Raw genomic sequence first — 144179 nt, 5'->3', positions numbered from 1 at the left:
CATACTCTGCTCTCTCCTACTGATGTTACACATAAAAGAAAGAAGCTCTTTCATTAAAATCCCACCCAGCATCCATGGAATTGTGTACCTTGTTTTCTTTTTAAAAGATTTGTTGGTATTTTTTCCAGTGATTAAATCTCACATTTTCTCAACAATCCTACTAAAGGATGTCGTGGTTTAGGAACTAGGAAATACTGATTTTTATTCTCTGGCAAGGAGAGGATCATTGCTCTGATTACTGCAACAATTCTTCTAGGTAAAAAAATAATAGAGTTGTCAATAAAAAGATCAGATGAAAATGTGCTAACAACCTAATTCAGAAACAGCATCCGAGTCAGAAAGAGCCTTGGCATTAATTGTAACAGAAACAAGTCCAAGGCTGGTAAATTCCTATTGTGCCTTTCTTAAAAGCTGCATCTGCAACTTCCCTCAGGACTGACCTAACATGACACCCTGATCAAATTATATGAACTTTAAAGCAAAGACCAAAGCTTAGAGTACTGGCATGATTTTCTGTCCTAGTTGTCAGATCTTGAATGCTGAGAGAGCTTGTAGAAAAGTTACATGTATGCATAAATATTTACATGTTGCTTTTGTCTGTTAGAATGTGAAATAATATATTGAAGGATGCATTTTCTTGGGTTGTAGGGTTTCTAATTAGATTACATAGAAATATATGTAACAAATCATAACAATTAAAAAATCAGCAAGTAGACAGATGAACAAGACATGCATCCTGGACATGGTAAGGATTATAAATAACCAACCTCAAGCTAAGATTTTCGAAGTTGCCTAAGCTGCAGTAACAAGGCACCTTGTGATGCTCAATCACCCAAAGACGGGCTGGACATCTACCCCAGGAAAGTGCTGATCAGGACATTTCCATTTTATGTTAAATTTTGCCTTGGCAGATGGTCTCTAGTCTGGTCTTTCTTCAGGTTAACAGTATTATACCTAAACTCTTAACAGATAATAAAGAGACCAGTTGCCAGAGGAACAGAAACAAAACTCTGAAGACCAATCTTGATAACCGTAGCTATACATTGGTGTAAGCTGAGAGACTTCAGGGCAGTTCCTTCTAATTTCTATGAGAGTAAATATGGATTAAAACTAATTAAATTCCTTCAGCAACATAATTCAGTGTATCTGAAGTCAGTGAAGGTATATGAATTTATGCCAGAGGAATATCTGTCTTACTTTTTGTCTACAGAAAACAAACGGTGTTTGTAACTTTCTACTTCAAAATGTTTACTGAAATTTTTCTGATAAAAACAAATGTTTTTGAGATTTAAACTTATTCAGTTATCAGAAAAAATAGAGAGAGAGAAACGGAATCTTCTAGTGACAGATTAAATTAAACAGACAAGCAAAGTTAAGCTCTGTTTATAGTAAAGCTTCCTAGAAACAACTTCGTTCTGGGGCACAGCTGAAGTTTTGCTTTCTGCCTACAAAGACGCAAACTCTCTGTGAATACAAAGGAATCAAAATCAAGACATTCAAGACATGGCTATATTAAAATGTAGAGAAATGTAACTTGCTGAAATAGTTTGGCATTTTCTGTTTCATGCAGTGTTAACATACCCTTCTCCAGGCAAATTGCAAACTGGCAGCCTTGGCATAGGTTTCTCCATGAGACTTAGGTGATGAGACACATAATCTGTGAACTGCATGGTATGGGAAGCTATGACCTTCCATATACTTCTGCGTACCCATAGAGCCTTCCTTCCCTGTACCACTTCTCTTTCCCAGCATGGCTGGTAAGAAGACAAGGAAGGTAGTAAGAAAGGAAAAACCTGACATAAAAGTTTTTCAGGAAGAGCTTATGGAAGTCAGAACTACTTGTGGAAGGAAGTACTAAATTTTGGATAGATAGACTAAAGCTCGCCCTTGTGATGCTTTGGTGTTTCGGCGAGTGGCACCTTCTGTCCCAGGGTGCACATCTGGCCTCTACATCTCCTAGAAATGAAAAGGAGTAAAAAGAAAAGGCAGCTAATTTGGGAAGGGATTCTTAAAAAGAAAGAAATTACTTTTAAATCTTTGTTCCTTTTTCTTTGGGAAAGAGAATATACCCAAAACTAGCCTCTAGATTTGAAGGTACTTGGTTTCTTATTACGTTATGCTACCCATTATATTAATTAATTTGCCATCTCTGATGGGCATAGAGGTTATGAACTTAGAAAAGATGCTGAAAAGTAATTGCTTGCAAATATGTTGTCTGTATTGAAAAGCACAGATATCACAGCTGCTTCCCTCACTCTCCTTTTGTGCAGTTTCACAATGAGCAGACTAAAGGACATGAGGTAAATGTAGAATATAAACTGCAACTCATTTTGGTGAACACAGGGACTACAATTTAATATAAAACATCAGCTGGTAAGGGATACTGGCTGCTGGTGAAGAATGATCAGCCAAGCTCTAACTCTACCTCCTACCTCACTAGGTGACTCAACAGCTACGAATACTAAGTACAAGTTGACCTCTTATAGCAAATCCCTTTAACAACAGTAGGATTTCTATCTAAAAATAAAACATCAGTTTCTTAGCTTTTCTAAAGTATGTTTTACTATCCATCCAATTTTATACAGGGGGAATTAAGTTTTTTGAATTAAGACCAGTATCTTCAGATATGTGTGCTGAAACTCTGTTAACATCCAGTTGGTAACAACTACTGATATGCATTGTCCCCATTTTCTGCTGTCTACAGTTAGATGAAGAGGGTCTGTATGAGATAAAAAAGCTGAAAGACTGAGGCCCAAGGCTAACAGAGATTCATAGAAGCTGCAATTTTTTTTCTCCTGAAGCTCTAGATCTCTACTCCCCAAACACACTTGGCTCGGGTGGCTGACTTAGAGAGAATGGGGACAATAGCAGTCCCTCTGAGCTCTGTGCTTAGCTGCCTGCATGTGCAGGAGGACATGTGTCTCCCGGCTGCTCTCGTCACAGATTTTATTCTTCATAGTTCCCTGAGCTAACGTTTGTTGTTCCAGGCTCAGAGTTGCTGCACAACAAAGCAGCTTGCGGGACCAAGGTGATTCTTTCTTCTCAATATCTTGATTCCTCTGGAACCCTTTAGACATGTTACTGTCTCCACTTACCAGTATTTGCAGTTCAATATGTTTTAATTTCCCAGGACATTTGAAAGTCACTTTTTGCTTTTTTAAACATTTAATGATGCTTTATCACCAGAATAAACTGATGTAGTATAAGTGACTGTAACTGAATGGGCTGGATGTCTTTACACTCTGTCTTTGAAACTGGAACTCAGCTCAAGTTTGTGAGGCATGCAGATCAAAATGCACCCGATGAGACAATGTTTGTTTATATAGAGAGAGATATATATGTCTGTTTGCTGATTTATAGATGACTTTGCAGATAACAGAATGAATCAGATTTGCTAGTCTCCAGATCCTTGTTGTTATCTCAAATACTACAAAAGTGATCAACTTCATGATTTTATTTTCCTTCCTGTACTACATGTTTTTTTCAGCCAAATTGAAACTACTCCTTAACACAGCTTCTCCAGCTCAGGGGAGCTAAATGTACCAGGGGGAGAGGGGAATTGGGAGTCCTTTGTGCTCACCTGGTTATGTACTCAGACCTGTGACTCCCAGAGCAGCAGCAATCAGCTCTTCCGGCCCAAGACTCAGTGGGTCTGTGGGTGGGACTGACTCTGCCCACCCTGGATCTGGGCGTATTTCCTCTCTTTGCTCCTCAACCAGGATAACCCTTCTCCCCTACAAAGGAGGCAAGAGATGAAATAGAAGATTTTAAATCCTCCATTTTAAAGATGAAGGAGCAATTGCTGGGACAGCAGTCAGAGACATGGCTTGGGCAACAGATGAGCAGGACAGGAGGGTGTGCTTGGCTGCGTTGGGCTGTGAGACTTCTTTTTTGTCATAGAAATGTTCTCACAATTGTTACAGACTTTTAGGTAAATCCCTTCAGACAATTAGTTTTTATTTAGCTTCTCAGTTTTTATTTATACAGCTTCTTCCCTGACCTGGGTGAGGGCAACTGCCAGCATCAGTACAGGCTGGGGGATGAAGGGATGGAGAGCAGCCCTGCCAAGAAGGACTTAGGGGTACTGGTGGATGAAAAGCTGGACATGAGCTGGCAATGTGCGCTCGCAGCCCAAAAGGCCAACTGTATCCTGGGCTGCATCCAAAGCAGCATGGCCAGCAGGTCGAGGGAGGTGATTCTGCACCTCCACTGCACTCTGGTGAGACCCCACCTGGAGTCCTGTGTCCAGCTCTAGAGCCCTCAGCACAGGAAAGACATGGACCTGTTGGAGAGGGTCCAGAGGAGAGCCATAAAAATGATCAGAGGGGTGCAACACCTCTCCTGTGAGGACAGACTGAGAGAGTTGGGCTTGTGCAGCCTGGAGAAGAGAAGGCTCCAGGGAGACCTTACTGCAGCCTTCCAGTACTTAAAGGGGGCTTATAAGAAAGATGGGGACAGACTTTTTAGCAGGGCCTGTAGTGAAAGGACAAAAGGTAATGTTTTCAAACTAAAAGAGGGCAGATTCAGACTAGATCTAAGGAAGAAATGTTTCACAGTGAGGGTGGTGAAACACTGGCACAGGTTGCCCAGAGAGGTGGTAGATGCCCCATCCCTGGAAACATTCCAGGTCAGGTTGGACGGGGCTCTGAGCAACCTGGTCTGGTTGAAGATGTCCCTGCTCATTGCAGGGGGTTGGACTAGATGGCCTTTGAAGGTCCCTTCCAACCCAGAGATTCTATGATTCTATGATTCAATAATTGTTGTACAAAGCCCAGGGATAAAAATTTCTAGGTCATCATTTCAGGACCTAAGCATGTATTTTCCTGAAACAGTGGATCTTAAGTATCTATGTAGGGAATTTCCCCAGGTGAAGATGGATGTATACATGACTTTGAACACTTTTAGGAATCAGAGATAACATGCCTATCAATAAGTTTATTTTTAAAATTAAATTAACAAATATATATAACTAATTCAATGTCTGGGAACTGTGACTACAATAGTGCTTAATATTTTGCTGACATTTTGAGGTTATCTAAATAGACAATTAACAGATTGTCCCCAAAATCTTAGAGAACTTCTCAGCAGTCAGCTTTCGTGTGATAATTATTTATGGTTTTTAAAGAAGATTTTTTTCCTGAAAGATATAAAAATGTATCTCAGCTGTAAAAGCATGCTTGCTAGTTCAACTTATCTCTAGAGAAAATTTAAGATCTTCATGGTGAATTCTTAATGAATATGACAGAGCATTTTTGCATTAATTTCCTCTTACCCATTCTCGCTACTGTCTTACTGGCTCAACAAGTAAGTATTTAGTCTTAGTAAAAAAATAAGTTTCCACAGCTGAAAGTGACAAAGATATCAAGCTCTATCATACAACTTAAATTGATTTCCTTATTGTTCATTGTATGCTAACATTTACAGTATGCAGTGAATATACAGTTTTATTACTGGGGTAGTTTTCAAATTCATTCTCTTATAATTGATGCCAGGTAAGTGTGTTGCACCAGCTTGGCACATGGAAAGAGTTATAAGAACCAACCTGGATTAAAGATCAAGTTTGGAAAGGGATGATCTTTTCAAGGGTTTCATTTTCTTTTGATGCTGGTAGGTTGAGCATGTGTTGGTCAAAAAAATCCTTGCCAGCCAATCTTTACGCTGATCTTAATATGTACACATAATCTTTCTGCCACGTGTCGTCAGCAGCAGAAGCTGTAGTTAATTAGAGAGAGTTCAATCCTAAAGAATGAGAAACATTGCCAGCTTCCCTGCACACTTTCAATAAAAACACCTTCTCACCTGCCAATACTGGTATGCTGTACTACACTCTTTTAGGGGCCGGGTGGACAAAACCTGTATAGATACATACATCACAACAGTATATTGGAATATGACAAATTTAGACCTCAGGAGAACATCTGCTGCAGCCCCTGCACTAAAGCAGCACCACAGCTCCACAGGGATTATAACTAACATAGTGCTTTTCGGCAACTTTAGCAGAAGTCACTAATTCAGAGCGTGTGACCAGTAAGTGCCCAAACATGCCTTGTTGTTTGTGGCAGAGCTTCCATCAAATCCTTAGAAGACATAGGCTGGAATTCTGTGTGGAAGGACCTTTTGTGTCTTGCCAGAGACTCACCTCATTTAACCCACAGGGATTTGAGGTTTCCAGTTGAATTAATTTAGCTTTTCCACCCTGTTTTCAGTAAGTTGCTGTTTGAGGAACCGCCTGACAGCACCGGGTCTTGTGGGAAGCGGGATCAGCCACCTGCAAGATCCCTGGGCAGAAGGTCCCATACCAGGAGCTCTCTTGAATTGTTGTTTCATTGTGGTGATTTCCCAAGCATAAGCAGAATAACTCTGGGTAAATAGCTCTTGTACCCAAGTTTGTTCTGTGGTTCCCTCCTTAGTCACCCTGAAGCGGGAGCAGAGAAAGCTTCTCCCCAGACTGCCGGGTAAAAGACACACAAATACAGGGAGGGTGAAGCCACTTTGCCACATCTCTGTATACAACCTGAATAGATATTCAGGGCTTTATGCTGGTGACATACAGGATATTCAGAAAAGGATATTCTTTTTGCTCAAAAATAAGAAATCTCTAGGCATACTCAAAAGCTTTCAGAGCATGAAGAGATTTCTGTGCACAGAAGTGTATTGGAGAAATCAAAGCTAAATGCAGACAAACAGTTTGAAACATTTCAATTAAGTTTATTTCTTGTGTGCAAAATAAAAGTTAGCTTACCCACTTTCTTATTCTGTCATCACCCCACTCCTTTCCAGCCCAGTCCTCAAGTTTCACTTGACCATTCACTTCTTCACAGTCTGATTCCAAGAATGTAGCAATTGTTTTGCAAGATGGATGTAATGGTAGAACACTGAACTATGTGAAACGGACTGTCAGCAAGGTACTGCTCTGAAACACTAGAGACAAAAATATCAAGGAAACATACATACTCACACAGTAGATATGATTTAGAAATTAAATTAAAAGAATTAGCAACTGAAAGGGATAATCAAAATCAAGATTACAGCCAATTTAATTTTTTTTGGTCAAGTGTTTAAGCTTTCTTTATCAAATTGCCATACAGTTTATCAATTCTATCATAAAAAATGGGAGTTTTCTTGAAAAGTCACAGCTTTCTCACTCCAAATATTTGTAAGCTTTAAATCATCAGGGTTTCACCAAACCTGCCTCCCCAAATATTTCAAAGAAAACAGCAAGGAAGAAGGAAAAAGATTGAATAATTTCAATTTTCAAAACTGAGGAAAAAATGCCTGGGATTCCAGGAGGTTCAAGAACAAGTCCTTAGCAAGAGCATGGATGCAACACGGTATACAACAGTGTGCCCGTGCAGCGCGTGTCCGCGGTGCCTCCCTGCAGAGCACGGGGAAACTGTAGACACTGATGCTAACAGGTAGGGACTTGTGTTTGCGTGAGGCTGCGCCCGCCACCGCTGTTGCACGGGCTCCTCGGCTGCCCACCACCTCCCGGCCGGAGCAGCACGCTGCCAGGAGCCGGCAGCTTACTTAGCTTCTTACTCTTAAGAATAATCCAACTCTGCTCAGCTTTGACAAGCACCCATTTATGTTCTTATTGCAACACCTCTTTTAACTTGCTGCTCCAAATAAATACCTTAACGCTAAATACAGAAAATTGGTGTACAACCCATCCACAAAAAGTTCTTCTCTTTTCCAACTTCACTGCAGTATTTTTCCTCACACATCTCTTTCACCAAAGATATCCCCTTTTCTAAATATCTGAGTTCACTGACTGTAATTTAAATATCTCCAATCCTCATTAATTTGCAGTTAGGAAATTAGGCCAGATCTGTATTCCTACTAATGTAAAAAAAATGCCTTCAGGAAAATCAAAAGAATTTTAATGACATTTCTTTACGTAAATAAAACAGTCATGCAGTTCTTTTTTCCTGTTCTATTTTCATTGTGCTGGTTAAGGAGTGGGAATATACCCTTGTAATCGAGCATGATTTATATAATATGCTAATTCATAAGTGGTGGCTCATCATCAGCAACGTGAACTTTGAGAACTCTGCAAAGAGTGCAACGAGGGCAGGTTTTTCTTGCGGGCTTTCAGTGCACTCCACAAAGAACTGTGTCTCACAGGCTGCCTCAGCCATGCAAGGCTGGCTTTCTTGCCTCTGCAGACAGAAATAGGTCTAATAATCTTACAGAGCTCTTTTAAGTTCACATTTATAGTTCCAAGACCTATGTGTATTTGGTCATAATGTTTTCATAATACTCCTTTTTCTAGTACACATGGAGAAGAAAAAAATATTTCCTTTTTTGAGGAAACATAATACTTTAAACCCAAACTGAATTATAGGAGGGAAGGCGAGTTTTGTGCTAAGGACTCAGCAATTTAAACTCAGTACTCAGTAAGCTACAGAGTTACCGAGTAGCCTGAAGCCTGAATTCTTCGTTTGTCAAAAGCGTATAGGTGTCATTGCAAGAGAGTATAAAATGGCAAACAGCATTTAGGCAACTGAATTCTGCCCCTGGTGATGCAGTTCAAAGGATATATGTATCCATATGGCGTAATGCAGCTCACACCAAGCTGGACAGCTGGATCATTCTCTACGCTTCACCAACTGTAGACTGGATCTGCACTGCCTGCAACGGGAATTTGGGCACATATAGACATCATCTTGTAGAAACTCTGACTAATGTGCCTTAATTCTAAGGTTTTCAAGCCCTTTTTGGTGTGCTAAAGTCAGGCAGCCTGGCTCCCTCTCTCCATTTTCCTTATCTATGAATGAAGACACAAAGCAGTGTTGTAGTCTAGTTCAATTAATAGTTGAACTTCTCTCTGTAGTAAGTAATTTGGGTAAAACTCACGTTCTCCTCTGAAAAAACATTCTTCACTGGAGGAATTCCCCTCAGTCTCCTACCTTGTAAAGTAGTGTCTCAGCTGATGAGGAAAGGATGAGTTCTTCCTTCTGAGAATTAGGCATACTGCCTTCCCCACGCTCTGCACAGCTCTTTACATAAAGATTTTAAACTTAGCCAAACATTTTTTTTCTATGCAGCTTTTAAGTATCTTTACTACTGTAATGGGAATTATTTTTTTTTGTACTGAAATTCAGTAATACTTCATGCTTCAACTTCCCCTTCTCAGTTTTGTTTTAAAATGCTTTTCACATCTTTTCTGCTTAACTACAGTCATAATAATGAGAATGTTTTCAGCTTCACAAAAATTAGCCTTCCCTAGTTCCTTATCAATAGAAAGAATAGGAGGGACAATTTATGGTCATATGAGTTATCCTAGAAAGAAATATGCCCAAGGAGTTATGATCAGGACAGAAAAACATCATAACGTTATGTTGCCTGTGTTGGTATCTTGTTAGAGAATTAATATACCACAGTTGAGGTAATTATAGCATCTGTGTGTGACCTACCAAGACACAGTGATTATAAAAAGCTGCTGTCTGGAAAATTCCCATCTTCTTATTCCTCCTCCAATTTGATTCATTCTAGAAAGCTAAATAATTTACGCAATTGAAAATTACTTTTTTTTAAGCTTTTTTTTCAGTAAAGTACCATGTCAAGCGAGATGATTGGTACTCATCCCTCCAGATTAATCAAACTGCAGTGATCTCCAGGATGCTAAGATTTCATTTTCTTTGACTGGTGGATTCCAGCTATCAAGAGATTCATCACTCCAAATTATGCACTTGCAGACAAAACAAAACAGGATGAAAACTAATAATGATTTAAGATATCTGTTCCCAAACATGTGTTTGAAAAACTAACAGCTTCATTCCCCACCTCTTCATAATGCTGTCCACCGTTTTTAGTGGCATAACAAGACCCTGACATGCTACCCTGCTGTGACATGCTTGTTTAGCATGTACTTGTTCTGGCCGAAGCACAGGAGTTTGACTCTGCTGGGGAAAAATACACGGGTAACCAAGCACGAGACTTCTGCAGACTCTAAAAGCTTACACTGGCCACCACAGACCACTCGCCTCTTGTTAAAGCCAGGCCGTTGTGCCAGAGAGAATTCAACACCATGGCATTAAAAAGATGGGACAACCTCTACTTTGTACAAGTATTATTAAGGGTGTCTAAAGGTTGTTGGAGGCCTACAATTCACACTTTGGGAGCATATTTATTACCCTTTCTTGCTCCTTTTTACTGTCTGCTCTGAAGCTCTTAGAAGTTAAAATGTTTCCCAGAGCAGCCAATACTTGCAGTCACTTTAAAATGAGCAGAAAAACCTAAAATTCTCCTGTGTGAGTGAGCACCAACATTCTCATTCCCAAGAGTAATGAGAAAATTCCTGCTATACATGCATGCAAAGAATTTTGATATTCACTCTGCCAGCTTAATTTTTGTCCCTCGTGCTCAGCTTTAGATTCCAAGCTGACACTATGAAGCTACCAGTTTATCAAAATTTAGTTCAGAATTTAGTTGTTGAATTACAGTTTCTGACTGCTGATAGATGGACAAATTCTATTCATCCACGTGGCTCATGCACATGGACATATACAGACAAAAGTGTGAGGTTGAACTTTTAAAATCAGTTCCCACCTAAACTAACGTAAAATGTGGGAAATTTCTGCCCCTAAGGAATTTGATACAGTTATAAGCAAACGGGAGGAAAAGAGTTGCATTACAACAGCAAAAAAAGGGATTTTAACTTTAACCTATAAGATTCACTATGCTTGTCACTGCAGAGGTCTCAAATGGAGTAAAGCAACAGGCAGGTATATCTTAATACAGGAAATGCAAATGTGTAAGGTTTATAAAGTTCTGCTTACCATATTATGAGAAGCATCCTCCCCCCTCTAGATTTGTACTGCATTCAATGCTCTTGGGGAGTGTCAGGCAATTTGTAAATCCCAAATTATGTTAGGCATGAGGTAGGTGCTGCAGTGCTCAACTTCAGCAAGACGGCAATGCTTCTAGGCAGAAAGAACAGCAGACTTTTCAGCATTTACATATATTTATAAGTAAAAACTTAGGCACTACACCATACCCAAGTGTGCTAGGCAGAAACCTGAAGTTCTATGAATTCTGTTAACTTGGACTATTGTTCTTAACGGCCCTATGTATCTTAATATTTGCTTAAACCACTATCATTTATATCTTTAAAACTGACATGTAAGGTAATACAAGCAACATGTTTTGGGAAAGTTTTTCAGTATAAAATTGCATTTGGTGCTTAAACCAAAAATCTGACAACTACAGAAGGGTAGACAATTCCCCCCACACTCTCCATCACTTTCCACAGAACTGAAGTCCTTTATCCTCAAAGTCGTCAGCCACATACTCACCCTACATACAGTTTTTCAGACTACATGACTGACCTAATGAGGCTGCAGTGGTCAGAGTGCAACAGACACACACAAAGCAATGTCTTTAAAAGGCTTTATGGACAAAGCAGACTCAGTGAGATGGTGACTGCGCATTCTAAAGAGTACAAGGCTGTGCTGCACACGCGTATCTGTATGTTGAGACGCATTATCAGGCAGACTTCATCAACAGCTGAAATGCTTGTCCTCTTTGAGTGCTGAAGCTCCTATACTTCCAGTTTAGCCTGGTCAAGTGAGGAGACTATTTGCCAGAAAGGGGATTCTAAACTAACCCAAAAAATGCTAATGTAGTTTTGTCAAACATGGGAAGACTGACGGTATTACAAGTTACATGATTTACCCTAGAGGCCAGGAGGATTATTCTACCTTGAACACACCTTCTTCACTTTCATATACGACCTTCAAGTCTAAAACCAGAGGAAAAAAGCTCAGAGAAAAAGTGATATGTGCACTCACTGTTACTATTCACTGTGCAGAATTATGTGTATTTTGGCCCAATAACTTTTGCCATCCAAAAGAAATGTTCTGAAATATTTGTTATGCAAGTGTGGGCCAGATGCCTCATTTATCAATAAATAAGCAAATATTAAAAACTAAGGAGTATATTTCTTAGAGCAAAGTTTTTATAGATGTTTAAGGGCAGAGTGTGGTACCTACAATTTACACGAGGTGCAAAACCTACATTTTATTATAAATCTTGATGAGAATGAAAAGAAATAGCCACATGATGGCAGCAGAATACACGACATGAGGAAGGGCCTGGTCCCTCTTTTCATGACCAAATAGCAGAATTTGAGGGAACGGCAGGGTGTTACCTGCAATCGTTGTGTACAGGGAGTGTTCTCTACTTGCCTAGTTTGCAACAGGAGAAGCACCAAGAGGAACGCTGTAACCGTGACATTAAGAAACTGCATTTTTGATGTAGTAGTTCATCAGGGATGTAGTTGTAGTTCATCAAGGACCAACAGATGTGAAAAATGCAGTGTTTGCAAGCAAAAAATAGCATCTCCTAAACACCTTGGTACACATCTGGCACACCTGGTTGTAAGGAAGTAAGCTAATGAATCAAAAGCTGTCCAGTTGTGAAAGACATCAGAGCTAGACCTAAGTATTCCCAAATCCTTATTGGTACATCAAATAACAAATTCACATTATACACTGTAGCATAACTAGTGTTACATGGGTTAGTGCATATACAAAGAGTGCTAAAAAAATGACAGTGAAAAATATGGATTTTTTAATTAAGTGACAGAAAAGACCCTCAAATTTATGTTTTTTTATGGATGCATATGTGGAAAGAAATATCTCAAATGCTATCATAAATGGATACATCTTATTCTATCATTGATTTTTGTTATCTCTTTTCTTTTTCTTGTTCTTTCTGTCTACGCTCAGTAGCCTTAACTTTCTTCCTCATCCAGCTCCCATGGTCTTGTTTCTTCTGGACCCTTAGTCAACATGTTTCATTGCTCCAGTCTTTCACTTCTGCAGGCTTATCCTTCTAATGAGTAGGAACCTCAGTTGTATCATTCATACATGTTAAACTCATAGCAAGAAGTATCAGTCTACAAACAGACATTTGGACGTTACCAAACTGTTTTGCTGGACTGGGATATGTTCAGTGACATATGGGGTATCTATCTGAAGTGCTTTCTCCCTCTCTTCTTGACAGTGTTCTCACCCCGTGCCCTCTGCACCCCCCTTACATCTAGCTCATCTGACCTTCCTGGGAGGCCAGGAGCTTTGACCCAGTAACTTCAGCCATTGGTGGATGCTGCCAGACAAGGTGGCACCGGGGCTCTCTCTTCCCCCCCCCCCCCCTTCATATCTCCAGGATCTGAGCAACTCTACCATCTTATCTGGTATCACTTGCCACTGTAAATCACAGCACTATTTCATGTTATTCACCAGTCTTACTTGCAGTTGCCCTCAGGTGCTGCACAAGTGCTACGCTGACAGCTACCATGAATTCACAAGACAGCCTTGGGACTCAGCAATTCCAAACAATCAGAAAGAGTTTGTTACACAACCTGCAAGCAAGGTGTCACACTCTTTCCCATGGGATGCTTTGGAGGTTAAAAGCTTACATGGGTTAAGTACACAACTGGCCAAATTCATCGAATAAAAAACTATCAAGACTATGAAATGCAAAGGCATTGCCTGAGCTGCAGGTCACTGTAGAGAAGGAGACAGTCTGGAGAATAATCACTATATGGTTACCCTGGTCTTATAATTCATGAAGTTCTTATTAGCCAGTGTCAGAGAAAGGACTAAGTGGACTTTTGGTCTAACTCTGTATGGACATTCTTATTTTCTTATAGTTATATAAAATACTTGGGATTTCTTTTTCCTTGGAAACCCAATTTTTGAAATTTCTACATTTGCTTTTTTTTACTGTGAGTTGTGGTGATTGAAAAAAAAAGCTTGAAAAGAACCAAGAAACCAGAGGCCACAAAAAATGTGAATTTAGTGGGGTTTGTCTCCAGATTTTTTGGTAAAGCTCATAATTGGCACAGATGTTTTGTAATGAGAATCACTGGTATAGGACAATGGCTTAAATGAGCAAGCAGGAAGAAAGAATTAAAACCAGTCTATAATTTTTAAACTGAAAATACTTTTTATGTTTAAAAACTCCTGAACAAACACACCAATTTAAATCTCTTTTATTTGAAAACATAATGGTAAAGGGCATAAATAGGCAGCCCCAGTTTTCTCTCATACACAGCTGCTTTCTTGTGCAGGCTCACGTGATTTAAAGGCCCCACCTAGCTCACCAGCTTTGAACTTCTTCCTCCTTATCAAAATTTATTTTAAGGATTATCTTTGGAGATGGGATTTCAGACAAGGAAAGTAGTGCGTGTTTGGGGAGCAGGGGCCAGGGGTTAAAGAATTAGATAGGGCAATCTAAAAAGTAATTGTTGGCAGAATTCTTTCTGTACAGAATATATCTGATGTTTCCTAAGGTGCTAATGTGAGGATGTTGTGGGTTGAGGCAGCTCAGTCCCACGCAGCCACTTGCTCACTTCCCCTCGGTGGGATGGGGGAGATAATTGGAAGGGTGAAAGTGAGGAAACTCATGGGTTGAGATAAAGACAGTTTAACGGGTAAAGCAAAAGCCGCGCACACAAGCAGAGCAAACCAAGGAATTCATTCACCACTTCCCATGGGCAGGCAGGTGTTCAGCCATCTCCAGGAAAGCAGGGCTCTGTCACACGTAATGGTTATGTCGGAAGACAGACGGCCTAACTCCAAAATTCCACCTTTCCTTCCTCCGTCCTGGGGGAGCACAACATCATATGGTATGGAATATCCCCTTAGTCAAATGGGATCAGGTGTCCCAGCTGTGTCCCCTCCCAACTTCTTGCATACCCTGATCCTACTCACCGACAGAACAGAGTGAGAAGCAGAAAAGACTTTGGCACTGTGCAAGCACTGTTCATCAATAGCTAAAACATCCCTATGTCACCAACAGTTTTGATCACAAATCCAAAACATAACACCATATCAGCTACAGTGAGGAAATTTAATGCTATCCCAGCCAAACCGAGTACAGCGGGACACGACAGTCATTCTTAAGAGCGGTGGGGTTCTTACCTTTTTTATTTTATAGAGACCGGTTTCCAGCAGTATGTGTTTCTTTTTCATGGGCTTGGGCTGAAGTAGAGATTGTTTTCTCTCTTCTTCTGCCACAATAAGTACATGGAAGTTTCAGAAGTTTATTAACTGTCTTCAGCAGTTCCAATGGAGTGAAAGCACCATATATTCAAATGCTTATTGGGCCTGTTGTTACATTGCACTGTAAATCTCCCAAAATGCTGCATCAAATCTGGATGAGGTAGACATGACTTATTGATGTAGCATATCTAACCCAATGTCTAAGAACGTACCTAAGGTGAAAACACCGGTCTAAGATTTATTTTGCTGTATATATAAAATGTTATATATATGATATAAATTTTCCTGCTAGTTAGAGCAGTCAATTAATTTCTCCATGAAAGACAAATAAATTTGGAACATCAATATATGAAAACAACACACACATAGATTTCCATTAGAAAAATAAGTTAGTTATTAAGTTCAACTCTAGGCTGTTTATGAATACAGCGGATATTGTCTCAATACCTGAATATTTTCTTTTAATGAGGGACATTTTTGTTATGAGGAAGATTATGAGTATATCCAATACAGAAGAGTTCAGCTTGTTAATGCTTATAGTTTTCAAATGGTCTGTTCATATGTCTAAGTAGATAATTAATAAAAGATGAATAGCACAATATCAAAAGACATCTGTGTTAGCTGCAGAAATATAATGAAGGCAATTTAGTAAGTTTCAGAACAAAACCCACAAATATTTTCTCAGTTCAAAAGACCCAACTGAATCTTCAATAAGAATCTTCTTAAACTCACTGCAGTGGTTTGCACATATGGTACTTTCTACCCACAAACTTCTTAAAATGCTCCTTAGGGACCTGGTGATTGTACTACAGGTGTATTATTAAATGTTGTCATAAAAAATAGGATAAACAGCTCATCAGCCAGCCAGAACAGTGAACAAAAGGGTCTTTAGTTCATGGAATGATCTAATCTTTAAGTGTCCTGTTTGACAAGTGCATGTAGGACTCTATCTTTGGTTGTGAAAACACGTGAGTCCTTTACAAAGTCAAGGAGAAGTGATCAGTAACATGGGTTGCCTGTGGTCATAGTGCTGCAAACTAGTAATGGGCAACTTTGACAAGGGGCCCATTCTGGTTTCTGTAAAACTCAGTGAAAGAAAAATCTTTTTCTTATAATGGTCTGGATCAAGCCTAGTGTTTGACTAGAAATCCATTAATTTGGGATTTTTATTAAGAGTCTCTGATTTTTAACTGGCTTTTCACCAGTTGAAAATCTTGCATTAACAACATGTCTGTACAGTATAACCTACCAGTTATTTTGTAAATTTTGTCTCCAGATTAGTTCAGAAAATTGAAAAGGAGAGGGAAAGGTTCAAAGAAATTCAGTTTAGGTAGTAATTAGCACTATAGGACTATATTAATTAGCTTAAAATATTTGTGTAAGAGTATAAGATATTGTATGTTATAAAGAATGACTTTTGGGAATTACTGTTCATCCTGAATCGTAACATAAAAACAGAAAATTACACTATGAAATTAAGAGATAACATATTCAGAACCAATAAAAGTGAATACTTTCTCATGATACCAATAATTGGACTGCATGACTTATTGCCAAAGGAAGCACCGATAGAAAGAAAATAACAGTGAGAGGCAAAAAGAAATTGCACATTTACACAGAGAGCAAAAATTCAGGGGTTATAATTGGTATTGCTAAAAATATATTGTGTAAGAGATATTAAAACATGCTTCGGGGCTCAAACTAATATCTCACAAATAAATAACATGATGAAACTTAATGTATGGGGGCTGATTATTCTTCCGAAATATCTAAAATATCCCTCTGTTAAAAGCTGTAGATTAAAAGCATGACACTAGGCATGACAATTGTCAAATAACTGAATGTAAGAACTGTTTGGAAACTGACTTATTGTTTTGTAGTTACAGTTTTCCATAGGTGACAATTTGATAAAGATTTTTCCAAACTACAAGGAGAGGAGAGGAAAATATAACAACCTGTGGGAGACAGTCCAAGGTTAATGCAGCTCTAGTTTTACTTATTTATACGTTTGGGGGTGTGGGTCTTGGAACTGGGTGGATGCCCTTTATAGAAATAGCTTGAGAGACTCTGACTCACATTGTTGTTATGAGTCACAGTAACACTGACGAGGACTACTAATTAGTTAACTATATTAATTTTATACAAAAGCAATAGATACATGATAAAATACATTCATGAAAATAGAGTAAGCATACAAATAATACTTTAATGCAGATATGTTACCCTATACAATCAAATAGCATAAGCTGATTTTTAAAAATTGGTCTCAGGCTGTTGTTCACACTGAATGCCATCTGCTTGATGGGTCCTGATCTGGAGCTATTTAAGTTGGTAAATTTCCTTCTGGGTGTGAGGGGGCCAGTGGTTTTGTGCAAATACTTCTGAAATAAGATGGCTTGCTCTGGACTTTTTAAAATGCTTTTTGATTGTTGTTTTGTTTTTTCATTTAAAAATTAACCTAAAAATTTAACCATTTTCTCTTATTTTGTGAATAACTCAGAGAACTAGATAGAGGAGGGAGTCCAGTGTAAGTTTCAATATGGTGTAACGTGATGAATGCATTTTCATTAGCTGGAGGTGAATTTAGAAACTCTGTAAAGAACATAGAGTTACTCAAGAGAAAGAAAAAGTATCAGCAAATCATTCCTGCAAAATCAGAGAAAGCTGGAATTGTACTCAACCCGGCTGCTCTCAGTCTTGAGGACTGCTAAAATGGCACTAAAATCCCCAGCTCCCTAAGCTTATAATTTACTTTCTTGTAAGTTTGTAGCTCAGTAGTCTTTAAAACTGTGGCTAGAACCTGATATTTAAACAAGGTTTATTATATGAGTACAAATATACATTATAGAAAGAAAGCTGGAACAATCTTAGATTCAGATTCACATTTTACTGACTATTAAAAAGCAAATAATATTAATTTAATCTTATTTCATGTTAACGATTTTTCAGCCTCATGGAAGTGCTATTAAAATCAGACTTGGATTGTAGTCTTCAGTGGAATACCTAACAGATCATCAAAAAATCAACATTAATTGAGCAGCAAGTGCTTGAAAAGCAATTGGAAAGAACCTTAGAATAGTGATTGAGGCACTTCTGAAGTAAATGAGAAAATAACAAAAGTAATAAATACAATTTATTTTCCAATCTAACTATAAAAGGAAGAATTGCCAAACAGAATTTCTTAATTAGACTCATATTGGCCCTTCAGGCCAAAATACTTGAAACTGGAGGTAGGCTGAGAAGCCATCTGACTAGATGGCCTCTGTGGCCTCAGATCAACATGTTTGGCTTTAATTTACCTGTTTATTTAAAATGAAAAGCTAATATTTCCCAACCTGAGAAGAAAAAAAATGTAGCACAATAAAAATATTTAAAGCATTTTTTTCTTTCAAAATGCAAATTCTTTCAAAATGCAAATTAAATTCTCAGAATTACTTTCTTGACTCCATTTGTGCAGTTTTGAGCCTTTTGAGATTTGCTGCATTTCATATGACTGCAGGGACATTGTCCTGGTTTCAGCCAGGACAGAGCTGGTTTTCTTCACAGAAGCCAGTGTGAGACTGTGTTTTGGATTTGGGATGAGAAACTGTTGATAACATGCTGATGTTTTGGGTTGTTGCTAAGTAGTCAAGGACAGTCCAGCTTCTCGTGCTGGCAAGAAGGCTGGGGGTGCACGGGGAGCTGGGAGGGGACACAAGCAGGACAGCTGACCCAGACTGGCCAAAGAGATATTCCCCACCATACGACGTCCTGCCCAGTACATAAACTGGAGTTGGCCGGGGGGCGGGAATCGCTGCTCGGGGACGGGCTGTCGATCACTGGGTGGTGAGCAATCGCTGTATTGGGCATCACTTGTTCTTGTACATTCCTTTGTTGGTATTATTATTGTTGTTTCTTCCTCTCTTTCTGTCCTATTAAACTGTGTTTATCTCAACCCACAAGTTTTTTTTTCTAATTGTCTCCCCTGTCCCACTGCGGGAGGAGGAGTGAGTGAGCGGCTGCGTGGTGCTTAGTTGCCGGCTGGGGCTAAACCATGACAGACATCAAAATATAATCACCAAAAGAAGTCCTTTCTGATTCCAAACTTGGAGACAGCTCTTTGGGGGTTTCCAACAGCTACCTACAACGGCTGATCGGATGACTGGCTCATCCTCTACAGCCTACATTAGAACATGCCATGAAACTGCACATATCATGAGGAGCTACTAGCAAATCAACCGCCTGAAGAAAGGAATGGGTGGAAAGGCGAGGGAAGGCAAAAGAAATCAGTCAGCTGAAAATTATTTGAGGCACAAGCATAAACATTTTAAAAAGTTTGCAGAATAAGGATAAAATGTCAAATTGTTTGAACCAAATCAATAAACTTGCAGTTTTCTAATGTGATAATTGGAATTAGAAATGTGCAAACCCTGAACTCTGTCACGAGTACATCATTTGTATTGTGAATAGATCATGAATATCAGTGTTATCACTTGATTTGCAGAAGCTCAGACAGAAGGCTTCCTGCACAGGACTGTGCTCTGACAACTTCTTGTGAGAACACATGCAGGTAAAGTGCTCCATCTTCACCTTTTTTTCCTTAGTATTATTTTCAGTCACCAAAAGAGTAAGCAGAAATTTTATCACATCCCTAGGTTAATCAACCAGGGAAGAAGAGGGAACAAATAAATTAAAATTAGTATATGTAGAGATCATGAACATGTATGAAAATATGGTCATAAAAGCTTTTTTCTGAATTTGAGATAACAAAAAGAAGTCAGTGAATGTCATAACTTGTTGGTGAAAAAGAATTTTCAAGATAATACCCTCAGCAAATTACTGACAATAACTGAAAACTGATGACCTGAAAAACCTGGGGAAGGGGACATTGATATTCTTTGTGCAGCACATTAAGTATATAATACAACAATATTCTGTAAGGGAGGCAACTGGCGTGAAGGAAAAACACCAATATGTGACAAGATAAACCAGTTTTTAGTTGAGATTGCACAAGACAAATGTTTAGCCAAAGCCCTGATCCGAAAAACAGTGAAATGCTGGTCAGAACAAACAAGTAATTACGCTGTTTCGTATTCGTGTGGCAGTTTCTATCATGAAGTGATTGCCTTCTCTGCTGAGAGGACCGAGTCGATGGAGGTGGTGTTGGATGTTCTTCACCATGACTTTAGCAAGGCCTTTGGCACTTGCTCATAGTGTTCCTATATCCAGATTAGTGAGATATGGGCTGAAGACATGGACAATAAAATGGGTGGAGATTTGGCTGCACTCAAGGGCAGTGATCAGCAGTACAAAGTCAGTTGACAGCTGGTTACCAAGGGCAAAGGAAGCAAATACCCGTCAATATTTTTATCAGTGACCTAGATGATGGGACGGACAGCACTCTCAGCAAATTTCAAGTTTTCAGCCCAGCTGAGGGCTATCAGATCTCCAACCCTGTCTCTGGCCTTGGCCTCACACCGCAGGTAACTGGTCTCCTGGATGAACCCCTTGGACACGTGCTGTGGCCTTATCTCCAGTCCTTTCTCTGGCACCATTTGCAGGGCTGAAGCCCCTGGCTGGGCCCGGGCCCTTGTTCACCCCCTTGCATGTCTGGGACGCTCGAAGGGCCCCATTTCCCAGCTTTTCCCCTTGAGATTGGGATCTGTGGGATAGTGCTCAAGGGTAAGGGGACAGGTTGCACTGATCACCCCAGCTCTTGGGTCACCTGCCCTCTGAGAGCAGCTGGCCCTCATTGTGCCCTGGCACAGAAAAAAGAAACCAGTAGAAAGCAAATTCAAGAAGAAGGTAGCAACAACTTATACAAACCAAAAATACTGGCATTTAGCAGAGAAATCAAAGGGCAACAAGCCCCACCTTCCTTTAAACTACTCCTCAGAATAAACGATGTGCTTTTTCCTTTGTGAACTCCAGGAATGATGGCTCCTCACTGATGCACTGGCTGCTTGCACAGTCCTGGAAGTTGGATCTCCCACTGCTGTGTCTCCTGCTGCTGGATTCCAACAAATTGCATGTAGCACAGACAGTTTTCTCAGACAGGTAACCTGCTCAGCAGCATGGCACAAAACTGCAGCCATCAGTAGCAAGCGGGAGAACAGGAGACAACTTAGCAATAACTTGGAAAAAAACCTTGGCTTTTTACCTCTTTTCACAAATCATGAACTTTGTAGCATGTGTGACAATATCCTAAACTGTTACACTTATATTGTTCCAGTTATAGGAGATAGGATAGAGTAACATTACCTCTGAAGCTAATGACGTTTGCATGAGAAAATGAAAACAGAAATGAGTTTAAAACTATGGTAATTTTTCTTAATGTAGCCTATCATAAGGTGTACCTCTGAGAGAACAGAAATTATTTGAAAATCCTGGGTTGAAATTAGGGAAGAGTTTGGAGAAAAATTTCACATGTTGGCATAAATAGATATTGATAAATATAGCAAATAAATACACAACATATTCATTTAGGTTTGGTGTTTTTTTTCAAATATGAAGAAGTTTAATAAATAAAGCAGGATCAAAAAACTCGCAAAAGCAGGTAAATTTCATTTTAGGAAAAATGAACTCTTTACTGTGTGCTGTTTTTTGGGGAGGAGGTTGATGGAAAAATACAAACTAATAGTTGTTGATTTTTTGTTTCAGTAGTAAATCAAAAGCAAAATTTAGTGACTACCTACACAATTCAGAGAGGCATTTCAATGATTAAATACAGCCATCTGTGAAGGCTCTTAAGTTACCCTTTTGAGTGCTTGATTAACTCTCCACAGTCCCCAGTCAAGTTTATGACACCAGTGCAAAATTAAGACGACGCCTTTCTGTCCCAAAGAAAACTGCAGAAACCAGGGAAATTAAAAGGAACGTAACCAGTAATAAGAGGAAAAAAATAGTTTGGTACTTTGATTTATGATGCCACTTGTGGTTCCAAATAACCAGAGAATTTTTTAAATTGGTAAATTTGAATGAGTTGTTCTCTGGCCAGAACTCAATAAGTGATTTAATGTTAGTAGAAAAGGGAAATGTGCCAACAGAAGTGAAGAGGAAAGCAACACAAGTACAGATTAATTTAGGAGTGATATACTCAGATAGCTGCAGCAGTTAAATTTGTTACTTTTTCTGACAGAAGACAGAAAACAATCCAACATTCACTTCCAGGCTGATGTAAGAGCAAAAGAAAATGCATGTGATTTTCCAACTTCGGAAGTATTCTGATCTATAGAAAGTGACACAAATTTCCATAACTGAAGATACAAATCACTTTTACTGGATTTTACAAAGTACTTTCTTGGAGCTGTTTCAGAACTTTTACATTGCAGTAAACAAAAATGAGTGGGTGTTTTTGTAAGCTGCAGGACTGTAAAGCCATTAACCTAGGGATGTAAGGTCCTCCCCTATTCCTTGTTTTCTTCCTCCACTCCAATATCCTGATGTGTCCCATGTCTTCCTCTAGAGTAAGGGTCTTACCCTTAAGTTGTACTGTGCTCTTGGATTTTCTCCACCTGTTTAAGCTCCGGCCTTGGCTTTTAAGAAGCACACTCAATTTTCTCTGTGTCCTAATATTTTTCAACTGCAGCCCTCCCTGAAACCTTTTCCTTTTCAGCCATGACCTTCCCAAACGACCCGCTCCCTCCTGAGTTTTCTGTCCATACTTGGTCTGCCAGAAGCACAAAGCTTGCTGTGGTGGGGGGTTGACTGGCTGTCTCATGTGAGTTACTGTCTGGGTTTAGATCCCCTTTTTCTCTGTTGTTAGACAGTCAGACAGAAGAGATAAGGTTGAGTTACAGCCATCTACTTTCACAAAAGTCAAAGGAATTGAATGGCTTTGAGATATCTAGACATTGTCAAGTATAGCTGAAAATGACCAAAAACATATTTAAAAGTTACTAGGGAGAGAGGGGGGCTGAATGCCAGTGAAACAGTATGTTCACATAAACCTCATTTTATTAAGAAGTCAGGCAAAAATGGTGAGTAAATGAGAACAGTATCTGGCCATTTAAATTTAGTATGTTCAACCACTGAGTAATTCAAACCTGTGGAAAGAGAGTTGAAGGGTTACTGATCCCAGAGCTATAGATTTGCTGCATTCAGCAAGGCAATTAGAACAGCTACCAGGAAGAATAAAACTTTCATGCTCAGACATGAAGCAGAGATTTGCTAAAAATTGATTAATGTCATATCCTTGTAGTATTAAAGATAGATGACAAGCTTCTGGCTGCACTGTTTAAAATCTTGCCAAAGAACATGCTTGCTGTCTGCAGAGCCACAACGTTTTGTGCAGAATAAAGCAAACCAATAAAAACCTTTCACATCTGACCCACAGGCTAATATGACAGATGCCTGCAAAATCATTGATATGATCTGTTCATGGTTCTTAGACGTTGTACGTTGTTTTGTCACTGTCTCGGGGTACAGCAGTGTTGTGATGCAGATCTCCTTTTGCTCTGCTCAGTTGGAGGCAGGAGCACTGTTCACTCACAGAGCCCTGCCCAGCATCTTATTGAGCACCCAGCGTGGTATCTTATGTGATTTATAGTGGAAAGAGACAAGTATACAAGTGTTGCTAAGTGAAGGAGGTAGGTAAAAAAAAGAACAAAAACAAAAATGAAAAAAACCAAGTTGAGAGAAAACTCAGTTTATTATTTCCTGTAACAACATTTAATCCAACTCAAAGTGTTGATAGATCTCAGAACTCTTAGTTTAGTAATCCACTGAGAGCAAAGAGAACATGACATGGAAATGTGGCTCTTCAAAATGATTAAGCTGGATTTTTCAGTGAAATAGCTAGCCCATATCTAAATGACTACATCTTCATATTTAGAAAATGTGTCCACATTACAACTGAACTCAGACAGACCTACTTCTTAAAAAGTACCTCAGAAAGGAGTGAGCAGCCCAGGGACGGGGATTGGATTATCCAGGCCATTGCTGCAGCTCCTTAGTCCCAATTCACAAAGGTGGAGAAGTTTTTCAGTACACACCAGCATACACTATGCATTGTTATGTAAAAGTAATGCATTGAGAAATCAGAACTAAAAGTCCAAATAAGCACTTCATATGTTGAACTTTCACTTACAGTGGCAGCTGATTTTATGTAGACTCAGTCTGTGATATTGCCAATGAGTTTTCCACAGCCACAAGTCTCAAGGAAGGGGACCCATTTTAGGTAGAATCATAAACCAATTTCTATAAACTAAACTATGTTAGGATGTAGCTAGCTATAACAAAAGATTAGCTTTTGTTACATCCCTTACAAAAGATGCGAATACATCTCAATATTTCTTTTTTCCACGAGAGCTATATGTGTTTCCGTATTTAGACAAAAAGTATCAAAAACCTATCAACTACCATGCTGGCAACATGAACACTGCAAATGCAGTATGGTCATGCAATTTAATAGGGATTATGTATTTGGATCATTCTGAAAGCTTTGGTGACAAAAAATTAGGCTATTTCTGAATTGAGTAGGGATTAACAAAACCAAAGGCCGTATCTTATATATATCTTTTGCCTTTGGAAGTGGACTGTGAAAGTTTTGTCATATTTTATGATGGGCTACATCATGGACGAACCCACCTAACATATATGAGCAGCAGAGCCATTTTGCTCCATCAATTAAACACCATCCGTTAATGTTCCTAATTTTGGAATAAACATCTATTGCTTTATCAGAGAGCAATATTATAGGACCGCTGGAAAACTGCAGTTTTGATGCTGAGGATCATCTTTCAAAGTCTGGGGCATAAAAGATTGTTGGACACCTTAAAATTGTCTCACCTTATGATTTATCCAAATTCAAACTAAAGTGAGGCCTTTGTATACCCTAATCAACAAGGTACTTGCTCCCAGAGAAAAACAGATCTAATTTTAACTTAGCCCTTGTTTTGCCCAAGTTAATATTCTTATTTAAATAAGATTCTTTCCACAGAAAAGCTTGTTTCATGTATCTGCCTCTGTTTAATGATAGGAGATATGCTGTGTATTCAGCTAACAAAATGAAGTATTGTGCAAATTAAGATCAAGGAAGTCCTCAAGTGAATTAGAGGGTGGACTGCATAATGAGGATCTGAGATCAAGGGCCTGAGCTGTAATGGTTCTCTTCTGAGGGCATATTTATGCTGCATCTGTGCAAAGCAGTAGAGAATGTTATGCTAGAAGAAATGGCTGTGATACAGGAGAGGACCCTCACAGAGGACATTTTACCTATAACAGAGAGACTTGCAGTTGCGTGAAATAATGTTCCACAGATGGAATAACAAGGCTGGAAATGCATGAGAAAATAGGAGCTGCACATACAAAATGGGCAGTTAGACTTCTCAGGATGGATCACATTAGATGACAATCAGATCTACAGGAGGTTTTTAAAAGTGTTTTTCAGTGCGAAGAACAGCTGCAAAAAACTCTGCAGTCACTGTCCTTCGTACAGAAATGCAAATACTTCCAAACAGAAATGTATATGGCAAGGCAGACTGGTGCTGATTTTCATTCCTTTTAGCACGTCAGGATATAACATGGACAGGTTAAGAGCTTGCTCATGTCCCATTCTGAGATTCTGCCACAAGCATAATGATTGCCATGGTTTCGACAGCTCTCAGCTCTCCTCAGATAACAATGCAGTAAATTACCATTTTAAGTCAGGGCCAATGAGGATTTATTCACCTCTACAGGTAGTTCAGGTTTTTCACACTCTTTTCTTATTAGTGATGTCTTTGTTTTAGTTTTTGTGACCTCAAATTTGAGTACTAAGGTAGCTGCCCAGGTGTTCATGCCAGTCTCCAGTTTTTGGCAGTGAACTCATTATGTAAAATACTTTCCTTTTTGCTTCTGCAAAACAATTCTGATTTTTACTTGGACTTGTATGCATAAAAAGTTAAACTTAGAATAGAACAGCTTGATGTTACCAAAATGAAATATTTCCTTTGATCTGAAAAGATTTCTTTCAAGAAGTATTCTACTGGCAGTTTATTTTTTTTAAAAGGCTTTTTATCATTTGCAAAGAAGATCATTTACCAAGACTGCAGCAGCTCTCTTTACTAAGGTCAGAAAAATCCATGCTTCCCCCACTTTACCATGACCTGAAGCTTTAACAAGCTATTTCCAAGAAACTATGACAGAGTGAGAGTTAGCAGGTGAAAACTCACTCCCAGGCCAAAAGCAAGTCCATCAAGACCATGCCTGAGCAGAAGAGCAGCAGCAGCACTTGGCCATGGGCTGCGGTGGGCACAAACAGGCACCAGAGCTGTGACTGGAAGGTGTGGAAAAGACAACCGAGGTGACAGAGACCAGGGCCCAGGAGGCATGAGGGCATGAGGCAGAGTCAGGACAACAGGCAGGAACCAGACTGCTGTGGTTTAACCCAGTAGGCAGCTAAACATCACACAGCCTTTTGCTCACTCCCCCCAAGTGGGATGAAGGACAGAATTGGAAAAAAGGTGAAACTCATGGGTTGGGGTAAAGGCAATTTAATAGGACACAAAAGGAAGGGAAAATAATAATAATGCTAAAAGAGTATACAAAACAAGTGATGCACAATGCAGTTGTTCACCACCCACCAATCTATGCCCAGCCAGTCCCCAAGCAGCAGCTGCCACAGCCTAGCCAAGTGCCCCCAGTTTTATTGTTCAGCATGATGTCATATGGTATGACATATTCCTTTGGCCAGTTTGAGTCAGCTGTCCTGGCTGTGACCCCTCCCAGCTTCCCATGCACCCCCAGCCTCCTTGCTGGCAGGGCAGTATGAAAAACTGGACAGTCCTTGACTCAGTGTAAGCACTGCTCAGCAACAACTAAAACACCGGTGTGTTATCAATATTATTCTCATCTTAAATCCAAAGCACAGCACTATACCAGCTACTAAGAAGAAAATTAACTCTTTCCCAGCCACAACCAGGAGACAATCTCATGGCAACTGGCTGAGACCTGCTCTGGCTGTGACAGGGTACAAGGAAGCTAGTTTCTCTGTTTCTTGCTGGTCTCATTATACCCCTGGGAGGCATATTTGCCCACATCCATGTTTATCAGTTTATGGACATCCTTGTGCTTTCTACTTCATAATAAAAGTGTCACAGAACACTTATGAAATAGGGATTCTCATTGTTTACAGACCTTGAGTGCAGAGCTCCTTGCATGCATAAACGTATTCGTTCTTATCCCCTTCCTCAAGAAGAAACAGGCGCTGAATCATTCTCATCCAAATGTCACTGAACTTCTTCCGGTTTTGGCCGCTGGCAGTTCAGCTCTCAGAGCCAGTGTCTAGGGACATACAACTCTAATAAATTTGATGGAAATAGCACTGCCACTTGATTGACGCAGTCAGTGACAACAGGTGTCAGAATTATGGTCCATATGCCTGCTTAGTGCAAGCTCAAATCCTCAAAAGCTAAATACTATCAGATTAAAGAAAGAAATCCTGTGCTTTTTACTGTTTTTACTGTTCATTTCAGTTAAGTCTGCATTTTCTTTTTTAAATCAATTTATTGCTAGGACTAAAGGATATATGCAATCTCCTGCTGACAGATTCTATCTGTCTAGCTTCTCTGACATTGTAGAAAAAACATGGAAGATGTGGGCATTTCAGTTGTAGCTGTAACACATTACCAATTTTATTTTGGATATAACAATGGAGAAAAACTTTGTGAGCAACAAACTGTCAGTAGGGCTGCTGGGTACTACACAATAGAATGAGTCCTAGGACTCTATATAAACTCTTCTCTAAGCTGTAGAAAATTCCTTTGACATTGTGTTAAAAAAAAATCTGTCTGTTGGGAGCCAGCAGTGACTGTCACAATCTTCCTACAAAGCCCCTCAGCAGAAAAGGCATGAAACATTTTCAATCAACCCAAATTGGCCTGGTTACATGTAATGTGCAGCTGAAGACTTTCAGTGCTTTATCAGTTATTCATGGGTTTTATACTTTTGGGTTTGTCAGTTTACATGTCCATGGTCCTCTGGAATGTAAATTACCCCAAAATCCCAGCGCTGTCCGGAAAGATAATTCATATCTTTCACTAGACTGCCAAACACCTGATTAGTATTTATGGATGAACACGTGAAAAGTCTGTCTTTAGCACGCAGCTATCACTAGCTCTTGTTCATTGTCATAACCCACAGTATGTGAAGGACCTATTAGGTTTTGGGGGAGGGAAACTGAAGTAATTCCATAGAACAAAAACTGAACATATTTTGCTTGAAAATTTGGGCTACATATGTTCAAACAACCTGACCTCTGGCTGCTTATGACAGTGTTTGGTTTTTCAAGGAATTTTGTCAAGGACAGTAGCCAGGATGACACTTGCATGACTCTCAAGGTCTGAACAATCACACTGATTTCTAGGCAGCCAACATAAGCTCTAGCTAGGAGTGCTCTGAAGTACTTTGGTAAATTGGGCCAAACTTAGAAGTGTAGCAGCAATACTGTAATGTTTTACTTGTTGTGTTGACCCATAAAGTTTTGAACATCTGTTATTCAAATATTTTTTCCTGGATTGTAAGATTTTGGGGATATGAACTTTCTGTTAATTCTGCATTCAAACAGTCATCAGGAGTAGGCAAAGAGGAGCTACCTAATGAATGGGAGTAACCGGTGATGCTCCCTCCTTGTCCTCGGTAAGCCTACATCTAGGACTTCCTGTTCTATAACTGGCTTTGAATCCTTTATAATGATAACACATTTCACATAAAGAGGATTCTTCTCATATAGTTTAAGAGAAATCTATCCAATTGTGACAACTGATATATTTTTGTCTATTTACAGTATGGACATTTACACCTGAGCTTCTGTCCTGGGTTTCTTTGATAATCATTAGAGAAATACAGGAATTTCTAAGGTATTTTAAGCAGATTTTTAAAACAAGTCAGGTTCACTGGAAAGGTATTTCTTTCCAATGACTATAAAAGGATAATAAAGTGAATACACCAGACACAGATGTCTGCATTTTGGATTTCTAATGTTAAGGAAAAAGTCCACTCAGTCTGCCTCAGATTCTTATCTGCAAAATTGCTGCTTCACATATTATGACTTATCTTGAAATGTTTGATCTTTTAAGCTTAGTGTTCTGCATTTACTGAATTGCATCCAATTTATTTAAATGATTTCCTTAATTTGTCAAGATCTTTTAAAGTCTGTCCTCATATAAGTTTACAGACCCTCACAGCTTGATGTCATTGGAAATTTAATAAGCACACTACACTATTTAATCATTGACTACCTACTCAATGATTCAAGCCACTAATGAGAACATTGATGAGAACCGGGCACAAGACTGATCTCTCCAGAACACTACTCAATACGTAATGCTAGCCAACAAAGAACCATTAATAACTACTAAACATGGTTTCCTAAGCATTTGTGTATCTGCCTGATAGTAATTTAATGAAGGCCTCACTTCCCCATTTTGTTTATGAAAATGTCACATGAAAAAGTTAAAAAACAGTAATGAGGTCAAGATATACAATATATACTATTCTATATACTCAGTATTTATCAACAGAGAAGGAAATTCAAAAGGTATGATATGTTCTTGACAAATTTATATTAGTTGTTACTCAGCCTCTTGCTATTTTGGGGATGTTTACAAAAGTATATCTTTTCATATTTTTATTATTGCAGAAACTGAAGTTAACTGGTCCAATCTCTCCTCTACCCCTCTTAAAGATAAACTTTAGATTTGTCCTTTTTCCCTCAGGGTCGTGCTCTAGATTCAGCAGCGTTATCTGTCTGAGTAGCCTTTCTAGGCCTTTTATAGAAACAGACCCTGAGGAGAAAAATAGAAAAGAAACTTTTTGTCTATCTTCAGATCTTGCCCTGATGTGGAGATATACAGCATGAAAATAAAAAGCAATAATGTCAGTCTTGTCTAAAGTTTACTAGGTAAGCCCCATCACTAATGATTTGAAGATCATTTTTATTAGCTCCAGAAAATTTAAAAAAATTGATTTAATTCAGTAGTCTCTACCCAGTCCTCTTTTGGTCTCTAAGTTCTTGCCCCTTTACCAAAGGTCTCAGTTTTACTAGACAAAACCACATATGGGTTATGCAAAGGAAGGTTTTCCATTTTATAATGCCCAATAAGGTCCTGGTCATTGGTCATTTTAAAGAAATATGCTTATGTATACAATGGGATTGATTTTATTTCATCCTGGGAAGGCAGTGTAAACTCAGTGAAAATTCACACCAAAGTCACTCTGTAGTAAGATATATAAAGTCCATGATGACTGTTTCTCAACTAAAATAAATTTAACGCAGTCCATTCTTTTTATAAACAAAACAAGTTTTGTCATTTAGGGTATTTATAATGCAGTTATTTCTTTACTGTTCATGGAATGGTGGTATCTTAAGAACTGCAATCAAAAAATTTTTACTCCGATCTCTGAAAAATTCTCTATAGTACTGGGTGGTGTTCACAATGATTCTGTATGTGATAAATACTTCTAAAGTAATCAACATAACTGTTTATAGAACAGTTTCAAAAATTTTTCAAGAGGCATCAGACACCATGAGGGTAAGTGAGTGGTCAAGCACTGGAACAGGTTGCCCAGGAAGGCTGTGGATTCTCTGTCCTTGGCGAAGTCCAGACTGGACTTGGAGATGTTCAGACTGGACTCAGCTGAACAGAGCCCTGAGCAACCTTCTTTCACTGGATCTGCTTTGAGCTAATCAAAGTAAAATGAGAAATAAACAACATATTTTAAACAGTGAGATTGGCTAGCCAAACTTAGATTTGTTTCCATCTCTTGATGTCTAAATACTGTTGCAAAGGTATGATTTTGTCAATGAATGCCTGATCTCAACAAACAAAACTGAATATTATTTTAGGGATTGCCTTGTGCTTAAAATCAAGATGAGCTCTTGGTTTCTTTTAGAAAAAAATATTTTTTCATTAATCTCAATTTTCTGTTGAAGCAAATATAGCAGTGTATTCTGAAAGAATTGCCTTATACTTTTGGTTTCTTATTTTGTTTAATCAGTTGAAAGTATTTTCCATTTACATTTGTGTTTACTTTTCCATGTGAATTGTTACTTACAGAGATTAATATTGAACATTGTCATTTCTAGAAGTATAGTTACTTCCATTTACGAGAAACATTGCAGAAATGTTGAATCATATTTCCTGAACATAATGAAAAAAACAAGCTATCATTTAAGTAATATTACATCTGAAGAAGAGAGGAAATAATACAGGAATAACAGGAAATTCTGCACTGCCATTTTTAAATCTCCAGATTACTTCCCGTATGAGTTGGAATCTACTTTATAACAAAGTAAGTCACTTTTTATTATTCATCACTAAAAATTCTAGAGGGCTACTTTTGCTTCTTTTCATTTTTTTCATCTGGTATCACTATTTGTACTCCTGGGAAAAATAATTTGACATTCATGTCAAAAAATGAATAAAGAACAATTTGACAGGTCTCTTTGGGAAGACCAGAGAAGCTCCATTACATGAAGAAAACAGACATAAGACAAAGACCAGAATTACTGAGTGGAGGGACAGAAAAGACAGGTGCTAATTACTCTGCAATTTCTTAGACTACACTTAGTTTTGTATCTGAACAGTAAAGCTATGTTCTGATCCACATAATTTGTTAGGTCACATGGAGTTTTTTCAAGATCTGGTACTAACGAGTATGTAATTTCATTCACAGCTCCATCTACCTAATAAAGGGCAAGAGGATGATTAATTATCTACTGTATAGAGGAGAAATCAAGTGACAAAATTCCGTGATTTTTTATTTTTCATATAGGAGGCACATGTGAGGGATGATTTGCCTGCTCAGGTCAGCTCATAGGATTCTCCTTAACTAATTGCTGTTTCAGTCTTGTTGGCTGACTAATTTTCTTTTTTTCTATGTGCCTTGCCCATTAAATTTTGAAAGCAGCTATTGCCTCACCTTGCACAGGCAGTATCTTGATCACAGAAAGTTGTTCCAAAAAGTTTGGGGAAATCGGTTGGTACCTGCAGTGAGTCACAAAGCTGCATAGGAAGAAAGTGGGTTCTCCTTGTGTTAATTTACTTACACTGTGGAGTGGTGGTTTATGACATCCAGCTCAGCCTACGGGATACAGCGAAGACACTAACCTGAAGGCAGGGTACCTGGAAACCATCAAAAATAAGAGTCAGAATAGGTGTTGCAGACATTTGGTAGCTGGAAAACCTGAGTGAAATGAACTGTTCAAAAAGGCCATTTTTCTGGCTGGGCTCTGAGGGGCAGACAGACCCCATACAGGAGAGTTTCCAAGAGAACAGAGTAGTGGTACATGCGTAGCAGATGTGACTCAACGTGTCTGTTGCCAGAGAGGTGCCATTTAGCTCTGACTGAAATCAATTCCTTCTATTAGCAGCCTTACCAGAAAGCTGGCTGCCCTTTCTTGAAGATAAATGCTCTCACCAGTTCAGCAGTCCCTGTAAGCAGCATGAAAAGTCCATGTACACGGGATTTTCAAAGAAAATATAAGCAGAATTGTACTGACCAGTTTCAGTGTGATCAGTGTTGCCTTGGTTATGGCCAAATAAACACAAGGAAAGAGACGGCTGGGTGTTACAGAGTACAATTTATCTGCCTGTCTTGCCAGAGATAGTTCTCAAATGCATGTTTGCAAGCAAAGATTTCCATAACTTTTACCAGCTCTTTCCAAAGCACTTCTAACCAAGATGGGTCTCTGTACTGGGGAAAATATCTACCACTTTTCAGTTTTCCCTCTTTCTCCTTCTGTAACTTTTTGTAACTTCTTTACCTTCGTAAAAGTTAGAAAGGAAAAAGGACCTTCACCACCATTCCTATTTTTCATCAAATCTCACTCTAAAGATACTCTACGTGTTTATGAACAGAAATTCATCAAAATAAAGAATTGCTTAAGTTTAAAAAAAAACCAAAAACACAAAATGACAATATATAAGGTCTTAACCACATATAGTTAAGAGAATAAATACTTTACTAAGATAGATCAGTATTATTAATCAAAGCATAATAAAAACAGTAATTTTCAAATGAAACATTACTCATCTGATACAATGTATGATAGATTTTAATATACAGAATTTGTTTACCTCTTTAAAACTAATCGTTCACTTTTAACAAGAAATCAACAGATATTTACTTCCCAACTATCAGTGTGAGCAAAACATACCTTCTGAGACAAGTTTATGTAAAATAAATAGTAGACATCTGTAACCAGTCTGAAGGTTGGTTCTTTAACTCTTAGAGAGCTAGGTTATGCTACTGAACATTTTCTGGAGCAACATTTTAGGTCTTTCAATTTCAAAAAGCAGCCAAACTTAGATTTTGAGAAATAAACTATTTTATAAGTTAGTTATTGGATTTTTTTGAAAAGTTAATGCTAAAAATCTACAGTCTTGTCCTTCAGCTGTGCGAAAAATAGCAGATTAAGATGATGGGGCCCTAGAAAGCAGGGAACAGGAAAAATGTCACAAAAATGAGAGAGGGGGAAGAATTTAAATCGTAAAATAGCCAGGGACATGTGTCACAAAAATGAGAGAGAGGGGGAAGAATTTAAATTGTAAAATAGTTGGGGATATCATCTGAACATCCCAGATGATATGTAGAATCTTAGAGTGGGCTTCTTCCCCTAAATTTAGCAACATAAAAATTAAGTACTACGAGTAGTCATTCAAACTACCTCTATTGTCAATGAAGAGACATAGGCATATTGAAAAGAAGATTTACCCTACTTGACTTTGATTCCATTATGGGATGGATTTGCTCTCTGAGCAATTTGACTTCTTTTTTGTTAAAGGGTGTTTGCTACAGGAATAACTTAAACTTTAACTAAATTAACAGCTTGAATAAGATGTCTAACTTTTAGATAAAGTCAAATGAAAGATGCCCTACTCACAGCTGAAATAACAGAACAAAATAAAGTGAGATGGTTTTCCTAAACAAATAATTAAAAAATAATCAAAATAAGCAAATAATCAAAAATCAAACACTGAGTTGTAACATCTGTGTTAACAGACAAATATGAAAAAAGGAATGCAAATATCTCATCTTTGAAAATTTAATACTATCTCTCAAAATTGGTCATTAATGGAAGTATTAACTGAATAATCAAACTCACTAACATATTTAGTGTTTTTTTCCCTATAGAACCTTTTGTAATAAAAAGATCTAAAATATAATGAAATTAATACAACTAATTTAAATTTGCAGATTTGACTCAGAGAATGAGTTCTGTAAAAACATAATAGACATTTAATATTTAGTTACTTCAGATAAACTGTGGATATACACAGAGAAATGACTTCTATCATACTACATCAGATATCACTGCTTGCTTGATATTCAGTGTCTGTTTAAGATTGACCCAGAACAGACAACTGATATAGCTGACTGGTTTCTCCATTCAAATCAGGTGTTATAGATTCATGACAGAGCCACTTAGGATCCTAGGATTAGAAATCCTCAGAAACATTTCTGAGAAGCATCTAGCTGAAGAAATAAAAATTGATAATTGGACTTTGTCAGGAGCATGAGAAGCAGTGAGCTAAGCAGGGACAGTAATCAAAATGCAAAAGAACTCAGGAGGAATAAGAGCAGAAAAGCCACACGAATCTTTGCAAAGATGTTCCTTATAGAGGAGAGCAGAAAAGCTTTCTACATCATAGACATTCCATGCAGAATTGTCCCACTTTATGTGTAAATATAAGAGGTTTCAAAACAAATTAATTTTGAAAATGTTCCTATGGACTGGTAAAATCTTTTTTCCAGAATTTGAAACATTTTTATAAATAATTCCCTGCCTTTAAGAATTTTGAGTGGGATCAGAAACAACTGTTTGTTTGTTCATTTGTTATTTTCCCCAGAATTCAATAGGACAATATATGTGTTTTTTTCTTATTACTTCACATACACTCATACAAATAAAAATAATTGTGATTATGCAAAGAAAATAAGCATAACAACAAATCATGGTTCACTTATTATAACCACTGCCCTAATAGGTGGAAGTGTCTTTAATGGTTAAGTATAAGTATACACTTGATGGAAAAAGTAGATTATGGAGAAGCAAAGTATGTTGCTCAAAGTCAAGCAGAAATTAGAAAGCAAGTAATCTTAAAGCCCAGGGCTTCTAATCTCTTAGTCTAATTCCCAGTTACTCTTCCATTGAGAGTCACTGTTCTCATTTCAGAGAGATTGGGTGTCTGCCTGTCCCCAGGATTAAAAAAAAATAGTTTCAAGAGACACCTATATACAATGGAAGTAAATCTGAGGAGGAAAAAGAAGAATGTATAATACTAGTGTTAAGAACAAAAAAAATATAGTAGTAATGATCTATACCACAATGGCTGCCGTCCATGAAAACATTATGCAGGGAAGTTAGAGGGAATTCAAAGGAAGTGATTGATTGATCGTGTTTACATACTGGGTGAATGAAAGTGCTTTTCTTTCATGCACAAGCTATAACTGCTGTCTACCACAATTCCTGGTTTTATACTCAGGTTGCTATTGGCATATACGAAAATCAGAATCATAGAATCATAGAATTATGGAATCATAGATTCAAAGAATAGGTTTGGTTGGAAGGGACCTTCAAAGGTCATTTAGTCCAGCCCTTCTGCAACGAGCAGGGACAGCTTTGACTAGACCAGGTTGCTCAGAGCCCCGTCCAACCTGACCTGGAATGTTTCCAGGATGGAGCATCTACCACCTCTCTGGGCAACCTGTGCCAGTGTTTCACCACCCTCATTGGGAAAAGTTTCTTCCTTATATCTAGCCTAAATCTGCCCTCTTTTAGCTTAAAACGATTACCCCTTTTCCTGTCGCTAGAGGCCCTACTAAAAAGTCTGTCCTCATCTTTCTTCTAAGCCCCCTTTAAGTACTGGAAGATTGCAATAAGGTCTCCCTGGAGCCTTGTCTTCTCCCGGCTGAAGAACCCCATCTCTCTCAGCCTTTCTTCATAGGAGAGGTGTTCCAGCCCTTTGATCTTTTCTACCAACCTAGTCCTATATCTATGTCTATATAAAACATTCCCATCACATTTAGTTTCTAATCAGCAAAATTTTGTTACTCCACCCCTGAACCCTGCAGAATGCATCCTCCGTTGTTTCAAAGGACAACTTGTGAACTGTAGCTGCCCTAGTCCCCATGAGTGCTACTTCCTTTGTTACCTACTTACACTAGCAAATTCCTTGCAAGCAAGCTGTGAAGCCCAGGCTACAACCAGGTTTTAGCTCCCTGCAGGTGTGATCACAGAATTACGCTTTTATTATTTTAGGACATAGTGATGTTTTGAACAGGTGTACTGAGAAAAGAGTATATGGTAATACACGTATGTATCAGATCTCATAATTATTCAGAAGTAGCCGAAATTCAGTCTCTGATTTAATCCACTGTTAAGCATATTCATTGCATTTCTTTCAACTCAATAATTAAGCTTCCCAAAAGCCTGAAGAAAAGTGGTACAATGGCAAGAACAAATTAAATCAGAACATTTGTAAGTTCTGATCCTTTTTTCATTAGAGGACTCGCCTTTAACCTGCTTATGTTTTAAGCTGTATTTCTTCACCATTTCACCAGTTACAACAGGTGAAAAAACTGTACTTTTTGCAAGTAAATGGAATGGAGATGTATTTTTTTGTCTAACTGAGTCTCTGATAGACCACAGTCACATTGCCATATCTGTTTAATTTTTTCTAGGAAAACCTGTCCTAGAGCCAGAGATAAGTGTTACCATTTCAGTCTTTCTCCATGAAAATAATAAAAGCACCTATGAAATGTTTTTGAGCAAGAACTTAGCAGAGGCTGCTTCTGGGGTTTTCTCTTTCTCTCCCTTTACAAATCTCTGCTCTCCAACCACACCAACATCACTAGAGAGCTGGCATGTGTCCCAGGAGCTCTTCATCCCATGCTGGAGGAGTAAACAGAGAGCTGCACTGGATGCAGACCTGCTCCTCCCTGCTGAGTCCCATCCCAGCGCAACCGCTGTTTTCCTAGGATTCCCCCGAATTTAAACACTGCACCTCTGGTCTGCTTCAGCACTTCCCAAAGCAGAAGGGATAGATCTCACTTTCAAAAAGAGCAGAGGCAAAATGTAACCACTTCCATCCCTCTCTGTGATGCTGGAGAAACCATGAAAGTCATATTAGTGTGGAAACCGTGAGGTTTCAGCATAGGGGTACTAATAATTTGGAATCAAATAGTTGGAGGAATTATAAATGGAATAATTTGATTGGAGGCCAAATGTGAATATTTTTTTTTCCATTTAGGCACAGGATTCTGTCGTGATACACTGTCTGTCACTGATCTCTACAAGATGCATTTACATCCTCAGTCATTCAACTCCAAGTGGTGTTTACTCCACCTTTCAAAATAGTCTTACTTGTTTATTGCAAGGATATAGGAAAGCACAATGTTGCATTTCTTCCCATTTCTCCAGTCTGCAGCTTACTTTCTTGTGATTTGGTCATTTCCATCTGTACATTGCAAAGGAAGGCAAATATCAGAATTGAAATAAGGGGACAATATTGAAAAAATATATTTCTTTGAAATTTAGCTTTAAAAAAATCAGGCCAAATATATTGATGTGAATGCCATTCCTGGGACTTATCTTCTTTCTCTCTCTCCTTTTCCGTCTTTTGTTTTGTTGTTAATACAGGACAGAATCACAGGAAGAATGTGTATTAGTTTTGATTTATAAAACTGAGAAATGTTTAAGTAATCTAAAACATTAAAAAAGCAAAAGTGAAATACTTATTTTTGGAACAGGAATTTTGAATGAAAACTCCAACAAACTCTAATCACGTCCATAATTTCCTTTGTGTAGCTGAACCTCTTGAAATCTAGAATAGACAAGAAACATGCTCAAGAATGTATTGTGAGCCTATGCTACGATAAGAACTTATGTCTCGTGGTACTGAAAATTCACCCACTCATTTACTTTCCACATATCCACTAGTTTTCACATGAAGCAGCCTGAGAGGTGATCATTTGGGTCATAGATGAGGCAATGAGGGGAGTTGCTCTGCTGGATCTGATACTGGTTGGAGATGGAAGGTCAGGGCAGCCTTAGCTGCAACAGCCATGAAATGGAGGACTTCAGGATCCTGAGAGAAGGGACCTCCAGGACTCTATACTATATCCTGTGCTGTTTAACATCTTTATTAATGATCTGGATGATAGGACAAAGTGCACCTTCAGCGAGTTTGCAGATTGATACAAAAAGGAGGCAATGTCTGAGATACACCAGAGGGTTTTGCTGCCATTCAGATGGACCTCAACAGGCTGGAGAAATGAGCCGCCAGGAACCTCTTGACATTCAGCAAGGGCAAATGCAAAGCCTTTCATATGAGGAGGAATAACCTTGTGCACCAGTGTATGCTGGGGGCTGACTGGGTGGAAAGCAGCTCTGCTGCGAGGGCCAAGGGGGTACTGGTGAATAACAAGCTGACCGTGAGCCAGCAATGCACCCTTGCCAACAGCCTCCTGGGCTGCATTAGGAGAAGCACTGCCAGCAAGTCGAGGGAGGTAATCATTCCTCTCTACTCAGCCCTAGTGAAATCACATCTGGAGTGCTGGGTCCAGTGCTGGTCTCCCCAGTATAAGAGAGACATGGACATAATGGAGAGAGTCCATTGAAGGGCCATGAAGGTGATGAAGGGACTGGAGCGTCTCTGCTGTGAGGAAAGGCTGAGAGCCTGGAGAAGAGAAGGCTCAGGGGGGATCTTATTGATGTGTATAAATACCTGAAGGAAAGGTCCAAAGAGGATGGAGCCAGGTTCTTTTCAATGGTGCCCAGTGACAGAACCAGAGACAATGGGCCCAAACTGAAATACATGAAATTCTGTATAAATATGTGAAAAAATTTTTTTCTACTGTGGTGGTGGTCAAATAGTGGCACAGGTTGCCCAGAGAGGTTGTGGAGTCTCCATCCTTGGAGATATTCAAATGCTGATTGGACACAACCCTGAGCAACCTGGTGTAGATGATCCTGCTTGAGCAGGGGGTTGGACTGGATGATCTCCAGAGGTCCCTTCCCACCTCAACCATTCTGTGATTCTTTGTAAAAGACGATGTTTAATGAGCATAGCCCAAGAAAATTATTATGGAAACTATTATGATCTCTGGTGATTTAAGCATTTACTTTAATGAGACAACAATCTTTGACAATTTATGTCAAATTGTCAGAGGAAAGATGAAAGGTTAGTGCGTAGAAGACACGAGGCTCAATTAATAGCTAAAATCCCTGGTTGCAGCCAGGCTGTAATACCCTAGAGGGCAAATTCAGACATGTATATAAAAAGCATATAACTGCAAACCATACCTGGTGTTTAACACTTTGGTGGGGCAGAACCTGAGCTTGCCAGGCTGTTCAGAGACTGGGAGAAAGGAAAAAGGAGAATTACCTGATCTCTGCTAAAAAGTATGTTAAGAAGCCATTTATACATGATCAGCCTGAATATTAAAGGCTAAGCTTTTTTCATTAGCTATTATTTTAAAATCCATTTTATAGAAGATATAAACCATTATGTCTGACATCTCATGTGCTCAGAAATCAGGTTTAAACTGTGGGCTGCTTTTTCATATGTGTGTGTTACTAAGTCTATCTCATGCTTTTGCCTCTGGCATATGATGGTGACTTTTTGGCATTTTCTTCTAGCAAAGGCAGCACCACCACACAACAGGACCCGGAGTTCAAAAAAAGATCCATTAAGAGGCATTATCTGCAGCAACACCTGGCACCATTATTCCTCCTTCCTCACGTATTATGATTCTGCAAAGACCTTGTCTTGAGGCATCTAAGGCATTGTGGTGTTGAACACCAGCAGTTATCTGATAGTAATCAAGACTCAGCAGAAATTCAACTCCACTGTTACCAAACCCAACATATTCTCCATTTTAGAAACCCAGATCTTCTAACCTGTTCCTTGTCTGAAGAACTACCATTTGCTGATGACAGTAACTGATGTGCCTGTGTGGGCTGAGGAAACTTCTTCCTGCCAAGAAGTTAATAGTGGGTGGAAGACAAAAGTAAAAACAAGCTACAGCTATTCATAATTCTCAACACAGGAATTTCAAAAATAGGATTCTATATTTACCAACTTGGTATTTTACATATGAATTTTTATTTTTTTTAAGAAAAGAAATATACTTGCTTTAATACTGTAATCTTTGCCTGAGACCTTGAAATCTTTCATCCTACCTACTGTCACTACTAAAATAGTCATTACTACTGCCCATGTGCTAACAGCTCTGCAATCCAGGAGTAGCATTTCCATTGGTTTTGTTGTAATACAAATATAACTGTTACTCCATTTTCTTCACCTGGTTTGATAAATTTCCATCTAATTACATTGGCATTCAAACAAAACACAGGCTGGAGCTGACTTTCGTGCATGCTCCGTTTGGTGTGCTGCCTCTGAAGAACAAATGGGTGTGAAGAACCATTAAAGTGATTTCATTCGCTGAGGATGGTAGGCATGACATAATTATTTTACCAAGATGATTACTGAAAAAACTAATACAATAGCATTTAGTTCTTATGCCAGCTGTTCTTCCCAGCAGATCTCAAGTGGTTTAAAATGACTGATTTCCTTTTACAGAGAGAGACTAAACCAAAGCATGTAGAAAGGCAACAGTTTGCTTAAGGATACTGCAAGGCTGGTGGCAGGAGAAGGATAAGAATCCAGGTATTAAGCACCCCAGACTGCTGCTGTCTCCAAAAATAAACTTTTTTTATAAGTTCAGAGGTACAAATAGAACTATACAACTCCAGCAGAATAAGTAACAGCGCTATTCCTTACTAGACTCACTTTCAGCTTGATAGAAAGTATGTTTTAGTCTCTCCATAATAAATATGTACCTTTCCTGATTAATAAATCATATGCATTCTTAACAAAATGTTTTGTCTTTCTATGTCTGGAATAGAATTTATCAACAGAAGAGAGCTGATTAAAGCCTATGTGTGTACAATGTAAGAAATGCACAGTAAATCACTGTAAAGATTAATGCTATTATAATGGATTGATTTCATGCAGAGTGACTGAATGTAGAAAAATGATGAAATTTTGAGAACAGGATTTGATTGTTACATTACAGAGAGAATTGGGGTCACAGGCCAAACAGAAAAGAGCACTCTTGTGTGGATAATAAGGTGGGATTTGAGGAGAGACAGGGAGTGATTTGCAAACCACCAGTTACACACAATAGAGGTTGACTGAGAAAAAGAAAAAAACTGAAGGAATTAAAAATTTCCTAGAATTTCAGCAATGTAGAGATCAGAAACAAATGCTGAGGGGTGAAGGTCTTGGGAGAGGATTCCTAGGACAGAAATGGACATAAAGCCAGTGAGGACAAACAGGTGTCCAGCAACACAGTTGTGAACAAGTATATAAAGCTTGACTTGGAGGGTTTTCGTACAACCCCCATTGCCTTTCTACCAACTATGACGGCATCTGTCTCAGACCTGAGGGCAGTACGCTATCGATGCGCATGTTTTACAGAACTTCAGAGGCTGACAAGGAGCCTGGGTTTGATGAGTTCTGGTACCATAGTGAAAGAAAAGTTTCGCCTAGACGGATACTAGGCGAAGCTGTAAGTGGGATATATAGTAAGTGTTGACTGAAACTTTGTGTAGATGGTTGCAGCTTGTCAGTCTTTCGGAGCCTTTTGAGCCAAGAAGAAACAGAGGGAATGGGACAAAGACTAAGTGTATTTGAATTACTTTGACATAAATGGAAGATTAAAAGAGAAGAAGAATTAAACAAATTAGAAAAAATATCATTTTAATTTAACTAATTCTTTATATGAAACAAGAGATAAAACAAATATTAATTATTCATAAGGAGCCACATCCATTGACTTAGGTTTTTTTTTTTTTAAATATTAATGAATATTGCTTTTACACATTTAAAATGTTTATTTAATGAAAATGAACCATGTGATGCATTAAGGGATGATTATTTAAAAATAGCAGCACTTTATGATGCAGAAAAGAGGCGGAATCTTAATAGCTGCTTTCATTTATATTTTATGTGCAAAAAACCCAGCATAAAAAAATTATAAGAACCTGACTTTAGCTAAATCAAAGTTACTCAAAGAAATGCTGCTTTCTCGGTTTTTGAAAACTTACTGTCTTATGGTAAGAAAGTATCTACAAGTGAGAGTATGAGACTGCAAATTAAAAGACATGGACGTTGTCAATTTATTCACAGCTTCACTCTTTGGCATAGGGAGAGATTTTATGGCAACTTCACCTTAACTTCTGTTGACTATTAGCAGAACCATGTGAGCTGACCTCCTGCGAAAAACCAAACTTCTAACCTGGTATTTGTCTAAATATGGAGCTTCAGCTCCCACTGTGACTCACAGGTGGACACAGCCCCAGAACTTTGGAGTTCAACCCTTCACAGCACCTCGCAGAGAGCTATGCAGAGAACAGTCAGGTGAGCTGCAGCATGGCCATGTCAGCACCTTACCTTAGGAAGGGCCTTTAAAAAACAACTTATGAAGAAGGTTAGCCTGTAACTTCTCCAGCTAGATCTGCCAGCATTACTGAAACTCTTTCTACTCTTAATGCCATATCCCAGAGAAAGCTTCTCTATCCCATGAAAAATTTCCTATTCTGACCCCAAATTAAGTAATAATTGTAACAGAAGGTCAGTAAATGAGCTCCCTCATTTGGTTTTGCCCATCTCTAATACATTTTTTTTAATGTAATAAATAAGTTGGTAATTAAGCATCAGTGAAACACAGGTACAAGGCAAGTTCATTATACTGTGCCCGCTCGTGCATTTAGACTGCAATGTCCTGGTGATGCAGGGATTATGTTCTTTGTATGGCACATTGTAAGTTACTATGGACACTTACAGGGTTTAGAATAATGAACTGCATTACTTTCAGTAGTTTATTGTTAGGTGACAATGTTTTTCTAAATTAACTAATACTCATGCAAAATATTTCCTCCCTATTTTGTGTGCAGCATGTTTAAATGAAGAGATAAGCTTAAAATATAACATACAATCATAGTCAGACATATACCCTGCAAACTGAAGAAAAAAGTGACAATTGTCACCCCCCCTACACACTATATGTAACACAACAGACACAAGCTTTTTTATTTGTTGGTGCTCATGACAAAGAAGCAGAACTGAACCTATTTCCTGTGCACTCACCAGGCTGCTGCATTATTCATGGATCACATTTAAAGTGGAACAAATAATTTTAAAGTAACTGTCATAACTGTGTGCATTCAGTGACATGCACCCAGGGATATGATCTGCGAGAAGCATCAAAGACACCAATAGTTCATGGTTCAAAAATAGCTGGTCTCAGACCTTCAATGGCTAAAAAACCTGATGTCACCGAGTGAAAAGAAACAAAGTAAGAAAGCAGCTACATATATAACTAACATTTACGCTTGACTAGAGGCAGTGGGGACATATAAAACTGGTTAGCTGATGAGAGACCCTACAGGAGTTTTTCACAAAAACAGGAAAACAGCATTAAACTGACATTTACTCAGCAAGCCACCAACCAGAAGTGCTTGGGGGACCCCCTACACTGAAGCAAAATGCCAGAGCTGTATAATGATTAGACTTTGATGGATCCCACTGATGTCCCAAAGGCAGTTCTGTTTCTATTTTTTATTTCTTTCATCTGATCTTCATCCATAATTTGACAAACTATTTTTAAGTGTCTCTTTTCCTTGTGATTTATATATTCCAGGCTCACCAAATTAATTCAATACTTCACTCGATCACCAACTAGACTTATCTTTTGTTTAACTGTTAAAGTGACCCCATAATCTGAAACCTGCCCATTTAGAAGCAGTGACAAAATCTGATCACTTTAAAAGTAGAGACAAACATACTCCTGCAGCTGTGATCCCCCTAATTTGTGTGCTCCTAAAGTCACATTCCGCCACGGTTTTCTTCTACTCTCTGCATTAAGCTCCAATGACTGAAATAGGAAGAGACATTAAAAAAAAGTAACTGTGAAAGGTTTGTGCACAATTCTTCAAAATGGTTTTCTGGGCACTGAGGGGCACGCGGTTGGCTGTTATAAATCAGTATATGTCCCCCTCAGTCAGGGAAGCTCATCCCATTACTGAGAGGGTGACCCAGTCTCTGTCCAGATGAAGCTACAGTACACTACTGAGACTCGCCCATGCCAAAGCTCTTGTGCTTCCCACCTCCACAAAAGCACAAGTAGAAGAATTCTTTGCAGGACCTAAAAAAATGCAGCAGTATTTGAATTACAAACTCCCCCACTGCCTCATACTTCTGTGGATGGTGCACTGGTAATTATTTATTTAATTGGAAGAATATTTTTGTTAAATTCCTAACTCATTTATTGTCTAACACCAGTATAGGCAAGTCAACAAGAGTATAGGGAAGTCAAGTCATCTTTGATGTACCTGAAGAGAGCCAGGTTAAACTTAGGTAACCTACTTAACATTTACAAGGTGATTCAGTCTGCTGCTCCCTCACTGCACTACAACTTAGAGCACCTCCAGAACTGACAGTTTCCAAAAAAAAATCATCTAGTCCTAGTTAAACCATAGGCAAGACATAAACTTGAAAACTCTGACTGCACCATTACTACCTGAGGAAAAAGATGGCCTCTCAGACAACCCAGGCCCAGCACACTAGAAATTATTGCTATGAGAAGTTTGAAGGGGTCTCAGAAATGAATCTCAGTGAATATTCCTCAAAAGCAAAGGCAAACAAAAAGCACGCATCTCAAATGTAGATGATCTCTGATTCAATGGTCACCATCACTATTATAAAGGTCTTTCTTTAGTGGCATAGGGGACTGGGGAGAAAAGTTTTTGCGCAGTGAACATTTTTGCTGTATTGATAGATGTGACCAGCTGAAAAGAACAAAACACCTGGAAGATGCCATTTATGAGGAAAGACATTCAAGTATTTAGACTGTTCGTTAATAAGAAGAAAGGAATAAATTGGGATGGGGGGTATGTGCTCTGAATAACATAAATAATGGGTTTGAATTGTAGTGGGAGAGATTTAACTTTCTAATAGAATAGATAGTCTATGGGAACTGCAGCATCTCCATCATTTAAAGGATTACAAGAACAAACGTCTATCAGGAGTAGTTTAAGTGCGGGTGAGTCTGCTTTTGGGACACACAGAACTAAACCCGGTGAATTTCTGTCACCATTATTTTTTAATTCCATACTGCAAAAAGCCCTTGTCAAAAACCCTCTGAATTCTCAGAAACAAAATTAGTTAATGGGAATCCTATGTTAACACAGAGGTATAATCAGTGAGTTACACACGTTTTTCTACGTTAAAGGGCAGATGGAATTAATGAGTAGATTTTATCCGTCTGCACGTGCACTTGGGGCAGGATCCAGCTGTTCAGACAGAGTAACCTAGTGCCTTTTCAGCTACTGCACAATTCCCCGTTTGCTGCACATCTCTCCCACGGATCTGCCAGCCCCACGGACGTCTGGGACACTGAGAGTGTCTCAGAGGGACCCCCCTGCAGGGGAGAGGCTGAGAGCCAGCACAGCCCCATGCAGTTACCCCCCGAGAGGCAGCTAGCACCCTGTGGCATGGCCCGGAACATCCTCCCATCCCTCCAACCGCTGCATGAGAAGGACGTGGGTCTCCTCCAGGCCCTGGGTAAGACACCCTGGAGCTTCACAGGTGGTACTAACACTTATGCCCAGGCAACTGAATGGAGCTCCTGATGTTTAATGCAAAACTGGAGCTATAAAATGGTGCCTGATACCTTCTACTGTACACATAACGTATTTTGAAATCACGCTATTGCAACCTCCTCTGAAACCATGTAATAAATTATACTTCAAACAATGACCAGTTCTCTTTTAAAGCAATTTGGATATGATTTTCCCCATTCCTGTGCCACTACCATCATAGCTTTTAGTGGCTTTAATATTCTTCCTAATAGACTTTTGTTTGCACAATAGATCATCAGGAAATACTTGGTTGAAAAACAGTTTTTAAAACCATAAAACCAGTGGTAAATTATTAAAACTTAATAGCAATATGCTGAAGCAAACATATGACACGTGAAGAAAATAAGAAAAAAAAATCAGCTGTAATTTCTGTAGGAAACGAGATACTATGTAAGGTGCTATAACTATCAGTATTCAGAATCCTATTCCATCTGCTAGTCAGGGGAGAGACGAAAAAAGATGAGAGGAACACACTCTGAGACAAATATATGAAAATTTTCTTTACTTTTTGTTTTAATAACATTTGGGCTTACAGATCACTACCTACTAAGGTTAACACAGATTTAACCCACTAACATTAAATATTAATGTTTTATCTTTCTCTTGCATTTTAAATCAGAATTTAAAGATCTGCTTGTTCCCGGAAGCTAGCCACAAAGACTGGCAACTATTTTTTTTTTTTTAAATAAAGCCATTTTTATTACTTAACAGGAAACTCTTCAATATAATGGCTTTTTGATTCCTGTAACTTCCAAAATGAGAGCAGAGATAATTTTCACTGAGCTCCAGCTGGCTTCTTTTGGAACTTCTATTATAATGTTTCTAATTAACAACAGGAAAAACAAAACTATGTCAGTGGGGTTTTTTTCACAATTACCTTATTCTGGCTGACAAAAAACCATGAAACAAGTAATTAGTTAACTTGTCCATAAGAGAACAAATCACAAGATCTGTATTCATGTATATTTTTACTTTTTTATCAGTCAGAGGAAACAACTTCTACATTTTAAGTGGTAGTTTGAAAATATTAAGTCAAAAAAGAAATAGCAGCTCCTAGATTTAACTTCTCTTACCTCCTTTTTCAAATATTTTCCAGTATTTTCTGAAACTCTCCTGAAGTCTTCAGGAATTTAAAATTTAGCAGGGAGCTGATCCTGAGTTTATATAGTTATTCCTCTACTATTCCAGAGATTTATTAGATGTCTGGAAGTTGAAAATACAATGAAATCTCCTACAAATGTAGGAGAAAGTTGAGATTACTGTAAACAAGAACATGTGGGTTAGCCACAGAATCATGTAGAAGGGACCTCCAGAGCTCATCTACTCCGATTTCATACTCAAAGCAGGTCCAGTGAAAGCAAGTTTAATCCAACATGTCTGTATAAAGGGCAGCTATTTGAAAATGTTCAAGCCTTGCAGTCATTCTACAAAAATATACCTCTTTAAAATAAAGTGTTTATGAATAGCAAAGCAAGAACATATTTTAACTAGAAAGTAAAAAGTGATTTATCTTCTCCAAGAGATTAATTTCATGCTGGAATGATCCAATGTACTCTGTAGAAGGAACATGAAGGCAACAAGCACAGGAAGTAATAATTGAACATTAAAGCTTTTGTTACCTTGTGCGGGTTAGAATGCACTTGTGCAGGTTCCAGTAATATAATTACACTGCATAAAGGTGTGAGAGCTGAAGTACCATTATATAGTACTCGTTGTTTGAGATGATGGGTAATAGGCAGTTAGACTGTTTTAGCATCCCGTTTGAAGATTAAAGCTTGGATAATAAGAAATAACTCTTGTTTTCTTCCTACCATACACTGCTGAAATATAATTAAGCTTTAATAATCAGAGAAATGTTCAGAAACCATGGTGGTGAGCATGGTACAAAGAGATTAATAAACTAGACAATTTGGTAAATTACAGCCTCCAAGCCTCAGCAAAACTGTTGGCATGAGGGGGCAAAGAGGAATTTTCTAAGGGAAGTTCACATTTTCACAACATACCTGCTAGTTTGTGAATAACTTCAAGGTGCTGTTAAGGAAGACATGCATCCATCAGAGAACTGGATGTACACCTCAGGAGATCATTATAGCCTTGCATTACATTTTGGAGTCAATGATGACTTCTACAGTCGAAGGAAAGATGCTCATGTGGGTTGATCCTGCAAGATCCCATTTCTTAGCCGTGATTGTAGGCAATGCTCAGATTTGGGGTATGTGTATTCTGATGTAGTAATCTGTTACTCAGGAAGTGTTAGGATAATGTTTTTAAATCAGTCACAGGAAGAATAAATTCTCTCAGTTGAGAACTGTATTTCTAAGTTCAAACATTTTGTGCATGAAAATTGTGACTGCCCAGTAGATTTTGTTCTGAGGAAGAGAACACAAAATTTGCTCTAATAATTGAAGGATACATGCCCTGAAGATGTATTTCTGTTTCTCCAAACACCACAATAGGATTTTGCTCCTTAGGGAGGATAAAAAGAAAAGCATGGCCCTCACTTGGAAAGTCTTTTGAAAAAATCCATTCTACCACGTCTCTGTAGTCGCTTCGGAAGGTTGTGCTTCCTAAGTGTCATATTTTAAACCCAGCTGGCAACTAAGCACCACAGACCCTTGCTCACTCCACTCCCCCACCCAGTGGGATCAGGGAGAGGTGGAGGAGAGAAATAAAAAAAAAAAGTAAAACTCGTGGGTTGAGATAAAGACAGTTTAATAGGACAGAAATAGAATGGAGTAATAATAATAATAATATTAATAATATACAAAACAAGTGATGCATAGTGCAATTGCTCACCACCTTCTGACCGATGCCCAGCCAGTTCCTGAGCTGTGGTGCCCCTGGCCAACTCACCCTAATTTATATATTGAGCATGATCTCATATGGAATATCCCTTTGGCCAGTTTGGGTCAGCTGGCTGTGCCCTCTCCCAGCTTCTCGCTGGCAGGGCATGAGAAGCTGGAAAGTCCTTGACTAGTGTAAGCGCTACTTAGCAACAACTAAAACACCAGTGTGTTATCAACATTATTCTCACCCTAAATCCAACCCACAGCACTATACCAGCTACTCATATATATACCGGCCCCTCACTACAAGAAGGATGTTGAGGTGCTGGAGCATGTCCAGAGAAGGGCAACGAAGATGGTGAGGGGGATGGAGCACAAGTCTTATGAGGAGCAGCTGAGGGAACTGGGGTTGTTTAGTCTGGAGAAGAGGAGGCTGAGAGGAGACCTTATCGCTCTCTACAACTACCTGAAAGGGGGTTGTGGTGAGGTGGGTGTTGGTCTCTTCTCCCAAGTAACTAGTGATAGGACAAGAGGAAATGGCCTCAAGTTGTGCCAGGGGAGGTTTAGATTGGATATTAGGAAAAATTTCTTCACTGAGAGAGTGGTCAGGCATTGGAACAGGATGCCCAGGGAGGTGGTGGAGTCGCCATCTCTGGAAGTGTTCAAAAAACGTGTGGATGTGGCGCTTCAGGACATGGTTTAGGGGACATGGTGGCGCTGGATTAATGGTTGGACTTGATGATCTTGAAGGTCCTTTCCAACCTAGTGATTCTGTGATTCTGTGATACTAGGAAGAAAATTAACTCTATCCCAGGTGAAACCAGGACACTGAGACATGCAGGTGTGTTTTATAAACACCCTGGAATTTAGCACAGACTGAAGACCTATTGATGCTACAGGGCAAGTGCAAGGTCCTGCACCAGGTAAGGAAGCGCTCCCTGGAGTGGTGCTAGCTGGGCTTGACTGGGGGGAACAACTTTGCTGAAAAGACACTGAGGGTGTTGGCAGACAGGGAGTGAGCATGAGCCAGCAATGTGCCCTGGCAGCAAAGAGGGCCAACAACATCCCGGGCAGTGTGAAGAACAGCCAGAAATGGAGCAAAGTAATCATCTCCCTTTACTCAGAACTCCTTAGACTGCTTCCACAGTATTGCGTTCCATTTTGTGCTCCCCAATACAGGAAAGACATCAATAAACTACAGTGAGGTTAGTGGAGGGTTACCAAGGTGGTCAGGGACTGGAGACTCATCCTGTGAGGAGAAAGTGAGAAACCAGGGCTGCTTCAGCCTGCATCAGAGATGGCTTTTCAGGTACCTATCAGCAGCTCTCTAGCACCAATGGGAAGATCAGCAAGAAGATGGAGCCAGGCTCTTCACAACAGGGTCACACCAGGAGGATGAGATATAATGGACAGAGATAAGCCTGAGCAACCTGTTTTGAGCACACAGCTGACCCTGCCTTGAGTAGGAGGTTAGACTAGACACCCATCTCTCAATGTTCCTTCCAGTCTGATTTATCTTGTGATCCTATATGTTCCCAGAAAAGAAGTCAAAGAGTAGAAAGATCACAGCTAATATGAGTTAACACTGTTTTGCTGGTGCCAAAGCAGCAAAATCATCCTGGGATGAATCAAAAAAGGAGCAGGCTTGCAAGACTCTTGCAGAAAAGAAGAGAATAGTCTGCCCTTTGCTTCAGTTGTGAGTAGGAATAGCCTTAAATTGTAGCAATAGATTCAACCGCAATTCCCTATTCTGGAGTATATATAAAGCCTCACTTACAGTTTTCCGTCTTTTTATTTGTGTTATCTTTCTGGTATTTTCTGTCCTGCTTGTTCCTCCAGACATTTGAGCTAATAACAATAATAATAAAGGCTTTTATTTTACTCTAAAACACCAGAGGTGTGATAAAGGGTGGGTGAAGAGAAAAAGGAGTATGAAACAGAGAATTCAAGCTTTGATTTTTCTTGACAAGGAAAATTGTGGTGCTGTTGTATCATGGTACTGAAAGAACATGCTTTTCAAAAATGTCTATAAAATTATTTAGATGGACACTTCTGTTACATTTAATGTAAAATCAAAAAACGAGGAGGAAGAACTGTGGATCATCAGAAGAACTGTTCTTTCTTGCAAAACAAGTGTAAGCATTGTTGCTCCTAGGCTCAGAGTTACAGTTACTGAATAAAGTCGTGTACTTCAACAGGTTTATTCTCAGAAATGCTGATTTTGTCACATCTTATATGAAGTCAATCTTTACTGGATTCTACAAGAGTAGAGACATTTAACAGGTGTTTTTACTAGTCTAATTAACTTTTGAGATTACTCTCAGGCCAGACTTGTATTTCTAGATAACAGAAGAGCTAGCCAGAATGCCTATAGAGAAAAATCTACTCTTGCTAAATGGACACTCTATGGAAATGAGGGAGATTTGTATTTATAGTTTAATCTTACTTATCCTTTACTTCATGTAAAAACTTGGTGGACACCACTCTCAGACACACTTTTGTGTTCTGGACAAAATTATTAAAGAGTGTATCAACTGCTTTGCAGCCTTTGGTTAAAACTAGGAGGTGAGTGAAGCTCAAAAGTATAATTGACCAAAGTCTTTTTTCAGTCATCTAAAAGAAAAAAAGGCAAAGAGTTAAGTGCTTTTTCAGTAACATAATTTTCTTGAAGAAATATCAGCAAGTATCTCTACGGAGACCTCTACAATATCAAGAAACAATATTTCTTATAACCTTAATCAGTAACATTGGGGAACAGTGTGGATAATCCTATGAATTTCTGATTTTTCTAAGGTTAGACTCCAGAAAGGTTCAGGTCTGAATTCGGCAGAAATACACACTGAACCTTGGACATCTAACACAGTGTGCAGAGCTAATGCAATCTGAGTTGTGTACAGCCTTACAAGAAAAACAAAACCTCTGGAAATATTTATACAGTTGCATATGAAAGTGGGACCAAAAAAGACAAATTATGTGTGTATTTCATAAGGTGGGAAGGATAGAAAAAGCAAAATAATTTTCAACAGTTACTTCTTTTAACCTTTCACTGTAACAACTTTTTAAAACCAGTTTCTACATAGAGTCTCTATTCTGCGAAGATCAATGCGTATTTTTACACACGTTGTATATAGTTACACTATATAGTTCAAATAACATTCTTCAGAAAAACAATCATAATTTTTCATTAAAGGACATACTGTATCAAGATAGAAAAATTGATGGACCTTCTCAAGGCTCCCATATTTCAGTCCTTATAGAGACAATGGTCACAGGGGACACATTCCTATTCTTCATGATGAAAAATTATAAATGCAATTCTCTGCCATGTGTGGAAGAATGGAAATCTCTCAGGCAAGCCTCAAGTTAAACCCTCAGCTGCTAGTCAGGTTTCATTCAGTCTTTATTTAGACAAGGCTGCCACACCTGCAGCCTAGACACACACATGTCTAAAACCAGGACAAAACCCCAGATTTTTGTACAACCCAAGTGAGCCTATCCTCTTCTGCATCAGGTCTGCCCAGAATGGAGATCAGGATTAGGTGGAACCAGAAACATTTCTTTCAGACAGCCCCTATCTGAGTGTTTCCTAAAGGGAAGTTATACACCTGTGCCCTTTGTTTTGTTTTTTTTTCCCCTCCATCCAGGTCTGCTAATTCCCACCACACTGCCTGCATCAGCAACGGGATGTGACTCTGCTCAGGACTGAGGAAAACTACTCCCAGTCCCTTCCTGACCCCTTTGAATTTCCCAAGCTTTATCAGTCAACACCACAGCCCATTACAACCATCCGCCTGGAAGCCAGACCACCTGCTCTCAACATGAAGAAAGCAAAGATCTTTACCGGGTTTTTGTACCTATACTACTGTAGATAAATCTGGAACTCTGATAAAGGTTGTTTTTTGCTCCTTAACACTGGGTTTTTGATGAGTTTCTGTCTAATCTTCTGCAAGGCAAATCAAAGTGTCTATCTTTTAAAAGGGCTAAGAAAGAATGTTGCCATATATACCATGAACTGTTATTTTGATTAAAAAAAAAAAAAAAAAAAGCATTTTGGTGCCTCATGATGTAAGTCCTAAGTTCCCATTCACTTCTTCATAATGAATGAGAGAAAAATATAATTTCTGATTTTTTTCTAATTGATCTAAGTTATAGTGAATAAAAATTACACAACTGCAATGTTTTCTTTAATTTTAATTTGTAATGAATCCCTTTATGCTTCCTACACTGTCATCTGTCTCAACAACATTAAATTCCAATTTGTTGACATCTGGTCCAGTCCAAATCAAATCAAAGACGTTTGATATTGCAGAGCTGTATTCAACAAACTTTCAGAAAAACAGCAGAGGTTGAACAGAATTTTTCAAACACTGCAACAGAACTTCCTCATCCTCAGTAAACAGTGAAATATAGTGTGAGAATCAAGTATCAGAAAAGAAAGAATCAAGAATTAGAAAAGGATGTCTGGTTCTTTCCACTTGTAGGTAACTGTAAACTAGAATAATTCCACTGAAGTCAGCAGAATTGAACTGGGAAAAAATAGAGAAATTACATTTTCTCACTTTGAACAAAAGTTGTTTGATTTTAAATATTTGAATGAGTATTCTTTATTATTCACAAATGCATCATTCTATTTCCTTTGTAATACAGATATAAATAAGCTTTTCCTGAACTTCATCTCCCTCCACACAAAATCTATCTATCTACCTGAAATTTCAGCTTATGTGATGAATAACACTTTCCTCAGAAAATCTGAAGCGGAGTTCAGTAAAGCAACTCGGAAACAGGAGGTTTCAAAGTAGGAAATTATCTCATTTCTTGCAGATTGTCTTAGTTTCTACCTTCTTACTAAAAATCTAAAATAGATTGGCTGAGTAATTTTTAAGCCTGGAAGTCATTAAAATGACCAAAACATTTGCTGGAGTTAGTGGGCATGGAGAAGAAGTCTTTTCCACAATCAGAAGTTATTTTGTCCATTGTGTCCTGATTCAAGTTTTGTATGCAAATCTTTGGAGCCTTTATGATATAGTGTTTTAGGCTCTAGGAAGGAGATATGAAAATAAAGGGAATGGAACTGTATAATGACCAAGATGAGGGTGGGAGTCAAGCATTCCTGCATTATAAACCTGGCTCTGAAAACAGTTTGAAGTGAGCTGTGGTTAGTTATAAGATCTTGCTTCTGATTCTTCATTTGTGAAATATTAATAGGTTTATTATAAGATCATGAGAGTTAGTATGATTATACAGTGCTTTAAAATTCTTGAAGTTAATATAAATGCAGGATGCATCCATCAAAGAATACAAGAAGAAAGATAATTGCACAGACAAGATCTAGGAAGTGCAGGATTTAGGTGGCATCAATGATTTCACTCTTTCCAGTGCGGAGTTCCTGGAAAATGTCTGTTGTAAGGTGTTGTAAGGTGTTGTAATCCCAGGGTACTAGTAATGTAACTGTTGCCTCCTGATGCTGCAGCCCCTTTTAGGCTATGCATATCCCCATCAACCAGAGCACCATCCAGAATGACTTTTGGTCCCTTGTTGTATCCCCTGGGTTAGGTCTTGCAAGGGAATCAAGCACCCTAAGCTTTCCCCAAACAATTACAGAGGTTTAATAGGCAGCATGCAAGGGCTGCAGTGAAAGCCATTTTCTCAGATTGTCTTTATACAAAATAATTTCACATGTAGTTTGAGCTCAATTGTCAACATTCCCAAACTAGTGACTGCAGCATTTCACTCTGAAAGATCCTTTTCAGTATATGATTTTACGTTAGTCCACAACACACAAAATATTCAGTTTGAAGTGGTTTGTTTTTTTTTGAATTGAAGATTTCTGTGCCAAATTAGCTCAAGAAGTGTAAAGACCCCCCTGAAATGAAATTATTATAATGAAAACATCAACCTAATGCTAAATACTGTCAACAGAAAGACTTGTGTCCTCACAAAGTCCAACACCATTTATCAACATGTAAAAAGTATGAACACACACCATCCTCAGTCAGACATGGCTGCATGATTGAAACCGAACCATCACTCCTTTCAGCAATACATCTGTTTCACCATCAAAAACAACTCACAAGAGGACATTAATGATTTTCCCCCAGCACCCCAAAATGTGCTGAGTACTTCATAAACAGAAAGTGAACAATACCTGCAGCGGCAGCAGCAACAAAGCTCGGGGTCAGGCTGGGGAGGTAGGATGAGGACAGAAACGAGATGGTGGGTACCTGCAACAGTGACTCAGCAGCATTAGGTACAGCGTTGAGTTGGCGTATAACTATTTCTACAGAAAAGAAATGTGAAGGGTAGAAAATGTGACCAAATCAATAAGGTTTGGGAAGAAGGGTGGGGAAAAGTGCTGCTCTAGAGCCACAGCCATTCGGAGGTGCCGGATGCCGAAGCCACGCAGCAGCCCTGTGTACCCCGGGCCTATTAAAGTGCAGCTGCTATTCACTGGCCTGAGTTTCTAAAACCGAAATGACTAAATTAAAAAAAAATATAACAGAGACATACCTAGCAAAAAGCGCTTCACGTGAGGGCCCTAATGGCAGCAAGCCGTGTGAGGTGGTTTCGTGGGCTCTGAGCAGCCACAGGCACCCACTGGCAGAAGGCCTGTGTCAGGACCAGAGCCTCTCCCCAGTCTGCTTTTCACTATAAAAAAGTGTAGATATGATTCAACGCCACGCACCTCCCCACTCCCTCTCTCTACCTGTTGAAGAAAGCAACTCATCCTGTACTCCCCCACCTTCCTCTCCACCTCCGCATGTTTTGAAAGAGCTGCCTGTCATATTTTAAAGCAGACCCCACCTTACGGTGAATAACGACATCTAATAAAATTCCAGGGCACCAAATCTTACTGCTGGCCATGAACCCCTGAAGCTACTGAGACCTCCGTGCTTTGCCTGTTGTGGAAGGGTCAGCGATCGGCCGAGGTACCAGCTGCTGGGTCACAGGTAAGGGAAGGGCGACCATTTCCTACAGGTGCTTCAGGTGAGAACCCGATATCAAAGGTGGCCTCCTGTAGAAATGTTCCTGCTGCCTTTGCTCCTCCAGTCACAGGAGGGAGTTATTGCCATGAGGGGAAAAGAGGAATGAAGTAAAGAAGGCAGCCCTGACAGCCTGCTTTTCTTCCCCAGCCTCTAGGCTTCATTTTGGGCAGAATGGGCAAATCTGCCCCTTCTCCAGCTGTGCAGCTCCCCAGAGCAGCAGGGAAGGGGACGGCTGGAAGCACAGCAGCCAGTTGCAGCCTTCTGAGAAGAGTCAGCTCTGAATCACCGCACCATCACACCATATCATTATCACCACGTAGCACGCACGATGACCAATGCCTTACACAAATGGCTAATAAATGGCTATTCTATTTTAGCTTTTCCTTCTTCTTTTTATTAGGTCGAATTTCTCATGCCAGCACTTCACAAGAATCTTGGAAAACAACATTCAAAGTGTCTTCTCCCAGGCTCTCAGTTATATGTACTAAAGGGAAATAAATTTCAGAAAGTAGCCTGAAATTCATCAGCACCAGGGCCGTATCCCAGCTGAGGGATGTCTCTGGGCTGGCATGCTCCAGAAGCAAGTCTACATGGCAGATCACATGGAAGTGCAGGACAACACCACCCCCCCTTCCTACTTGCCCTCCCAAAAAGCGACGCAGTGACAGAGGCTTGCCCTCTTGTCTTGCTGTGCTGGGGCACTGCTGGGTGGATTGGTAGGACTACCCGCAGTACTTAAATAACCTCTCCTTTGAGAGGCTGACGAGCCAGGCAGGAGTGTCCTGGAGTCTAAATCTCTTTTAAATGTTACCAGCTGTACTGTGCTGCTCTAGAAATTTTTTTCTCCTTGTAAAGGCAGAAATGCTAGCTGTAGCAATACAATAGTTGCAAAAAATACTCTGCAGGGGAACACCAGTTCTGAACATGGCGTTATTAACAAACCATCTCACAAAAATCTTCCACAGATCTGATGACAGCTCCTTGCTGAATTATTCAAAGTGATAACATCTCAGCATGTTTTTCAGAATATTATGTGTGTTTGCTTGCTTCTCTTTTCTGCTTGAAAAAGGCCTGTTGCTTTCAAAAATATTCTCAATATTTCAGCATCATCAATTAAATCAAATAGTCAGTGTCTTTCTCTGGAAAAGTATTAAAAGACAGAATCAACATAATTTATTGTGATTTAGCCACAGATTTATTGTATGATGAACACTGTGATGGGCTCAATTTAACAAGACTATCATGGACCTAACTATATGCCTGCTGGGTTTTAATCTTGACAACGATAGCAAGAAACACAATATGAACTAGCATTTACATCTTTGCAATGTACATGTTGGAGCTAATTCACCTGTCGCTCAATGACGAAATACTCTTATGTTCACTGCAGGCATTCCAAAATTATGCTGGTAGAAATCACAAGAAAAACAGGCCAAATAAAACAGAAACCTATATATAAACTATACACAATTTGGACTGGATCCTCATATGCTGTGAATCATGTAGATGTTTTGATTTACAACAGATGAAAAATCTGTATCACCGAACATAAATCACAGGCTTCATCTGAGAGGTAAATCCCTGGGAAGCTTCAGTTGGCGTGATGTGGAATCTCTGTGCTGCTTTCACATACAGATTCTCTATATTATCAGTCAAAGTCTTTAGCTGCTGAATATTGCAGGTTATACTCAGGCAATGCAAGAAGCTCAGTAAGTAGAGCCACACTTTCAGCTCTCAGCTGTCTCCTTTTCTTCCTAACCTGCAGAAGGGATTTCAGAAGAGAGGCTGTCTTTCCACTTCCTTGACATTGCTCAGGACTGGAAGCCTTATCCCACTGCCTTCCCACCATGGTACACAACCATTTTTACCTCTCTGTTTCCTTCTTCCAAGATAGAACAGAACCCTTTCTTTCCATGTGCCTGGGGCAAAGCAGAATAGAGAGCCTTCCTTCCACTCACCTCAGTTATCTGAGGATATGTATCACTCCAGTACTTTTCTTCCATGGCATTGTTAGGGATCTGCATCTTTCCTGAGAGGTGGGTTAGATCCATACACATATATGGCAATTCATTCACTATAACTGCTTTTTAAGTTCCTACCATCCATCTATCTAGCAAGTAGGTATACTATCCCTTGGGAAACTACAGAAATTGCATACGTTGCTTACAGCATTAGGTATGTGCATAATGCATTTTTACTTCTCTCTTAAATAGGATTCAGTCACTGGAAACAGGAATAAGATGAGGCAGTTTGCCATAGACTGCCAGGAGATGTCTTGACACCCCAATATAGCATTCTCTCCATTATCTTTCTTGGGTTCCAGTGATTTCCCTAAACTTTACCCCTTTGGTTAAAGATCTGAATGTGAACTGATTGTTATCCAACAAATTCTCTCTCTGCTGCAAATGCAATTAAGAGTGTGGGCCCAACTCCAAGCACTTTTAAAATGTCATAGTTTCGGTAAAGATCATTCTCTACTCTAAAAGCTCAGCTGGTGGTGTTACAGTAGATTAACTGGTCCACTGTGGCTGCCTCTATACAAGCAAATTACAAGTTACCTGAGAAGCTACCCAGGCACTGGAACAATCTGTTGTGTAGTGTTAGAGCCATATCATTAGCCTGTACCAACTAATATTTTCCCAAATAATTCCTGGATACTGTTCAAGAGTTAACACTGGATGGAGATTATCACAAAGAGGTCACGTGCACATAGCCAACCTCTTTGGAGGCTCAGGGGATTTATCAGCATAGACACTGGCTGTTCTGTACTAGTCAGCCTCAATTACTATAAACATTTCTGGACACTTATTTTGCCATATTAAACATGGCTTGTAACTGTGTGTATGCTCTTAGCCCACTCACATTGCAAAGCAGAAGAATTTACTCTAGACACCACTGGATGGTCTTTAAGCTGAGGTGCATCACAAAAAACAAGACTAAGGCTGAGTCCTGGGACTGTTACCATCCTCAGCAGATACCCAATGCTTTCTTTAACCTCTGTAACATACTCATACATTTGATGCCTAAAATATAGCCTATGATATGAATATCTTGTAGTATAATATATATTGCTGTTATGGTGACTATTATTTCATAACAAATTAAGCACATATTCTTGTTAGAAAGTCTAAGCTGCGACAGTTAGAAGCTAAGAGCATGGCTCTGTTACATAAAGCTTGAAAAGTATCTCTTTTTAAGTAAAGAGATGAGTATGCATATGTAGTCTGTGTCTGCAATTAAGAATATAGCAATGCCATACGGACAAGTGCATCAATAGATTAAACCACCCCCAACCTTGCTGTAATTCAACACTGTAGGAGGAGAAGGTCATGGTTATATCCAGGGGTTAAAATTAAGAGGAAGATTCATTAGCTTTGAATCCAGCTCATCATGCCTGCAAGGCTATATACTGGGCAATGGCTTTATATTCTTAATGAGACAGGAAGCACTAGAAACTAAAAGATAGATGAGAATAACTTCAATGCAGCAATATTTAAAACTAAACAGTATTGGTTAGAAAACAAGGTAGTAATGCAAGAAATGTGTGTGTTTTTAAAAGCACTCATGAATACATCAATAAACAGATAAATTCAATTATATTTTCTCATGTTGAACTCTGATATCTTTCTCCAATTACTTTTGGAAATTATTGATGATCAACAATATAGGAACATTGTGCTGGAATTTAGTGCAAAATAGGAGTTGAAATCTTTATGCATGACAATTATCTAATGAAAGGTAAAAATCTTTGGTATGTACCTTATTTCAAGAACTTTTCTTTGCCTTCCTCTTCCTTAGCAGAGGACCCTTACTTTAGATGCATGCGTGGGTATTGGTATTGTTGTTGGCATCATGGAAACTGTCAGAGTTACTGAGATTAGATCTGATTTTATATGCACTTATAGCAGTGCAAAGAAAAAGCATAGATATAAAGATAGCCAAAAGGTGGATGGATAAATTAATATTATAGCAACTGTGAAGTCAGGGCCGAGTTTAGTACCAAGGATGTGGGATGGCACCAATGGCATGAAGTCTAATGCTTTTTGCAGCAAACCTTGCAGCAGGAAAGAAAAAGCTCCAGTATTGCCGAGTTAGTGTAAGGGTTTCTCTAAGGTTGTATCAGTGAGAGTCTCCTCAAGGAAGGTCTACACAGGCATCAGCTGAAATCACCGAGCTCAAACTCTGCTCTGGCCGGAGATCAAGAGCTGTACGTGTGTGTGCTTTCACCTGCTTGTTTCAAATCCCTTCAGACAGCAGGTAAAAAGATCGTTGTCTTCTCTGCTCTGATGTTACAGCACTGACTGGCCTTTTTTAAAAAAGTGGCAAAGGTTGTATGCACACTAAATATTTTAAAATAAAAAGCCTTTCAAAAGAGTAGTCTCCAGCTGCTTCAGAAGATGGGGTGGGCACCATGGTTCCACCGGTGTGAAGATGGGGAGGACGTGGCTGGAGCAGGGAATTGCTGCTGTGGGTCTGTTTCTACCGCGCTGCCTGCAACGGCAGTGGGAAGGGCACCGTTCCCTGCCGGCCTGCTCCCGTCTGCCTCAGGGTGGCCAGAAATGTGGGAGTACAAAGGTACTTAACATTTTCTTTTCAGGCTTGGCTCTTGTTTGCTCCCAATGTGATCCGGTCCGAGAGGGGAACCAAGTCTTTTACCACCCTAGGTCTTCGATAAGACTAACAATAAGGGACGTCCAATGCTCCTGCTGTGAACTTTGTGCGGTAGAGTGCTGTGAGGCGGGAGCAGGAGCCTTGCGTATTCAGTGCCTGTGTGCGTGAACAATGGGACAGGAGCGAAGCTGGGCGTGCGCATGACACACGAGTTTAGGGAGGTCACTGCAGCCTCAGTGGTGTAAAGGGTGAAACCAAGGAGCGATCCTGAACTCACCAGCATGCATTCAGGATGGTGCCAACTCAGTTACCTGCCTGCTTTTGGATAGGGCCTGCCATGCTTCCTGCTAGTTCAGAGCAGAGGAATCACAAGTCTGTCTGGGAAAGATAAAAAAGAAAGGCTCTGTAGACGTGCCCTCATCCCATACTCACACTGAAGGCAAAAGAGCTACCTGAGGACTAGTTTTATAAGCAAAAAGAGTCTCTTGGGTAGTCACTTCCTAGTTAAGGAGGGATCAGACCTTGACTCAGGCCTCTTTTGAGTCATGTTTTGTTTAACATTACAAGCATGCGTGATGTGGGAATTACACTGGCAGACACACTAGCACATAACAAACTTCTTGATGGTGACTTTTGCCCCATTTCATCATCTTTTCTGCTCTGGGGCGCAGAAAGGTTTACTAAAACTTTTCTGTGCTGTTGCAAAGTATTCTTTTTCCTTTGTAAGCTGGTCCCCAGTGGTCGTTGAGTAGGAGGACCTTGTGAGAGGTCGAATCTGCTGACTCAGAGAGTCTTAGCTTGAAAGACAGTGAAATATTCTTGAAAGTATTTAGATCTGTCATCAGTATTGCAGGATTAAGGTGATGGAAATCAAGAATTATTAAGCAGAAGACTTTATTAAAATTTCACAATGTTTTAAATCAACAAATTTTAAATTACACAGAGCACATAAAGGAGACAAAGAAGTCTCATTAAAAGCATGTTCTCCACTCCTTGAACTAAATTCTGTGATCTCTCAGATCTACTAAATGATATATTCTCTGTTCCTTTCATGTTTCAATTTTAGCATAAATAAAAATGCTGCATGCTACTACTACTCTGAATTCAAAATGAACTGATGCCAACTGAGGTTTAAAACAAAAATGATGATGCTGCTTTTTCATCTTCCTCAGGGTTAACATTTATTACCTACAAAGCACAGACAAACCAGAAGAATATTGAAAATATAGTCAGAGAACTGTATTTCTCCATAGCAATTTTGCAGCAGCTGCTATGGCAATACAGCAGCAACTGTAAACCAAATTCATATACAGGACATGCAGTGCCATTGAGTGTTCTGAGTTCACCAGCAGATGAAATCCATTTTTCAGTAACACAAATACTGGCTTAATTTACAAAGATTTATGGATCAATTTCTTGCCCACAGGCTGTGTATCACAGTCCCGTATTGAGCTTCTTTCATACCCTTAAGGGCAAGCTTAAGGAGAAGCCTTTTGGATCCTGTTTCATGCCATGTTAATTTTTAAAATGACAGGCTTTCTTGTTGGCTTTGAACAAGTCTTAAAAATGGTAACAAAAACAGATGCTGAGGTTTTTTAATTTCTAATCCTTCAAACTTTTACTGCCAGGTATACAGCTTGCTACCAGCAAACTGTGATATTTGTGGTCACCTAAAAGGGAACACTTTGCTTTCACTTACATATCGTTTTAACATATGAATATTTTAAACAGCTACGTTTTATCTTACTGGATTAAACATTTCCCCAACTATTGCAAGATGCATAATAAATAATACCTACGTATTTTCCCTGTAACACTAGAAGCTCAAGTTAAAACCTGAAAGCCAAATCACATTATTTATAGTTTGAATGTTCTTCACTAGGAACAAAGACATGGCAAGTGTATTTTATTATTAATTCTTTCACCATTTTGTGGCTACAAGTTTATACAACAGGTGTGCTTTCAGCATAGTTTCCACAGAGGTTTCTGTTAAATTCTAATCAAAATGGAAAATGGACTGAAGACAGAGTTGGCATAACATTTCTCCTCTCCCTTTCCCTGAAAGGGTCTGTGGTAAGGTAAAAAGCAAGAAAAGAGGTTAAAATTACTTTCAAAAATTAAACTTATCAAATAAATATTTATACTTGTAGTTATCACTGGTGTCTTTCAAGTATTTTAGAAGTTAGCAACAGGTAAATCTTTGAAAGTTATATTTTAATAGGTTTATAGATAAAAATATGTTTAAATAAATTAGACTTTAAAATATAGAAAACAGAACAAAAAAGTCTGTTTGAAACTATGCAAATCAAAAATAAACTCACAGCTTCAAAGATTTTGATATAATCTCCCTATTTTTGACTAGCTCCTACCACAATAGTTTATGGATAATAAATACTAGTATTTTATGTCTAACATTTCATATTAAGATTGACGACATTATCAGTGCATAAAGACAATAGTTACATGTACATAAAACCCTGGGGTGGAAAATGACTTTAACCTTATTCCCTGAATACAATTTTAGCTGGTTTATAATAAAGAATTTCTGTGAATATGGCAGTGAAAATACCTAGAAATATTTTTGAACCTTACAACTTTATTTAATGATGAGTTGATTTCTCTGAAAAAAACCCCAACAAACCCCTATTAATTTCAAATCAAAGGAACTGAAATAAATAGTAATATAGCTGATGACTTCTTCTTTCCATCTTATAACCCTTGTAAACCCACACTAAATTATATATGTAGTTTATTAAGGCACATAGAAGAAGGAAAGTTACCCTCTGCCATCCTCTCTGCAATTAATTTTTTTTTACCCTCTAGAAGCCCAGTCCACAGGTCAAGTAACAAGTATTTCTTCCATTGATTTCTTTGTTTTCCACTTTGAGTGACAATCATTTCTGTTTAGTTAGCAGTGATAAAACTTTATCCTAGTTTCATACAGGAGCATAAACTTCTGTTTTCATCAGATGCATAAGCAACGAATATGTGATGTAGACTTAGGAGGGCTGTACAAGTCTGCATCACTGATCTGCAGTAAGAAGTTGTTTCAAAGGGTGGATTCTGTCTCAGAAAGAAAAGCAAGGATATTTGCTGCCTCTGGTCTTCACTTGGTCCCAAGAGTTTGAGGCATGAGATGAGTCTTGTTTGATCATTTCAGACAACCTCTTTTGTATAGCTTTTCTTTGTCTTTTTTTTTTTATCAGTGTAAGTAACCAAACTAAACAAGTAATCTTTCTTAAGTAGATAAGCCCATACATTCCTAAAAGTTTCATTGCTTATTTAAGCACCAAGTATCATAAAATACAAAGTGTTTCTTGATTTACCACTTTAATTACTATGAAAAGCAATATGGATAGGAGAAGGCATAGTCCCAGAATTTGGAGTCAGAAGGTCCAGGCTGTATTTGTAACTGAACCACTGCATGACCAGGGACCAAGCATTTTATATCTCTGTTGCTTTATATTTAAAATAGAATAACAGCATTCATCTCACTTGTGATGCTCTTTGCAACTTACTTACAGATAACAAAATCACATGATTTAGGTATTGTTGTGTCCTATTCTATGCCTGGTTTATGTTCCAATAAACCAAGATCATTCTAAAAACTATATCTGAAAAATGCTTTGTTGATCATGGATTTGTTTTGTTTAGTGTGAATGCTCAGGAGGAAAATGTTTCATGAAGATCCAGCTATCCACCTTCAAGAAAAGATCATGGAGTTCCTGAATACTAATTTTTCCATGTCATGCATTGGCGAAAAAATGAGCCTGCGGGTCACAGCTACATCTCCCAGAAATCAAGTTGTTCTTACTGCAAAAGCTACCATTAGCTGCCCTACAAGTCAGTGTTTTTCCGTTATTACTTGGTACGTTGTAACAGTTTCTTTTTCTTTCTAGAGGAAAGACACATATGCTCTAACTTCTTAAAACATGCACAACCAGTACCTTCGATTTTGGTCACCAGAATTTAAGAAAATGGTACGAAAAAGAATAATTACTGGCATTTAATTTGCTTCAGTGTCAACATGTATTGACAGGAAATCTGAAAGTATGTTAATTGCATCCAAGACTGGCAGGTAAACATAAAATAACGTACTGAATTACTGTCTACTCCAGAAACTGCGTGAAAACCTTGCTATAGTGAGGATAAAGCTGTTCTGTATCAACAATGAAAACCTTGTTCTTGATTAAAACTCCAAGGGAAGAGAACCTTTCTTCTGTTGTAATATGCAAAACACAGCAAAAGAGTTGTCTTCATCTTGTTAAGAAAGTCACCCTTCAGGGTATAATCTATTTACAAGAGTGTTGAGAACACTGAAGAATATTATGAGTACTGACAAGAGAGTAAGTACTGTGAGTATTAACAGGCTGAGAGTATAAATAGAAATATTAAAAAGTGTACTGCTTACCTACTTCATGATTAATTCATAGCAGAGTACTGGGACTGCAGTAGTGGTGTAGGACACTAAGACATTTTGTTTTATATATTTTACATTTGTATATCATGTATAAATACTGAGAATATAACTGCTATTTAACATAGGTGAGGAGACCAGAACAAGTATGAACTGCTTACTTTTCCAAAGCTCTTTCTAAAATGTATACAGTGAGACAAAGTCCTGTGGTACTCTTACTGACTTACTTACCTTTAGCATAAGATAAAGGTAAGTAACATGGTTTTTTACCCTTTTATCCTGCTTCAGTGGGCTTTTCCTACTACGGTTTAACATCACGACTTACTACACAACCACGATGTGCCTTAAAGAATGACAGGGACATGGAGCAACTTACAGATTTTCTGGATTTCATACTGGCACCCAGATTTCTTATCTAGGGGTACATAAGTAAATGCGTTGCAGAGAGTGAATGTAGTATTGCGCTGCCTGCTGTGAGTATTTTTAAGGTAACGTGGAGATTTTTAATTTAAAAACATTATGTGTATTTTACAAGCAGCTGCTGTTTAAAGTATGTTTGTAAGCAAATTGCAATTGATGTCTTCTCTACTAATTTGGTATCCAGGGACAATTTTGAAAATTACATCTACATATGACTAACAAAAATCTATTGTACAATGTAATTAACTGAGCCGAGGTAGGTCCTCACAAAATGGCGCTAAACGTAAGAGGTAAGTCTCAGAGGTTTTGTGTCATCGTGTTTGCATTATGATTCATGGATGAGACAGCTACCAGCGAAGCCCCCGGAAGGAGCCTCATCCCCGCTGAGAAGCGGCACTGTGCTCCCTGGTGGGCCTGCAAGGGGACACGGGCAGAAAACAAGAGTTTCGGGAGGTGGCAACCAGTGGAACGCCACCACAGCTGTGCCCACGGAGCTGTAGCCACCACGCGTTAGACCTGGAGGAGCTACACCTCCTCCGGAAACACACAGGAGTGTGTTCCGAGCCCGGTCCTTCTGCTCAGCAGCTGAGGACCACCTGAACGCTACATGCCCACAGCAAATACTTTTGGTTAGAGCCAACTCCCACCTTCATGATGCTCTCGGCGTGGGTCCAACATGGGCTGAGGAAGCCAGGGCAACTAGGCCATTTAATGCAACACCGCCATTCACCCTTACTACCTTGGTTTGTCTACGAGGTCGCATCAAACGTCCAGAGGCCTTTGCTTTTCCGCAGACACACACTCCTGACATGCTGTATTTTAGCTCCCGAAAGGCCGTAGTCCTACGCAAAGACTGCCTCCCACCCCAGGCCTTACAGCCAGCCCAACTGACTTCCCCAGTCCTTCCTCCGTTCCCCACCATGCCCCAGCGCAGCCCCGGCTCCAGCACCCGCCCTCCTGCTCCCCGTTGCCGGGCACAGCTGCACCAGCCAAGGGCAGCAGCGCTTCTGGCACCTCTTGGAAGCTAGCCCCAGACCTAGGAGGTGGAAAATAGTGCAGAGGAGGGGCAGGGTTCACTCCCACTCCCCAGCCGTGCCCAGGGGACATGCTCAGGGCCGTCCCGAGGGCCATGGGCTGGCCCCGACGCTGCAGCTGGCTGAGGGCTGTGGGGGGTTCGTCGCATCCCCCCAGCACCAAACCAAAACCTACAGAGCAATCAGCAAACATACGGAACTGCATTTTTTTGCATCTTAATTTCTCAAAATACCTCCCAAGCCCTTAGCTTGTTCGAGCGCTGTACTGAGGTACCCTGAGGGCAGTTCTGAACACAAAGAGCAGAGCAATACTAAACCTTAAGGGACAAACCCCAGCTGCCGAACCATCTCAGTGGCCATTACAAGAATGTCTATTCCTTCATTTGAACCTTGCAACTATTTCTGCGTGCGCCAGCAGGCTCAAGTAAACCCTTGCTGCTTTTATTTTGTGCTAAGAATATCAGCACTATGTTTTTGCTTCTCTCATTCTGTTCCCCTGGACTCCTTCAGAGGAGTAACCACCCCTGCAAGGTAACATTAAAATTGAGTGGACCTGACATGACAATTTGTTCATCCTCAGGTAGAGACTCACATACCAGCAGTTGTCCATGTCTGTAACTCCTCATCCTCTACTCCAAAGTTTCAATGTATTAGAAGGGGAATCTTTTTTATCATGGCAAGTGTATTCCAAAATCAAGCATCTGTCACTGTAATTGCCTGGTCCATCCTTGCATTCAGGTAATGGCATTTCAGCTCAAGACACCAGCTCCTCCTGCCCACAGCAGAGGCACTGTATGAGAAGTTGCCTTACATATTCATGCTATGCCTTTTGGATATTTTGCAAGTCGGCACCATTAGCTTCTGCCAGAAGATATGTCCAGGACACGCCACAGCAGTCGCACAGCTGAGGTGTTCACCAAACCTCAGCTGATCAGGAACACTACATCTGATCCCGGCCAAAACTCTGCTTCAGGCTTGCTCCAGACGCACGTTGAGGGCTTCATGGGGTGGTTTGCACCCATTGCTTTGGAGGGGTGGCTTTGCTCTCCACTTGTCACTACAGGGGCACAAGGCGAGCAAAATAAATGTTAGGTTTTTAGGGCAACCAATCACTCCTTGAAGAAGGCACGTGCATTTAGCAGCAGGATAAATCTTTTATGCAAGGCACATCTATTTTTTTAGGTTTAGCAAATATGCACATATCCTACACAAATATGGTTGAAACAAATGTTAAATCAGTGATTGAATTCAAGGTTTGGGTTTTGTTCTTTTAATCACACATTTAATGTGTTACCTATGACCAGAGTAACTAGATGGATGGATATAAGTCCGTGGAGGTGGAGGAAACATACTCTACAAATGCAGCAAGACGGAACTCAATGAATCTGGCTTCATTCAGTGTTTCAAGAGCACCATCTTGTGGTTTTCCCTTTCCGGGACATACTCTGTTTTCTAAAATCTCTATACTACTGCGTAATTTCCTCAAAAGTGTTGTCAGGCACTATGAGTAGATATTTTGGGAGGTGGAGAGAGAATTCTTATCACAATTTTAATCTAGCGTCATTTTTTAATCTCTGTGACGGTGGACTTGATATTTTTACCACTAAATGTTCTGAGCTTTTCTGAGAGTGATTACTGCCAGAACTTTGGGTTTTAAATTTTTTTGTCAAACAGAACATTCAACATGCTAAAATGTCACTTCTTTGTGATGGAGCCTTTGTCTGCTGACAGCATATCTGACACATGCTACAGTTTTGCCATGTGTTAGAAATTAGCCTCCACGGTGAACAGCTAGGCTGTGTGCTGTGCTAAGGTACCAGCGGTTGCAGAGTTGAAGTGAGGGGTTTTTTTCTGTTTTGCTTCTTCCATGTCCCACAGTCCTCAAAGCACAAAGGCTGCTTCTAGAGGATAAATTACACTGATAAGTGCATACAAAATCATCCTTTTTTACTTGTTTTTACAAGTGATTATACCATCAAATCAATCATCATTATCAGGCACTTCTCTCCAGCTTCTCTGGTTGCTGTGGTGGGACAGCTGAGATTGTCTTTAACGCTTTGTAGAAAGATGTAAGCATCTTAAGCAGCTCCTTGGGTTTTTGAGGACAGCACTATAAGTGCAAGAGAGAAGAGCTGCAAAATGCGGATATTCAATATTGATTTCAGAAAGCCCTAAAGTCCTGCTTCTGCCTGCCTCCCAGCTAGGGTCAGGATGAAGTTAAGGTATATTCTGGCTCCATAGTTATTCAGGCCAGGGGGAACAGCTGCTAGCCACGGCAATTTACAGAGCAGAGAAACATCCCGCCCTTCCTCACCACGCAGAGCCATGCCTAGAGATAAGCAAGTAATGGAGAAATCTGTACTCTTGCACCAGCCAGACAGGGGACTCCGTCAGCCTGCAGGTATTTATCACCCTCTGCAGATCTGAAAGGCATATGTCATGTGGGTAAGAAGCTTATCACATTCCTGCAATGTCACTGGGGCTGCCAAATGTTGAGTCTGAAAGTGGTTTTGACAACACAGCTGTAGTAGTTGGGGACGACTCATCTCCCTATGGCAAGTGCTATGCTCTTGCGCAAGGTACGACTCACATCGATTACATATCAAAGGCAGGTTCAAGATAGGCTCAGCACAGACATTAACAACAATCTGCATCTACTACTTTGTTCCCACCTTTGGCACATAAATCACTCTGTGATGGTTGGGGCACCTGCTAGTACTAACACCCAGCACCCACCCTCACCCTATAATGAGCTGCTTCCTCACCCGGCAGTAGATGCCAGCATGCCTGGGTGGGGACTGTTTCTCCACTCTGTTTTTTTCTGCCTGCACAGCATTCACTGAAGCAATTTATGAGACCAACAATCATGCAGGTTTCAGTAAGATGCATAGTTTTTATGCAGGTCCAGTGCTTAGCATTGTTGGGCAAGATTTCCATAAAGGAAGAAATAGCTTCTTGGCCACTACAGATCCTCATGCTTCTCTAGAAATTTTGTGTAAGAAAATTGCAAACACTGGTAACAGGTCAAGGACCTGAAGGAGCTGTACCCACCTGTTGAATGCTGCAATCTTAAATGTCTATTCTGATTATTAACACTAAAGTTGGTAGGCAAGGGTCTGAGGATCAGGGTAAGTCAAAAATGGTTGGACAAGAAAAAAGAAACAGCCACAATGGTTTGCAGCAGACCCATTAGAGCTTGGCCAAAGCTTCTTAAGAAGTCAAGCAATCTGGCCTTTCCAACAAGGTTTCTGGTAGAAGGTAGTTGCCTCTTATCACTCAGTAGTTAGTGAAAATATCTGTTTCTTCATATTGTTTGTCTCCAGCTGTGACCACTGAAGCCATGTAGTCCAATTCTTCCCCCTTATCTGGAAGTAGCAAGGAATTTTCCTCAAAATTCTGCATGAGCAGATAAATTCCTACAGGAAACAAAAAAAGCAGCAGCACCAGCTATTCTTCACTCTCTCCATGTACAAATTGTTAGGCTTAGAGAGTGGCTATTTCCCCTTAGTAAGCTCAAAACATGAAAAAGTAAAACTTTTAAGTTTGTAACATTTACATTCAGCTCCAAAACAGACACACAAATTTAATTCAAGATGTATCATACTCTGCAACACCGGTCTGAGCATGGATACCTGTGCCACATTTCTCAAAATCAGTGCACAAAAGGGCTGTTCTGTCCAGATGACATCAAGATATTTGTACTCTTCAAGACACAGGAACTTGCATAGACACAGATGAAAATTTTTAACAAACTTTTGCTTACAATATTTATCTATCTGTACTCAGAGTACAACCTACTAACAGACTCACTCACTGTGGTTGCATATATATATGTATATATACTCAAGCCCCTGACCGTTGCATGCCTCACAATACTGGAGACAGCAAAATCCAGTAGTTGAGGGCTGTTACTTCCCATACAAACACGATTCTTCTCCTGGCATGCAGGACTGGTTGGTAAAGGTGATATAGTCTATTTACCAGAAAAAGGCATAAGAGTATGGAAGACTTCTACTTTTCATCCTCAGATCTTGAGCATATCTGTAAGCAGATAGACAAAAGATTTATGGAATGAAAGTTCTCGCCAGCCTCTTATTTTAAGCCTCAGGTTTAGGTTAGGAGATTAAGTTTTCTACATAAAAGCAGAATGCCAGAGGTCCCGCTCAACTGTTTCTACCACTGGTGTCGCAAACAGACAATTAATAAGTGCAGGAAAAGTTGCCATACAGTATACAACTGCTGTCCCAGTTCAAGGAGCAGAACCTACAATGCTGCCTTCCCAATCTGTGATCTACTAATGGGAAAAACACACCCAAACCCAAGATATTTCCAGAAAATGATCAGTCCTTTTCTTGAAAGCTTGCCTTTCTTTGCTGTGGAATCATAAAGATTTTACTGACAGTGAGCTACTTCCACAACAGTGGCATAAATGCAGCCAATAGAAAATTTTCCATTGGATGTGTTGGTTCAGAAACTATCAGCAATTACTGCTACGAGCCTTTAGGTAAGCTGCAGGAATGCAAATGAAAATGGATTCAGTATGTTTTACACAAAATCAGGAGATTTGCTCTTTGTTACATCAACTTTTTTAAGAAGCACATACTAGAAAATTTGAGAAATAGCATGAAAAGTAACCTTTAAAATGATAAATAGGAAGTCCAGATTTGCCAAGGTGTTGAGAACAGTAATTTATTTTTACATTTACAAGACAAACATGAATAATATTTAAAGTAGTATTTACAAATATATACAAATATTAAAAATTTATCTTATAATTTGGAAAAAAACTGGCAAATAAAGTATTTTTTAGCAATATAGCCAAGATACAGTACTTTTTTTTTTTAACTTGGAAAGGGTATCACCTCAGTTCAAGGAAAACCTGCAGTTTCTGAATGAAGAAATGAAGGAAGAGCAAAAATTTAAGATTCACATAAGGTAAACCATCATAGAAAATGGTATTATGAACATTCACATTTTAAAATTAAGGCAAAGCCTTGAAAAAAATCATAAAATCTAGACTTCCCCATAATTTTGTTAAAAGGGACTTCACTCACCTCACTTGACATTCTCACTATAAATGCTTTTAAAAAACTTTTGAACAAGAGTAAACATTTAAATAAAGCATGCTTTATGCTTCCTCCTACCAGCATTCAATTATTGCTAGGGCTACACATGAAAGGCTACTTGCCAAAACTTTGATTAAATATTATTGTGGGGTGTTTTGAAGACTAGAATACAATAGACAAATTGTCTGGCCAATATTTAAAATTTTATTAGAATCCATATCCAGAATTTTCTTTTAAATTTATAGATTTATAGTAAGAGTTTTTTAAATGGATATTTGTGAGGATTCCTAGGAAATTCAACACAACCAAATAGTACAGAGGAATAATAAAATTAACCTGTTTTTTTGATATAGAGTAGCAGAAAGCACTTTCTTGATTTTCTTTGTGGTTAACTTCATATCCTAAAAAAGTCTTTTATTGGACAACTGACAATCTGTATTGGGATGGATGGATCACAATCGCCGTAGATTCTGTTTGCTTTTCTTAGTCCCAGGGAGTGGCCCTAGCTTAGAGTTGGGTTTCACTGGTTTGCCACTCATACAGTCACTGGAGCTGTGGTAGCTGCACATGCACTTTGTGCAAAAGTCAAAGCCACAACTTTCACGATTGCACATCGCTCTTTGTAGATAGGAGTCATACTTTGCAGGTGAGCCACAGCGATGGCAGACTTTAAGGCTCTCAGTGTTTTTCAAGGTCTTAGCAGCCTGTTGGAAAAAGCATATAAAGAAAATCATGAGCAGAGGGGTAAACACACACACCAAACATTCCCTGATGTTCCCATCTAAGTGCCATAAAACATATTATTACTTCTTCTCTAGACAGATAAATTACAAATTTAGCCTAATTCTTGTTGTATCAGATACCAAGGGAGATTGAACAGGAATAATCAGTCTATAACTGCAGGTACTCTGAACTGGAATAGAGGTAGCCAGTTTAAAATTTTTTAAATTTTAAAGGACAGACTAAATGCAAAGCAGTAAGAAAAACAGCCCTCCTGAATCGACCCAAACTCATCCAAGGATGGTGATTTAGTTAACTTTAATTTAAAAAAAAAGAAAATAAATCTGAATTCCATTTAAACCATTAACATTTTTGATAAGTGAGTAATGTGTCCAGGAATCTCAGCTGTGGGGCACTCTGCTTGAGACACCAAATAGAAGCAATTCCTACTTCTCTCCGATGAATTCATTTTTGACACAAAAACAGATCCACCATTCAAAATCATTCAGCATTAGAAAATTATAGATCAGTACACCACTTTATATCACTCAGTTGTTAAAAGGAAAATGTTTTTATAACCTAAAAGCGTGTGTAGACATATATATATATATATGTTTATCAAGGAAAAAATTTTAGACTGCTACTTCAGTGTACAGTTGAACTTTCAGATTCCTAATGCTACGAAATACTATACAGTAGTATTAGAGCAGCTTGACCATACTTTCCAGTGCAGTTATATCTCCTTCTCTTATTGCACCAATTTGCAGAATAAGACTTTTGAACTTAAGTATAAAAACTTTTTCTGGTTAGGAAAATATGTTGCCTATTAACAAACAACGACTTTGAATAAACATTTTTAAAAGTCTTATTAGACACTTGCAATGTAAGACCTGCACCCATACAGGAAAAAAAAGCTTAAGAAAAATAACAAGGTGAAGGGAAACTTAGGCTGTTGGCAGCTGTTGACAACTCCAAATGTGCAACACACTACAAATATGTAGTTAAAAAGGTATTTTCATGTTAGATAATTAGTTGGTAAAAAAAGCATAGAATGAACAGGAGAAATATTAATTTGTTTAATTTTAAAAAATAAGTATTTATTCTTTGGTCTTTTTTTTTTTTTTTAATTGCCCATCAGTGTGAAGCAAAAGTGACAGTTTGTGTTGGATTGCTTATCTGGAAAACACGTGATTCATTATAAGCTCATGGGAACTAAGAGGAAACGACTAAACGTTTTCATGTCTGATTCAAGCCAAAATTTAAGCAAAAAAAAAATCACTAAGTCATTTTGAGCGTAGATAGACACCCGGGGCATAGAACATTGTATCAATATTCTCCACTTAAGTTTCTGACATTGTCTTAGAATAGGCTCAATAAGCAAAATCTGGCAGCCATATTAATAAGTTACAAGCACTTCAAACTGGAGATACTACTTTCAGAAATATGCTTTACAAGCTGACCATGTGCCAGACAACACGTGAGAAATTAAAGATGAATGGAAATCATCAGTTACCTCAGAAAACTCCATAAGCCTGCTGTGATTCTTAGATGCTTTGGATCTGGTGCCTTTTTTATTCAAGCTGTTTGGTGGAGTTGCTTTCTGAATGGAAGCTAATGCTGCTCGATAGAGAACATACTCCCTTGTTGCAGCATGCTCCGATGCCTTAGTGCCATTCTAAAGAAAAGAAAAACAAAAATAAAATTTGAGAAGAGATTTATCTAATAGTGACTTTCTGTTTAACGGAAGTCAACAACTTATTTTTGATCCTTCCTCCTGGCTAGGTTTCCAATCATAAAGCATCACACCAAGTAGTATGCTACTAATTTTACCTTAGCTTTCTCACTACTGTTATAAATGCATAGAACAGCCCCCTAGTTCGGACCATCAAAACCAACCAACTTCTATTACATAATGCAACTTACTTTCGTATTAACACATCACACTTATTTAGGCAGAGCGTGTAACCAAGTCACTGCAATGTTTTAAAGCACAAAGCAATATTTTTAATTCTTTACAGTGAACAGGGATGCTTGAAGTTTCCTTTCTGAGAAGCAAACCCCTCCCACCAAATTTTTAAGTCTGCAATTCAGGTTAAAAGGAAGCATACAATGGCAGGGAGGAAATCAAACTTTATGGGATGAATGTTCAGTGCTGGCCAGCTGTTTCATCCCAACAGGCTAGCACCATAAAATACTACATGAAATTCAAACTAGTTGACTACCTTATTCTGTGGCAGATCCTAAGCCTTGTTTCATTGTCTCTCCATCTCTCAAGGAAGAAAAACAGTCCTAGTGTGCCTTGGTAAAGTGCAATGCTACTGTGCTTTGATCTCACATTTTTTATTTCATAGGACAAATAGGCATTAGGAATAGCTCACAGTGCAAAAGGCTTTTCAGTTTTCTACAGCCAACATGTTGCACTGCAGAGACTGTTGCTAGAAAGTTTAAGCAGAGAACCAGAGTCACACAGTCAGCGAGGCGGTTTCTCTCATTCTCTCTCCTGGATCAGTGGGGACGCTGAAGCAAGCAAGCCTCTGCTGAGCGCACCTAGGGCTTGCCCAGCGGGCAGTGCTGGAAGCAACCCTCTCCCTTCCTGCCTTCCTCTGTAACACAGGACACGTGGAAGCTCTTAAGAACATCTGCATCTCTCCTTGAGTAACCTTCGCAGTCAACCTTTCTTGGGCTCCAAAGACAGTGAAGTCACTAGCAACACTTGAGACCGGGCATCTTAACAGGACAAACTCTGACACATCAGTGACAATGTTTTCAATCTAAGAAACTCTTCTGCTATCTCTTAAGTTTGGGAGGCGCCCTGAAAGAGCAGAAAGACGCTGCTGGTTTAGGCTTGAAATATCTAATGAGTGCAGAAACTTACAGAAAGGTTTTTCACAGCTTTACTATACATTTGGAAAATCCATTTATCATCTTGTAGAATCTTCTGCCATGTTGTGCTGACTTTGGCAAAACTGCAACGACAATACAAACATATCAGTTACCTCCTAGGAAAGGAAAAAACTTCTTATTTAATAGTGGGAATAACTAAGTAATTTTTTTTCATGTGGAAGATGGGATATGTCCACAGTTGTAGTCTTTAATTTGCCTTCTAGGGAAAAGACATGTTTTCCATATATATCATGGCTTACATTGACAGTTCATGTTTTAATATATTGATACATAATACTAATGAATGAGTAAATGTCACAAGCCCCATATCTAAAACATTCTTAAGCCATCTGATTAGGTTTTTTACTTCCCGAATGAAATACAATGAGATCAATATACTTACTTTATTAAATCCATCTCACCGAGATGCCTTAAAATGTTTGCTAATATATGTTTCAGGTTCTTTTGGAAGAGTTCAGCAAGAATGTCTATTCTATCTAATCCCATTTTCTTTCCAATTAGGTTACAAAGTTCAACCTTTCCCCTGAAAACAATTCTGTCTACTGCAGCCCAAGACTTGAGATTTCTTTTACCACTTTTTTTCAAAGTTGAGCAAATCATTTCTTCGTAATGGATTACCGGCAACAAAGTCTTCTTTGAAAACTGTGGTTGGTTTTGGTTCTTCATGAGACAATGCTTTGGTGTGCCACAGAGATTCCCAGCCAAAGGTATACTATCCTCATGTTCTATTGCATCAGCGTATTGATTACTTAACATAGAGGAATAACCACTGTCCTCATTAAATTTACTGTTTTCCAATGCCTCCATTTCGTAAATACCTTCATCAAGTCTCTGTGTTGCGTGTTTATTTTCTTTGTTATGTACAGGTCTTCCTTCATCTTCAAGGTCTAAATTTCTGGTGGCCGCATGGTATGAGTCACTAAGGAGTATTTTCTGATGCTCTTCAGCACAGCTTTTACAAAAGCCTTCCTCATAATTCAAGGGGCAGGATTCTTCCACTCTTGTTTTCTCCACAGCAGGTTTCAATGGTGCAAACCCAGCACGAAGAGACATACAATCAAAATCACATTTCATTTTGAAAGAGTGATTAAGGTTTGATTTCATTATTTTGTTTGTATCCTGCAAGAAACAACAAGGACAGAATTACAACACCGCATAAACTACATCACAAATTCTTTTTCTCATAAAGAACCGATCATGCCTTCCTTCTGCATTATAAATTTCAAGTTTTTATCTAACTCACCCTCTAGTGCCTAAACCACAGACAACTAGTGGAACTAAGGATTTGAACTGCCACACATTAAATCTATGTAAGACCATCTCAAAACTAGACGTTTATGCTGAGGAAACTGACTGGTTGATGTACTTTTTCACCACCCCAACAGTAGAGAGCACTTTTACACACACCAATGCTTCCACTTCCTACCCTAAATGCAGCGATGTACTCGGGACACTTGCGGTCCCTTGCAAGGGACACGAGTGGCAGAGGGTCTGTGAGTGACAGCAGGCCCGTGCAGGCGTACAGCCAGGGCAGAGCAGCCTGAAGTTGGGTTCCAAGGCCAGAGGCAATGCTGCTGATGCAGCCAGGTATCCGGCTTTTTTTTTAAAGGGGAGGCGGCCGGGTGGCACGGGAAAAGTCTGAGTGCTCACACGCGTTTATAACTTATATATAGTTATATATATAAGTTTATAACTGGAAAGCAGTGACCTTCCAACAATGGTCAAAGTGAAATAAAGGTTTCTTACAAGCATGATTTTAAGAGGGTGACAGGTCGATATATATTATAGGGAAATTGAGCTTTTATTGCCCTGTTTCTCTCCCCCCCCCCCCCCCCCAAGTGTGGTGCTATCTATATTAACAATTGCGGGGGATGGGCGAGGGCTGAAGAGAAGGAAGCCATCTCTGTCGTGGTAGATCCAAGGGGCAAATAATTCTCAACATGCTTTGCAATCCTTAGGAAAAATAAGCTCCCCCATTTGAGCACGTATTTTAAGAGGTTTAAAGAGATTTTTTTAAGCACTTAGAGCAGTTTTGGAAAAAAGTATTAAAGAAATGTGTTTCACGAACATTTCTGTGAAAAAGTCCCTTCTTCGTACCTACTTTTGGCGGAAGAAAGGAGCAAATACGCTTAGGGCTTTGTACAGTGTGAGCTGGGGAGAGATGCAAGCCCTCGCTAAGCCCACTACCCCCCTCCCCCCGCGTGCCGCCAGCGAGCAGAGGAGCTTTTGGGCTGAGAACCTGCAGCACTGGGAAATGTCCCGTCCCCCGCCCCGGTGTTTCGGGGCGCCAGGACCAGCCCCGATCCGCCGGCGGAGCGGCCGCGGGCCCCCGCGGCGCTGTCAGGCTGCTCCCGCCCGGCGCTCAAGATGGCCCGGGTCGGCGGCAGGTAGACCGTCTCCCGGCCCTGCCGTGCCCCGCCGCCCCGGGAGCCCCACCCTGGGCCTTCGGGGGTCTCCGTTTTCCCCCGCGTGGAAGGATTCCCCCTAAAATGGTGATGGCGGGGCCGGCAGGAGCCCGCCGGGGGATGCCCCCCTCTGGCGGCGTGGCCCGGCGGGCGGGAGACAGCGCGGCGCCTCCCCGCCCGCTACCGCCCGCCGGCGGGAGCTGCGCTCCCCACCCCGGCTCGGCCCCGGCCCCACTAGCGTGCGGCGGGCAGCGGGGCGCGCCCCACACGCGGCTCGGTGGCGGGACTGGGGCGCTCCACGGCCGCCCAGTCCCACCCCGTCCCGCCGGCGGGATAGCTGCGGGGCGAGGCTGGGGAGGGCGGCAGGGCCGGCCGGCCGCCGGGGATACCCATCCCCCGTCCGCCCGCTTGCCCCTCTCAGCACTACCAGCACCCCGAGTCCCGCCACCACGTACACCGGCAGCCCCCACCCGTCCCGGCCACAGAGCCCACACCGCGGAGTACCCGCTGCCCCCGAACCGGCCCTTCCACGGAGCCCTCGCCGCAGCACCCCACTATCCCGAACCGGCCCTTGCACGGAGCCCTCGCCGCGGCGCCCGCCCGCTCACCTGCAGGGCTGCGCCGCCGCCGCCGCGGGCCGGGAGTGCGCGGCCGCCCTCGCCGGGTACTTTTAAAAACTTTGAATTTGGTATCCAAAACCGCGCCGGCCAATCGGACGCCGCCGGCGGGGCGGCGCGGCCAATAGGAGGCGGGCAGAAGGCGGGGGCCAATCCGAGGCTCCGCAGGCGGAGCCGGCCCGGCTCACATTTTCCCTCCTCGACCGGCAAGGAGCGAGGCGACTGGCGCGGAGGTGGCGCGCGCGCGCCCCGTGCGGGGCAGGGCGAGGCGGGGCCGGGCGGGGGGCGGAGCGCGGGAGACAGGGCTCGGGGCGGGGCGCGGCCGCCGGCGGCATCTTCCGCCCGGCGGCATCTCCCGGCACCCGAGGGGGCCCAAGACCCTCTCCTAAACGAACAACCGCCTGCAGCGCTACGGGGGTGACGCACGTCTAAGCGCTGCCTGGCGCCTGAAGATCTGCGTTTGCTTTTATGAATGGGCGCGTCCGGGATCATCCTTGCACACACGGGGGTGCACGCTCAAAGCGTGCAAAGCACCGGGGAAGGATTTGTTAAGTCTGGCGGTGGATCTCACATCTGGGTTCCTCCCATGGAAGAAATGTATTTCTTTTAAAGTATAGTCACCGTTATTAGTAGTTGGCACAGTGAGGAGGAGTGCTACCGGGAAGCTACGGAGACTGACAGCAGAGCGGGGATGCCAGCGCTCCCAAAAACGTAACCTCACAGCACAGGGTGGTTGCAGTTGCAGTGAGACAACAGACCTTGCATTAAAACAAATACGGAGCAAGAAAGGGACTTCAAGTCTTTATGCAGTAATGCTTGCCATGACAGGCCAAGGGGGTACCACTGAAGACAGTGAGGTCCACCTTGTATGACACTGTCAGATGCCAGTTTTGGGATACCTCTGTCAGCCTCCTGCCAGAACCACGCCGTCTGTCTTTTCTCATGCTGATCAGAGGAAAAAACGCATCTACAGTGTCTGTTCAGGAGACAAGAACAGGGAGGCTGCAAGCCAGGCAAGATCTGGCCAGCCGGGCCACCAGCTGCAGCATCGGCGAAGGTTGAGGGTGGCAAAGGCCTGAACACTTGTGTAAGTTCCATGCAGTAGTCCAGTGCTTTGACCTGGCTGATGGCCCTTAGCTGTTCAGAGAAGCTGAAGGAACCACAAACCCCGTCCATCACTTGGTTTAAGATAGCCTGGCTTTAACTGAAATCAAGAAGACTGGCACCAGGGCTCGCTAGTCTTCTGTTTACAGTACTGATCTGCTAGGAATAAAGACTTCAGTCCTAGTTTCTGCTCCAATCAATATCTAATTATTTTACACACAAAATGCATCAATGTTTATTTTTACTTTCTTATGTGCCAGCTGGGAGTTGTAAATGTGGTGGTAAATCTAGACCTAGGTCTCACACTTACCAACAGGAAATATGTGTGGCTGACCTTATGCAAACAGGCACTCCTACATTTGAAGTTAATGTGTGCATCTTTTAATTAAAAGATTTGCAACCTAATCATAGTTACCATGCAGTATTTCCTGGAAAACAAAGCTGACAAAGGTATTATGCGGGTTTTGACATGCATTGGTTCAAACTGCAGCCTCAAATGTAATAAAAGAGGATAATAAACTAGTAATAATCAGTTGATTTTTATATAGGGTGTTTAAATAATGCATTTCTATAAGCTATTTGTGGGAAACTTTGTTCCTATTGTGATTTCTCACACTAATTTTACTTAGCAGTCTGAAAGTAAACACCCCTATATTAATGGTAAATTTTTTCCTTAGATTCCAATTTCTCATTTACTGATATTCATATTTCAAATACATTCTGTGTGTGTATACACACATACATAGGTACAATGCATGATGACATAATGTGGCACAGAAGCTGCAGGTTTTGTATTGCTATATGTATTTGGGATTGTAAAATGTAGTCTAAAATAAAAGTTAAGAGTTGTCTTTACCCACAGATAAAAATATGTGCACATATATCAGTAGATTAGAAAGACAAAAGTTATACTTTGCTTTCACCAATTCAATGTTTTAAGATGCTGGTAAATAAGTAGACAAAAACAGTATGCCATTCATACTATGTAACCTTTAGAAAATCAATACACCAGAGATCCAATTAAAAAGCGTAAAGGAGAAACTGAACTGAAGCCAAATGGAAACTGAAATATCAGCCAAACAATATTGCAATGATTGTTTTCACTTTTGACTCAAGAACAGAAACATTCTTTTCAAACACAACTCCCTAACTTGTCACTTGGCTTCCACAGCTTTTTTTTTGGAACAAGGGATATACCTAAACAGTTTTTTGTGTTTATTAATAAGGGCCAGAAGGTCACAAAAACATGAAGGAGGTACACTTTGACTCCTCCCATGCCATGTGTAAGAGATTAACAAATATGCAGATTAGCAGTGGGATCATTTATTTACCACTTTCTTCCAATCACTCAAACAAAATAGGATATTTTTGTTCTCTCAAGTAAGCTACTTGACACTGTACTCACATTTAAACTACTGTTTAAATGAAAACTGGAAGTAGAAATAGCTCATTTTTTAATGCGTACCTTTCAAAAGTGGTGTATCAGTGTCTTCTCAGTGGATAAAGATAAAAACTGCAGTTACTTCTTGCCCAGTCAAATTTACTTTTTAAGTGGACTGCTGCAGCAATACTGTCTCATATAAAGGTAATAAAGTCTTTTACTCAGCAAGTAGGAAAACTGTTTTAGCAGTCATGAGGAAACAAGCTGTGGTGTCTTTCGTGATCTGAAAAGCAGTTGCTTCTTCTGGGTGGTGCTCCAAGAAGCTGCTTTGCAGATAAGTCTACATCTGTTGTAATGGGCTGACAAAGAGCAACGTTCAGGACAGATTCTTTTCATTTTCTGAAATAATTTCCATTAAAGATTCATAATCAGCATATTCTTTCAGAGTTTGTATCATTTCATCTAGCATTTCTTCCCCTAGCATGAAAGACTCAATATGATGCACTGATCTGCTTATCCTGTGGTCAGTAATCCGGTCCTGTGGAAAGTTGTATGTTCTGATCTTCTCCGATCTTCCTTTAGTCCCAACCTATCAAACAAGAAGAATCAGTTTACTGTCATAATCTTTTTATAAAAAATGTTGATTAAGCACCTAAAGAGAAAGCTTTCTCTTCCTCCCATGATTATCTAAAATTTGTTATAGTTACATTGTGCTTAGACCAGTTCAGTAGTTGCAGTAATTGTTCTCAAACATGTAAAAGAACGGTTTTACTGTGTCTTTTTCTATTACTGTTCTGGTTCTTCATGCTCTAATCCAGTTTGTTTTACTAGATCTCTAGAATATACATACTACTGAAATTTTAAGTCTGGCTAATGTATGACTTTTATTGCTCAAGTAGAATGTAATTTTTTTGCCTCGTATAAGTCCTTCCTGGGCTCTGTTCCTCTATATTTCTATTTCCTATTTGCAGTTCAACACAGGAGTTAACCCAAGAACATATACTCATACAGAATTATATCTTTACTACGTGAAACTTACTTGAATCTTTCTAACAGTGTTTCTCTTTTTGGTTTCTTCTTCCAGTTTGGCATTGTATAGTTTAGCACATAGCATTTGCATAGCCTTCTCTTTGTTTCTAATTTGAGATCTTTCTTGCTGACATTCAGATATGATCCCTGCCAAAAATATCATGACATTTAACAGTTAACAGTAACACATACTAAAAGGGTTTTGCAATTTCTAGAAGATTTTTATTATGTTACAATAAGCTGTTTCTTTCTTCAAAACATATTTTGGACTGGGAATATAAAACTCCAGCCTTATTAATGTCTAACGATAGATACTGGGAGAGAAGTGCAGGCTGAGTTGTACAGGTGCTTTAAGCCATAAGACAAGAAATTTAATTTGATATGTGGGACAACAGGTAGATAATGAAGTAAGAGATACATGACGTGATCTGACTTACAGAAGACACCTTTAATACTTGTAACTTTTGTCCACAGTTCCAGGAGATTTAGGATTTAGGAGCAGTAAAATATACGAGATAGTGAGTATACAGAATTTGATCAGAATATACAAAAGCGGGCATTATTTTCTTTAAAAGAAAAGAAGGTATAGTGTCTCCCTCCAAAACATAAAAATCAAGTTAAGATAATAACTGAACAGCCTAGGAAAGGAGTAGGGAGAAGAAATACAGGAAGAAGACAGCACAACCTAAGTTGTTATTTGGATTTATTTTAAGTTACCCTGGTAAGATTACAATATGCTTTTATAAGATTATATAGTATTACTTTAGGAAAGACTTGTTTACAATCAACTTTTTGAGTCACAATCAAGGTTTATAAACAGAGTTAGGATGAGAGAAATAGAAGTAGTAACAGGACAATTGTAAAGGAAGAGAGATCAAGAGGAATGAAGAAGGGAAGGATGGTATAGAAAAGGTCAGGAGATAAGGTGAGATATAAAACTCACTATGAGCCATCTCTAGTGCATAACCACAAAAAAAAGTTTGCAGTACATTTTAAGATTTCCATTACAAACACTAATAACTGCCTTCAGCAAAAACTAAGATAATTTGCTGGGTTTAGTTTGTGGGTTTTTTTTCCAAACATGCAGGCAATCCAAAACTTTTTGAATCTGGAGTACCTTTTTGTCACCATATCTTGAACAGAATTCTATCCTCTCCAGTGTTTACCTTCTGCTTTACTGAGGTGATGCAACAAGTGCTGAATGGATTAATGTCTTCAGTAAGTATGAAGAAATGGGTGACAAAAACCTGGATATGTGAAGATAAAGAGCTGAGGCTGAGCTGAAGATACAGCCCTGAGGCTGTAAAGCCTGACTCATGTTTGTGGTAGAGAAGAGGAAAAGTTAAAAAGCAATGAAAGTCAAGGCAGCTGTTGTGGATTGCTCAAAGGGAAGTAAAAAGCTTAGGAATGGAAATAAAAAAAAGATCCGATAGCTAAAATCAGTTAGCATTTGAGGGTGTATCTTATCCATCCTCCATTTACTAACCTGAGCCCTGGGGATGGGCCTCCTAGTTAAGTGTGTCATCTATGGGAAAGGAGCCAGCAGACAAATGGAAGCTGGTATCCTGAGTAGACTCTCCAATTAAAAGCAACATTTTAATACGGAAATAGAGCAATCTCTCTTTCGAGACTAGTCAAGAAACGGCAAATCATCAGATTTTAACCTACTCTGTTTTACAGTGTCTTTTCCATTATTTGAAAGCTAAAATTTTTCATAGGAACTATTCTGGATGCTTTTAGAGTGTAATGCTTAATGGCCAAAAGGATAGCTTACCTACTGAAGCCAGTAGTCTTCACTATTACAAATTGGAGTGGGCACAAGATGATGCATTTGGAGTACTATAAACACACATGAAAACTATATGAAAACTCTGCTCTACTGTTGCCCAGGTTTGAAAATAAAACCATTGTTTCAAAAGAAATTCTGACAGCAGTTTTGCAATGTAGACCTTGCACTAAGGAAAAAATGAAGCACCTGTGGGAATATGAACTATCCGTACAGCGCTGTCTGTGGTATTGACATGCTGGCCTCCAGCTCCACTAGCTCGCTTTGTTTCTATCCGTAGATCTTTTGGATTAATTTGCAGCCTCATCTGTCATGGAAGACAGGAAAACAAACCAAAAAAAAGAACATATTTATGTTGTTTCTTTCTAGACAGATGTCAAATATGCATAGTTGGTTTATTTTATAAAGCACATTCAGGCAAGGTCAAACTTTTAAAAGTTTATGAGTGGTAGCTCGCATCCACTTATATTAACAAATCCTTGTAGCCAGATTGGAATGTAACATCATGGAAGACAGGAAATCGGGCAAATAAGTAGCTTAAGGCATAACCATCCCTTAGCACTAATCTTCCCCCTCTTCTGAAAGCTCTACATCCTCTTCCAGCAGGGTTAACCAATATTTGAACTTGACCAGATGGTTTTTAGATAAAATGGAACATATTCCTTTGGCTGGCTTTGGAATGGGGTGGTAGTCTCTGGGAGGAAGGAGCAAGACAACTTCAGGAGAGAATGGGATGGAGTAACATCTTTGACAATTTGCTAGGTCAACATGAAACAAACATCAAAACAAAGCTTTAATTCTTAAGACTTTTTTTTTTTTAACCAAGCAAATATGTTGAGAATGAATTATCTATCACCCATACACACTTTGGAAGGAGAACATGAGGGCACTACAAAAATGGGGAAGAGGAGGTGCTAAAAAAAAAAAACTCTATGAGGTCTGTAAACTAATTCAGTCTTTCATTACTTTGTAAAAAACGTAAAGTTTTCCACAAAGCATGCAGGACAGTCACAGTGAATTTTCAAGTTATATTGAAGTAAACTGCCAGTGACTGTCCTGAGATTAGCATTATGAGGAAATCCAGAAATTCTTAATTTCATCCCCCTAGACAAAAATAAAAATAAACAAACGAATATGACTTAGTTTAAAACTAAGATTAAAAAAAAAATCATTAAGAGAGAACAGCAACAGAAACAGGAAACACTTGGGTATCAACAATACGGCATGTAAAAACATTTCTCATCATAGAATAAGGTTGGAAAAGACCTTTAAGATCTTGGTAAAGTCTGTTATACAGATAAATATTACCTCAGTGGGCTGAGGCAATATTGCAACAGTCATTGTGCTGGTGTGAATGCGTCCTTGTTTTTCTGTCTTTGGCACCCGCTGAACACGATGCACTCCTCCTTCAAATTTCATGTACTTGTAAGCCTCAAGACCTGCTATACTGGCAACTGCATGTCTTAGGCCACCTTAAATGCAGAAGAAAAACAGTTGTAAAGCTGTAAGAAAAACTGTTGGTACTATGCCATTATATTTGAAACAGTGTATTTAGATATCACTGTCATTTGTTTTTTAAAATTATGAATTTACCATATAGATACTTGGCCAGAAAATGTAAGAAAACTATTAAAAACCAAGCTAGACATACATACTCACACACCATTTCAAATAAAGGACTGTCAAATTCTTTTTTATAGAAAGTCCAATTTAACTTTTTTTACATACATAAAAAGAGTGTCTACAAACTACGTACATACATGTACACACACAATCGTAAACCATATTGGAACTCCAATACCAGTAGTAAGTTTACGTAAAGATCAAATTTTGAAAGCCACCTTCAGAAACTACACCCATTTTTTTATTGTTAGTTCAGAACCTTATCATTCAATGGGAAGAAAAACAACTCTCTAGCTAAAGGATTAGTGTTATTCATACGCTGCTTCTTATGCATTCTCCTCGATGCATCCTACCCATGTCTCGTCTTTGCTCTTTCATTTCATCTTAATCTTTTGCTCCCTTGGAGTGACCAGAACTCCAGCTCCTGCCCCTCTTACCAATACAACCAGCAAACCACTTCACAGCAACGTACTAAAAACTAGCATTGAACAGCTTGGAACTTGGAAGTAAAGCCCAACACGATCATGGTTTCTTGACAGAATTTGTTGCAATTCTAGTTTATGCATTGCCGCTCTTCCTTGTTTGCTAGTGTGCAAACCCTTCAGTCGTGCCAGTATAACTGTTTGAGGGATCAGAGAAGTGATCATGCTATAAATGAATGTAATTTTTCACCTGCTTTGGTTTTTAATCCAGCTCAGTTCCCAGATCCCATTCTCAGCCCAGTGAATGGCGTGCCAAGGCGATGATTAAAGAAGAGAGAGGCGGCCTCGAAAGAGTATTGCTGTTGAAGTCTTGCAAAATGAAACCACAGCCGCAGAAAAGAAGAGGCACATACTTCTCAGAAATACTGCTTTAGGCTATCTCTAGCCTAAGGAAATCAACCATAGGGATAAGATAGTAGCTTTTCAAAAAAGGAAAGTGAAAACAATGTAGAACCTGAAAATGCCCTGCAGAGCAGGAAAAAACCATCAGCCAGAACGCAGGCCGGGTTTTTCACCTCCACGGAGAAGGTTTGCAAATGTTTTTATTCTACAGAAATTTAACGTTCCCTCGTAACTTTACTAAAACTGTTTCCTTTTACAGTCAGGTTTGTGGAAAATAGCCTAAGCTGCCTCTTCCTTTCTCTTTCATCTCATTTTTGTCTTTCTGATTTTAAAATTTTTTCTCCTGCTTGCACAAATCTGTACCACTTTGGCTCAAATGCACTGTTCAACATACCTAGTGCTTCACTGATTTAATTTATAGCCATTATCTACTACCAATTCTGTAAGGTAAACCCATCATGTTTAGAATAAATCTGACCATAAAGCATGTAGCTTAAGAAATAAGAATCTGTCAAAAGCCTCACTTTAGATCAGTAAGTTTCATTTTAACAGGTACCGTGAAATCTTTCTAGTACTATGCAAACGCTATTCAAATGAACAGAAGAGTCCTTCTTTACTCTAAAAGAAGCTTGTATAACCTAAAATAATTAATGTAGTTGAATAATAGAACTAACTTACTCCTTTACACATAAAGGCAAGTACTAAAAAAATCATAAGCAACCTCTGCACATGAGGAGGAAGCCAGGCTATGTCAGGAGTAAAAATAATGTGAATGTCCTCAAGGCTACGGCACTACTGACAAATACTAATTACGTGCTAAGCAGTTCACTGCAAAAGCTAATGTTCTGTCTTCTCTCCCTCACGTCTCCTGGCATTAATACATATACCATGGGTACAGCCTGTCTATTTGAGCCGCAGCCACATCTGTGTCACGAGTTCAGGTTTGGAGTGGCAACAGTGTGCCTGGGCCACCGTAGTGCTTAGCATGCCATGAGCAAGCAACTAGTTGAACAGGTGGGTATTTAGGTGATATTGCTTCAAATCAACTATGGGCCACACAGGTTTAAAACAAAATGCAGCCAAATCCAAGGAAATTTCAACAAACCCTTTACCCTGGCAGACGTGTCGTAGGCCTGTCAAATACAGTTAGCTCTCACTGACTATACGCTTTCCCCTTTCAACTAAGATGTCCCTCTCTATTCCAAAGGCCGATGTGCACAGAACAAGGGTGCGAGTTTGTACTCCTTTTTTATGTGGTATCTTATACCCAGTTTGAGACAAAAGTCCCATATCTGTGTCTCCGCCGGCCGCTACAGGGCGAGAGGCAGTGGATAAATAAGGACACGTGTGTTTGTGCTTTAATGTGCGCACGAAATCTTGAACGTGCTATTTTTGCGCAGTGGCGTCCCTTGGGGTAGGTCAATAAAGCCAGTTAAGAGCGGGCTGAAACCAATTCTTAATTGCAGCTTTGTTTGACATTCACCTTGTTCACATATGCTCACATTCAGATTTCAGCCAAATACTGGAGCTCTCTGAAATGAGGGAGTTTGACATTTAATGTAGGATCTTGCTTTTGCTCTTCAGTCCATAAAAATGGAGCGTGGATGGGATGCAAAAGCCTAGTGTCACCAGCAAGCACCCTTAACTCCATTCTTACTCAGCGCAGCACAGACACCTTGAACCTCAGGGTCCAAACATGCCTTTCAGTGGCAGTGCCCTGCACAGTGCCCCTACCTCCCAACTTATTTCTAGCTCCTCAGTTGTGATATTAGGTGGTTGTGCAAGTCAGATCAGAAAATACATTGCAAAAGACTGACAAAGCCTAGTGCTGCCTTTATTTTTCTCTAATAAATTTACCTCCTACCTTCCTAAAATTCATTTCAGTGCACGGGCAAGCCCTCAGCAAGACAAAAGAGTTTAAAATAAATATATATTCACTAAAAACCTAGCAGTTTCAGAGAAAATACGGCTAGATATATACTAGGTTAATGTATTACTTCAATTTCCCATGTAAAGCACGGGAAACTTTAAGTGAAACTTAAAAGTAAAACTTTAAGTGAATGCCTCTGAGGGTGTGGGCTCCTTGTCCAAGGACTGAGCTCTCACCACAAGCATAGTCAAGCACAACTCCCTTTCTCTTCCCATCACAGGACTGCAAGTTGACTGAGGCCTGACTTAAAGCTATCCAAAACCAGAGAATTTTTAAGCCAAACCTGTGGATTGATCCAATTAGCACTGTGGCCTCAAAATTGCTGGAGCTGAGAGAGAGAAGGAACGTAGGGCTGGTAGCTAGGACAATCCCTGTTTAAGCTGACTGTGAAACTGTCCTCTGAAGCTCAAGTTGTATGGGATTGCTGGGGCTCACCCCACCTAAGTCTTGCCACGAAGTAAAGGGCAATTATCCTCTCCTGCTAGTATGTGAAAGAAAAAAAGACCCAGGCCCTTCTCCCATACTGTTTACACCCATCTAATCTGCACTGCATTTATTCTATTTACTTTACAAACCCCCCCCCCCCCAAAAATTAACATATTGCTGTCGGCTTTGAAGGCTGAAAGGGCTCAGCTCCTGGCAAAGCGTTTGCCTTGTCATGAACAGTGATAAGGATGACTTTCCTCTTTCAGCAACAAGCTGCACTGCAACATGAAGTGTCTTCTTGTCCCTACCTTCACTTGAACTGTACAGTTTACTTAACAAATGACCTCTTGACCATAAAAAAAGTTTATTATTAATAACAAATTTAGATGACACTGAATTCAAGCCTCATGAAAAAAAAAAGTATATAAATCGAATCGACAGCAGCTACTCTAGAAGGAGACTGTGATACTGTGAAAACCTGAATTCATGTTCATCAACTTGAAATCACCTGCCAAGAACTCTAAATAAAGTTATTGTTTGAACATGTTACTGATATAACACTTTTTAAATTAAATTCTATTAAAGATTTTAAGAACCCAGAAGTGTAAGTGAAATCCGTAATAAATTAAATTGTATCTGCACATCTGACAGGTGAAGACATTGGGCCTCCATTTTTTGAGGTGTGAATACAGACAACAAATCAAGCTTATACCTAGATTTTTAAGTTCTCAGTTTGTGATGTCCAACTGTATTCCTCCATAGAGTCTAACTTTTGATCCTTCTTTTAATCCCTCAATACATAATAGTGAATCAAAAACTGTATTTATGCAAGAATGGTCTTAAGGCACAGAAAGACCCACATTAGAAGGGTGGAGTAGCCAAATGACATGAGAAGCTCAATTAGGAGGGTTGTGGATATTTTTTCATGCATTTCTACACAGTTGAAACTGAAAATGTTCAAGATACCTGAAAATATTATTGAGTGCAAAATATGGCATAAATAAACAGAAGAAGCATTAGAAGATGCTTCACACTTCTAAAAGCTTGCTAAAAATTTCTCTGCAATTATATTGTTGATTGAAAAGAGATTAGAATTTTTCTGACAGATTGCATATCCTAACATTCTAGCTTTTCCTATTTCCACTCACATTTTCACAAAAAAAAGAAGAAAATATTGAGGAAAGTATGAATACTGGTAAAGTTTCACAACCAATGTGAGCTAGCAGCAGTGAACTGCACAAGTGCCCATCTACTGATCCATACCTATATAATATATAAATTACTTCCACAGCAAAGTCTAGATAAGCAAAATGCACCACCTTTACTCACAACAGCACAGATAACAGTAAGCCTGCAGATCTGTTGACACAGACAGATTTAGCAAATCTAGCCTGCTGAGAACCACAGCTAGCAATCTGTCAGTCAACCACCAAAATCCTTGCCACCGGTTGGGCATGTCTCCATGTTCTGGATTGCAGTTTCACAGGTAGCTTAAGCTGACAACCTCTCACTCCTGGAAGATCCTGGTTTTCTCACTGCCACCACTAGTAGCCACACACTTCTGTCTCCACCGCCCTCTTCTCTTGTGCTGGATTACCTGAAAACTAATTGGGGCTGGGGGCAGGGGGCTGGTGCTGTTTTTCAGTTGGATTAACTTGGTGATGAGACTCTGTGAAGACACATAATCACAACAGCCAATGCAAAGAAGTCAGCAGCAATGAAAAGGCAGCCACCTGATCTTTGTGAAACAACTTTACACACTAACTGGATTAAGCTAAAATTAACTAGCATGTGCCACTGCCTCAGTGTGTTGTGTAAATCTACCAATCCCCATCTTTGCAAAGACACTGTTCCATGAGATGCAGTGAACCAACTTCACAGCTCATCATCACCAGAAGATCCATTTTTTCCACCTCCTTGCATTCAGCCCATGTTGCTGCTTATCTTATGCTAGCTCTAAAGCTCATGACAGCTGACTTAACACATCAACTAGGCAAAAAACTATCCCAGTTGTAAACTGGCAAAGACTTTGCTTTTTAAGTGAAAGGACATCAAAAAAGACCAAAAAAAAAATGGTAGAACTGCACAGACAGAGAGGAAGTAAGGAAGAAAGGCGAAAGGAGAAACATCTTTTACTGGCATCAAGCTGTTAAAATTGATTACCTGTGAAATTTTACTTCACAGAATCACCGAATCATTAAGGTTGGAAAAGACCTCTAAGATCATCAAGTCCAACCATTAACTCAATGCCACCAGGCCCACTAAACCATATCCTGAAGTGCCACGTCCACACGTTTTTTGAACACTTCCAGAGATGGTGACTCCACCACCTCCTTGGGCAGCCTGTTCCAATGCTTGACCACTCAGTAAGAAATTTTTCCTAATATCTAGTCTAAACCTCCCCTGGCACAACTTGAGGCCATTTCCTCTCCTTTTGTTGCTAGTTACTTGGGAGAAGAGACCAACACCCACCTCACCACAACCCCCTTTCAGGTAGTTGTAGAGAGCAATAAGGTCTCCCCTCAGCCTCCTCTTCTCCAGACTGAACAACCCCAGTTCCCTCAGCCGCTCCCCATAAGACTTGTGCTCCAGACCCCTCACCAGCTTCATTGCCCTTTTCTGGACACAGTCCAGCACCTCAACGTCCTTCTTGTAGTGAGGGGCCCAAAACTGAACACAGGATTCAAGGTGCGGCCTCACCAGTGCCGAGTACAGGGGCACAATCACTTCCCTACTCCTGCTGGCCACACTATGTCTGATACAGGCCAGGATGCTGCTGGCCTTCTTGGCCACCTGGGCACACTGCCGGCTCATGTTCAGCCGGCTGTCAACCAGCACCCCCAGGTCCCTTTCCACCGGGCAGCTCTCCAGCCACTCCTCCCCAAGCCTGTAGCGTTGCACGGGGTTGGAAACTTGAAGACTTTCATAAACAATTAGATCTCTTATCTTTCCTCTCAAAGTCTCAACAATTCCCCCACTTTGCTCATCCCTTAGCTGTTACAGATGAGCTATATCCAAACATCCCATTTCCTTCTATAAATCCTCAGATGACATTATTTCAGATAAATTCAAGATGTTTTAGATTAAAACCCTCTCTGGCAAGTGATCCATAATAATAAACAGACTTTCAACCTCCCACCAAACTGATCTATAAACACTAGAAACATTAAGTAACTCAGTGGAACAGCATATACAAATAAAAAGTATGTGTAATCTGTATTTGTAAAAAAATAAAGCTAAACCAACATATCTGCATCACTTCATGAATTTTCTTCAGCCAAGCACTTGGTTTCATTTCTACATCTTGAAACTGATGAAAGACAAGTTTTGTTTTTTAGCATTTCGGTATTTTAATAGTACTTCTGAAATGGAATTTCATTCCCAAATACAGAAGTTGAGGAAAAATATACTCAGACATTCAAACAACCTTCCACTGCTAAAATTAAGTTACTGCAAATTAGCTTCCTGTAGTCAGGAAATTCAAGTGTCATATGAATAAGTGTTTCAACTTAAATTAAAAAGTTACAAAGATGAAGTATTTTTATTACTGACCTATTTCACTGGGAAAGTATTCTAATATTTCAAATTTCCACTTTTTATAGGCAGCATATCGTTGATACATATCAAATATCTCCGAAGTGAACAGCATGGCTTCCTGCCCTCCAACTCCAGCGGCTACTTCCATGACAAGATCACTCTTGTCCGTTTCTTCTGAAGGAATCAAAAGCAACACTATCTGTGAATACAAAAACACCCAGCTGAGACTCCCCTCCGACAGTGCTACCCGCAGCTGAGATAGTATAGAACGCCAGACAACTCTGCGGTGGATCGAGGCTGCATTCCCCTGCACTAACTCGCTGGCTGCCCAGAGGACGGGCTTCTCCTGCCTCTTCCAGTGAGGCAGCAGCACGGAGGAAAAGGCGATGAGGGGATGCTGTGTTGCAGGAAGGCTCCCCGTGTCTGTTCACAGTCGCAGGAGCTACACAGGTCCCTCTCAAGACATACGAAGCCTCAGAGAAGTTTTCACCCATCAGGAGCACTGTGACGTCTGGACGCCACGGGATACACGCCAGTCCTCGCAAGACAACTGAGCATCTCCCTTCCCACCAGATTCCCTTTCAACCTGGTCTCAACTGCAGAGCTGAGAAGGTATGGATGTGCAGGAGGTCAGTACTTCAACAACAGCTCAGCTGTATTATTCATTTATTTACTTAAAAAGGGACAGCCAGCCTTATGTTGATCTGTAGAAGACAGGTACACTAGAACAAAAAAAACCCTATATCACAATTTTGCAGCCTGGATCAAAACACTGGATGATTTGCAAATGCTTTTCAGTCATCTTCCTTTACTAGCATTAGGTGATGTTTCTTTCCACAGATGACTTCTTTTGGCAAAATCATAGGTATTTACACAAATATTTATAAAGTGACTGTTGTGTTGCTGTTGAAGGTATAAAGAATGTGACACTACCAGCTTCTACTTCACCAGTAACATTAAGAATATGTAACAGTTTGTTTATGTAAAGATCATTATTTTTATGTTAAATAACATAGATACCATGTAAAACCTCTACCTATAAGGTAGCCATCTAAACTAGTTACATAGTATTAAACTATTTTTTCAAAAACCACTACTGTGTGCCATACTATACAAGTCTAATGTTTCCAATAGATAAAAAGCTGGACATCCATAAAGGTAGACCTAGACAAGACAAACTGTAGCACCTACTGATAAAGATTTATTGATTCAAAGAATTTCAGACTCAAGTAGGCACGCACTTACAGGCTGTCTACACCATCCGCATTTTTCTTTTTCCTTAGATAACAGGCAGTAATTGAGGACTATAATTGGCAGGGATGGGAGGAGAAGAGTTTATCATCTGCATCTTATTTTGATGAGAAGACAGCTTGGCTTTGTTAATTTAGAAAAGGCAAGGAAACAGAGGCTTTTAAATGGGATCTAACCTGGTGTTTCAGTTCAGCTATCTCTTCTTCACAGGAGGAGACTTCCCTTTCTGCAAGCTTCCGGAAATCTTCGTTCTCATCTGGAATATTTGAGTATGGTTAATCCCCTGACTTATGGCAGTGCCACTCTCAGAAAACCTTCTGAAAAATAACCATACGAAGAACTTAACTCTACAAAACAAAAAAAAAACCCACCACAAAACCCACTACACAATGCCCCCCCCCAACCTGTCAGAAAATGAGATTAATAAATATGATCGGTTACAAAGATGAATAGTACATCACTATTAAAAAAAAAAAGTGTTTTCTGATATTGTTCAGGTATGAGACCTGATATGTTCAGGTATGGGAAAATCTGAAATACAAGAAGTTCCATTTAAACATTAAAAAAAAAAAACCCACAAAACAAAACAAAAAAAAACCCCAAAGACAACCAAAAAACCACCAATTGCCTTGTGGTGGTCAAACAGCAGCACAGGTTGCCCAGAGAGGTTGTGGAGTCTCCATCCTTGGAGATGTTCAAACCCCGACTGGACACAACCCTGGTGACCTGCTGTAGGTGGCCCTGCCTGAGCAGAGGCCAGACTGGACGGTCTCCTGAGGTCCTTTCCCACCTCAGCCATTCTGTGATTCTGGGAAATTACTTTTTGTGCTTCACTGTGACGGGAACATCAAGGATTTAAAGAGGACAGCAGCCCCACAACTAACATGCTTCATTAAAAGGAGTATTACCCCTACCGTTGTATGCAAAAATTTGAAGGACAGTAGCAGTAATTTCAAGTATTTTATCTCTGTCAATTTATTCCAGAACAGCTGCAAAACTCCTAACAGATCACTAAAAACACAGCTAAGGAAGAACTCTCGCATAACAAAAGGAACTTGTAATTTTAAAGTGTTACTTGGCTGATCAACACTAATGCTTTGCAATTAAGGCTTGATTTTCTGTACTACAGTTTTGATATATTAAAAGGTTCCTTTTTTTTCTGGTCAATATCAAACTTTACCGACACCCAAAAAAAGCACTAAAAAAAAAAAAAAACCAAACCACCAACATCTTAAGCAGCCTCTGATCCGCACTGATTCAGCTCACTTGCCCAGAACAAAAAAAACGTTACCCCAAAAAGGAGAAAACGGTACAGACAATGAAAAAGGGGGAACTGGAGCAGGCACCGGTACACGTAACTGCACAGTCAGCAGCAAGAGAAGAAAAAGAAAGATGCTAGACTTTTTTTTCTCCCTCTGTGTACAGCAAGCTTTTAAATGGATTCAGCTGAGACAGGAGGTGCACTCTTACACTAAAGCAACGCTTTTTCAGCACTGTAACTGCATTTAGTCACTATCGAAATTTTAAATTCAACTCTTTGACTTTACAGTAGGTTGAACATTGCTGAATTAACACCCAGCCTTCTGTAAGAAGGAAATTAAAAAGATAATCATGCGTAAATTGGTTTAAACGACAAGCATGCTTTACCTACAGCTGGCTAAGAGCACGCACGGTTGACTAGCTGACTAACTGTAACTCTTTAAACATGTAAACTTGATCATCTCCAACTATCTACATCGCTTTACAATAACTAGTGACTAATCAAGGGCTAGCCATTAAGGTCAAAAGGAGAAAGGATAAGAATTAAAGAATTACAAATCGATTGCATTACGAATAGCTGGTTTGATTGTAACTATATACAGTTAAGAAATAATCTACTTCATAGCAGTGGAAAACTTCAAGGTGCAAATGTAATGTAAGCTTTAAAACCACTTAAAAATAATATATACAAATTTTTACAAATATATGAACTACAGAGGTGTTCAGAGGTACTGACTAAGCCCTTGTAATCACTTCACTTGGCTGAAGTTCTAGATCTGTTTTTGATGCCCTTGGCTTCCTCAGCAGGCTCTGAGAGGGAAAGAAATTCCTCCATTCCACTCAGTTAGTTGGGGTCGTTGATTAGGTTGTTCAAAGGAACCAGTTCTCCTTTTTCAATCTGAGGTGGGAGAGAATGAATAAGGCGGGGGGGGGGGAACCCAAAAAACCCCAAAACATCTTTCAGACAGTGTCTGTCACCTCCATCAGCTGAAACAACCGGCTACTGTTAGCACTCTTAGCAGTGTTTGGAGAAGCGGTAAGCATTACACGATCTAGGGAACGTCTCACGATCTAGGGAACGCTTACTGATCCCAAAGCGCCGGTTTTCCGCATTTTGGTTTCTGACAGGTTTTTAACGCTCCCGCCTTTCACCGCTCTTCCGCCACCGCCCCGCGCCGACCGCACGCACGCACGCACGCACGCACAGGTGCGCGGCGCCCCGTGGCCGCCTCCGCCCGCCCCCTTGGGGAGCTCCACCAATCGCGTCGGCATATGCAAATCGCTTCCCCTCCTCCCCGGCCAGAACGCGCCGCGGCGCAGCGCGTCCGCCCCGCCCCCCCGCGGCCCGCCCTGCACCTTGCCGCGCCAGCTCCCGCGTGTCGCGCAACTCCTGCTCCTTGTCGCGCAGCCGCTGGACCCGCGCCGCCAGCTCCGGCCCCGCCCCGCCCCGCGCCCGCGCCTCCAGCAGGCGGCGTAAGGAGGGGGCGGCGAACAGCTCGCCTAAGCAGGGCCGGGCGCTCAGCCCGCGGCGCGGCTGCAGCGGGCATGTTCCCGCTGCGCTGCCCACGACCGGCGCTGCTCGGGGGTTCCGAGGGGGCAGCGCGGCGGCCCGGAAGCCTTGCGCCCCGCGGAGAGCTCGCGAGAGCAACCGCATGCCCGGGCGTCCTTCCTTCGCCAGCCCTGCCGCTGCCGGAGACATCCGAACGCGCTCGGCCGCCTCCCTTCCGGGTTTCCGGAAGGTGCCGAAGAGGCTCGACCTTGATTTCGGAAGCAATCGGAAATTATCGGTGGTCCGTTGGCGGAAACGGACGAAGGGGTTCGGCTCCCTTCGCTTCCCGGGACTGTGCCCTTGGGTGGGCGCGCTCTGATTGGCCAGCGCTGACAGGGCGGACCAAGGGGCGGGGCCCGGCGGTAACGTTCCTGGCTCGCGGCGCCGCCGCCGGTACGGGGTGGCGGGTTCGTGCGTCTCTGTGCTCGGGTCAGCAGGGCCCCTGTCGGCACAGAAGGTGACGTGGGTGGTCTCTTATTATTTCTGACAAAAAAAGAAAAAAAAGCCCCTAAATTTCGCCAAATCCTCCCCATGTTTATGGCAGAGCTCCTGGGACGAGAGCCCGCAGGAGTTTGTCACTGGGGCGGGTTGGCGTCCTGCGCTGCGGCCGCCCTCTGAGGGGGACGCGCGAAGCTTCAACCGGGGATTTGGGTATCCAGGTTACCCCTACAGGTGTTTTCCTCTCCCACCAGATGACATTTTCAGAATTAAAATACCCTGAGGAGGAGGAGGAAGAAGAAGAAGCTGCGAATACCTGTGGAAGGATACGTCCACAGTAAAAGCTGGTGCAAAATCGAGCATTTAGAGGAAAAGAAATGTATTGTCAGAAGAAGAAAAAAGGGCAATTGAAAGAGCCTTTACATCAGAGATCAGTGGTGAGACTTTGAAATACTACCCGTTTACAAAATACAGACCTGATTACAGTGTCTTATGTCAAAGTTTTAAACTGGAATGCAGTGAAGATACAGTAATTTAGTAAATATGGTGTGATGGATGTTGTGGGATGATCTTGACAAATCCCCTCTGGTATGCAGGCAGAGTGGCATAGTAACCTTCTTTTAGATAACATCATTAATGAGATTCTTGGCTAAACTCAAAACAGTTTGAAGAATATACTTTATTATAAAAATGTGCAACTATCCGTAAAACTTTATTAGACAGTATTTTATATATTACAATTAATGGAGGAGTCAGAGGCAGGCCTTTGCTGTTCTTCTGTCCTTGTTCATGTCTTAGCAGAACTAGGTAATCGTACTTTACAACTAAATTACACTGGTGGAATAACACTAACTTCCATATGACACATTAGTAAATTGTTATTTTTCGTGAATGTACTATCAAAAGTAAGAGTAATGCTTGCACATTACATTACACCGATGTAGCTTTGGTAGTCAGAAATGAAAACTTGGAAGTTTTGTTCCATTGTGGAAAATCAAAGGCAATATGGTCAACATGAAAATTTGTTCTCCATAATATTAAACATTAAAATAAATGATTGGATAAAAACATTTTCCTATGATTGTAAATGTGCCACTTTGAATAAGGTTTATTGGCAAAATACACTAGCAATAATTTATAAGTAAAATCACACTCAAAGGGTTTTGTGGAGAATGTACAGTTTGTGCAGCTAATCTGGCGCTGATAAACAGCCCAGGCCCTTGCTTATGAAATCTCATCCACCAAAAGCTTCTCTTGCACTTGCTGCTGCCTGCCTGTGAAGCTCCCTGAAGCCTTCTTTCAGAAAGGTGAAGGAAAATCATCAAATTTGTGCGTTTAATAGACCAAATATTTTGATGTTCTGTAACAATGGAAGCAATTATAAGAGTCTTAATGGCTGTGTGAATCCTGCTTGTGAGAGAAGTATGCAGAACTCAGGAAATTTAGAGTAACAGGTAATTTAATGTAAAATTTTTGAGAAGGAAAAAAGGTAGTGTGAGTCAGTAACTGATGGTCAGCCTTTGAATCACCTGAACTGTATCCCTGTTTTAAATTGGAAGGATGGATTTCCACAGAGTGAGTTTATGGAAAAAGGAAGGGGCAAAATCTGGCTTTTGGTATAACATTGAAGTAATATGCAGACAGTATTTATGTCAGTGTTTTTTTCAGCTGATTTTAGCACCATTATTACCTGTTCTTTCTTCCGCTGCTGGCAGAAGTATTCAGTAACTCTGTGAATGGGGCTGATGTTCTGTCACTGAAAACATAACTCAGGCTGTAGGTGAACAGAACCTTTGTCACTGCCGCTATGTCCTAGGATGTGCTACAGTGCTACTCTTGAGTGTCTCCAAAAATAACAGCATTATGGGCTGAGAAAAACCCTGTTTTGAAACTGGTAGCTAGACATGGTTCAAATCAACTTGGAGCAGACATCGTAGCTGTCTGTCTGCGTGCAACCTTAGTTTTTTGCTTTGTTGGATTTGATAAGGACTCAGGCTGTTGTTGGCTGGGTTAACACTGTGAGGCAGGCTCACAGACATTGTGGAGGTGTGAGCCTTACTCCTTGTGGTGTGTAGAGAGTTGCTGAAGTTAACAGACTTTCTTATATCAGCTTCAATTGCTTTTTAATCGGCATTGTGGAATACTTATGCTAAATGGCTTTCGCAAGCACTTACTGCATACAGAAGCTGCCCATTCCTGAGGGGTTCATGTGTGGTCAGTCCAGCAAGCTGCTCTCTCCAAAAGAGCCTCCCACCTTTTTTAGGTACTGGTTCCACAGGCAGGTGCTCCTTGTGATCCAATTTGCTGCCTAGGGGAGCAAGTTTGTAATCAGGTGACAGCTTAAACCCTGTCTTTAAGGTAGAATGTAGGTCCCCTCTATTTGCTTGGTTTAGACTACAGCCTAGCAGATACTTTAGCATGCTTTTAATTTAAAACAGAGCTTAAGTCTGGTTTGTGTCCACTCAGTGTTGTCCTGCAAATGCATTATGTAGACTCCACAGGTGCTCAAGTGAGCAGTGGACAGGCTGTGGACCTGGAAGTGCTATGGCCACACTTCCACGTCACTGTGCTGCCTGGACTCGGGCAGCCCAGTCACCTGTATCACTGACCTGTCTTTTCTCCATCATACCTTCAACCTCCTTCATACCATATATGCCTTCAATCTAATACAAATACTGTCCATGTTGTCTGTGGTTTTGTTTTATCCTGGGTATCCCAAACTACTTTCTGCTCAGTTATTTGAAAGTTGACTGTAAACAGCTAAGTTGAACACATGCATAATACAATACATATTCAATTTCTTTGAAACCTAAAGGTCTTAGGATTATACCCAAGTGCTCTGCTTATTTGTGGCTATTCAGCATTAGGCTCTATTTGACAGAAAATATTAAACACTGGGCAAAAATGACAAAAACATAACTCATTTTCTGTAGTGCACTTGCTATATACATTCTCATGAAAAACTGAAATACAAGTTAAATACATACTTATTTTATTCCAGGCTATAGAATGAGTGGATGTAGGCAGTTTTTCAAAGTGTATCATACACTGCATGCACAATAAATCAGTTTAATAGCTCAACTGTTTCACAATTTGTGTTCAAAGAACTGTATGATAGGCAATGAGATCATGTTATGGCATGGTTTGTTGTCCATTTGGACCATATCTATTTTTTAATAAAAAATTTGGGAAAGCCAAACTGATAGATGAAATGTATATTAATCATTTTAATATGAGCTTTTGCTCCAAGAAAGAAACTCCATATGTTATGTTTGTTTTTTAAATCCCTCCAAATAGAGGATTTAAGACAAGAAATTTTGAACATGATTTCATTGCAGTATTACACTGAAGACCATTGTAATATTTTTCAAAATGTTGTAACACTTTCCAAACACAGATTTTGGAATCTTATGCTAGAAATCAAGCTAATATTTTAGGGCCTGCACATTTAGCTTTAAAACTGTTATTGAAAAGGTGACTTGTCTATGTTGACAAGAACTTCTAGTGGTGTGAAATATCTTATAAAGATAGCTTATGACTAGCAGGTCACCATCAAATAGTAACATTAAGAATATTCAAGTCTACATTTGTAAAGACCTATGCATGCAGTTTTGTCTCTTACACATTGTTTAGATGTGTAGACTAAATGTATTGTGCCTCAAACACCAACAAACTTGAAATTACATATGTAAATATACACATATATGATGCTGTATATGTTTAGTACCACAGTAAATATAACTGTAATCAAATGATACTAGACATAGACTATAGTTAAATTCCAGTTAAGAAAAAAAGCCAGAAAAATTCATTTTTTCTAACAGTATTTCACAGTAGAAGGAGGAAGTCCTTTCTCACTGAATTTCTCCCCCTCAGGATTTGTAAACATCATAGCTATTATTCTACCAGTATAATAATTGAATATTTTATTCATAATGGTAAATAGCTAACCAACATGAATAAAGTTGTCATAACACAATAATACTTTCAGACAAAACAGGTATTTATTAAAAGAAACATTTATAAATATTTTGTCTTGCATTTTAAACTACATTTTCATAAATAACAATATTTAAAAGTGCTGAATATGGTAGGATAGTCAGCAACGCCACTGTAAACAGATTTGTTTTCCACTTTGCAGATTTTTTTTTTAGATCCCATTTTGTCAAACACTACAACAGTTAAAATATTTGCATAGGGAATAGAGAATAGCCCTTTTAATCATCTCCTGAATTCTATATAAATTACAAAACCAAATGAGTTTAAGAAACAGTTTGTTAAATTGTTCTTATATATATCCAAAAAAAGCACACAGGTTTCAAGTAAAAAGAATGATTAAAAAATTCCCCAGACTTTCTATTTGAAGCATGTTCAAGAAATTAAAAAAATGAGAGGTAGTAAAACAAAGGAAAAAAATAAGCCCCAGAAGATAATCTAAGACCTACATCCTACCAGTTACTGTATAGCAGCAGACCCGCCTCAGCAGCAGCGGCACCAGTGAGAGCCGGCACTGGCGGCTGCCTGCAAGGAGTAACTGGGTGGTTGGAGCCAAGTGTGTTGGGGCTAGATTCCACTCAAGGACACAACTGCCAGACCTTCCAGTCCCATCGGAAGCAACGGGCTCAAGCTGTGGTTAGTCCTGTGTAAGTGAGAAGAATCTGGCCTCTTAAGTCTTTGTATAAGACCAGAGTTGTCAGTATTAAATATATATATATACACATACCTTCATATATATATATTTAACAAGTATTCAAAGCCATTTCTTGGTATATCTTTAGCAGTTTGTCAGGGATGATAACGCTCATTTTGCTTGTATACGGTAGGGGTACGTATGAAGATGATTTTAAATTTTAAGTTCCGAGTCACTGTCTCTTTAAACATCAAAATGCATCTTAAAATTGGACATTTTTTTTTATAAAAAGGCCAAGCAAACACCTATTAAAAACACCATGGCAGCCAAGCTATGGGAGTACTGTGCTGCCTTTGCTCAGATTAAGGGCTCAGTACAGGATTCTTTACCCAGGAAAGACACTTGTTGCGTTTCTTTGCTTGGGTAAGGACTGTAGGTTTAGGAGCCCTTGAAGTTTGGTTTAATATTACTCTCCAAACCCCTTGTTGTCAAGGAGTTACTCAAAATCAATGAGGCTAGAAGATAAGTCTTCTTTAACCCGCCACCTCATAAAACGTTACTTTGTTTAAAAACATTTTTTACTGGATTTAGCTTTCAGAAAAAAAAAAATCTTACCGGACAGATGCAATTCATCAAAATGTTCTAAAATGCTCTAAAATGCTACATGTAGGCAATCTTTTATTAAATTTCTTTATTCAAAAAACTAAATTATCAAGCTTTTTGTTTTTTTTGTTTTTGTTTTTGTTTTTTTTTTTTTTTGCTCAAGTACATAACATTATACAACAGTGTTAGAACTGGATAGCCAGTCTTTAATAAATCAATTACAGTATCTGAAATGTACATTGAAAATCTTTGTTCTCTTAACAATTAAACAATATCAGCGCATAGATTGTGTCACCCAGATATGGATCCCTTTAAGTGGTTTGTGCTTTTTTTGCCTTTTTTTTTTTTTTTTTTTTTTTTTTGGACATTGCAAACTCTGTAATGAAAATGCCACAGTTTTGGCAGTGAACAACCAGAGGAATTCTCCGCTTGATTTATTTTAAATAAACAGTGATAAATAGCTCTTTTTTTCTGTACAGAAATGTTGGCTTCAAAAAGTCAGTGTATTGTACTCAGTAGAGCATGTTGAGTAATGCTACACCTTAAAAATTGGCTTTTTTCAGTTAGTGATGTTAAAAAATGCAAGCCTCTTTCTGGTTTGCTGCAATTGTTTCTATGTACCATAAGACTGTATTGCACAAAAAAGTTCTTAAATACAGATATAATTTATGTTATTGGATTAAATATTGCAACAACTAAGTGGCAAGTGAAGCAGTTTTGCCTTGCACATGCAGTGTGAGGATACACAAGGAGACTGTTCATAAAACTACAAATACATCATTGCAATCTTGACTGCAGTAGGGTGAAAGGAGTGTGAAACAAATGTATTTTGGCAAATCCATTGTTCCCCTCCCACGCCATCTTGAGCCAGGAGGACCTTGGTAATAATGTAGACAGAGACTATAATATGTATTTGTTTTCTTCACAGTAGCCTGAGTAGTGCTAAACTGTAGTTCTCCAGGAACCCAGCTCCAGATGTTATTAAACTACTTTTCTTCCATCCCACCCACCCCCCCAAAAAACCAAGTTATTTTATTTGAAAATTAAAACTAAGTTTCAGAAGTAGAGCCTGTAATACTTTCGACAAGAGACTTATAAATCTGAGAGTTCAAAAACCTTGGAAAAGAGTCTCTGTGCATTAAGGTGTATATCTGGAGTTGGGCATCTTCATACATGTGAGGGCTGGGATCCAATAAGTTTCTGTTGATCACTTCTCTCACACGGGAATCAAGACTAACCTGAAGAAGATGAGAACAGACAGTAATTAAACAGTAGTATCAGAAAGGCTGTTATATGTATCTTAATTTCTCAGGGCTTCATTGAGCTTGCTAAGTTTATCGGTTTATTTAAGTAATGCTCTGTGCTTCTTTCAGAGCCACCACACAATTACAGACTGAGACCATCAACTCTATTCCAGCTTTGACTTGGTCTTTGCATCCATCTTAAGATCTGTAAGATGACATGCAGCTATATAACAGAATAAATACAGTGCAAATAAATAAAGCTCTGCAGTAACTTTGATTTCTCAAGAGATGTTATTTTATCTTTAAAAAAAATATTTTTTTACATATTTAAAATTATTTCACTGGAATGAATGTTGAATGACTCTCATTCAGAGAGCTGAAATGTTTTTTTCCTGAACACTTGTTACATCTTTAGAAGCTTTCTATTCAGCATTCTCATCTGTCTGCCCTACAGATTTTTTTCCCATTTTTTTCAGGCACTACACTTTTTACTCACATATTACCCAGAGTTTTTTATTATTTTTATCATGTTACTCTCCCCATTAATATTAACTATTTCAGATTTGTTCTTCTTTTCAAGACTCTTTAACATCTGTTATACTTTCAGGATATCATATGTCCATTTTGAGGTTGTTAGCAAGTTTCAATTTTAGCTTCTCACTTACTTTCCATTTGTAATGAACAGAAAAGGTCATATTGTGCTTGGGATGAATGCACAGGTGATTTTAGAATATCATTTAGAAATTTCAGCAAATGTACAGTTTATCCACAAAATGCTCTAAAACCAGTAAATTTCATGCCTTCTGGATTAAACAAAATGGCAGGAGCAGGGAAGCCCACTGGGGCCAGCTAAGAAGAAAAATTTTAGTTTACTCAGCTAAGAAGAAAAAGGCTAAAATACTGAATAGAGAAATAACAAGCATAGATTAGTTAAGCTACTGTGATTTACACAGGTTGCAATCTGACGCTACTACTCTGCACTCATAGAAATAGATATTCATATTGTCTGAAGGATTGAGTTGAACCCTGGAAAGCTCCACGTGCCAAGGTACCTTGCTATGTGAAGGATGCTAACTCAGATGAAAACTCAGAACATGTGTGGATGGGTGAGCCTTGTATATTTTTATATGTGGTGAAGCAAAGTCTTTGAAATACAGTAGTATGGTATGGTACTGAGGAGCGAATATACATTTTCATTATATCTTCAGTACCAACTATAGAATCTGTTGGTGTGTTGGCCTATTGGAGTATGTTACCGCCACAGCAGGCAAGCTCTTCCTCCTCCGAGACTTGTTGTTACTTGGTTATCAGTCAGAAGGCACAACTATGATGCAAACTGTTGCCTGTTCATGCTAGCAAACCGTACCTGTTACTCAAGCGCGCTCTCTCCGCAGAACATCCACTACGCCTGCTTAGCGCACTCACTCTCCTTCTAAGTGCTCATTGCTCCTCCGGCAGCCTGTAGGCCTCCCGTAGGGATGGGCAGCGGTGCTGCGTCAGCTGCCATGAACAGCCTCCCTCCTTTCCCACCCTGGCGCTTCCCCTCCCTTGTGCTGGCACGGCTGTCTGGGCAGCCCCACAGCTAGCTGAGTTAAGGAATCGATCCATCTGGAAGTGGCATTTCTTTTCTGGGCTGCCTTTCAACAATTTCTGATTGCATTAATTGTCTAACATCACTGTGCATGCAGACTGGACTGCGCAGCAGGCCTGAACAGACCAGTGGGCCTGCTCAGCCAGTGACTACCTGCTTTTTGACACAACAGCGTGCAGGGGTGTAGTGTTATGGTAGTTTTGAGAAGGAGTGTTGCAGCCATGTGTCTTCGGAATTTATTTGAATAGATTTCAGTCCTAGACCATTGCACTTCTGTAGCACAGAAACGGCGCACTAAGATTCGAGCAATTCTCCCCCTGACGCACATTGCACATGCATGTATCTTAGCAAAAACAGTTTGTGCAGCTAGCTAATTGGTTGTTCATTATCAAATAAAATAGCTGAGATAAAAGCTCAAATTTGGCAGGATGGTGGGGTTTTGTGCCACTGTATATAGTAAAAGTTAATTGCAGTTACAGAATGAAAAAATTTAATTATGGTACTATTAATTTACGTTGTAGTTTTTCAGTGTCTCACTAAAGGCAGATGGCAAAACTAGTTAGAATTACTGAAGGTATCTCCTTGCTAACCAGATGAATACAAGGTATGTGTTTAGAACACTAAGACTTTCTGCCTCAATAACTTCATCACTGAACAAGTGATGCTAAATATTTCAGCTCTTATGCCAAAAGATAACATCTGGAATGGGATGCCTGGATAGCAAGAACTTTTCAGCTCCCATGCTGATCTAAAGCATTGCAAACAGTTCTCGTTTGCCTCATAAGATTTCCAGTAGGGGCAGGAGCAACTGGATTGATGACATCCGCACATGTTGTCCAGTGCATCAAGTTTGGAGTGGTTTTCTTATACCGTAAGTCAAACAACACTTAGGCAGTGTTTGAATGTTACCTGCTGGTTGATCTTAGCTTAAAAAGACAACTGAGCATTTAACACACATATATATGCACTAGGCATATTACAAGAAAAACTCATTATTAGCTTGCTGTACTGGCAGTTATCTCACTCCAAAGCAAAAGTACACACTATGGCACAAGACAAGATAATGGAGCTATAAATTGCTGTTGGCTTCATTCATATGAATGAAGCTGCAAATTATTACTGAATGCAGTGTAGAAGTAAAATGTAGGAAGCAAGGTCCACAGTGAGCATAAATTAGCATAACGCCATTGAGTAGAAAGTCAGATGTAATGCACAGAGACAAGGCAAAGGAAATAAAGGTACATGACATGGCCTAAGAAAGACTCTTCTATAGTGCTTAAATATAGATCTATCTCTCTCTATTCCAAAACATGATTTGGCAGGGGATGCTTTTTCTTTACTCCAGGTGAAGATCATTTCAGAATTTGTCTATTTCAGCTTACGGGTTGAAGAAACTTTTATATGCTTTCCTAGATATTATGACACCCTTCATTAGAGAAAATATGTGGTCTCCATTCCTGGACTCTCACATAGGAATAACCAGTGCAAATTTGGATTTTCTCCCAGATTGCTGTTGCAGCAGATAAATCTATAATGACTGTGATTTAAATTCCTTAATTTTGATGCCTTTTCTCCAGAAATCCATTTGCATTACTTACTTCCTCTCTCTGGCAGGTATGTAGCATTACTAAAGAAGCATACCTATTTCTCATCCTTCTCTTACTGGAGTTTCTTGAGTCTTATAGAGAGCTTTGAGGTGTTGTGGCCACTGATGCTTAATGGCCTAGCATGTGTGTCTCTACCTTTTCTGTCTCTTCCTTTCCTGATTTAATGTCCATACTAAGACTTTCATCTGACAAATCAGGCAGACTTTCAGAGCCCCATCTACCAGTCCAGGGTATAACATTTCTGCTCTGGAATAACAGAAAATGCAAATGTAGTATTTACAGCTTTACCTCTTTTGGTGATAGTATAGAAATGTAATCTTCGTATATAAGTCTTGCTTTTTCTTCAATAACTTTCTTGTTCTGTTCCTGCTTTAGATCTTCACAGGCAAGCCAGAAAAGCAGGTTTTCCTCACTATACTCTGTTCGAAGAAACTCTCTGAAAAGGTTCCTCCCAGCTGGTGTTTTCATCATCTTGTCAAAATTCTGAGCCCAAGACAAAATTTCATCTGCAGTAGGGTTTTGGCTGCAAAAGGAAAGTATCATTATAAATATGCTTCTATTTTTGTAACAGTGTTTTCATACATTCATCCAAAAATTCTCCTTTCAACTGCACTTTAGTCCAGAGTGAAAACTGGAAGCAACAAGGCTTCAGCAGTGACAGGGGAATTTTGTTCTCTCTTCACTTGTGCATTCATTATCTCAATAGCCCACTAAATGTGTTTAATGTTACGAGACATGTACTTGGCTTTCTACAAGTTTTCTACTAGTGTTGTTAGCCATCAGACTCACAGACAAAATCCCACAACAGCATTGAATTCCTCCCTCTGCAGTTAAAGGAGATGTGATTTCACAGAGCTGACAATACACTCTCTTTCATGAGGGGTTTAGATGACACCTGATGTCCCTGTCTGCTTCTGATGGTCTTTGGCCAATCACTGGCTGCCATGTTATTTGGTTCAGGAAGGACAAGAAAAACAAAAGGCACTTGGCAGCCAAAAGCATGCTAATGAGGCCCAACAAAATAGTAATTCAGAGAGGTTTTAAATTAGCATATTTCTCTGTGCTTGTACCTAAAGGTTGCTAAGCTTCCCTCTGTTTGGTGCTGTTGACCGGAATGATGATCGATTGGCACAAGATGTGATGGATGTTGGTGGCAAAACTGGAGAGTGAAGAAATGGGAAAAAGTCCTTATTTCCATTTTCTGAAGGCAACTATTCGTGGCTTGTAACAGTGGGCGCACTGGATAAGTGATCAGAAGACTAAATGGCATCATTAACCCATTAATATACCAATGAATAGCTTGAGAAGGTAATACTCCAAGTTACTTAACAACAATTAAATATGTTTTCAAACTTAATTCTGAGTCCTCACCCTCCCCTTCCTGATAGGATCCAACGTAAGAGCTTTACTAGCTGTTGTTAATAGCTTCTGTGTAATCATGCTGCACAGTAAGTCACAGTTGTCTATATGATTTCTCTTCAAGTCCCTTTATCAACTCCTACTCTGCATGCAAGGCAGACTGGATGATGGGAAGCTATTTGTGATAGCTTTTCATCAGTCCAAAAGATGTAATAAATGAGAAAGCATTTAACATTTAAACTATCCATCAAAATAATTGTAATCTGAACCAAAAAGTATAAACATACAGATTTGAAGGTTAAAAGTCTCTGAGGAGAGTGAAAAGAAGCTGCTGAATTGAACGAAGCTGACAAGCACCCTGTGCTCCCTTGTTGTCTATTGCAAAGCTCTCTCCACTACAGCATTTTGTGGAAATTTCTAACATTGACCTCTCATAAATGACCATGAGTAGCAATGAAGGCAATGAGTTTTTTGAGTTGCTTTTACCATCAATCATATCCTCTAAAGTTAAGTTTTAATTTACTTTTTATGGGTTTAGAGAACTCAAGGCCACTTATAGGTTAGCATTTTTCCCAACACAATAAACACGGGCCCAGTCTTTAGACAGAAATAGAAGCTCAGACTTCCAGTGTGTGTTAGCCCGTTTTTCAAGGTACGTGCTTCCTTGGTTAATTCCAGTGAAACCATAGTCCAAGCTGTTTTATGAAAGGTAGCCATGATAAAAATCTGACTGTGAAGTACACTTGTGCCCATTAGTTTTTATTCTTGTCTGGATAAACAGAAGAAAACGATCCCACAGGTTAGCAGAGGCTTCTTATAGAGACCCACAGGTCTATGGAACCACCATGCACCTCTCATTCCTCCCCATAGTTCTTCCCCACAAAAAAGAAACTGTAAGTAAGCCTGACTGATGCATGTCTCTGCTGGCATTTCATTGTCAGGACATTTTTATTCCTTTTGTAAAGATTTTTTTTGAGGAAAAGTAATTAAAAGGACATTCCCGAAGCATAAAAACCAAGGCAATTCTTGATATTAGCTATAGGCACATTAAAAACATTTACTAGGCAACAGTTTGACCAACTTACCATTCTTCTATGACTTGGATACTCTCCATTTTGGTTGTATGTGTTGGCCTTCCTGCATTGTCTCCTCTATCTTCATTCCTAACAGTGAGGCTGCAATGTAGTACAACACTTTATTTTGTCTAGAGAAAGTTAATTTAAAACAATGACTATAGTAATGCAAACTTTTAAAATATATAAACCTATGTAAAGTGTCATTTTTCACTCTTGCCCCTAAAATTTTGGAGAGAAATTTTTGATAATGACTATTCCCTTTAATTCTGATGAATATCAATTAACAGTTGCTTTTAGCATGTGTAATTTTTTACAGTTTATGCACTGAAAGATGGACACAAACTTAGAGGTTACTTTTGGAGTGATTTCACTTAGTAAGTTGAGAATATTAGTAACAAGAAGGGTGGGGGGGGGATAAGAATATCTGAATTGGACATTGATGAGGCTTTGGTGCCCCACTAGTTCTGGATGGTTGTTCATTCTTTATGAACGTTCCCTTTTTTCTCTCCAGGATACGGTGGCAGTAGATGGCTCAGATACAGAACTTAGTGTGTGGCAGCTCCTTATGATTTCCTTCTCTGACCTAAATTTGTTTTTCATTCCAGAAAGTAAAACTTACTGGCCTCTCAACAGAAAGGCATCCATTACCCTCATATTACTACAAACAAGGAAAAGAAAGACTTCCTTTATGTAAGGATGTTTTAAATTTTTTTTTCTTCTTTTTTGAGCTCGTAACTAGCATCAATTATTTTTCTGTAAATATCTTTGTAATCGGATTTGCTTTAGTGGTAGCGACTTCCTCTGTGTGTGCTCTCTATGAATGTTCTGGAACATGGTATTGCCAGCAATATTCCTGATAACTACTGAAATAAACTATGTTTTGAATGACATACATAAGTATTCATATAAGAAACCTGGTTCCAATAATTAAGCTTAAGTAGTGGAACATAGTAAGGAGATGGAGATTTCCCTTTATCAGATGTTCCCTATGTGTTCAATTAAGAGAAAACAAGCAACCAAGCAAAAAATCCCCCCTCCCAATCCCAAGAGAACTTATATTTTGAATATTGAGTATTCACCATACAACGATGCTCTCAGTCATCCTAAGTGGCGATATACAAAAATATGTTGGTAGCATAAAGCTTCTCCCTCCCCCACTAATCTGAATAACTTCTACTCAGTTCTCAGAAGAAATCCCAGCTTTGAGATATAGTTAGCACAAATAACCTTTCTTTCTAGCCCCTCTGCATTTATGAGTTTCTTCAACATTTTTTCAAGCGTTTGGCAGAGTTCATAGGTGATATCAAATACTTCTCTGAAAACTGGAAGTTTAAGCTCCCAGGTAAAGCAGAGCACATATTAAGACTTAAACATTACAAAGACGTACACTTTCAAACGAAGCTGTTTGATGCTGGTTGCTCCTTCACTTACCTGCCAAGACCTTAGTTCAGGCCCTTGGTCCTGCTTCCCCTGTTACAGCGTAGGAATGCAGCTCCAGTGCTGCTAAGGTGTTAGGGTGTCATCAACTGCTGCAGGAGAAACAACACATCCTGAACTCTGGGGTTGGCAGGTAAAAAGCCTTTCTGTCTCCTCTGACCTACTGCTCATCAGTCTATAGAGGGAGCACCCAGGAAAGCCAATGGGAGTTCCGTATACAGGAGGAGAAAAAAAAGGGACCATCCACTTTCTGTTGTGTAATCTTTAAGTCCACACTGTGTAGGGTCACTTTGCATCTGGCTGGAGCACAAAGTTGGGATGAGGGAGAAGCAGGGAAAGCACAAAGCTTCTCTCTCTCCCTCCCTCCCTCCCTCCCTCCTTTGCAGTAATGCAGAATTTCTCTTCTCTGCTGAGTGGAGAGAACTGAGTGTCCTTTGGTTCCATGAAAGAGTAACACCATGGAAGGAGGAAACAGCTTGTGTAGGTTGGGAATGTAGCAGCGCATTCACCCAAGTCCATCCAAAAGAGAACGAAGCTGCCTGTTTTCTTTCCTCCATCACATGAGCAGCAGCTCAGCTGTACTGTAGAAAATTTACTCGTTGGGCAGTAGACATCCAAAGTTTGGATGCAAAGTCTTACTGGGAGTAGAAAGTGAGTCATCTGAGATCAGCTAATCTACACTGCTAATTTAATATGTTTTGCTCATGCAAAATCTCTGCTAAACTTAGGAAAACCAACATGGGCTGATGAAGGTGGAATACAAGTAGTGAGTGGTGAGTAAGAAAGAGAAATAGGTAAGCGGACAAGAAAGCCATGTTGATTTCATTGCACTTTTTTATCAAAGAAGTAATGAATAGACCCTATGTATTTTGATTTTCTACAAGATTACATCTCAGTAAAAAGTTCAGATGGTGGGCCCACAATGTAGCATGCAGTTTTCTGGTATCTATACCAGAGTGGCAATGTGAGGTACACGCTTAACCCTGATTCCTTCATCTCACCATGCATAGCTGGAGTTCAATGACTGAAGTTAGTCAGAGTTGCAAAACAGGAAAGACTCTAAAGAAAGAAGTGTTATACTTGCTTGGAACAATTTCTCAAGTTTGGGTATTGTGTATAAAATTCCACTAAATTTATAATACATCGTGGCCTAAATTCTGCATTATGTTTCCAGTGACAAAAGCTAGCACTACATTTCAACTTTTATTTATCTACTTCTGTCAAGGCTGAAGTTCCATCGGATACATTACTTTTGATATGTTTTTCCTGTGAAAGAAACCGTCATTTTTATACAGAAGTACATTCAATTCAGACATGTTCTGTTTTCACTCAAGGAACTGGTTCATGTTTGCTTAGAAAAAAAAATTTTAAATATTTACATATTTGTGACTGCAAAGCTAATTTGAAAGCAGCCTTTAAATAACTCTGATCACAATAACAGATTCCTACCTTGTACCTCAAAATGACAACACTGCATTGCTATTTGCTATGTTGCTATCTTCACTTGAAAATACCCTATCTGTTCACATTTCACTGTGGAATTCAAGCAGTCCTCAGCAGCAAAGGTACCCTGCATACCTGGAGTTGGTGTCCTTCCATCATGGAAGCTAGCTGATTATGTCAGAAGAATTATGCCATATAATGTAAAACTAAACAGAGTAAAGGTAACAGGATAAAGATTAACAGAATACTTAGTTAAGGCTTTAAGATGAGGAATTTGCTGATAAGCCTTACCAAAAAGCAGTTAAAAGAAAGGGAGGTGTTCTAGAGAGACATCTGATGTAAATTAACGTATATGGTGCCATTATTAGTTGCAGTATATCCAGCAGATATCTTTAATAAAATTTAGAGATGTAAATTACCCATATAAAAGCACAGCAAAGCTACTAATGCCTTAAAAAGAGAGAGTTTGGTGTGTCTAAAGGCAGAGTTTATGTGGAAAACACAAGCACTGTTTTCTGTTCCTATGGAAGGTTTGTTCCACCCACTTTTATGCTCATTTTACTGCTCTGGAGAGTATGGTAAAAAGTACTTCAGTAAACCTAAGTGGTGTGAGATCGCTGTACCTCTCAAATATATCTTGGGTTCCTGACTCGTATAAAAATGATAGTTTCTTTGACTACTGCAGCAGTACTATTATGAGTAATTTCTGTTTGGAGTGAGTGCATTTGTATTTTGCAACTTCACAGACTTTATAAGTAAAAAAGTTAATGACCAGGGACTACTTGAAGAAGTATACAAACTGAACAAATTACCACATATACGGTTGAACTGGTCCAGGTTCCTAGCTGATGTGTTTTCAAAGGAACTACTGGGATTCAGAAAACCAATCTTTATTTATTTAGCTACTATTATTTGGCTGTTAATATTCAAGTTCAGCAATTAAATAACTGTTCTGTTTAGTAATTACTTAGCTAAATTGGTATTTCAGGCCACTGGTGCATGATAAGGTAAAAAAGCCAAGCTAATTGGATAAAATCATCAAGACAGACTAATATAAGAGCAGAAATCTCACTGACTCTTCTTCCGGGTGTTTTCAGCTGATAGTTTTAGCCCTTTTTTAAAGTTGCTTAGCATCCCTACTGCTGTGCTTAGCTTCTACTGCCATTAAGAAACTGAAAATCATTTAGAGCTTGAACCTGATCTTTCACTCTCTGTATATCTACTAAGCAAATAGTCTTTAATTGCTTCCCATGGGCCAGATTATCATGTACCAGTAGCCTAAATCTGGTCAATCAGTGAAATTACTGTTACCACTATGGCAAGAAAAGTATGCCATTGTGACAGAGTACTAAGAGTAATAATACCAGTTACTATTCACTCAGGTATTTTCTCAGTTATGTGCATCATATACAGTGTACCATCACAGTATTTTGCAATTATGTCTGGCATTGAAGACAATGTGACAACTAAAGCCTTTTGCCTTAGAGGTGTTTTTTATGCTCCCATGAAGAAAAGGAGTAGAAATCAAACTGGGACACTGTGAACTAGCTGGTAGGCTATTGGGTTGCCATTCAGGAGATCTGTGCTCAGTTCCTACTTCTTGGCTGAAGTTTGTAGATGCTAGGCCTTGCAGGGCAACAATTACATTTTAGGCTGAACCAGTGTATGTCACACAGTAGGGCCAGGAGCCCTCTAGCCACCACTGAAACACAAAAACCTTCCTTGTTCCAGCCCAAAGGCCGCATGAAGTCAGTTGCACATAAATAATAAAGGCAGAGTTTGGTTTTCAGATGAAAATCAATATTCGGTTACGACTCTCTGGATAACAGATGTTCTGACATGGTTTCTTTCACTGATCTACCCTTTGAAAGAGCATATCTCACTGGCACCACTCTTCACCTTATCCAGCTCCTAGGAATTTTTATTATCATCAGATCAAGAGACAAAATATTTTTAGGTCGTAGGTCCAAAAGCCAAGAAAGGTTTTTTTGATGCTTGAGTCCAGCTTCCAGTCCAAGCGAGCTACAGGCAGGACTACTATAACATTGATGGTGATTTAGCAGATGCAGGTTAAGTGGAGGCTTTCCTAAAAAAACACAACTTATACCCTCTCCAAAACCCACAAGAAATCAATATTTGTGATTTTAAAATTCTACTGGTAGGTGATGTAAAATGGCCATTCACCTGAAATGTTGACAAACACAGGTTGAATTTACGGAACAGATCTAGATAGGATATATTTTTTCAGGGTCGTTTGGAGGAGGAAAAGCCCTCCTTTAAACAAGCAGATTAGGTTTAAACAAACTCATTCAGGATTTGAAACACCCTTCCTGTGGGACTGTGGCAGGGTAGATGTATTTCAAACTGTTCTGCTGAAGCTATTCCACTTTGGTGAAAATAATAGAATATTCATTACACAAGACAGAAACAGGAGACTCTTAACTTAATGTCGCATCATCATGTAATGAACACTTTTAGGCATTTTATATAAAGTACAATATTCTATACATCATTGAGGGTAGAGCCTGAAAACAAGAACATGTGATTAGTGCATTTTCCTGAAGTGAGAAAAAGGTGGTTTTGAAAACTGAGACAAAGATGGGCATCAACCCTAGATCATTCACCAGCTGGGTAAATACCTTCACTCTTCAATACAAAGTGGTCGTGCCCCTGTCTGTCTCCAAGCTCTTTGATTCCTTTACTTTTATTATAAGTGTCTGGCTTAAAACGGGCTATATGAAGAGAAACATATTTTCCTGGTTTTAATTCAGATGCAGAAAAAGTGCATGCCAGTATCTTTTTCATTTTGATTGTGGTTCAATCTGACCAGACTGTCTTCAACACTGTGGCTCAACAGTCAGTCACTGACAAATCAATAGTTTGCACAGCTCTGTTCACAAGTTCACTCCTACATGCTGAGGCAGATGCTGCTAGAAGTCAGAGATGGATGTGTTCCCTGTATGCTGTATGATAATGCAACAGACAACTATACCAGCACTCTTCAATTTCTTTTACGAAACCAAAGATAAAATTCTTTTCTGACACCTTGTTTTTCTGGGAGCTGGAATATGTAGGCCTGATTGCAATGAAAACCAGCCAGGGCTGTGTTTGTTTATGAACAGAGGAGCATGATGATTTTGCTATACTATACAAAGCAATAATAATGAAAAATAACTGCAATGTTGTCATGATCCATTCATAAAGAACAATACAGCTATGCTAATCTCAAAATCACTTAAAGTCTAGTCAGTAATGCTATCTTGTATCTCCCTCTTAATGGCACAAAAATAGGCATCCATGAGAATGAAATGTTACATGAACAATATTATCCAAGGATAACTTTTTTTTTTAAGCTGAGTAAAGGGTAAAACACCTGCTTCTATCAAATTTAGGAAAATAATTCACTTTTTGTTACAATAAGTGAATAACGTCTGGAATAATTTTTCTGAGAAAAACTAGAATCATGATTTTTTTGAAGACGTGATGCCTTGCACTAGATATTTTCATAGGCTCAGATAAATTTGCATTATATCCTTCAGGCCCCTGGCTGTATTAGAGAGAAAGGGGATGCATCAGCCATCAAAGCCATGCATTGTGGTCTCTTATCTCTGACCTCTGAGAAGTTATCTCCTTGTAAGAATAGCAAGGCAAACTAAAACACTTGGACTGTTGTAAAAATACCAGTATATGCAAAGCATAGAAATGCAGAGCAAACTTCAACCAAATTAGTGTCACTAGCTGACTTCTAGAGCAGAGGCTTGCATGGACCCCTGGAAGTCTGCAAGGCCAGCATAAGTGATGTGCAGTTCATCCACAGAAAGACATGAAACAGTAAAAATTGCAAACTTGGTATTTCCATGTGTCTGCATTGGTTGTCTGTGAGAAACTTTGGAGGGGAATGGTGGTCAAGAGCCTTTGGAGTCATTTACTTAAACTGATCAGAATCCAGTCCTAAGTCAGTTAGCAGAACATGATAATTTTCGTTCCAAAGAAGAAACAGATCAAAAAAATTTGAAGGATTTTTTTGGAATTAGTGTCCATCCTGGTTCTTTAATAAGATTTACAGATCTTCACTGAATTCAGTAAAGAAATGTAGGATGTAAAATTTTATACTGAAAACAGGTTAGTAATTTAGAGAAAAATAGCTACATCCTTCTCAGGGTAAAAAATGAATTGTCTTGGACTTAAAACTAAATGATGGAATTGTGTTTAGTAGACTGATGCAGGAAAGCAGTCTGTTGGGGAAAAGCCAACAATTACCATAAGGCTATAATCAGCCTACTTGGCAGTGTCCACTGAAACTATAAACTCCTTTCAAAAAGTCCAGGTACCTGTGGCGCTAAGTTTCCTGAGTGCCAGAGTTACATTTGCCTTAGGCAAAAAGATGGTGCAAGTGACATGTATAATCCAAGTTGTTTTTAAAAGAAAAAGCCAAACAAGCATAGACTCCAGCTTGGACTCAGCTGTTTTAGAGTGAAAAAATATGTGTTTGCAAGGAGAATGTATAAACTTGAGATCTGATTCTGCAAGCCTTACCTCATGTAAGAAAAAAGCCCAAACAATTTTTGTTGTTGTTGTTGTTTTGTTTTTTTTCATTTTTTTAATAATGCAAGTATTTTCAAGGATAGCATCCTGGAGATTTTGTATTACAGCTAAAACCCCTCCAATATTTCAAAGCTTCAGATGGGGGAAGCAATGTGAAGTAACAAACCTCCCAGGTCTTTTTTCAGCTTACACTGTGGTCTCATCATTTTGACCTGTAATCATAAAAGCTGCAGTGATAATGGCTTTTTTTTTTTCTCATAGGTCACAAAAAGTAAAATAAAAATTAAACAAATGATAAAAACAGATGCCCTGTCTCTTCCAATGTCTAGAAAACATTCAATTTCTTCCTTTCCAATTTTCCTTGATGGTATTTTTTCCCCTCGATTCAGTTTGCTATGTTGTAGTATGGTGTACTTCAGATTTTTTCCCTTTTTTCCAGCTCTTTGTTTGAAGAGCATACAGCTGAGAAACAGTCTGTAACAGACAGTTGGGCACTTGTGTGTGCCGTGAATGTGCTTTCAACTGAAAAGCTTAGTGTCTGCTCAAGATCCAGTAATAGTAAGTGCAGGCAGACTTCTGGCTCCCATATGCACCCCTCTGCATACCACAAATCCCGTGGGCCAAGGGGGAGCTCAAGGTGGAAATTTTCTGGTCTGCTTTTTGCTGCCGAGGATGGGTGCAGAAGCTGTTTCACAGGCCCTTCCACTGGGGTTTTACAGAGAATGCAGCTGACTGGAACTGGGTTTGTATTCTGCACAGATTTGACAGACAAAGATAATTTACTTCTGAATGGGATTTTCAAAAAAATAGTGTCTATGGAAAATTTTAAGATTAATGAAATTTCATAACTGGTGGTTTTAAAAATAATTATCATTACCTTTTAAAATGAAATAATCAGTCGTCTTCGTTTCATTCATTGTTAGTAACCATTATTCTAACTAGTCTTTTGTTTGATAATTCTAGTTAATGTAATCAAATAGATTTAAATGAAATATTGTGCTTAGCTTTAAAAAGCTCTTTAGAAAAATTACATTTTTTCATAGTAGATGGCTTTCCCAGTAAGCTTTCTGATTACAAGAAAAGAGGTTTTCTAATAAGAAAACAGTTAATCAGGAAATCCAGCAGCTATAACTCTTAACTACATGATACCTGGAGGTTATTAAGAATTCACCTCTGAGAATCCTGCAAACAATTAGCAGCCCCACCTTATACCAAGAACTGTGGAGAGAAGCTTGAAGAGCAATGCCTTACAGCATCAAAATCCTAAAGCACAGCAAAACCTGCCTTTGTTTTTTGGGTTACTTTGAAGTATCCTTGCTTCTCTAAACCAGTCTTGGGGTTTCTGGAAGAGTGGCATTGATGGTATGGCTGTGGAATGTGTGGACATAGGAATGGAGAGATGCGGTCAAAACCCTCTGTGCCAACACACAGGTGTCTTGGCCTGTTCACTGCCACATTTCTGACACCTGTGCTGCAGCAGCAGTCCAGGGCTGAGTGAAGGAATTGCTAACAATTCTCCTGTCTTTGTTCTGTAGCACTGCTCTTGCAGTACTATTTAGACTTTTCTATGTGAAGGAATAGCTCTTAGCCCTGTGAGATATTTGAGAGTTTAGAAGGAAATACACTTAAAAACACTATGGATGAACAGGGCCCTGTCTGTCTTCTTTGTGAAAACCTGGACTGAGGTCTGTGAGTTCTTTTGTTCAAAGGCTTATGGTAAGGCCAGCTCATCATTGTTCAGAGCTGTGAACTTCCCTGTGAAAAATAAGAAACTTCTCAGTTCATCTGAGATTGTATGTTTCTGCCATAGTTTGAAGGTGGGGGAGAGCAGGCTGAATTTCTTACTGCTTTTCAACTGTGGTGCTTTCTTACTGTGCTGGATTCAGTGTAATTGGTCAAAGTCATTACAGATTCATCTATAAAGCATCAAAGAAAAAGGGGATTGGGGGAAATTAATGTTTAAGATATCTGGAGCATCTCAGGCTATTAAGGCCTAGTCAGTTAAGACATTTAGCTCTGTCCTAATAGTCTTACTTATTTTGTGCTACTTCTCAGCTTGAGTAAAACCAGAATTGAACCCCAGTGATCTACTGCTTAAGAGTATAATCATCTCTTTGTTAATGGGAACTCTTGGCCAAGATTTTGGAGTTTATGTAAGATCATTATATAAGGTTATTAAATTGCATCCCACATGCCACTGTGAAGGTAGATCATCCTTACTGAAATATGAATGCTAAGCTAAAGTAAGGCATAGATGGATGTGCTCAGTAAAGAAAGTACCTAAAAAGGTTTTAGCAAATCTGCAGTGTTTTGCTCTATTCCCTTTCCTGTATATTTAATGATTTTAAATGGAATAGATCTAAAATCTGGTAACCTTTCCTGTTCATAAGGGACAGTTGGACTAACAGTCTCTTTTTAAAGCCATGAGTTATATTCTTTTGCTGTATTTTCCATAAAAGTTGAATTCAGTATACATTTGGCAGACAAGCTTTCAAATTTTTCTAAACTCTGCATTTTCCTTTTGGACCCCATGAAGACTTTGAAAGCAAAGCCCTGTAGAATCAAAAATCCATGTGTCAATACATCCTCCATCACAGATTGCTAATAGCAATGGGATCTTTGATGTAATTTTTATACTGATTCTTTCTTTCTCCTTTTAGAAAATGTTCAGAAGCATATTGGTAGTGGAAAAACTAACCTGCTGGAAACCCCCTGACAAAAGGGCCATTCTCCTAAGATACCCACAAATACACCCAGAAGTGTTTTGCAAATGTTTATGATCCGAGTTTAGTCTTTCCCAAGTTGAACATAGAATCACAGAAACACAGAATCACAGACACACAGAATCACAGAATGGTTGAGGTTGGAAGGGACAGAGCTCTGGATGTCGTCTTGTCTACCACCCCTGCTCAAGAAGAGCCACTTAGACCCAGCTGCCTAGGATCGTGTCCAGATAGGTTTTGAATATCTCAAAGGATGGAAGCTCCGCAGCCTCTCTGGGCAAGCTGTGCCAGTGTCCCTCACAGTAAAAAAGTGTTTCCTGATGTTCAGAGGTAACCTCCTGTGTTTCAGTTTGTGCCCATTGACTCTGGTCCTGTCACTGGGCACCACTGAAAAGAGCCTGACTCCATCTTCTTTACACCATCCCTTCAGGTATTTATGTACATTGATGAGATCCCCTGAGTCTTCTCTTCTCCAGGTGGAACAGTCCCAGCTCTCTCAGCTTTTCCTCATAGGAGACGTGCTCCAATCCCCTAATCATTTTAGTGGCCCTTTGCTGGACTCTCTCCAGTATGTCCAGGTCTCTTGCAATGAAGAGCCCAGAGCTGGACACAGCACTCCAGGTGTGGCCACCAGTGTCACAACGAACACATTTACTAGAATCATATTTAAAGAAAGAATGCAATTGAACAATATTTTTGAAGGCTACTTAAAAAAAAGTAATGATATTTACACTTCAGGATGACTTCAGGGTGAAGGAGGGAAAATTCTCTCAAGGTCAATGCAGGCTAAAAGGTATGTAAAAGGAGACTGGTCCTTTTAATGGACAGCCTTGCTAAACTTGCTTTCATCATCTGTGCTTGTGTGTTTTAAACTAACTAGCTACAGACATGGCAGCTCAGCAGGCATCCAAAGGCAAATGGAAACTACCAGTGTGCACTGTGCTTGAACTTCTGAAATAAAGGACAGTATCTCCCTTAAACTTGGACTAGCACTGAGCAAAAGTTGTAAATGTGCAAGAAAGGAAAGAACTAGTGATTTAAAATGATCTGACTTTCCTAAACTCCCCTTTTTCTTAGATGTATTTTGTTCTTCTGAAAATTTGTAAGAAAATATGCTTTCTGCTGGGTTCTACTTTAAAGAGATTATATTACTTTCACATAATGATAGCCACACCAGAAGCTATTACAACTGTTGCAAACTTTCAGTCCTGTCTAGGATAAATTTTTGAGATTTTTGTTCTCAGATGTGGAACGGAATTTCTGTATAGGCAAGAAATCCATGGCTTGCCAAAGTTTGCTTGCCAATGATTCCTAATGGAGTTACTCTAGCTTTGTTTCATTACTGTAGAGCTGGTTTCTGCTTTAGGCAAGATTCAACTCATGGGTGTCTTTCGCTTGTCAGGTCACCCAACAGATCACTAGTCTGGCTGTTAGCTTCATTCCTTCCTTCAGAATAATATTACCATTCATAGTCCATCTTGTACAATGGATACATGTAATTACTAGACAATCCGCAGTGTCCTCACTCCTGGCTACAGCTATTTTGCAAGCAATTCCTTCATATATTTGAGACAATTAAAAGTGGCAGTTGTCTAGTGTTCAAAGAACTAGAAATTGTATTCTTTGAAAGGGTAACTGGCTGAATAAAAGCCCTCCCAATCCACTAGCAAGCAAGCCTAATGGTCTCAGTTAATTCTGATAAATGGGCCTAGTCGCAGTTTCTGTAGTGGCTTTTTTATCATTCTTGGTTTGCAGAGATAAAAATAGCAGCAACAGTAACAAACTGAGGGTCACTCTGATTCCATAGATTTAGTCGCAGTTTCCAAATGGGAAGAGATGCCTGGGAGCATTCATACTAAATTCACATTTTTTCTTTTCATAAGATGTTGTAAAGTTCTTCAATTAAAGAGGGCTTTATGTATTTGTAAAGTATAATTGCTACCATGATGTGTATGAACACTGTATTTTATGAAATTAGCCTGGACCAAACTAGTTTATGCTTGTCCACATTACAACCAAATAAGATGGGGGATCTTCCACTTAACCTCTGTCCACTAACAAATAGGATTGAGAACCGCCATGCCAGTCTGTGTATATTACAGGCATCTGTTTAGATCGATGTTAACTGCTGGTTTCGAGATTTTCTGTTAGACAAGGCCCTGAGCAGGGAAGCACTTTCAACATGGATGGCAACAGAAACTGAAGATACCCATTGCTCCATAGTAGGTACTCAGCATCTGCCGGTATCAGGCCCTCAGTCACCTACTTCAGAAGAGCCAGAGTTTCCATCTAGACAAATATATGTGCTATGGAATTATTAAGGGTGACTAGACAAGATTCACATCTCCTTTGCCTTTCTGCCTCACATAATGAATGTCTGACCCACTTTTCTAGTGAGAGGATCTCCATCTTATGTGTTATCTACTAGGGGTGCAAACTTATTTCCATGATACATTCTCTCATTTCTTCTCTTAAAAGCACTAGATATTTATTCCCATTTTAACTGACATTTTAAACCAATTTGGAATGATACATGGTTAAAAAATAAACCTTTATAAGATGGAAATTTTGCTGCTACCAAAGTAATAAAGTAGCCTAATTTTTTTCCCTTTTGTCTTGGAACTACAGACTGCATTTATTCTTGCAGAGAAAATGGGCTGGGAGGGTTCTCTGGCCCTGAGGCTGACCGGCACCATGTAGCCCCAGTCCATAAAGCCCATACCCAAAACAGGTTTTCTGCATCTGCGACAGGTCATTGCCTGAGACTGCACTTTGGCACTGGCCAAAACTCTGCCAGGGAGTTAACGCTTGCTAAAAATTTAACTGTACGGCTGATTGCTTGAGCCCATATTAGACTCTGGTGAGTTTACTAGTATAGACACAGCCAGTGTGTTTAATTGGGAGAAGATTTTGTTGTTGGTTTTGCATGTTAAATATTTAAGTTTTTATTATACTCCACAATGAATAAAGTTGGGAAGATTTGCAAAGCCACCTTGGAGCATTTACAATGACACCATCTACCAACATGCCTTATTTCAGCTTATATTTTGATCTCAGACCCATTTTGATCTTTCACATGCTTCTCTATTTCTGTGGTTTTCCACAAACTCCTGAGTTAATGCATCTTTTTTGTAAATACATAATTGTCATATTTGCACTAAGGAAACATAAAAACAGCCCAAACCCTATTGGGGGAGATTTCAAAGGCTCCAAACTCCTAACAGCTGAAAATCACTGCGTAAACTGGACTCAGACATCCTCAGCACTCTTGGTTCTTTGTTTTCCCTTTTTTCCACAGCAACAGTCAAGCTGTGCGCTGGTGACAGAAAATCTGTCATGACATTACGAATCTTCCTTCAGCCACTGTTCCGCAGACACCAACCTGAATAGCATTTTGGCACAGGCAGGTGGGAAATGGGCATGAGTGGTAAGGGAGAGCCAAGATGCTGATGCTCTGAAGCAATCCATCTCTTAAACAGCCTCTGAGGAGACATCAAGCTGCTTTACCCCAGTGGAGGTGATTCTGCCATTGCTTTCTCTCCCCTAGTCTCCTCAAGAGCAGCTGTCCCTGAATACACTCTGTGTGCTGCATGAGGGCAGAATCAAGATAATTTTCCAAAGTTAACTAGATTTAGTCTGCTATCTCCTTCTAAGGAGCTACTGTCAGCATCTTATGTGTGGCTGAATTAGAATGAGCCTTGTGTAATCCCAAATCTTCTCTGAGCATGTATTTATTCTTCAATTTAGGAGGATTGCAGTTCTGATTTATTTTTTCTGCATTCCAATTTTCTTTACAGAACTGTTTGCTTGAAATAGGACTATTTTCTGCAGTTAGACTGATGAGGGTTTCTTGTCTTAGTAGTGTTATATACATAGGAATCTCTGCATTTGGTTTGTGAAGCTTAAGAAACATTTATTAAAAAATTGTGAATATATTATGTTTATGTTCTACCTATTCTCTAACCTGCTTGTGTTATCACAGATGGGTAAAAATCTCAGTAAATGCATGAACTTCTATTTATTCCTCAAAATGAAATGAACTTTCAAAGTTTAAAATATTAAGGATAAAATCCTGATAACTAGGAAAGCTTGGCCCAGAGACCCCAGGGCTGCTTTAGATGTTAATGAGGATTCTACCACTGGCTTGTGATCAAAGTTAACAGACTGGCTGCGTAAGAAGCTATTGCTCCACTCTTTGCATTAGACTTCTATTTTGTTATGGGGAGGAAAAAGTTTACCTCATACCTTTGAAAATAGAAACAGTTATCAGTTTACATGGAATTAAACTCAGTTTACAGTGTTAAAGTTTTTTTTCAACCTAGAGTTCTTCGTTGAAAATTAATTTACAATTATTTATATATGCTGAAAGCCTGTGTAGTGTCTTGTGTATCTTTGTGCTTCCACCATGATTTCATGGTAGGCCAGCAGTGCCTTAGTGACTTTCCCTTTGCAGATACTTGCCGAAATAAATGCAGTGTGTAGCTTACAGCTTTCTCCTAGAAAACGGCATGATTTTGATTTACTTTGCATGTCTCAGAAAGCAATGACCTACACCAAAGCCACTTCTGCATGGCAAATGACCTGTGGAAACCCCTTGCTGCTGTGGGAGCTGGTGGCTCACAGTTCCTGCCCCTGCTCCAAGGCTGCGCAAGATCTTGTGCTTCCACAGGGCTTCGGAGGTAGGTGGCAGGGGCTGAGTGAAGAAAGAAGGAAGATAAAAGGTGGTGGATGAGCTTGGAAGTAGGGATTTCTGGCCTGCTTTTTGACGAGGGGAGATTAAATCTATTTGATTAATTTAGAACAAGACTCCACAGTGACCAAGGCAGGTTCGTGTGAGATTTAACAGGTTAACTTTAAGCTTCCTTTAGTTGTTTCTACATTAAATTTTCCTTTTTGTAAATTTTATTTCTATAGTCCTTTTGGTTTGCCAGTAACATTTTGATTTCTTGCATTTGCATCTTACTCTTCAGAAGCAGATGAAGGAAAAATTATGCAGAAGTAGTTTGCTGCAATTAGTATGCCTGAGACCTCATCTAGCGTACCTTTGCACCTTGTGGCATCATTTATGTGGAAGAAATGTGCTCTCCTCTTTCAAACGGTAGTTTCACATCTGCTTCATGGGGAGGTGCAGGAAGTGGTCAAAGCTGTCTTTATTTGCCACCTCTGGAACTCTGGGATAAGCTGTGTATTGAATCACATCTGAGGTATATTTGTGTTCTGGCTCAAGCAGAGAGCAGACTTCCAGGAATTATTAGGCTAACACTGACAATCTGTCCCAGTGTCACCAAAGGGTGCAAGCCTAGAGTTTGGCAAGTCAGGCTGTGATGCCCTGGGAGAGTTGTGTAAACAAACATGCAGAGAGCCACCTGTCCCCAGCCTGCCCTGAGAACCTAAACATCCATAAAACTCCAGCAAAATCACTTGCCCTGTCTGAATTATAAAGCAAGGTGAGCCTATAAAATATCATACCCATTAGGAAGACATACTTCTCCCCTCTGATTTTTTTAACTTTAGACATCACCCCTTTCTTTTGCTTTAAAGGGAAAAGAAATGCTTTACTTGGGTATTATTTAATAAGTACTGTTAACATTGACTTACAAAAAATGAAAAAAATACTTGACAAGCTATTTATTTTTAGAGTGTCTTCTGCTTGTTTTTCCAAATGCTGAGAATTTAAATTTCTTATTTTAAGTAGCTCAGGGAACCTTGAGAGGCCCATTTCTGAGGACTAAGTATTTAAATCCTTACTCCACACTCACCCCATGGTGCATTCCAGTGACTACAGGAATGTCTGCCGGGCAGCCTTCTCCCATGGCCTAAGCACTGTGGATATGTGGACTTAAAGACAAGGTGATTTAAGACTGATTTTCTAGAATATCACATTCGGTAGCTTGTGTGACATGTCATATAATGGATTTTATCCAGCTTTAAATTCTACCTGTCAGAAGAACTGGTCTCTTTTCCCAAGAAAGCACCAGTACTGCCTATTGCACTGTGATGATACTGTCCCATAGATGCATAAAGCATGAGTTCCCATCATAGGTAAGCCTACTGTCCCTCAGAATAAATTATTCTCCAGGAAAGAGAGGAAATGTTTTCATCTTTGATCTTTGTAACAGCAAATGCTAAAAACGTAAGGAAGTCCTGCGATGTTTTAAAGCATAAAAAGGCTCCGAATGGAACATCTTTTTCCATTAAATATTTTTTTAAAATATCACCTTCTATTTCAGCAAAATAGAGTACAGTAGCCTGCACTTTTGTATTCTGCACCACAGTACAATAATTCCCAATGCACTTTTCCATATTTGCTTTTCTCAGGTGTGATGGTTTGAAAAGGTAAAATGCAGAGAGCTGAGTACATCTGTTTCAGGTGTGTTGTCCTATGTGTTCAGGGAGGAAAAGAAAAATTAAAACATTAGGTTTGTAAATGAAATAAAATTGAAAGTCAAAATTATTTTTCAAAATTAGTACTTTTGTTTCAAAGATAAAGATTTTCTTTTATTGTTGAAAGCTTTAACAAAATCCTGGAGCCTGGGTGACTCTTTTTGTACCAGCCCACCTCTAGTCTGCTCCTAGTATAAATGTTCTGCTACAGACAGCCATGGGAAGCAGAATATGGGTTTTGTTTTCCACATATTTCAGAACATGTGGCTATAATTTATTGCATTAAGTTGTTTTTTGTTTCCATCCTTTCTTTATTTCCCTCTCCTCCAAACTTTCTACCATAGTTAAATAAGATAAAGCAGCCATGCCTATGACCCCTGGGGATTATCTTGTGTAGAATCGTGCAAAGCTCAGACACAATTTTTGAATGGCAAACTAACACTGAATATACCAGAAAAAAAATATTAATCTCAAAGTACCAGAGAGCTGAAAAGTGCAAAAAAAATTGTTTTGGTTTGTTTTTTTCATTTAGAGAACCATGCATATTATCTGTTTGTTATGAGGAGGAAAGTGTTGAACCCCACAGAGAAAAAATATTAATATAATTTAAAATTGTCCTTACAACTGTATCTGTCATCTCATATTCATGGCACAAGTGACAGAAATATCTTTTTGTAGGTCCAAGTCAGCTGCTAAACCCACACAGGGAAAATGTTTCCTTTAATAAAGAAAAATATTTGTGTAACAAGGTCATCAGGAAGAAGTTTCAGACGTAACTCACAGCAGTCATAGGCAAGTTGGAGGAGAAAGGTTTCTTGCCAAGAGCAACTATTCTTTACCGCCAAGCCGGCAAATACCCTATCTTCCTTGGCATCTCTTGGGTGTGGGAAACTAGTCATGGAAGGGTCACAAGAAATCAAATGGCAGGCATAGCTTTTGTACAGGGCACAGCTCAGAGCTGCTGGACTTGTAAGTCCCTTTCCCTCTTCCACAAGAGTCTTCAGCAGTGGTTTTCATGGTTCCCTTTAAGGTAAAGGCCTTCTAGCTCACACGTTTGAATCGAGTTACAGAACCAAATGAAGTTCTGTGATCATCTTCACTTATCCCCTGGAAGCCTTTTTATGTCCCCCAGACTCCTGTACTTCTAAGGATTCTTGCAGGGCAGGAGCTGGATGCCCTCTGAGCCTTCTGTGTGTGGTAAAAGGAGAGGGATTATCAGGCATCAGAATGTCCCACGGCTTTAAAATTCACTGAGCACTATGAAAGGAAGAGAGGATAAAAAGATATGACTCCTGGTCTGGGTGGGAGACAAAAGAGGAAGCAAAATAAAATTGTCAGAATAGCCAACCTCCCTGTGCTAGTGTCTTAAGAGTTTTTTTGAAGAATGTGATTTACAAGTGTTTGCAGGAGAATGCCTGGCTTCACATCTGCTCAGGAAGCTGGAGTAATGGATTGCTAAATAAGGTTTGGGAGGTGAAATAGAAGGCTTCTACCCTTACCTCGCCAAGCTGAGCTCAAAACTGTAAAGCCATAGCACTAAATAATAAATGTGCAGCTTTCTGGAGAAAGTCTAATTGAAGAAATTACAGACTGTCATGTTAGGAGTCTTACTGCAAATTTTGCAACTCTCAGGCTACCCGAGTCATTGAAATTATACCTGGTAAGGAAGCCTTTTCTTCTGTCCTCTATGGGAATGGTGTTTTGTTGAAGCTTAAGATACAGGTGAAATTCAGTCCTGCACCTTAGGCGCCTATCTGTTAGATGCTTTAGTGAGGCAGTCTTCCTGAAGTAAGCGCCTAAGGTCTATATCTGGCCAGTGGAGAGAGGAAGGTCCTATAGAAGATCTCCAGAGGGATATATCATCTGCCTCTGCAGTTAGTGGACAAGTTTTTCCTATTGGGAATTTCAAAAGCACTTTATTTTCTCTACTGAGGAGAACTGCTTCCTTCACTGCTGGTGCTCAGGCACCAGTTCAGGGCTTAAGCTAGTTGGGCAACAGCCTGACTATACCTATTACAATAAAATGGCCAACTTGAGGAGCCTGTTTATCTCCATCTTTTCCAATCTGAGCAAACCTTGATAATCAGCCCTGCTTTGTCCTTGTAAACTGAGCAATTTACTGTCCTGACAATTATCAATGCCAATAGATGTACCAGGTCTGGCTGGGATAGTGTTAATTTTCTTCATAGCAGCCCAGATGGTGCTGTGTTTTGGATTTGTGACCAAAACAGTGTTGATAACACATCAATGTTTTAGCTGTTGCTGAACAGTGTTTGCACAGCGCCAAGGATTTCTCTGTTTCTCATGCTGCGCTGTCAGCAAGCAGGATGGGGGTGCACAAGAAGCTGGGGGACCAACTGACCAAAGGGATAGTCCGTATGACATTGTACTCAGCAATAAAAGCTGGGGAAGAAGGAGGAAGGAGGGAGGTTCAGAGTTGTAGCATCTCTCTTCCGAAGTAACCATTATATGTGATGGAGCCTCGCTTTCCTGGAAATGGCTGAACACCTGCCTGCCGATGGGAGGCAGTGAATGAATTCCTTATATTGCTCTACTTGTGCACACAGCTTTGCTTTATCTATTAAACTGTCTTTATCTCAACCCACGAGTTTTGTCACTTTCACCCTTCTGATTCTCTTCCCAATCCCACTGGGCAGGAGTGAGCGAGCAGCTGTGTGGGGCCGAGCTGCCCACCAGGGTTATCCCACATCAGTGGAGAATTACTCCAAGTATTTGTTACCTTTAAGAAAGAATTATTAGAGAAAAAAATAAGTAAAGAAGTTTGTAACAAGATGTACTGAATAATTTTTTTATCTGACTAGTAAGGTTTGTTACTTTTTTAAAAAATTATTTTTGTAGTTTTTTAGGGCACACAACTGAGGCAAGAGCAGTAATCCATCCTCTACCTGGACAGTTCAAATTTACCAAACAAATTTGGCACCAGAACCATTTACTCCATTCTAACTGGGATTCTGAAACACTTCCTATTGTCTTTTTCAAAGTTGTGTCCCATGTCTCCTCTCATGGACTTTCCACTATGGAATCACAGAAGATAGAGCTGGAAAAGACTTATTACATCATCTGTTCTACCTTTCTGAGTTTAGAAAATGAATGTGATGTCACTATCCCCTTTGACCCATTCTTTGACTTAATCCTGAAAATTACCTTAAAATGACAGGATTTCTCCATGTTCAGTCTAATCTACTTTACAAAAAATACCCAACCCCCCCTGAAGGATATTAACAGCAAAAACAATAATTAAAGCAGCTGAAGGGACATCCTACATTTTAAAGCAATAATTGCTCTAATTTAGATTTAATATGCAAAAGCTGTTCAAGTATATAGTGGTATTGCATTCTAAGGAGTGGAGGCACTCCAAGGGTCACAAAGCTCATGAAAGCTTAAAAATAGAGTATAGTTGTCAAATAAGACTTCTTGATCTATAGCATGCTTAAAAAATAAAATCAGTTGTCTTTAAGTTTTAGAAATTAGTCTGATACTTTTATGGCTATTCATGTTCCAGTATGCAAGGCAAAAGCCACCCGTAGGTGTACAGGCACAATGATGGGCTTTATTTCCATTCAGTAGTCATGGTGGATAATTCTATGAAAACATCATCTCAGGGGTTGTTAAAAAACAAGGAGAGTGCTAGGAATTAATAACGAGAAAGCAAGAGCAAACACAAAACATGGTGCCCCCATGTCTTGACTACTGCAACAGATCTAGTCACACATCTCAGACAGGAGACAGTAGAATAGGAAAGGTATAAAGAGAGACACAAGGCACGTGGATAGATAGAAGAAAGAAAAGTCTGGGTCATTTTCTGTATCACAGAGATTAAAATAGAATAGATGATGGAAGAACAGACAGCTGAAGGGAGATATCAGAGAGCTCTATAAAATCTCGATCATCCTGAGAACAATTATTCAATGTTCTTCACAATCATAAGAACAAGGAGGCATCAAATGAAGTTAACATCTAGTAGGTTAAAACAAATAAAAGGGAGCAATGGTTCGCAGAGTGCACAGGTCCATTGTAGAATTTATTGCTGCAAGAAACTCTGGATGCCAAAAGTTTAGATGAGTTTGACAAGTCACTTCAGAAAATAGCTTGACAAATTAATGAAAGAAAATTCCATCAAGGGCTGTAAAAGAGATAGAAATAACCTCTGGGGCAGGAAGTCCCTAAGTTGCAGATTGCCAGCAGTTGTGAGGAGTTTTGTTGAGGAGATGCATGTCATACAGAATCACCACTTGTTTTATCCTTTCCTTGTGGCATCCGCTACAGGTCACTTCCTGAAATAGGATACTGAGCTAAAATGAACCTCTGGTCTGTAACGGTATAGCTAATCTTATGTTGTGCCCTTGTCAGAAAGCAGAGATAACAGTTGCAAAACATCCTCCCTTTTGTTCCCATTTAATAAACTTCCACCTCTTTGCTGTATGGCTTGAACACATTGCAAAGTAACTTCACAAAAGCATAAGCTCTCGCTCATCCTTGCTCCAAATACCCTCTGCCTCCAGGTGAAATTGGAAGTAACAGCCAAGGCAGGTCCACCCTGGTACTGCCTCCAGGATGTGGCATCTTGGAAAAAGCTGTCCCATTTGATGCCTAGTGCATACATGCTGGTATGTATTTTAAAATATACCGGGGGAAAATAGCCTCAAGTTTTAGATTGGGGCCAGATGGCTGATTCAAGTGAAAATAACACAGATACACAGAGGAATGGTCACTCCAAAAAAGACTGAACTGTGTATGTAACATGGTGCACAGGCTCCAAACAGTACTGCATGTCAATTACTTTATATTTCAATACTGTGTTCTTGAAAATAAGAAACAAAGATGTGAGAATTTAAAGCTATTTCTGAAACAGGCTTTAATTCTTTGACTTCCCAGGTGAACTCTTTGTTCAGGAAGAGACAAGCAGCCACAATTTTTGAGCCTTTTTTCCACTAAAATTACATCACACCATTTAAAAGATAAAGTGGATTTTAAGGCTTTATAGATTTACGGGATGTATATTATTCAACAAAGTATTAAAACAGGTCACCATATATTCACATTTATGACTATCTCCCTTTTACCCTCCTGAATGTAAAGAACTGCAATATCGAATGTATAAGCAGAAAAAACCCCATGTTTTGAATGCAAATTATAAAATGTTCAGTATCAAGTCTCTCATTCACACATACTAGTTTTACAACTGAGATTTCCTCATTTAGTTGTGGTTTAAGTAGGGTAAATATAGCTTGAATTTACTATTCTCTTCTCTTCCCCCTCGCAAGATGTCCAACCAAACCAGGGAATTGTTTAATCAAATTTTAAGTGAAATGTTAAATTTTGCCTCTTGGCAGCAATTCTCTCCCAGAAGTTTGCACATTCCCAGCGCTTGGCACTTCCCATTCTCATCATTTACCTGTGGTGGATATGGAACCAAATATACTACAGGACATACCATGAACAGCTGCAGCAACAGCACCAACAAAAGCAACATGTGTTGTTGGGCCTTTGGTTTCCAGGTGCTTGAGACACAGCTGATGTTCCTTCATTTTGTGACTGCTGCCTCTTTCTCATTTCAGCTACTTCAGTGCCCAAGTGGCTATAAGAACACAGACACAAGAGATGTACAGAATTACTACAGACTGTCATAAAGTACATTCACATTTCTACAGCAATCTCTGATTCTACTGATTCTCACAGCTCGTGGCAACAAAAGCATGTGGCCATCAGCTGTGCTGGCCAAGTAATAGTTCTATTGTGTTTAAAGCAGTTTCCAGAGACCACATTCTAATGACACGCTTACGCTACCGTGCTGTTGAATCACATCTATTCTTATTGCTTTGTCTGGACTAAAAGGACTGTTTATTACCCTTCTGAACAGCAAGCTACACAGCTTGTGTAGCACTTGGTAGAGACCGAGTTGTTCCTTACCATATGACTATCACAGCTCTTTCCATTGTACTAAAAATACAGCAGGATGGTTATTCACTTTAAACATGAGCTGGAAACTGATCTTTTTTACTTTTTGACTTCTCTGGTCAATGCTGGACCAATGAAATTGATATAAGTGATACTATATCATGGGCACTAATAGCTGTCTGTTAAAAGCCAAGGTTATTGTAAGTGTCATAACTGGGAGGTTTGCAACTTAAGAGTTATTCTCTGCAAATAAAGTGAATAATAAATATGTAATTCCAAAATACTTTTCCAACTTTGGGACTATTTTCTGGCCACAGAAGGTTTTCTCTTGCTCATTGCCAGTCCTCCCTAGGTTTTATTAGGCCAAGATATTTTTTCTTTCCAGTGACTTGCAATATGCAGCTGGAAGTAATATTCCATGCATTACTTAGTTTTCAAAAGAAGTTAAAACACTTCTTGCTAAATTATGTTATTTAGGAAGGCTTAGATGTCAGGATCCTTCTAATGTACAACATTTCTTCTTTGTACAACAGCTATAAGTTTCCTGAGTAATGGCTATTACAAGCATATATAAATTAGAATAAATTTAGTCCTTTTGCCTTTGAAAAAGTACAAACAGATCACTTTGGGGAGGAGCCCAGTTTACAACAGAAGTGGGTAGAAGATGGCCTGGTGTGAGCAGCGTGCGCTGTGCTCCACAGCCCCAGGGCATCCTGCTGCAGCCAGGAGTGCTGGGGAAAGGCAGGCTCTGGCTGATTTGCCACTTGGATACATCATGCACAGACAACCAAGAGATGTGCTACCCCATCTACATACATTCAAACAGCAGCTGTGAGAGTTTGCATTTACATGGCTGCTAAAACTCCTGAGGTTCTTCTTCTGTAAGAGTGTCCTGATAGACAGTTTACACACAACACCACGTAGCAAGGTTACTAAGCTTCATGCTTGAACTCATGCTGCAAAACTCAAGGTTGGTAGTTATTTCAGCTTCTTGCATAGCTAACTTTTCCATACACACTGCCACTGAGTAGAATCAAATAATTTCTGAAGGGTGGTCAAATTAAACAATGAAGAAACATTTAACTACCTGCGGTGAGCACATCTGCTTATAGTATTAATTCTTACGGTTTATAGTTGCTGAACTCTGGAAGATTAAAACGACATAATAAAAAAACCCACACCATTTTTTTATCAGATGTGTTGTTAACAAGGCATATTTTGACACAATTGAAAAACTGCCCATATTTTTATGATAGATAGGAAGGAAAGGAAGAGCGTCGCAGCACAATATGTAGCTCAGAGAGTGAGTGACAGTATGGAGTCACTTTCTCCACACTACAGTGCTGAACTGCTGACTGCGCATGATGCAGTTAAATTATTTCATAGATAGCTGTGTCATGCTGTGAATACTACTTGCTTCAGCAAGTGCTACAACTATGGTTAAAGGAATTAAAGCCAGATATTTTCACAGGGGACGTTTGTTTCTTGATAGGGAGAGATATTCTAGAAACATTTGTATAAAACCACAACTTTTACTAGTTTCAGAAACCAGTGAAATTACCCATATTTAGGTATTTGTAAGGCTGTGATCTTGGAATGAAAACATCCCATGCATTCCACCTGTGTACCTAAAGTCATGCATTTCTTACACAATTTTAGCTATAAATATATATAAAAAATGTACTATGGCTAGAGTCTGTTGCACTGTAAATACAAGGGGACAGGATGAAGGTTATCCATTCAGACACGATGATGACAGTTGGTGACTTTGCTGTAGTTTCACAATAACTTTAACACAGCAGAAGCTGCTGCTGCCACTGAAATAAATGTCTCTCTCCCTTTTCTCCTGCACAGCTCACAGTCACTCATTCCCTCACCTGAGCTGTCCTCTTCTCTGCGCTGGCAGCAGCATTTGTGCAGGTACTTGGTGAATTGGATAAAAGAGTAGACATAATTTAAAATTAATCCAGAGGGGAAAGAAAAAAGTAAAATTAGTTTTAACTTGGCTCACGTCCCAGTCACGCTCACCTTGGGAATATGTGAGCACCTGGGCCAGAGCAAGCGAGGAAACAGATCAGGCAGGCAAGGGGAGCATGGGGACCATTTCCTTCCATCCCTGCTCGGGCTGGCAGGAAGCGATGGTGAAACAGATGGGAGTTGTGCAGCTGAAGAAAGGTAAAATCTGCGACTGTAATTTCCAACGCACAGCGCATGGCATGCCTGGGGGGCAGTCAGAAGGGTGGTTTCACGGGAATGGTTCACGTCCTCAGGCCTGCCCAGCAACCTCTACCACTGAAAATTCTCCAGCATTCACCGTTTATTATGAACTGCCATGGCCAACTCTTTCGGAGGTTTGCAGGTCTGGCAGTTCATGGTAGCAACAGGAGTTGTGAGGAAACGTGGCCCTTCACTGTAGAGCATTTCAGGAGGCATGGCTGCTCCGTTCAGCTCCCAGGCGGCTCAGAGCCCACAGGCTGGCCAGTCTTTAGGGCTGGACTTCTCATTTTGCTATGCTCTGCCTCTGCTCTGGAGTATGGGGAGGGACATGACCCATCCCCTTCCTGACCGTGCATTATTTGGAGGAGGAAGAGGGCAGTCCTTGGTTGCAGGTACAGTTATATTTATCTATTTAGAACCGCTCCCCAGATCCTGCGTCCTTACACGCAGGGTTAGTTTGCATTCTAGCCCTAATACAGTATGTTTGGCTGCTTGAGGGTAAAACATTAATTACAATGCTAGGAAAGTGCTGCAAGGGGGTATATTTTGAAATGGGTTGATAACATGGATACTGTGTAGTGGGGCTATCCTTAGCTTCCAAATATAATGGGTGAAGATCTTACTGGCACAGTGGGACAGAGTTGTATTTAATCCATTTCAGATTCTGTCCTTTCCACAGCTGATGTTGGTGTTTACTCTGAACCTTGCTGTATCTGACAATGCAAACTGTTATTTAGCTTGGTGTGACTGGCACGCTGGCCAGTAAAAGTGCAAGGCTGAAAATCCAAGCAATGGGACAGTGTTCTCAGTGAAAACATGAATGATGTTTACTCATCTGGCAACCACTGGCTGAAATCAAAGTTATCGGCCCTTTTCTTCTGCTTTTGTTACATTCTCTTGGAGAGCTTCTAAGCTGAAGTACATAAGAAATATATGAAAAATCTACCCCATGATGCAAAACAATAACATGTTTACTGAGGATGAAGTAGGATGGGTGGAAACTTTAGTTTCATGCTTATTTTGGTTGGATTTTGTGTTTCATGTTGTAATTGCAAATACCAGATGTCATCTACGCAAAACCATAATTGATTCCATTAGATTATTTAGGATGCAGAAGCAGGAATATCTTAATTCTTGGCTATATTTAGAGACTGAACTGTAGACAGAGGGTTTATATTTGGTGCCTTGGTCCAAGGCACGTAAAAGTAATTTAGAATCTTTAATTCAGCAAGTCAGTCTCTGATGAGATAAATTATTTTTCTGTAATTAAGTGTGAAAGTTAGTACATAACTGTGAAGGAGTAGAATATTGTGAACTGATATTGAGAAGACATTCTAGGATAGTGGTACAAATTGCACATACTGTCTCCAAGACCTCAGTTTGCCTTTTAGCTTTTTCATAATTTTCATTCTTCCTGAGACACTTGGCAAAAATACCTGGTGGTGAAGGTGGGCCTTTGTCCAATGAAATAATTTTTCTCCTTCGTACTCTATATGATCTCTCAGACCATCACAACACAGGTATAAGTTTCTTCTGCCAGTTTTGCATCTGGTTCTTTGCCTCCATTTGGTGGCATGGTTTACTAACAGTGTTATGATTTCCATTTGTGCTGATAGTATTCTAGTTTGCCTGACTGACTCATTCTCTTGGGGGTGGGTAGGTATTATGGCCCTCTGAGCAATCCCATAATCATGAAGGATTTCATTTTGCAGAACATCTGCTGTCGCTACTCTGCAGCTGAGGAAAGGAACCCAAGGGTACAGCAACTGTTTATTATACAAGGTAGGAGACAGGTAGTTCATATAAGATGCAGAGCAAGAAAGCCCGTGCAACCCTGTGTGTATCTTCAATCTTGTAGTGCTAGAGGAATAGGAAAGCTAAAAAAACCTTAGAAATTTGGAGTAAGGCTTCCTGTCAGTTTTGGAACTGATGGCACAAGAATCTATTTCTATGATTAGACGATGTAATTACCACTTATTCCACTGGGTACTCAGGGGTAATTATTACAGAAATTCCCTTGTGCGCAGAGCAGTATCTTGGGAAGAGAGTTCAAAAAAGAATAACTGATGGAAGAATCATTTGCTTTATTACATTTATACCTGGGCAGCCCTATTGAATACTGACTACAGTAATTTTAAATTCCACAGAGTGCCTCTAGAAGATGAAAAGAAGCTAATTTTTGAACAGTTGCACCTCCCTGACTCTTCACCTCCTGCAGGACTTGTGCCAAGGTTTTAGAGTGTTTTCCTCAGAAATTCCCATGGTGTTGGACATGGCACAAAACACAGGCTGCATCACTTCAGTCATTTCACTGGCTCTATTGATGCCTATCCTCTAATGAAGCAAGAGCAAGCCTGTTGTTATAGCCCCGCAAATTATCTGAACTTTTGGCACGTTTGCTCGTTTTGGAGCTTCCCCTTGCACATGACCCTCCTGTAAGCATTTCTGTCCCCCTCTCAGGTTTGAGAGGGCATTCCCCGGAGAAGCTCATGCACTAGGAAGTCATAAAAACATCTTAAAACTCCATTAGGGATTGAGAATTTTTTATCATATCTTCTGGAGCCATTTCCTAATGGCTGTTTTGAAAGAGAGATATCATATCAGACTGCAGATAAACACACACCATAATTTTATACAGCAGGGAAGTGGCATTTTGTCTTTTGTTGCAGGTAGGACACATAATGGATAGAATTGGTGCAGAATCAGCTAGAGCAATCTGTCTTTTTTCAAACTTCTGCAATAGGCAAGAAAGATCACCTTGCATCAATGAAGGAGCAGTCAATGACTTAAGGATATTGAGGGTGATTTACTCTGCAGGCAAGAAACTTAGCCCTTAAAATACTTTTGTTTGGTGATCTATCACATCAGCTCTTCTGCTTTGCTTCCTTTAACTTTGCCAATAAAGGGCCAAAACCTCGACTGTGTAGCCTACATAAATTCAAACCTTATACCAGCTTATACTAGCCCCAGATGTGAGTCTATTGATCTCTTTACCATACTTCATGTTTTCACTGTTTTAACTGGCATTCACTTGGTACATGGATTCCTAACAAGAACTGGTTTTAAGTTCAGGGATGTTGAAAGCCTTCAAGCCCAAAGCATTAAGGGAAACACTATCCATTTGAGAGCCCATTCAGGCTTCATTGTAAGAAATAAGCCTACATTGGGAAAGGCTTTGTATACTGTGGATTCAAGATTTCCAACTATCATTTTAGATTTTCCACATACTTGGAAAATCTCAACATTTATATGAACAGTTACATTACACTTTCTTGAATTTTTTAATGGTTGCTTGGGCATAATTGGAGTGATATTTACAGGATTATGATTAGTTGCTGGGGTTTTAGTTTCCTAAAACAGTCAATAGGAAAGTGACAGAGATATCCCTGAAATACTGGGGGTTTTTTTGGAGGAGTTAGGTGCCTTGTTTAATTTTTAATATATGAGGCATCTTTTTAACACCAAACACTAAGCAAAAACCCTCAGAGAATGCCATAATATGTTACTTCTAATGATCTGTGATATGCTATCTGTTTTAAAGCCATAGTTTTTAAGGACAGTCTTGCTAGCGTACCAGAACAGTGCAACAGAGCTTGGATGCATCTGCCAACTAATAAACTCACAGATGCCTGTGCTGCTCTTGCAATGCAAAGACAGCCCTAACACAACACCAATCTTTTATTTCTGCTGTCTTCATCCACGTAGAGGAGTGGCTTAAGGGTACCACAAGCTAAATGAAGACAGACCAAGAGACTTTATCAGATGTCTCTGAGCTGTAAGGATTTCCATACACCCCTCGCAATGCTGAGTGAGAAGTGAAATCAAGACAGCAGAGCCATGGGCATCCTTTTAAGTGCTGCTGACCACCTATACAGTCTTCATAGAGCAATGTAATTCATACTAGTCACTCGGCTCAAGAGAAACCTTGACACAGGTACGTTCTCTCTTTTGCCACTGAGTCCTGAAAGCCATTCAGTATTTCACATATAAATTCATGTAAAGTAATACAGAAGAATAAGTCTACCAGAAGAAGTGTAATTGAGTTACCTTGGGCTCCATTTACTTATTTCATAGAATTATAGAATCATAGAATGTTTTAGGTTGGAAGGGAGCTTAAAGGTCATCTAGTTCCAGCCCCTCTGCCACAGGCAGGGACACCTTCCACTAGATCAGGTTGCTCAAAGCCCCATCTAACATGGCCTGGAACACTTCCAGGGGTGGGTCATCCACAACTTCTCTGGGCAGCCTGTTGCAGTGCCTCACCACCCTCATAGTGAAGAATTTCTTCCTTATATCTAATCTAAATCTACCCTCTTTCTGCTTAAAGCCATTACCCCTTGTCCTATCCCTACATGCCCTTGTAAAAAGTCCCTCTCCAGCTTTCTTGTAGGCACCCTTCATGTTCTGGAAGACTGCGATAAGGTCTCCCTGGAGCCTTCTCTTCTCCAGGCTGAACAACCCCAGCTCTCTCAGCCTGTCCTCACAGGAGAGGTGCTCCACCCCACTGATCATGATGGCGCTCCTCTGGACCCGCTCCAACAGGTCCATGTCTTTCCTATGCTGAGGACTCCAGAACTGGATGGAGTACTCCATGTGGGGTCTCACCAGAATGGAGTAGAGGGGGAGAATCACATCCCTCAACCTCCTGGTCATGCTTCTTTTGATGCAGCCCAGCATATGGTTGGCTTTCTGGGCTGCAAGCACACATTGCTGGCTCATGCTGAGCTTCTCATCAACCAAGACCCCCAAATCATTCTCCTCAGGGCTGCTCTCAATCGATTCTCCACCCAGCCTGTATTTGTGCTTGGGATTGCCCTGATCCATGTGCAGAACCTTGCACTTGGCCTTGTTGAACCTCATGAGGTTCTCACAGGCCCACCTCTCAAGCCTGTGAGGTGGCTTCCCTTCCCTCCAGCATGTCAACTGCACCACTCAGCTTGATGTTGTCAGTGAACTTGCTGAAGCTGCACTCAATACCACCGTTCATGTCGTGGACAAAGATGTTAAGGAGCGCCGGTCCCAATACCGACCCCTGAGGAACGCCACTTGTCAGTGGTTTCCACTTGGACATCAAGCCATTGACCAAAACTCTTTGAGTGTGACCATCCAGCCAATTCCTTATCCAGCAAGTGGTCGATCTGTCAAATCCATGTCTCTCCAATTTAGAGATGAGTATGTCATGCGGGACAGTGTCAAATGCTTTGCACAAGTCCAGGTAGATGATGTCAGTTGCTCTTCCCTTATTCACCATCACTGTAACCCTGTCATAGGAGGTCACCAAATTTGTCAGGCTCTATTTGCCCCTAGTGAAGCCATGCTGGCTGTCACCAATCACCTCCTTATTTTCCATGTGCCTTAGTATAGTTTCCACAAGGATCTGCTCCATGATCTTGCTGGGCACAGAGGTGAGACTGACTGGCCTGTAGTGCCCTGGGTCTTCCTCTTTGCCGTTTTTAAAAATGGGGATTATGTTTCCCCTTTTCCAGTCAGTTGGAACTTCACCACACTGCCACAACTTCTCAAATATGATGGACAGTGGCTTAGCAACTTCATCCGCCAGTTCCCTCAGCACCCATGGATGCATCTTATCAGGTCCCATGGACTTGTGTACCTTTAGGTTCCTTAGATGGTCTCAAACGTGATCTTCTCCTACAGTGGGTGGTTCTTCATTCTCCCAGTCCCTGCCTTTGCCTTCTGCAACTTGGTCAGTGTGGCTTGAGCATTTGCCAGTGAAGACTGAGGCAAAAAAGTCATTGAGTACCTCAGCCTTCTCCAAATCCCAGGTAACCAGGTGTCCCATTTCCTTCCAGAGACTCACATTTTCCCTAGTCTTCCTTTTATCACCAATGTACCTATAAAAGTTTTTCTTGCTGTTCTTGATGTCCCTGCCCAGATTTAATTCCATCAGGGCTTTAGCTTTCCTAACCTGATCCCTGGCTGCTTGCACAATATCTCTGTATTCCTCCCAGGCTACCAGTCATTGCTTCCACCTTCTATAGGCTTCCTTTTGTGTTTTGAGTTTTTCCAGGAGCTCCTTGTTCATCCATGCCTTCCTCTTTGTTGGGATGCATCACTCCTGAGCTTGGAGGAGGTGATCCTTGAATATTAACCAGCTTTTTTTGGCCCCTCTTCCCTCCAGGGCTTTCTCCTATGGTACTCTACAAGGCAGATCCCTGAAGAGGCCAAAGTCTGCTCTCCAGAAGTCCAGGGTAGTGATCTTGCTGTGCACCCTCCTTGCTGCCCTAAGGATCTTGAACTCCACCATTTTATGATCACTGCAGCCAAGGCTGCCCTTCAGCATTCCCCACCAGCCCCTCCTTGATGGTGAGAACAAGGTCCAGCATAGCACCTCTCCTTCTTGGCTCCACTATCACTTAGAGAAAGAAGTTATCATCAATTCACTCCATGAGCCTCCTGGATTGCTTATGCCTTGCTGTGTTGTCCCTGCAACAGATATCAGTGTGCTTGAAGTCCCCCATGAGGACCAGGGTTGGTGAAAGTCAGGCTGCTCCTATCTGTCTGTAGAGGGCCTCATCCACTCAGTCTTCCTGGTCGGGTGGCCTGCCCTCAATTTCAGTTTATCTGTAGTGTATTACAGGACAATTAGAAGCTCTTGGCAACAATGGAACCTTAATTGCACCTTAACTGATTTAAATATAGCCTATATGGAAAAATTCAACTAATTGCAGCAATATGGGAAGTTTGAAATGTTTACATTTTTAAGAATTTGTGTTTTGGAAGGAAAGATCAGTGCAAAAGGCAATTTCTAAAAACTATTCTGGTTAAAAGTAGTCATGTCAGAATTTGAATTATAACTCCAAATTTGGGTTCTTCAAAAACTATATTTTGCACCATGTCCAAATTCTAAAAACTTGTGAAAAGTATGGAGATCTGAATCAAAACAGAAGTTGAGTCATGTATTTGTAACTAGACCTTCATATTGCATACATACCCCATGTTGGTGTGCCATACAAGCCAGTGCACAGATTCTATGTTCTATGTGTTGAGTTCGGCCATGCATATATTACAGCTTTTAATTTTAAAAGCCTGGCTGCCTACATCAAGCTGAATGAACGATTGCTTTTAATTTTGATGGTCCCATGCTGATTACCAAGGTGGCAGAACTGTGGAGGGAATTTATTTCTCTTAAGTACCTTGAAGGGCCCAAGACACCCCACGGCCTCCATTCTGCCATTCTTCTTGTATAAATGGCAGACCACCTTTTGGTAGTAACTTTTGAAATTGTAGGTTTTGAATACTTTTTGGCTCAGAGAACAGGTTATTGCACCTAGTGAATTTTTTGGGGGAACTGAAGACTTGAGAGTCTACAGCAAAATATCTTGCTCTTCTATTAGCTACTGCAACTCAGCAAAGAGTTTCAAGACATGTACACTTCTACCATAAAGACATCTTTCTCCTGTCAGGTCTTCTGTTCCGGAGATGTTTGACTCTTTCTAAAGTCTTTCAGAGCAAGCCCTGAGAAGGTCATAAGGTGGACATTCTGTCCATTGATGGAATAGGAAGAAAAAGAAATTGTGTGGACACTTGGTAGAAAGTGTTCAGACATTAAGTGTTGTATTAGGATAGAACACTCATACATGAATATTCATTTAAATTGAAACTGTGCAATTTGGCTGAACATTATAAAATCCTTGCCTTGTGTACAGTAATATTCTTTTTATGACTTTGCCAGACAGCTTCTGTTCTCATAAAGGATGTCTGAGATTACTTTTTATTATTTTATGGTGAACTTACTTAGTATCCTGAGGAAGCCCTGCTTAAATCTCTGCATCATCGAGTAGATATGCATTTGTACTTCTGAATCAGACGTTACTGCTCAGTAACAAAACATTAAGCCTGACAGTAATGTATTATTGAAAAGTTTGAGATGCCTGCATGTGGTTTTTAAGGAGCTGTACTAAAATCATGATTAAGAGCACTCTACAGTCTTCAGGAACATTTTATGAAAAGCAAAATGTAAAACTCATCAGGAAATCTTTTTTCTTTTTTAAGCATGTTGTTTTTATTTGTATGTGTTTGAGAAACATCTGAGAATCACATTTTACACTGCATCTATCTACCTATTTGTTGTGGCTAGCATGGCTGCACCTGACTTGGATACATGAAGCCACTACACTTTAGAAAGCTGAAAAAATACTTTCCCCACAGGGGGAAAATACAGGTCTTGACATACTGCTGGAAAATGAAAGAATGTTAAAGTCCATGACATTCCTGATAAAGAGGACACAAAGAAGACTCTTGAGAACACAGAGGGCTTTACTGCATGCATTAGCACTGTAATTTCTAAATAAGTTTCCCTGTGCGCAAAGCCATTTCTGTGTGTAAAAAGCCAGATGTCATTTGGGGGTTAGGTGAACTACACAGATTCTGTAAAAATTTCAGCAGAAATTTAAGAAAAAATCATAGGGTCAGCACAAGAATTTGTAGCTAACACAGAGTAAAATGATTTCCATGTGCAATTCAAGTATCAAACAAGTTTTAATGCAGGTGAACTACCTTTTCTGCACATAAGACCATTCTGGAAAATTTTCATCTACAGAAATGGCAGTATTTAATCAAATAAATGCACACAACTTTCGTTTATGGTGCATGTGCTACTACAGGCTGAAAACCAAAGGAAGGTGTTACAAAAATTGTTTTAGTGAGAACAGCATTTCTGTTCTCACAGACATGGTTCTAATCTTTGAAGTGACAGAATCTACATTCCTCACCGTAAAATGAAGACTTGCATCCTCTACTTCCAAGGCACTTTATTTTTTTAAATTCCTTCTGGAAATAGAAGTCGCAAATTTGAACAGAAGTAGCCTCAAAAAGGCTTCCTTAATATAGGCTTTTTGAAATAACTGGATATTTGGTCATCATGCTGGTTTTAGTTTCACTGACTGACTTCTGAGGTATCCTCTGACAGGATCTCTGTGTGTTGCAGCCCTCCTTTCCTCAGCCACCCTCAAAAGTGGAAAAAAAACCCAACCAAAAAACAAGTATAATAAACAAAACCAAGATATTATTATGGCATGGAGAAGGTATTTGGTTAACATGGTAAAACTGAGAGGGAGAAGAGAGGAAGTTGGCATGAGGTGGAAAGAGGCTTAGGGTCTTTCTGGATGCTGGCAGTAGTGGGAGATGGTTAATTGAAGCACTACATGCGGACAGGCTGGATCTAAAAACAAGCTGCTTCCAATAAGAAAGGCAGGGGCAGGGATTGTCCAGATACCGCACTCTGCTCGCGTTACAGTACCTATGAACTTCACAACCACAGAACCAAAGCAATATTTACCCCTGACAGACAGTGGTCAGACTGGGCGCACACCCGTCGGTAGTGAATCTCCGCTGCCCTCCCACAAGCTATGCTACTTCAGTTACACTTTTAGCAAGCTCCTGATTTTTTGCTCCTCTAGTTAGCGCTCATGCTTGCTAGTCTGAGGAAGGGAGAGGAAACCAGTGTCTGTGCTGTGCAAGGGATATGCTCTTTCCCACCATACGTTTGGATGGATAGCAGTTAAAGCCTTGACTCTCTCTAGTGTGCTGTGCTGTTGGCAAGGTTCTTGCTTCCACCTTGCTACTTCTCTGCTCCTTTACCCTGCTGGTATCTCCAGACAACACATTTACCTTATCACTGTTGACTTCTTCCTTAGCGGTCAACTGAGTGTCTTCAAGAGTTTCCCCAGGATTTGTATGTCAGTGTATGACACTTTCTATTACTAAACCACAGTTGCCTTTGGTTTCTTCTCCTCCACTCTCACCTCAAGTCTGTAGCTGCTTTAAGTTACACACAGTCCATGGTAGCTTGGGGGTTTGGTTTCTGGCCTATGTTGTGGGTGGCCATCTGCTCACCTGCATAACAACTTCAGACTTGTGGTGCTTTTATTCCTTAGCATTCCAATAATGATGTCCGTGTCATGTCAAGAATTTTTCTATGTGTTTGACCCCAATAGGCAGGTTTTCACCTATCAGCTTGTGCAGGTTTATAATTAACTCCTGATAAGGTACAAGGGATGATTCAGCATGACATAGGAGGGATCCCTTTCCATCCGTTCTTTATCCTCTGTCAACCTCTTGGTTATCTTTACTGTTGACAAGATCTTTCCATTGTTTCCTGACTATCGGTAAAGATAATTTGTGCTCACTGGTACCAGGACTGGTGCTATGCTATGGGTGAATATTGTTGCATATGGTAAGAGTATAAAGCATGAGTACTCTGAAAAGGACAAACTTGCAATCATAGTTTTGCCTAAGGATCTTCCATATTGTCAACTCATTTTTGGGATGTGGTCTAACAGTCATTCATATAATTAAAAGCAAACCGGCTTGCTCTTGACTTCTTCCAGATTTGTCTGCAATTTCCTTAGTATGTCTTTCTGTTTAATTGCTATGTTTTTATTGGGGCTATACAGATCATTAATTTTCACTTTAGGCAGATATATTAATTATTCCCTGGATAGTTCTTCTGCCATGAACATTTTAGACTGTAGCTTTAGAATGAAATCTACTATCCTCACCCAAATCTTTGCTACAAATTGTAATAAAATGTTCCCTAGGTTGTTTGTTTTTAAATTATGGAATCTTGAGCAATTTCCAAAATTACCAAGGTTCTCATAATTTCTCATACCAGTCTTCTTGGTGTGTAAGTCTGTTCCCTCTGTGCTCCTAGATGTTAGATAAAAAAAAAAGGTAAGACAAAATAAATCTCTTTTTTTTTTTTGTTACTCACTATCTGCTATTTCTGTGTTTCAAGCACTATTCTTGACGTGAATGTCTTAGTCTCTTTCCATCTCCCCTTTCTCCTTCTCACATCATAAAAAAGCTTTACCTTCATTTTCTCCTCTTTTTACAAAAGCAGCTCTTGTTCCTATGCTTAGAGAAGGTTTGTTATCCGAAAACCTTCATTTCCACTGGTCTGACTCTTTCACTGCACTTGCTTGTTCTGTGTTAAGATGCTGCTTTGGCTGCCTGTTAGTCACACGTCCCATTCAGCGACTCACTTTTCCATCTGCTGCTACCAAGCTTCCTGTCCTTCATGCTGCGTGACGTGACAGGGTTCCCCACTTATAAAATGAACGTGGCCCTTTTCTTTAGTAGCAGAATGGTTTGTGGAGGTGCTGTAGTGAGCACTGTGGCCACATGCTTCCTCAAGGCTTCATCACATCCCTGTAATTGGTGGTATCTCCTCCCCAGGCTCCGTGTCCCTCCTCCTCCCTGGTTTTGAGACCTGGCTGGGGCTTCACCAGTGCGGAGAGAGGTGGGAAACACTGGTCACAGCCACAGGCACGGGACAGACATTGGGAGGAGCTATCAAAGGCTCTTTTATCCCTTTCTGCTATGCAGTAAGTTACCAGGAAAAACAGGCATGAAATAAAAAGGGCAGCTGACAAGAGTGGGAAAATGGGAAGACAACAAACAAATAGGGAAGACAGAAGATGTGGATTTACCTGACTAAATCTTGGGTTAGAACCATTTTGGAGCAAGAAATTAGAGTGGGTGTCAGAGAGGTGACAAGCTATGTGGCTTGAAAAGCTTCAAAATTTTAATGGGAAGCTTTTTTGAGATATGGAAAAATAGACACACAGCTTTTAATTTCTGGGTGCATTGAACTATGTA

At 39.8% G+C, this 144179-nt stretch overlaps 3 protein-coding genes across 4 annotated transcripts; all 3 read right to left on the bottom strand.

The window, feature by feature from the left end:
- Window positions 1–71450: 71450 nt before the first annotated feature.
- Window positions 71451–75735, bottom strand: FBXO5 (F-box protein 5; the record flags this gene model as incomplete). The annotated part of the gene is made up of 4 exons (XM_081997715.1): window positions 75005–75735; window positions 74594–74684; window positions 73232–73393; window positions 71451–71702 (listed from the first exon to the last, which is right to left on the bottom strand). The coding sequence occupies exons 1-4, from the start codon at window positions 75724–75726 to the stop codon at window positions 71451–71453; spliced, it is 1227 nt and encodes a 408-aa protein (XP_081853841.1). The 5' UTR covers window positions 75727–75735.
- Window positions 75736–80505: 4770 nt separating this feature from the next.
- On the bottom strand, window positions 80506–95449 carry MTRF1L (mitochondrial translation release factor 1 like; the record flags this gene model as incomplete). Its single annotated transcript, XM_081997557.1, has 7 exons — window positions 80506–80718; window positions 81169–81305; window positions 83134–83251; window positions 84253–84416; window positions 91300–91483; window positions 92712–92791; window positions 95152–95449. The coding sequence occupies 7 exons, from the start codon at window positions 95447–95449 to the stop codon at window positions 80506–80508; spliced, it is 1194 nt and encodes a 397-aa protein (XP_081853683.1).
- A 6615-nt stretch (window positions 95450–102064) lies between these two features.
- On the bottom strand, window positions 102065–129998 carry RGS17 (regulator of G protein signaling 17; the record flags this gene model as incomplete). 2 transcript variants are annotated; one of them, XM_081998137.1, is made up of 4 exons in its annotated part: window positions 102065–102253; window positions 105746–105980; window positions 107902–107991; window positions 129880–129998. In XM_081998137.1, 4 exons carry the CDS (start codon window positions 129996–129998, stop codon window positions 102065–102067), a joined length of 633 nt encoding a protein of 210 aa, XP_081854263.1. The 2 variants fall into 2 exon arrangements, with proteins under 2 accessions (XP_081854263.1, XP_081854264.1); XM_081998138.1 differs by having other exon boundaries at window positions 107902–107979.
- Window positions 129999–144179: the final 14181 nt, after the last annotated feature.

Source organism: Phaethon aethereus, assembly GCF_964289735.1.
Source record: "Phaethon aethereus genome assembly, chromosome: 3".
Lineage (NCBI taxonomy): Eukaryota > Metazoa > Chordata > Aves > Phaethontiformes > Phaethontidae > Phaethon > Phaethon aethereus.
Note: the sequence above shows the minus strand (reverse complement) of the source record. Positions and strands in the feature narration are given on the sequence as shown.